At 56.2% G+C, this 117418-nt stretch overlaps 2 protein-coding genes across 2 annotated transcripts; one reads left to right on the forward strand and one right to left on the reverse strand.

Moving 5' to 3' along the window:
* Window positions 1–1654: 1654 nt before the first annotated feature.
* On the reverse strand, window positions 1655–58786 carry ABLIM3 (actin binding LIM protein family member 3). Its single transcript, XM_082490143.1, has 22 exons — window positions 58424–58786; window positions 25603–25740; window positions 22922–23105; window positions 22398–22510; window positions 19722–19848; window positions 19489–19582; window positions 14415–14502; window positions 12956–13014; window positions 12366–12437; window positions 11807–11962; window positions 10631–10660; window positions 9947–10076; window positions 8946–9044; window positions 7468–7518; window positions 5953–6087; window positions 5634–5698; window positions 5145–5292; window positions 4441–4470; window positions 3933–3991; window positions 3345–3410; window positions 2471–2551; window positions 1655–2050 (listed from the first exon to the last, which is right to left on the reverse strand). Exons 1-22 carry the CDS (start codon window positions 58434–58436, stop codon window positions 1937–1939), a joined length of 2052 nt encoding a protein of 683 aa, XP_082346269.1. The 5' UTR covers window positions 58437–58786; the 3' UTR covers window positions 1655–1936.
* A 15002-nt stretch (window positions 58787–73788) lies between these two features.
* SH3TC2 (SH3 domain and tetratricopeptide repeats 2) lies at window positions 73789–92110 on the forward strand (the record flags this gene model as incomplete). Its single annotated transcript, XM_082489680.1, has 18 exons — window positions 73789–73822; window positions 76651–76770; window positions 77938–78042; window positions 78319–78446; window positions 79429–79534; window positions 79863–80006; window positions 80133–80334; window positions 80962–81035; window positions 81819–82014; window positions 83014–83150; window positions 84140–84181; window positions 84285–85988; window positions 86103–86283; window positions 87795–87945; window positions 89467–89589; window positions 90150–90300; window positions 90957–91153; window positions 91515–92110. 18 exons carry the CDS (start codon window positions 73789–73791, stop codon window positions 91704–91706), a joined length of 3987 nt encoding a protein of 1328 aa, XP_082345806.1. The 3' UTR covers window positions 91707–92110.
* Window positions 92111–117418: the final 25308 nt, after the last annotated feature.

Genomic DNA, 117418 nt, shown 5'->3' on the forward strand with positions numbered 1-117418 from the left:
TGCAGGTAGTTGCGGGGAACAGTTAGTTACTGTCCATAAAATGCTTTGAAAATGAAAAGACTCCCGCTGTTGTGTTATTATTATTATTAATAATATCCTCCAGGCTTTATTACTGAAACTGCTGCTGGAGATGGAAGTTTCTTATAGCCACAAATGGTTGAGCTTGATTTAGGGAGCTGTAGTTTATATGGGTGAAATTATTATAAACACAATTGCTTTATTTACTGCTGCACTAAAGCAGATGGGAGCAATTACCAGCACAATATTGCCATCTCCACCTCAGGCTCCAGCCCCTTCCATGCCAGCGCAAACCTCCTGGAGCTGGGGCTGCTGCTGATGGGATATCTCCTGCCCCGAGCACCCTGCACCCTGGCAAACCCCTCCAAGGGGTCCCAACAAGTCTCTCCTGCCTCACATAGGAACACGGTGATGGCCTTTTGGGCAACATGCTGGGCAGGCTCGGCACCCAGCGGTGGTGGTGCTGATGGCAGGGAAGGCATTCGACCCACCTGGTGGGAGACACCAGGACAGGAGGGTTTCAAAGACCCCCAGAACAGGCAGAAGCAGAGCTGGCCTGTGGCACAGTGAAGGTGAGACCTTTGCTGTCCCCTCAGAGGAACCCTGCTGACCCAGCTCCCGCAGAGGTGCCCCATGGCTTGCTGGCCTGTTTGGGACTGCTCAGCCCTGCAGTATGCCTGAAAATTGTGCCAAACAAGCAAATAGGAAACTAGAGCACCACAGACGAGACCAGGAAAGACGTTTGTGTGGAAATAACCCTGTTAGTTTAAAAATATGCAAAAGAAAAAAAAAAAAAAATCCCAATAGTTTGCTGTGGCGTAAATGCTGAATATCCCCACTAATGGCCTTAATTCCTGGAGGCTGCAGAGGGATTCAACACAGAATCACAGACATCAGTGATGGGGTAATTCAGGAAAACCCCCACAAAAAGGCCGAGCAGTTAGTAGGACTGACAGCCCCTGCCCTGGCTGTGCCCCCAGCTGGGACTGCTCCCACCACGGCTCCGTGGGGGCCGAGACCCCGGAGCAGCAGAGCTGAGTGCTCACACCACCTCTGCGCGGGCTCAGGACCGGGCAGCATCGCAGCTTGTCAGCTCTCAGGGGTTTGGTGGCCCTGACAAACCTGAAGAGCAGCAAGAAATTGCACAAGGGAGGAGGTGTCTTCGGCTGTTTTCATTTAAGAAGGGCTTGGTTTTGGGACAGCCCGGAAAGCCACCATTCCGGCACTTTGGGAGGAGAAACTGGCTGTGTAGCAATACCGGGTGTGCAGGGCAAGCCAACAGCTCGGCACGGCTCAGGGCTCAGGCTGGCACCCTGAGCCGTGCGGCTGCGCCCCCCTGCCCGCGGGGTGCCCACCACTGCTCTTCCTTGTCCCCCTGCCCCAAGCTCTGCATTTCTGACCCTGAGAGGGAGGCTGAAGGTGCCCCCAGTGCATGGCCATGTTAAAAGTTGGGAGGGCAATAAAGAGCCCATGGTGGGATCTCTTTCTCCTGCAAACGTGCCCAGGATGTTTTCCAACCTGTAAGTAAATACACAGAGCGGTTGGGCAGAGGGGAATAGGACACTCCCATCCCACCCCCTCCATCCCAGAGCCCTGCTCTCCCCCAGCCCTGGGTCCCGCGGCTGCAGCGGGAAAATCCTCCCCCATGTGCCCCCGTGGGGCAGCAGTGACAGACGCCAAGTGCTTCGGGGCCCGCGTGGCTTTAGCCCCCAGGAGAACCCAAGGGTCCATACAGAAACGGGGTTGGAAAAGAAAATGAAACAAAGAGCATAAAATGATCTGCGAGACTCCAATTCACTCTCAGGGGTGCAGAGGGCGCCTCTGCCACATACAGCACTGAGAATCATACAGAGCTGCAATATAGAGATCTTTCTATGTATATATTTATAGGTATGTATATATTTATAGTGCACTGCATTTAAAACAGCCGGGCCTGCTTCTTCAGCTCGTTCCTCTTCCACAGGGCCAGGCGGTCGAACTCGGCGATGGTCATACCGAAGATCTGATAGAACTCCTCCTGGGAGAGATGGCGCTGGGGAGAGAAGGGATGCTGGGACAGGGCTGGGGACTGTGGCCACCACCCGGGGTCAATGGCCACCACACAGGCCATATGGCCATAGCAGTGGGCGAGGACACACAAGCAGGTCTGGTGGCAACCCCTGTCTAGCTGGATGCGATGGGGTGCTGCAACTCCCAGCAATGGGGTATCCCTCTTGTTCCTGCCAAATGCACTCATGCCCTGGGCATGGGGAACCCAGCCAGCAGAGCAGCAGGACCACTGTGACAGTGTGGTGGCACGTGTGTGCTCCTGGGGAGCCGTGGAGATGCTCCTCACACATCCATGAGCCCCTCGCAGCCCCATGCTGCCTGCCAGCGCTAAGGGGACAATGCATGGGACTGCGTCCCTCTGAGCCCCGAGGAGATTGTCCCTGATGGAAAAGGCTCTCCTCACCTCTAACCGAGTCCTGTCCACATCTTTGGGCAGCTGGTTCCTCCCCCTCGTCTTCACCAGGAGCAGCTCGTAGGGGTATATCTACACGGGGACAGAAGACCACGGGGTAACTCCAGAGCCAGAAAAAGACACACGTGGGAATGAGGCTGTGGGGGCAACCAGGGTAAAGCCTTTCTCTGCCATGTTTAGCAGGTTTTGGGTGGCACAAGTGCCTCCAGGGCTTGGACAGGACAAGACAGAGGGGGTACTTGCTCTCAGGGTGACCCCAATCCACCTTAAGTCACCTTGGTGGCTGTGGAATAGCCTGCTCACTCTGCGAACCCAGGAGTGACCCAGGGACAAGCGTGAGTAGGGGACTACCAGCACAACCACCCTTCTCTTTTCCTCACCCAGAAGACACTTCTGTTTGACCAAGTGCTTGGGACCCTGGCAGGAGGGGAAAGACTCTGGTCCGAGCCCCACAGTCCCAGGATGGGGCTGTCAGGCAGGGGATGGAGGGGCATGAAGGTAGGGTATTGCGGGCAGAGGGCAAAGCTTCCTCCTGAAGTGCCTGGGGACACACACACACGTCTCTGGGACTCCCTCTGGGTGATACTCGCACCTCTGGCTGGCAGCAGCTCCTTGGATCAGGGGCATCTTACCTTGTACTCTGTGGGGAGAGAGAAAAGACAGGAGAGACATGAGCCACGCTGACCCCTCCACTGCCAGGATCCTCCCCCCGGGGCTGCAGGGACCCCCGCCTGTCTCCCTCCTTCTCTCTCCAGCCTGAACCTCATTTTCCAGAGGTGCCTGTGGCGGGGTAAGCACCCCCGCGGCATCTGGCTCCGTGCCTACAGGGTCCCCTGCCCATGCTGCTCCCCAGCCCCGCCAGCACCTTACCTCGCATTCCCCAGTTGACGGCGTTCGTGCTGTCGTAGTGGAAAAGCTCGGCACTGGGAGGCTGCAGGTGGGATACAGGGAGGGAGGAGTAAGAGGGGGTCCCCTCCAGATGCTCAACGCAGCACCTCCCATGTCCCCAGCGGGGAAGGGACCCACCCACCCCAAAGCAGGACCCACTCCCCACACCTAGCAGTGTGGCACTGAGGCACAAGGAGGTGAAGTGACAAGCCCAGGTCACACAGAGGCAGGATGAGGTCTCCCAACCCTCATCAATCACTGCCCCAGGGTATAAAGCAAAGCTCTCCCGCTGGGAAGCAACACCAGCGTCCCTCTGAAATGTGCCCTGCAGCATGTTCAGGGCACGCACCTCTGTCCTGCAGCCCCTGGACAAGGCACTTTGGTCCCCAACAAGAGTCATTTTGGATTGGCACGGACCAGCAGTGACAGCAGGGGTGCAGAGAAGGGGGGAGCAGGACACCCTAGTCCTGAACGGGGAGCACCGGGGGCTTTGAGGAGTCTGGGGAGAATGACGAAGGGTGCAGATGTGCCTGGGAATGGCAGAGTGGGGGTAGGAGGCACTTACCCTGTGCAGCCCGTTCCTCCTGTAGGCAGGGAGGGAGGCCGACTTCGAAATGAGGGGATCTGCAAAGGAGCCACCAAAGTGCATAAGGGAAAACGCAGGGGTGAGCCCCCCACTCTGGGAGAGCACCCCTGGGCCAGCCTACCCCAGTGCTCCCACATCCCTACCCAGCTCCAAATTCACCCAGCTCTGTCTCCTTCCATCTTCAACTCATTTCCAGCCTGGCTTCCTCCCGTGCTGAAATCCCTCTCCCCAAACTCCCTTTCCCACGGCAGCCCTCCTGCCTCACCCTTCAGCTCAACACAATCTCCTCTCAGTTTCTCTGACCCATCTTCTCCTGGCACTGCCACCAGCTCTGCCCTGGTTCAGCTCCACCCTAGCCCAGCCTTCCAAGGGCTCCTTCTTCCCTCCCCTTCTTCCCCCCCTCGTCTCAGCATCTCCTCCAGCTCAGGCTCTGGACCTCACAGCCACGGGGGACCGGTGGCAGAGGGCCGTGGGCTCACACACTCACCGCTGTCGGCCAGGTAGTGCGTCCGGGGAGCTGCAAGGAGAGCAGAGTGGGGTGTCAAGGAGGACTGAGTGCCCCATGCTCCACAGAGCTGCCCGGCTCCCAGTCCCACAGGTCCTCCTCGGGGCTCCCTGAGCATCCCCAAACAGCCCCAGCTCCATGAGGGCAGGTGTGCCGTGAGGGAGGAGAGCACGGAGCGGGCAGGGGCATCTGTGCTGCCAGGCTCCCCAGCACCCCTGGGACCCCCTGCAGCTCCGAGGGGAGAGGGGCTGGGTGCCCTGGGTGCTGCGTAGCGACAGCACTGCGAGCAAGGACAGCAATGCTGGGGGCAACCAGCAGGTCTGGGGTGCCAAGAGGACCCAGATGTGCTGTTAATGAGAAGGTACACAGGCAGTGAGCCTAAAACAGGTCAGGGGAAAACCACTGTGGCTGTGCTGCGAGATTTCCAAGGCACCCTTTGATTGCCCGGGGAGATACTTCACAAAGCTGCCCCGAGACTGCAAACACCGTCCGGGCAATGCCCCATCCCAGCCGGGGCACAGGGAAGGGATGGAGTCCTCCAGAGAGGAAAAGAACCTCCCAAGCCCGACTGTGGTGCCCAGCACCTCTCCCATCACCCCTTCCCAGTCCCCTGTTCTTCCCTCTCCACCCCAGCAAACTTCCCACAGGGGCTGTGGCCACAGACAGATGGACAGGGTTGTCCTTACAGCCATTGAGGGAGCCCTCGTAGCCAGCCGTGTGCAGGGCCTCTCTGCTGCTGGCTGAGCTGCGCGGGGGCGTCCAGGGGTCTGCATAGGAGTTGGACCGAGCCTTCATCTCCTCCCTCAAGATCAGCCTGCCGATGCCGCTCTGGATCTGGGCAGGGAGGGAAAGCTACGTCACACCCCTCCTTTCCCTGCCCAGCCCTCCCTGACCGCCGGCACATCACGGCGGGGCACAGCACCTCCTGGCACCGGCTCAGCATCTCCCATCTGCTCCCTTGTTCCAGAGAACAAGGTGCTGGGGTGCCTCAGCAAGGGGGTGCGCTCCCCTTCCTTCAGGCCCCATGCTGAGGGTGGCCAAGGGGGAGCAGGGACGGTGGTGGCCCCTTCTTGGGTGGCGGAGATGGGCTGAGCCCCTTCCCCAAAGCCAACTGCCACTGGGGCAGCTTGGTGGTGGCTGTCCCCTGCCAAGCTGTGGGCAGGAAGATCGCTCACCTTGTGCATGCCCCGGTCGTACCCATCCTCTTCGCCTCCTGATGAGAACCTCCGGGCCCGGGGGGCTGCAAGGAGACACGTGGGGGGGTCAGATGGGGATGGAGGTGGAGACAGGTAGGGAGGAGACGGTCCCCAGCTGCACGGGGACAGCTAAGTCCCAAAGCTTGCTAGGATTTTGGGGTCACTTCGGCAGGTATCTCAGTCCAGCCCCACCTTTGGGTCTAGACGCAGCTCAGGGTGGGGTTCCCTCCCAGAGAATGACGGGGTTTGGGGGCAGGAATGGGTTTCCCTTTCCCCCAGCCCAAGGTGGGGCTGTTACCTTTGGGGGAACCTTGGAAGGACCAGTACTCTGACTCGGAGTGGTAGTACGGGTCTGGGGAGTAGGCAGGGCTGTACTTGGATGACTGTGCGATGTCTTCGCTGGTTTTGCTTTTCGTGGCTGCAGGGAGGTCGTCTGCAAAAGGAGCAGTCAGAGCTGTAACAAGGACCCCGATTCCTGCCGGCAGGACTTGCAAAGATCCACCCCAGGACAAAGGCAAATCCTTTTCCCTCCCCTCTCCCCAGTGGCCTCCAGAAATTTAACGTGTGGGACAGCACGGAGCAGAGCTGGGAATAATTCATTTTCCAACTGCTGACACCTCCTGGAGAGAAAGGTGCAGAGGCAGATGGTGGGGATGGTGACAAGCAGAGGGGCCACCGCTGATGTGGCTGGGAAGGGACCCAAACGGCTCATAGCCCACCCCACCATGACAAGCTCTGGCTCCTGCAAAGTGCTCACCCCAGACCCCGTGCCCCCAACCTCCCCGTGCCCCCGTGCCCCAGGCTGTCCCGTCACCGGAGGGCTATGACCGCACAGGTGGGAGGGGATGGGGGAAGGCTCAGTTCTGGCAGGGAAAGGGCTGTGGAGGGGCCACCGCCAGGGGAAGGCGGCAGTGGGGGAAGCAGAGGGGTGACCCCAGCAGCTCCAGCATCCCCCGCCGGCAGGGCCACACGCGGCTCTGTGCAGGCTGGGGATGGAGCCTCGGCGGCACACGTGAGAAGCCCAAGGGTGAGCCCTGCTCCTTTCCCCCAGAGGCCAGGAGACTCGCAGGGCAAGGAGCACCAAGGACAGGCTGTGTGGCAGAGCCATCCCACCACCCCGAGTGGGCGCAGGGGACCCTGCCGACGGCAGCTACTTACAGCAGCGGGTGCAGCCAGCAGCGGGGCGGTGGGAAAGGGGAGCCCAGGGAGAGAGAGGAGACATAGTTACTGCTCGGGGGGAGCTGCTGTCCCTCTACATGCAGAAGCAAGCGGGGAGAGTGCAAGCCAGCCCCGCTGAGACACCAACCACCCCTGTGCCCCCTCCCCACCCCTCAACGCCCCCGTGGCCTGTTTCACCCTGGGGCATCCATCCAGGATGAGCTGTGATTTTTCCCCAGGGCTCCACGTGAAACTGCAAATTACCTTCTTCATCCCTTTCCCGAGGCTGCTCTGGCTCCTGGCATCAGCAAGTAATGGCCACCCTTGTCCCCTCTGCCACCCCTCCATGGCTTTGCTCCCCCTCCCACAGCTATCCCTGTCCCCGGCGCCGCTGACAGCCTTCGCCTTCATCCCTCACAACAGGGATGCGGTCCAAACCTGTGTTTTTCTTGCACTGAACCCCACACTCTGCTGCCTGGAGGGGAAGCAGGAGCATCGGCCCACCAAAGCCCAGCACCCCAACATCTCGCCTTGACGCCCGCTCCCATCTCCCACCCTACCCCTAAACACTTCTTAGCCAGACCAAGCCCTGCACTGGTACCCTGCCCCACTTCCCCCGCGGCAGGGAGCCCGGTGCGCAGTGGGCAGACAGTACCGTGTCGCTTATAGATGGGGGGTTTCCGGTAGATGTTACTCTCGCCGGCAGCTGGTGGCAGAAAAAAAGAAAGAAAGGGAAGAAAGAAGGAAAGAAGAGAGGAAGGGGAGGTCAGCGTGGGCGTGCTGAGAGCGGTCAGGACAGAGGTCCTGCAGGAGATGCTATCCCCACACCACATCACACAACTGCCTCTGGGTCCACGTGTCCCACGGGAGCGCAGCACTGGGTCAGGACCCGGTGGGCTCCGGGACGGGCAGCAGAACGCGGTCCCAGGGCTGCCCTCGGGCAGCGGTGCGCACAGAGGACATGCAGTGAGCGCCCCAGCGTCAGCATGCACCGCGGGACGGCGGGCGCTCCCGGCCCCGGGAGGGAGCAGCACAGCCAGGAACCACCGGCCACCCCTGCCAGCCGGCAGCAACGCACCACGGCTCGCGCTGGTGCAGTTTCTTGGGATGCCAGCGCCTGGAAGAACCACCTGCAATCTACCTGGGGTGAAATAACATCAGCCAAAGCCTCTTTCCGCAGCAGAGAGAGAAAAGAGCGAGCTGGGAGGGAAAGCGAGCTGGAGCCTGGTGCTGAGAGCTACAGCCCCCGCACAGGGGCCAGGCAGCAGAGCTGGCGGAGCAGGGAGGGGGCCATCCATAAACCACCAACCGTCAGCGGGAGGGCAGGGCAGGCAGCGGGGCCGAACCCTGGCAGGGATGGGATGGGAGCAGGGGACCATGGTGGGGAACCTCTGGGAGTCCTCATGGTGCTGTCCCGGGGCATCAGCTGTACATTAGGGAGGGTACCACGCTTTGAAGGAGGACAAGGGCAGTGGGAGATGCCTATAGCTGAGCAGGATGGTCTGGGGCTCTGGCGCCCCTGCCTGTGCCGCAGGATGGATGGGCAGCTCTGCCTGCTTCCCTCCCCACTCTTCCCTTCTGCCCACTCCGTCCCCATCCCCATGGGCTCTGCGTGGCCGGGAGAGGGTGGTGGCCCTTACCTGGTGGCCCCCTGCAATCCCTGCAGAAGGGGAGCAGGCATCTGGCAAGCCCAGAAGACTCTGGGGGGAGGGAGCAGCGGGCCCTAGGGGGAGTATAAAATAGTCATCTGTAGCAGATGGGTGCGGAAAGGCCTCCGGCAGACACGCTTCGGCTCGTGATCCTGGAGGGGGAGGCAGGGGAGGGGGGCAGGCTGTCTGCAGGGGGCTCGTCTTCGTGTGGAGGGTGGAGGAAGGTCAGGGAAGAGGAAGAAGAGGGATGTTGCAAGGATCAAGCAGACTCCGGGCGGCTCTGGGACGTCTGGGTGGTGATGGGGAGGGAGAAGGGTTCAAGCTGCAGGTCCTGTTTATGGATGGCCTTTACCAGGGGTAGATCCTGCTGCCAGCTGGCTCTAGGCAGGCGGCGGAGCTACGCATGCGACACAGGGAGGACGGCACATGCGGGCATGCCACAAACACGGCGCTTCCCCGGGGACCGGGGCGCTCCAGAGCCTACCTGGGATGTGGAAATGCTTGGGTGCTTGGTATGAGGTTGGAGTAGAGGACCTCACATCTAACTGGCTATAGTAGGGGGAGCTGCGCCCGCTCTCGGTGCCTACGCGGTGCCGAGCAGAAGCAGCCATAAGTGACCGAGAGAGAGAACAAGAGGCAGAAGAAAACGGGTGTTAAAATGCAGCGGTGTTAGAAGAGCGGAGGGCGACCCAGTGGTGGAGGTGACGGGGACGTGCACCAGCCCGTGGTCTAGCGTGGGGCGTGATGGAGCAGGGGGAGATTTCCTGCATCTCCAGAGGAAGGAGAGATGCAGAGGAAACCCCGTGTGCGGGTGCTGTTACAGGGCAGCACGCTGCCCCGCTGCCGGTGAGAGAAAAGCCGAGCGTGCTGCAGAGGCAGACGGTGACGGGCCTTTGGCGGTGCAGCGCAGGGGTAGCTCAGGGAATGGGGGACCTCTGGACTTACTGACCTCGGATTCTCCCAGTTGTTCCTCCCCGGCTCCGAAGGACAGGAGACACGGCACAGACACACTCTGCTCCCCCCTGACACGCTTCAGGGCGTGCACACACATACACGTGTGTGTGTGTGTGTGTGTGTGTGTGTGTGTGTGAGGACCCCCCTTGCACCACCTCGCTGGGCACAGGCACTCTCGTGCATGCCCCTCCCAGAGTTACCAAGCCAGATGAGGGGTCTTCACTGGACCTGGGGGTCACCTCCCTCCCCACCCCATCCTTCATTCAGGTCAGGTCTGAGCCAGGACAAAGCCCGGCTCGGCTTCTCCTCGCAAGACGAGCATCAGGGGCACTGGAGGATGCACATAGCAGAGTTGGTCACTGCCCCACAGCTCCTGTTGCTGTCATGCCCCCACGGACCCCCAGCCCCCTGCCTGCTTGCCACAGGAGGGGCCACTGAGGTCCCCTAGGAGAAGCAGGGGACAGTTTGATGATCTGCTCCACCTGGGGATCTGATCTTAGCCCAGCCTGGGGTTGCAGCTGAAATCCTCACCTGAGCGGTAGAAATGATGGGGGGACCTCGGGATGGTGGGGGACATGCCCTGGCGGCTGTAGGTGGGGGAGTCGATGTAGCCAGGGCTGGAGGCTCGCCTCTGCCGGGTGTCAAAGCTCTCATAGATGTCCTGGGGACCGGGAAAGGTGCAGAGAGAAGCGGGTTTAGAGCTGGCAGGATGAAGGATGAGGCAGGTAGGTGCCTTGCCAGCCCTGTGGGGCAGTGCCCTGTGGCCGAGCGTCCGCGTGCTTGTGGCAGCCTGGGAGGGTGCACGCTCTGCACCTCCGTGGCTGGAGGGGGTCCCCAGGCTGCTCTACCTCCCCACCACCAAAGCGCAGGCAGTGAAGTCCAGGGTTTGGGACCAGGTAATGGCATCTGGCCAGAGGATTTCACTCCCTTGCTTGGAGATTGTCCCTTTCCCCTGAGCTTGTTCCCAATTGCCAGTGTCCCCCTCCACAGGGGGGAAGCCGCACCCCAGGTCTGCTCTGCCAGGGAGGGCTGCACGCCGCTCTCCCCGGGGCCTGAAGGACAGAACCCTCTCCAGGATGGTCACTCCATCTCCCCCCACCTCGGGACAGCACCCAGGCAGGGGGACATTCAGCAGAGCCCCATCGTCCCTGGGCAGAGGGACACCCTGCGGTGGCAGCAGGTGACAGACCCCTCGCTGCCCGCCGGGGGCATTACCTGTGAGTACGGGGAGAGAGTCCCCAGGGACTGGAGGCAGCAGGAGGCAAAGTGGGGAAGAGAGAGAGAGATAGCACACAGTTAAGGGGAGCAGTGACAGACCGAGGTCCCGCAGTGGCTCATTTTCCCCATGTTATGGCCTCATCGCAGCTGCCAGGCAGTGAGGGAGGCTGGTGGCACAGCCGGAGCGAAAGCATGGTGGGACACCGGGCAGGGTCCCCCTGGCTGGCAGGGGAGCTGGCGCGAGGATGGCACCTCCCAAATTGGAGACATTGGTGGAGACCCTCAGCACAAGTGGCTACAAGGGAGAAGGCGCTGCTGGCCCCGTGGTGCTCCACAGCGTGCCCCGGCCATGCCGCCTCACTGTCACTGGGTGTGCTGGTGAGAAACCTTGGGACTGGAAACGTAAGAGATGCTGCTGCTGGCCATTACAAAGTCCTCTTCCAGGACCACCTCAAGTTCCCCCATCTCTGTTTGAACTGCTCAGACCCTCTTCTTCCCCAGACTTACTGCAATCACCCAGCAGCCCCAGCCTGCCCGGGGGAGCAGGGCAGGCCTGTCCCACGCCACGTGCTGCTTGGGCATCGCCTTATCACACTGACCGAGCTCCCACTTGCTGTGGGACCAGCACCCAACAGGGGCAGCTCTGCCGGGGCTGGGTGGCCTGGGCCAGCCTTAGTCCCCGCTCCAGCTAAGGGGGAGCAGGCACCTTGCATGTAGGACGATTGCCTGCCAGGGGCCGGGCTTTGGGCTGAGCCGCTGGGCTGCCCTGCCAGCTGTCTGTCCCTCTGCCCCGAAGGGATGCACGTGTGCGGCGTGCCCTCCTCCTCTCCTGCTGCGATGGGTGAGCTCCCTGCCGTGTCCCTCCCGAGGGTGACATCTCCTCCCACGCAGCGCCGCCTGCCCCTGCACCTCGGGCGGGCTGCACAGGGTGGGCAGGGTGCAATGATCAGCTAAGGTCACTGGTTTCCTTCTTACTCTGCAGCAGCAGCATGGGTTTCCTTCCAGCCGTCTTCCAAGTGACAGGGAGCCTCCGGGAGAGGTCTTACCCCAGCTCCTGCCTCCCTGCAGTATTCCCACCGGAGTAAACAAACCCATATACAGTTTCCCCCATTGCCCCATAGAGGGGCCCGACTCCCTGCACAGCCCAGCACTGGGCGTATCGAGACTCAGTACCTCCCCATAGCTATATCTCTCCAGCGTCTCATCCGATGTATATCTGTGATAGGGCTCGTAGGAAATGAGGTCAGGACGCTGCACTTCATAGATGGCTTTAATCTTGGGAAGAGCTGCCAGGTCTTTGTAATTAAGGATCTCATTATCCACTTTAGCCTAGGGAGAGGGAGAGACAGAGAGACAGAAAGGAAGAGGAGGAGAGAAGGAAGGGGAAGCTGGAGTGCACAGTGCGGAGCTGGCACGGAGCAGACAGAACCCACCATCACGCCAGCAGCGGAAGAGGTAAGAAGAGGTGATGCCCTAGAGGCAGCATCAGGAAGGGACAGAGGAGCTGGGAGGGGGGGACTGTGCCCCTCCGAGCGCTCCCGGCCAACGGCACTGCCAGCACAGCATGCTGCTGGGGCGATGGGACACAGCTTGTCTGTGCCGTCCCCAAATGCTGGGCTCGTTCCTGGGGGACACCTCACCCTCCAGAGCAGTGCTGGGAACTGTTGCTCCCTTCCCTGGGGCCGGCGCCTTTGTCCTGCCCTGTGCTGACGAAGGGCAGAGCTGTACTTACGCAGATGACGCGGTTTGGGGAGCCGATGCTGGAACCAGGGGGTGAGATGGAAGTTTCTGATGTCCTTCTGTGCTGTGGAGGCAGAAAAGCAGAGGACAGGTGAGAGCACAGCGGGGAGGGACCCCTGAGCAGGCACAACGCAAGCAAATTGTTGGTTGTAGGGCTGAACTTCCCTCAAGGTCCAGCTCCTCTGCCCTTTCCTCTGCTTGCTGCTGGTGCCTGTTGCAGGCTGCTCTGCCCTTCAGCTTCACGTCCTGGCCTCTCCTGGGGCCAGATCTGGAGTCAGGCGAGTGGCCCAGCAAGACCCAGTGGGCAGCAGGGCCAGTGGCCAGATGGGCGCAGAGAGAGAGCAGCAGCTCAAGGGGTTGGTGAGGGGACTGCTGTGCCCCCTCCCTGAGCACGGCGTGGGCTGGTGCCTCTGCCACGGCCACCCGCCATCCTCTGGGCAGCAGGGACAGAGCCCGTGCCAGCCTCAGGAAGCCACCCTGGGCTTGGACACTGCCACAACAGTGCACCTCCAGCAGGGACTCGTGGACAACATCACCTGGGATGCGTCACCACTCAGAGATGCCCCTCACCCTGCTGCCTACCTTTAGCTTCTTCTCTGCTCTGGCCGCTTGCTTGCAGATGGGGTGCCACACTTCGGAGCCTGCAACACAGCAAAGGGAAAGCGTTTCAGCTCCACGCACAGCCCACCCCTGCTGCTAGGGATCGTCCGGCTCCTCCTGCCAAGGGGGTGTCCCGTCCTGTCCCTGCCACCTCCTGCACTGACCTGCAGCCCGCGGTCCCCAGGGAGGACGTGTCAGTGCCCTCTCCAGCAGCAGCTGCGCTGAGCAACCAGTGTTACAGGAGTGCAACCCCTGCGGGCTGCGGGAGCAGCTCCTGGGGGGAACCAGGTAGGAACCGGAGTCTCTCCATGGGGAGCAGAGCAGGAGGGAGGCGGTGAGCCCCGAGGGTGCAGAGGGGGGGTCATTTCCTGGGTCTCACTGGCTCTTCTGGGCGCCTTCTCCACTACAGCGCGGCCACAGGCACGTGTGCACTGGGAAGGCAGTGCAGCAGGGACAGCGTGTCCATGCTAAGAAACGAAAAAGCTCCCAAGCACTGAGATGTAGTAGCCAACGCTACTAAACTGAGACAGCAAACCCGGCTGTGATTTTGGCCCAGCCCAACCAGTGCTCAGCCAGGCAGCTCCTGCTGCTTAAATGCGGGGTAACACTGAGCCCGGGGCACCCACAGCCCCTTGCACAGTCTCCGGGCTGGAACCAGCAAAGCCACTGAGCTTTGCCCAGGCATGTCGTGGGATGGGCGCTGAGCTGCCCAAGACAGGACCCTGCTGGGACCCTGGCTCTCTTAGAGCACAATTCCGCCTTTGCCACTCATGGGATCATTAATGACTCAAGGTGACAGGCAAGCACGGGCTCCTGAGAGAAAACAAACCCTCCCTCTGCGCTGGAAACAGTCCCTAAGGCAGCTCCAGGCAGGGATGTGGTCCTTGCCAGAACCAAACCCAAACCATCCAGCTGTGCCAAGCAAAAGCCTTACCCCTCCAGTGCTGCTCACAGCATAAACTGGATGGGGGGGAGTTGGTGGCGGTGGGAAAGGGGTCCTGGACCACCTCCCCTGGGGTTGGGGAGAGCGAGGAGCCAGTCACCCTGCACCCATCCCAGCCCCTATTCGCTGGGTGCAGGCCAGGGACACATCCAGGCATGCCTGGCAGCACCCCCCAGCGGTGCTGGGAGACTCACAGGGAGCAAAAACACTACCGACGAGGAACAAAGTGTCCTCCAGTTCAGTGGTAGGTTTCATGGAGAGAAATGATCATTGCACAGCCCAGGAAGAGCGCAGGGACTGGGGAGCAGCGGAGAGGGGTCTCTGGCATTGCTGGTGGGCACTGGGTCTCTGCTGCACAGAGACACCCTTTTGGCACTGATTGCCATGAGGACCCGAACCCCGAAAGGCCCCACAGCCAGCACACCTCTGCACAGCCATGCTGGTCCATGCCCCCATGCGGGGCAGGGCTGTCCCTCCTCACTGCAGCGGGATCCTTACCTGTGAGGTACATTTCCTCTCCTTCTGTGAACATCTGGTGGCAGCGGACACATCTGGCACAGGTGGGGTGGTAGTGCTTCCCTCCTGCCTGCAAGGGACAGCAAAGAAAAGGGGTGACCTGCTCGCATCCCTGGGGGCGAGTGCCCTCGGCATCACTTGCTGCTGCAGACCATGACAAGGTGAAGGGGGAAACACTGCCCAGGGTGGCCTCAGAGACTGCCATGACACATGGAGAAAATCGGAGACCACTTCATCACTAATGCTTCTTGACTTGCTGGACTACGAGTCAGACCGGGAACCTTCTGCTCTCCTTGAACTGTCCAACACACAGGAAAGCAGAGCCAGGAGGCCCCAAACCCCCAAGGAACGTACCCCTACAAACCTTATCCCTAATTGTCCTTGGATTCTGGAAATAACCGAGACCCTCTGCAGTAACACTGAGCCAAGCAGCCCTGCTTTGCACCACCTCCATCCCTCCACAGCTTTGAAGAGACACACCAAATTTGGCCCAGGATGTCGCAGCAGGGAAGCGGTAAAGGGAGAAGAAAGGTCCTAAAGACAAACCTCACATAGCACAGGCTTCCTCCTGCCATCAGACCCATTTGCCAGCTCCTCTCCCTGAAGAAACTTTTCTCCTTCTGTGAAGCTGTGCCCAAACTTCAGCGCTAGCGAAACGCTATTCCCCAGCAGGGCGGGAGCGGGGCTGCTCCCTTTGCTCTTTGACAGGGATAACAGCTTTAATTGGTAGCTTGTTTCCACTCAAAGCGTCTGCTAGCATTTCAATTATAGGCTCATTTTTTGGGCTGGGAACTGGGAGGCAGGAGCTGGCTCAGGGCAGGAGGAATCCAGGCTGCTCTGTTGGAGCTCAACCCCAAAGGACATAATAATCCAAGAGAAGAGGAAGGATAATTTAAGGCGGCAGAAAGAAGACAAGGCTCTGGCTGACAAAGGGGAGGGTTATGATAGAGGGGGCTGGAACCGGTTTGAAACAGGGAAGATCAACAGGAAAAAGTGCTGTGAGGATAACTGAGAACCTGACAGGTGATTGCCCATAAAAATCAACCTGCAACTCAATGCCCTTGGGGTGCAGACGGCAGCCAGTGGCTTTTCCCTTCCAGTTTATACCAAAAACAAGTGGAAGGTTTTAGGGCAGGCAGGGGAGATGGGTGGGAGAGTTCGGACCCCTCTTCCTTTCATTGCAGTGCACCTCAATCCAGGGAGGGGACAGCCCTGCACCCCAGACACCTCCCTGTGCCAGCTGCCAGCAGCACAACGTACTCCTGGGCTGGCCCGAGTGAGCCCACAGCCCAGATATCCCCAATTCACACCCAAAAGCTTGATAACAGGGCAAGGAAAGTCACTGGTGGAGGGCTGCACAGGCAGACCCACCATGAACACAGAAGAGGAGCAAGGAAGGCCCCAGCCCCAGTCCCCCAGGCTCTCCGGTGGGACAGGAGAGGTCCCTGCGGTGGCCCCAGCACGCAGCCGCCCTGAGCGGTGCCCCACGGCACGGGCTCCCACCGAACGCTTCGCCAGCCTGAGCAAACACACCAGCTGGTTCCAGCCTATACAGATCCTAACCCCATTTTACCCCTAAAAGCCTGGTCTGGAACCCGCGGTGTCACTGTCGTTGTGCCAACGGGTTCATCGTGTCTCAATGCCCATTGCTCCAGGGAGGTGACCCACCGCCTCGCCAAGGCAAAGGCTCCCTAAGGACGGCCGGTTCCTCCTGCCCAGAGCCCTGCGTAGGCAGCTGCCCGCCGCAGCACCGTGCCAGCACCCCTCTGCCCCTGCACCCAGGGCAGGCACGCTGAGCTGCGGCAGTCGGCGGAGACGGCTGTAAACACTGGGAAAAGAGATGAAAAATAACCCAGCGAAAGCCCAGCTCCTAACCGCTTCAGGCCAGCGTGTCTGCAGCTCCCGTTGCCTGTATTTCCAGCTGGTTAGAGACAGCTAACACAGGGGACATGGGGCCCTGATGACTGATGTGCCGCCTTCCCCAGTCTCTCTCTGAATCTGGGATGGGTTTGATGCCCTTGGACCCTCTTAGTACTCCCAAAGGCTTGCTCTACTGACAGTAAGGAGAAAAAAAAAAAAACAAACCCACCCAAAAACGTATACATCTTTTCCTTTCCTATCTATGGTATATGGGTTGTGTGACAGGTCAGACTGTGCCAAAAGGGGATGCTTTGCAGATTGGGGTGTGGATGGGGAGGGAGGCTGGTTGCTCCCCCAGCGGCATGTAAGCCCAGTCCTACCTTTGATTTCAACGCAGACCTTTTCCAAAAACCACCCAACTTCTCAACACCCACCACTCCTCGAGGAGCAACTCCCCGAAACATGCACAAACCTTGTTCCTTTTACATTGGTTAATACTACAGCTCGTAAAAGCCTGGTAGAGGCTGCGAGGGAAGAGACCTGCTCGTTATCACATGCAGTCCCTTAAAGACTCATTAATCATCCGAGCCCGCGCAGCTCAGAGCGGTTGGGAAAGCCCAGAGGCTGCCGGGATAGCATGAGAAGACTCCTTAAGGCCTAAAATTATTTAAAGGCGCCCTTTCCATTTTGTGCTCTGCTGGGGAAGACAATTAAATCCTCTGGTTTTACAGGAGAGAAGTTTCAATACCACGAGTGGGCAGGTAGCCGGGGAGGGTTGGGAGTGCGGGCTCAGCCCTGGCTGTGGGGAGGCAAGGGGTGCCCAGCACAGCCCCCAAACCCGATGCTCCGCTTGGCTCCGTGACAGTGCCTGCAAGGAGGTGGCACCTTGGCGCTGAGGAGCATTACTTCCAGCCTGCTGGAGCCCCTTGCTTGGGCGCAGGTGCAGCAGGCAAGGTGCTAATGCAGGATGATGGCCGTTTGGAGCATCTCGTGGGATTCAGCCAGCCTCTTCCCACAGCCCGGCAAGGCTGGTCAGCCGCTCCAGCCAGGGAGAGCCGGTGCTGGGAGCACCACCTGGGATGGAACGCACATGGAGGGAAGAGGCGGAGGGCAAAGCGTGAGGGAACGTAGAGCGAATGCTGTGAGAACAGCCAAGGGAGATAGCGGCAAGGGAGAGCGGGGGAGGCTGCCTCCTTGCCACCACCCCAGGGCTGTCTCCAGCTTGCGTGTGGGCTGCCACCACCCGCACCCTGTCATACTCTCTGTCCCCTCAGACACGCCGCAGCAGGAACATCCTATGCTCATCCTGACTCCACTGTGGTTGCACCAAGTGAGGAAAACCCAGAGAGTGGTGCAGCAATGAGGCAGCGGTGCCTGAGGGTGCCGGCCAGGCTGGCAGCATGGCCTCTGAGCTCAGGACAGGGCTCCCAGGTCCCTTCTGGCTCTTCTCACCTGCTCTTATTCGCTGAGCATCCCGTACCATGCAGTGCCCAGCCTGCTCGCCCTGCTGGGTGCCTGAGGATGCTCTGTCCTGGCATGGGGTTATCGGAGACTGGACTGCCCATGGGAGCAGCCGCAGGGATTCAACCTCAGGGGACCCTCTGGCTTTACCCTGCTCTGCTCGGATGTTTGCTGATCAAGTTGCCCCCCGATGGGCAGCTGGCCCGTGGCAGCCGCTGCAGCGCTGAGCTCACGCTCACAGAGGCCAGTGCCGGGACTGCTGCCGAAGCCTGGAGTCAGCAGAAAGCCTTCCCAGGCAGAGACGGCTCCCTGAAGAGGGGAAAGATGCTGGAGGGCTCCTGGCACCTGGCTCCAGCTTCGGGAGAGGTTCCCTGGCCAGGCTGGGTGCTTTCAGGTGAGCCCAGCTGGCAGGACCAGAGGGGGTGACCACTGCTTGGCAGTCTGTGAGAGAAATAGGCTGGAGATGTCTTGGAACAGCCCTCAGCAGGCTGGAGGCCTACAGAGCCATTGCAGCCCACAGAACCTGCGGTCTGGCTCACTGCAGAACCACGGTACCTCTGATTTTGGGATACAGCTTCCTATCGCTGCTGTCTGGGGATGGCAGAGCAGTGGGTGCCAATGCTGCCCCAGGAACACCTCCCTCCCACTCAGCCATGCGGAAGGGAAGGTCTCGGGAGTGACCGAGCACGCTTTCCACATTGCTGTCTATGCCACCACAGCCTGGCTCCATAGTATCACCAGGAGGTCTGAAACTCACAACAGGCTTCATTCCGATATCTTTCTCTGTGCCTCCTGAGTCTTTATGTTTACCCTCAGACTGGATTTTTTGGCTTTCACCCCCCCCCCCCGCCCCCCCCCCCCAGCCCCTGCAAACATTGGGGTAGAAACAGAAAGCATGACAGGACACCACATCTCCAGGAGCAGGGACATGACTGCCCAGCTGACGGAAGGACTGATGGACTTGGGACTTCTCTGTCCCTGCCAACAGCAAAGCCCACTCCCCCCACCGGCTGTGCAGCTCTGCCACTGCCCCAAAACATCCTCCACAGCCACCTGCATCCACGTCTTGCCGTGGAATCCCTACATCCTTTGGTGACTCTGCTGGAGCAGCTCCTGCTGGCCAGCAAGGTGACGAGCAAAGCCCCCTCTGGATTTGGCCCAGGGCAGGGGACCGCAGGGCAGCCACCAGAGCAGGGGAAGGGGTGTGCTGCGGTGATGGCTGCCCATGGTCAGGGTGCTACAGCCCCTCATGCGGGCTCCTCCGCAGTGGGCAGCCGTGCTGGATGTGTTTCCAAGGCAACAGGCAGGCTGCCGGCACAGGGATGCGCCCAGAAGTTGGGCTGGGGTGAGCACGGTGGGGACACTCCAGAGCCAGGCATGGCAGGAGCTGGGTGAGGCTAGTGTCCTCACATCTGGAACTTCAGACACGTCCCTGCACACCCAGGCCACTGCGTGTTCCAGCTGCTTCTGGAGCTCCAGTACCCAAGCCACCTCTCCAAAGGTCTGCAGCATGGTGGTGCCCCCTCCCCCACTCCCACCCTCCAGAAGAGGTGGTCAGACTGTGTCCACACACCCACCCCAGGAAGAGCCACGGCCCCAAGACACCGAGGGTAGCATGAGAAGGCTGCAGGATGATGAGACTCCCGTGCCTCCCCAAGGCGTGCACCTCTGGTCAGCATGCACACGGGGTCCCTATTACAGGGCAGGACCCGGTGGCCGCATCCCCGGGACTCACCTCCAGGACCCTGCCGCTGATGTACCGGTCACAGGTCTCGCACTTGATGCCGAACTGGGCATGGTAGTCGGACTCACAGTACGGGATGCCGTCCCTTTGGGAGAGGGAGGAGAAGGGGGTGAGCGGCAGGTGAGCCGGGCTGGGCACCCCCTCGCTGCAGCCCCAGCCCTGGGGGGGCACAGCCCGGCAATGGCAGACACGGCCAAGCCTGCTGCCAGCGCGGCGGCACTCACTTGCTGATGTACTCGCCGGTGAGGATGATCCCGCATGTTTGGCACTTGAAGCAGCTGACGTGCCACTGCTTCTCCAGGGCCAGGAGGGACTGGCCTTGCTTGATCTCCTCCTTGCAGCCGGCGCAGTCTGGGGGGACAGAAGGGGGCGGGGGGAAGGATTATGGGACCACTGCAGCTCCCTGGCGGGGGGCTCAGCAGCACAGCAAGAACACCCACATCTGCTGGCTCACGCCAAGGCACCCTGGTTGTTCAACGCGGTGCACCCCTCGCACCCAGAGGGAAGCCCATCCCCAGAGGACCCCCTTTTCTAGAGGATGCTGCTCTTATAAACACCCTGCTCCTGAGATCACTCCAGGGGCAGCCCCTCGGGGACCATTTCTTCACGGGGAATCATTTATTTACGGGGAATACACCACCTCTGCTTGTTCCCAGCAAAGGAGCCAGGAGGAAAGCCTCCTGCTGGAGCTGGGACCTCTGAGGCACTGCTGGCACCCAGCCACTCTGGCCGAGCACCCACCCCGGCACAGAGAGCCGGGTCTCCCTGCCGGGCAGCGATCCTGAGCCAGGGCGAGCGCGTGGGCCACGCTGCCCTGGCAGGTCCCCAGGGGCATCCCCCCCGGGGCGGGAGCGGTGGGAAGCGGCCGGCAGCCAGCGCAGCAGAGGAAGGGCTGTGCTCTCCGGCAGCCGTGTCCGGCCCCGCTGCAGTATTTACGAGACTCCCTTCCTTCCCCGCTTCCCCTGGCTCCCGTCAAGGCTGGGAGCAGGAAGCACATGGGCCTCAGACCCCTGACCTTGACTCCTCCTTGTCCTCTTCACCCCCTGGGCAGCGGGTTTGCCCAGATGGGGTTTCTCCTTAACCCCTTCCCTGCCACCGCACCAGGGAGGTGCAGCAGCACCGCACAGATGGGCTTTTCCACCCAGCGCATCTCCAGACAGCTCTGCATCAAGTCCCTGCCCGCTGGACAAAGCTTGGGGGGGGGGGGGGGGGGGAGGATTTTTGACTCCTGGCAAAAAGCAGGCTGGCCAGCCGGGCTGAGCCACAATCCATTCCCTCTCTCACACAGGTCCTGCTGGTTTTGGAGCTGCTCACAGGGCTGGGGCTGCAGGGAGAGGCTCAGCATCCTTCTCCTAGGGATGCCCTCCCGGCAGAGCGCACCAGCACGGGCTCCAGCAGGCACACCCCCCTTGCCACCCCTTCTGGGTGGCACTGCCAGGGCCACCTGGGCGGCAAGGGGGACATGTGGGCAGCAGGCCATAGCATATGCAGGCAGCTGCCTACGAATAAAGCACGGTGCCCTCAGGTAACCCTGCGCTGCAGGCCAGGGAGGAGAGCTGTCGGGAAGGGGCTGGGAAGGGAGAGGAAGGCAGGCGACAGGCAGCGTGTGGCTGCCCTTCCCCTGCCCGCTGTGCCGGCCCTGCTACAGGAGACAGGCGGTGCTGTCTGCTGGCCACAGCCTGCCTCTGGGCAGCTCGGGGTGCCCACAGAGGAAGATGGGGAAGCCCCATCCTCTGGCTGGGGCTCATTCAAACCCCGCCACGTCCCCTAACCCCATCGAGGCCATGGTGAGAGCTGGGGGGAGGCAGTTTGGGGGGGGGCTGCCAGGGACCCATCAGCACCCACTCGTAATTCAGTCCAAACAGCCACCATGGTGACCAGGTGAGAAGGACTATGGGTGACACCATAGTCCTGGGTCCAGTCCTGGCTGCAGGACTTGGCTCCAAGCACCGATGCTCCAGGGCTTGCTGAGCCGCAGCAGCAAGGCCCCTCCCCCCGGCTCAGCCCACTGGCGTGGGCAGGATTGGGCACCACGGCATGGCACAGCTCCTGGCTCTCCCTGCCTTCTGCCCATGCGCTGCGCTGAGACAGCTCCCCCGGGACTTGACAGCAGCAAACACAGGGTATACAGGAGAGAGTGGAGCACGGATGTTAATGTTGCAGTCCCCTTGCTCCAGACGTGGGCTGAAGCGAGCCCTGCCTGCGGCAGCTCCGTGCCGGAAGGATGCTCTGCCAACCCCCAAGCACAGCACCCACGGGATGCTCCGCAGTGACCCAGGGCAGAAAGCCACCAGCAAGGAAAGACTGGGAGGGGACAAAGCCCCATGAGAGGGGAACAGAGGGAATAGAGGGTATCACAAGGAACAACCTGGGGTCAAAACTAAAGCCAAACCCACCCAAAAAGAGCTTCTCCATTGCTCTCCCTGAGTTTTAGCTTAGGTTCATCAGCACAAGGGGGTGAGCATAAGAAGCCTTTCCAGCGCTTGCAGAGGCAGCTAGTAACACCAGCGTCGGGAAAGCCGGGCAACTAGTCCCCAGGCTGGCACTCAGACAGAGACCTTGGTGCAGCTGGACACAAAGCAACATTTGGGCACCCTCTCAGAGCAAACCCAGCTCCAAAACTTCCCTGTTGCTCAGACAGCGCCCGCCAGGGTGGCGGCACCCACCCAGGTCACAAACAGGCCAAGGGAGTTTCCGAAACCAGCGGTGACCCGCAATCCTGGGTGGAGCTGCAGGACTACCCTGTTCCTACTCCGAAACCTCCGCAAACGCCCATGGCTCCGTGCAGCACTGCTTGCTGGCCCCAAAACCCATCCCATCACCCCCTCTCTGAGCACCATTCAGGAGCATATGGTCCCCCGCTTCACAGCCATCACTTAACACAACAGCAGTCAACTTACGGCTGGGCCCGTGGATCTTGATGGGTTTGGTGCTGATGAGAGAGTGGGAACAGTTTTGGCAAACGCAGTCCTTCCCGCTGAATGTGACCTTGTCTCCGATGGGGAACGGCTTCCTGTGGCCAAGGAGAGGTGGAGAGGTGTGAGCTGCTTGCTCCCCTCCACGCAGTGCTTGGGGCTGCCCTTGAGCTCCTTCCCCAGGGGCCAGGAGGACCCATGGTGCTGGGGAGCAGAGGGGCTCCAGGCAAGGGCTACCAGGGGAGGCAGAGAATGCGCACGTGTGCTGGGGTAGGAGGACCGAGGCAGGCATTAAAGCAGGTCTCCAGGCTGCAAAGGGAAGGGTCGGAGCCATTTCATTGCCTCCCAAGGGTTTCCACTAAGGAAATGCAGAGGAGGTGCCTGCTGAGGTGTTGAGCGGGGAACGAGAGGCTGCGGGGTAACAGACAGCCCTCTCTGGTGCACGGCCAACGGCTGCACAGGACTTCTGCAGGGGGGATCATGCATGCTTGATGATGGTTTCAGCTCACCTGCAGGTGCTGCAGACAAAGCACTTGGGGTGGTAGGTCCTCCCCAGGGCAGAGATGACCTCTCCGGTGATGAAGTCCCCACAGCTGTCACAGCGGGTCCCGTAGAGCTGCTGGTAGTCGTGGGTGCAGATGTACTCCTGGTTCTTAAAGAAGAAGCCCGACTGGGCCAGGTCACAGCCGCACACTGCGGGGGGAGGACACGCACGCATCAAAGGGGCAGCGGGCAGGTCCAGCCCCGGGGCCGGCTGGGATCTCCCAGTCCACCTCTGCCACCTCTCCAGCAGCGGTCCCAGGGCATCCCTGAAGACACAACTTTCTGCAGGTATCTCAGAGGGTTTCCCATCCCACCAGATGCACTGGGGCCTTCCCCCAACACCACAAGATGTCAGTGTTGGGCTGTGGCGGGGTGCAGGATGGGGCTGCCCGAGCAGCCAGGGCTGGGCGCTCCCAGAGGAAACCCCAGTGCTGGGAAGAGAACCCCTGCAGCCCCCACTCACCACGCACAAACAGCCCAGGAGGTTCTGTGGCATCCCCTTCTGGACCCATGGCACCTGGATGGGGCTCAGCCCCTTCATTTGACACTCACGTGGTGTTGGGAAGCCAAGAACCAGACTGCAAAGAGCTGGGCATGCCCTAGGGACAACTGGGGAGAGTTTTTCTCCGTGCCCTGGGTCATGGCCTTCTCCACAATGAGCCATCTCCACTCCCCGGCCTGGACACGAAGCCATACAGTAATGGGAACAGGTCCTGGGACACCCTGTGTTTGGTGTTCTCACTGCTTGTTTTCCCATAGATGTCCAGCCCAACATCGCTTCCTTCCCTGCTGTGGGAACTGTGGGTGGTGCACAGCCCATCAGAGTAATCCAAGATGACATAGCAAGCCCTGGCCCTTAGCGTCATTTCCCTCCTACATCTTCTCCATCCACAGAGAGACCTCGACAGCATCAGACCCTGAAACGCACCTCGGGAGCGGCACAGGGACCAGATCCTGGGGCTACTGCACGATGCTCACCACCTGTATTGCAAGGTCACAGGGTAGAGGGGGAACTACAGAGCAACTGAGCACCCGCTCTTGATCTCTGCTTTACCCTCCACCCCCAAGCACCCCTCTGTCCTGTCCTCGCACACCTCACCCACACACAGCGGCCACCCTCCCCGGGCACAGCTGGGCCCACGGGGCAGAGATGCAGCTCCTCTCCCGCAGAGCATCCCCTGGCAAAGCTCTCCCCAGAGCTGTGAGCAGCCAGCGGTGGGTACAGGGCCACCACTCCCCGCTCTCCGAAACAGCCTAACAGCCTTTCCTCACCAGTGAGGAGGGACAAGGCCACCAGTTCTGGGACAGTATCAAGAAGCAGAAGCAAGAAAAAAACCAAGGCAGGTCTGGGCCCCCTTTGCTGTGGGACCCGGAGCACATCCCCCGTCGTGCCAGGCTCCTGGGGACACGTTGGGGACAAGCTGCAGGGCTGGCGTGGGAGCCGGTGGCAGCCAGCCTGAGGTAGCAGGGGGTAAGAGCTGAGAGGGAAGGTGAGACAGGAGGATTTCCTCTCATTATTTATTCCCTTTCACTTGGAAACCAGGCAGCGAGCACTGCCAAGCTCTCCCTGCCACTCCTGGTCCCTTTGAAGCCAGTGGCTGTCTGAGCTCTTTGTCTGGATGTGCAGCTCCAGCTGGATCCTGCACACTAAGCCATGAAGGAGCTTGGCATAGTGTCCCAAACCTGTAGGTCAGCCCCGAGGACAACCTGGGGCGCACACCCCCTCCCAGAGATCTGGGGCTGCCCACACCACAGGGTTGGGGCTGCAGCAGGGCTGGTGATTGTCCCCTCCACCAAACCCTCTGTCCCCGAGGGAGGAGCAGCAAAGCATGGCAAAAGAGACAGGGATTTATGTCCTGTTTAGCACAAGGTGCTGGGAGCTTAGAAGACCAGAAGCCTGTAAAAAGCCCTGGTAATGGGATGCTTTACAACCTACAGAACCAGCCACTGGCCTGGTTGAGAGCAGCTGCTTTAATGAACATGCTGAGGAGCCCTTCAGCATCAGCTCTGGGCCGTTAGCTTTTACAGCTCCACAGCTCTCCCCTTGTGCTCAGGGAGGATTTGAGCAACCTCTCTCTATTTCTGCCAGACCCCGGGGGCCACCGAGCCCCAGCTGCAGCACACAGCATCCCATGGCACCTCGGTCACATCCCATGCGTGGGTGACAGTGATACGTCACCCAGCCCCACCAGAAGCCACTCTGGGCATCTCCCCACCCCACTGTCCCTCAGCCAGGCTGGTGACACCTCTTCCTCCTCCTGACTTGGGGGCAGGCAGGCGGATGAAGGATGCAGTGCCCCCCCCAGATCACAGATGGGCCATGGGTATGTTTGGCACTGGTGCAGTGCAGGTTGGTGGTATTCAAGCAGCTCGAGGGTAGTGACAGTGCCCAGGTCTTGGCCACCCCTGTCCACAGCCCGATGGCTCTGCCATCACACAGGGGCATTGCCTGCACCGTGCCAGCGCCGTACTGTCACCTCCCCACCTGCACCGCACCACATCCACCCCTGCAGCAAGCTGCCACCCCTGGGTGTGTGACCACATCTCGGTGGGCCAGGCAGGTCTGTCCCCAGCCTTTTGTTGTCTGGACTGCACCTGGGACCGTGGGGCAACCTGGCCACCAGCTCTCTGGTTGGCACCGTCCTACCTTGGCAGGTGAAGCAGCGGATGTGGAAGTGATTGCTCTGGACGCGCACCACCTCTCCCTTGCAGGTGTCCCCGCAGCGGTAGCACTGGATGACGGTGGAGCTGCTCCCAGGGGTGTAGGGGTTTTGCTGATACGGAACTGCTGGCAGAAAGGAGGGAGGGAAAAGCAAGAGAAGGGAAGGGTCTGTTAGCATTCAGGACACAGCTGGGCATCACTGACCCCAGCTGGGCAGCTGCAGAAGAGCCCTCCAGTGATTGCGACACAGCAGCCGGACATCAGACCATTGTTACGGGCAAAGACAACCAAGATCACGCTGGTGGCCAGTGACTCCGAGCTGGGTGCACATCCCCGTCTGGATTTGGGACTTCCCTGTCCCCACAAAAGAACCGCTACCCGTGTTTGGCTCACAGGTCTGCAGTCCTAAGTGCAGTGCAAGTGCCCGGGCACCGCTCCCTGTGTCCGCACGGACAATCAGGTCACCTGCGCCATCGCCCCAAAGCCATGCGGAGTTCCCCAGCTGCTCTCCTATCTCCTAAGCAGGTGCAGAAAGACAAGGAAGGGACCAGCTACCCACTGGCTCTGCTCCGCTCAGCCCTTGGGCAGTCCTGCCTTGCTGCTGAGCGGCTCAGAAACACGCCAGCGAGGGCCGATTTGGCAGCAGCATGGGAAGGAACTGTTGTTTTTTGGAGCTTCCACTTGTTTGGTTAGGAACTGGATGAAGAAGTCATTTTTCAAGGAGCTTTCAAACATCACAGCAATTGAGCATTTGGCACTGGCGGGACTCTCACCTCCTCGGCGAGGAGCAGCATCCCAACCCCGCTGCTCCTTCCGGAGCGGCACCGCGGCGCGTGCAGGCTCTGCGCTGAGCCGGGGACCACAGGGGAGGGCAACACGGCTCCCCCGGAGCTATGGGCAAAAGCTGACCTTCTCCTGCTGCAGATGGTCCTGGGACTTATCTCCACTCCTCATGCCCCTCCAGCAGCTCTGCAGACCACCACGAAGGGCTGCAGCCTCCCCCCACGCTCCAGGGGGGGAGCCGTACGGAGCAAGGGGTCTTTCTGCTGTCTCAGCACAATCCCCAAACACACACAGAAAACACTTTTGAAGAGCAGCTCCTGCTTTCCCTGCCCCACCTGCCAGCGCACGGGCTGCTGACACCACGCTAACCGCTGCAGGAAGCGGCCAAGTGACAGGGGACTTGTTTGCTGTAAGATTTCAGAGAGGGAGTTGCAAATTTGGGCAAGTCGAGCAGCAAAAGGCAGGATTTCAATGGCACAGAGACTTCCCGACCCAGTGCTGAACTGCATTCCCAGGAACAAGAGAAGCACCTGATTGAAACCTGGCACGTGAACTCCCTCCGGAGCAGGGAGGAAGGGGCACAGGACAGAGGAGATCACTCATCAGAGAGGCTCCTCATTCACCGTGGGGCAGATCATGTGGCGGGGAACAGAAACAGCCCATTATTGGATTCAAAAAGCAAAGACAGAGAAGTCAAAATGACATCGAGACTGTCTCACAGTAAAATCCCACCCCATACGCCAAGTGCCCAGAGACACACGCTCTACGGACGTGCAGCACCGCTCACCACTGGGAAAACGGGCTGACCCTCCTGGACCGTTGCTCCATCCCCTGGGGCTCTGGTGCCGCTGGGGACTGGCGCTGCTGGGGACCAGCTGCCTTGCCAAGCCTGACCCGAGGGCTGCAAGGAAAGCCGAGGTGCTCTCCTGTGAGTGCTCCCCAGCAAAGCTCAGGCTCCAGCCTTGATGTGAACTTCCAAGAGTTGCTGGGACTTCCCTCCCGATCGTGCTCTTGCAGGCCAAGAGCTCTCAGAGGCCAACAGAGGTCCTTGAGGTACTAAAGGGTACTGCAGTGCCAACAGTGGAGCTATAAGAGTCAAGCCTGCAGCTCAGACCAGCAGAGACACTAACTAGTCTAGATCTAAGTCACTTTGAGGTCCCAAATATGATGGAGGCCTGCAAAGGGAGCAGGGTACCCCCAGCCGTGCTTTTGCAGGGTAGCACAGGCCCTGGGAAGAGGTGTCCAGGACCTTCTGCTGCTGGTGGGCGCCCATGAATTCTGCAGCAGCCTGGGAGGAGCCAGGCCTGACCCCAACAGGATCTCCCAAGGCGGGATTAAATAGGGGATCTCTTCTGCAGGGGTCTCCAGCAGAGCAAGAGTTACAACGCTGAAACTTCCTCCCACGCACCCCTTGCTCGCACCCTCGCCGAGAACGAAGCAGAAGCCAAGCCCTGGGACACAGCCACAGCAATCCACGAAGCTTGGAGAGAAAAAAAAAAAAAACCAACCCCACAACAAACAACCAGGAGGGAGGTGGGGTGAAAGGCTGGAAATTAATCAACACTTAAACAAACACTAATAATAAAAAAGCAAAGGAAAAAAAATAATCAATGTCAGAAAATGCAGGCATCACTTATTCCGGGCTTCTGGTCTCTAGGGGAAACTTCTTGGTGTCCATAGCAACAGATCGCCAAACTCCTGCGCTGGCAGGTCTGATGGGAGGGAAGGCAGAGGAAAAGGAATCGGGGATGGAAGAAACGCTTACAGCTGCGTTACACCACTGGCAGAGATGAAACTGATGCAGTCGCTCCTATTTGTACCCATGGAGATGGGTCAGGACCCGGCTTAGGGCACCACCGCCTTCCCGCCCGCCGGCTTTGTTCAGCCCTAAGCCGAAAGCTCCCCGATTTGTGATTAACCTCCGGCCCATGCTGGAATTTTGCTCTGGGAACATTAACGCATTGTTTTGCTGGGGCTCTGCTTGTTTTTGAGCAGGCAGCTGCCCGCCTCGTGGCCTCGCGCAGGAAGTATTACACATCGCAACACCCCTGAGCAGAGGGACAGCTGAGCGGGGCAAAGCTCATTACACCCAAATAATCCAGTAATAATGTAAGTAGCATTAGTGGCCTCACAGGCCAAGATGCAGCAGTCGGGGTGAGGGGGTGGGAGCTGCCCAAGGAATGCCTTAATCTCACCCCAGTTTGCTCCTGCTTTTGCTTGGAGAGCGGGAAATTAAGCTGGCTTCGCTCAGCAATTAACGCATTTGCGCTCCACAATGCGGCACAAAAGGCTGCCCGGGGCCGGATTCCTCCAGAGCTGTCCCCATGTCCCAGCTGGTGCTTGATCCGCGGAGCCAGAGGAGCCGCTGTGGCCACAGCCAGGCAGCGAGCTGCCGCGTGGGCATCCAACGGATTTCCCACTGATCTGGATTAAGGTGGCACCTCCGGTCAGGGATCGGTGCCCTGCGCAGCCCTAGGGATGGACAGCAGCAGCCATACACAAGGAAGGGAGCTCACAGCCTGCTGGGGCAAGAGATGGTGCCCCCAAACAACACCCAACGCTGTGTAGAGGAGCTTTGTCCCCTGGGAGGGCAGAGGGATCCTCCAAGCCATGCTACAGCGAGCAATCTGCGGGTTCCTGCTGTGCATCCATGGGCAATCCCCCTCCTTCCTTCCCAGAGCACCCACCTTCCGCTTCAGGAGGGTCAACAACCTTGTTTGCCTTCCTGTCCTCTTCCTGCACAGTGTCCCAGCCCTCCGCCGAGGAGCAGCAGGACAGGGGAGCGCCGAACCCTTACACTGCCTCTGAAATGCTTTGAGCCCTCCAGGAGGGGACAGGGCTGACAGGAGACGATCCCCACCTACCTTGGAAGGACGGCAGCTCAACACCAGCGCAGATAACAGGGCACAGCTCCCCAGGGCGGGCTCAGGGCTGAAAGGTGGCACAAAGCAAGCTCCACCAGGTGCTTGGGACCCTCACCCAGACAGCCCCACATACCCCAGCAGCAACTCAGGACAAAGTTTCCAGCAGCACAAGCTGCAAGGAATAGAACACCCGGGGGCATTTATAAAGATCCATCCATCACCCCTTACCGGGACCAGACCAGGTTCTGTTGGTTTCCCACCTATCTCCCTCTCCCAGCCCGTCAGCCCTCCAGGGAGGTCAATTAGACAGAAACTGCTGCAGGTGGGTTTTGCATCATTAGCAACAGGTAATTGGAAGCTCCCACCCAGCTCGGAGCAGTCGCCCTGATGCCGGGTTTCCTATCAGTATGTTTATGAGACAGCATCTCCACAGGGGGATGGGGAGGCCTGATTTAATTACCAGTAATTAATATTTGCACAATGCTCAGAGAGCCACAGGTGAAGGGGACTGTGGAAAAGCAAAGCGTTCACCCTTTAATTAATAATGAGAGGCCGTGCCACCGTGGGACGCTTGGGTGGGTGGGTGTGCTGCTGGGGCTGGGGGCTGGCACGTGCAGTGAAGGATGAGTAAGTGGCTACTGGCCACATGTCGGGGAGATGTCCCTGCTGGGTGCTGTGGGTGTCACCGTGGGGTGGCTCCAGGGGATGCTAGGTGTGCCTGGGTGAGACCTGAGCACACTGTGGGACCTGCAGTGGTGTGTTGAGGGGTCCTCACACCTCCACGAGGGTGAGCCCCCCCTCCAGCAGCTGCTGGCTCCCACTCCTCTCCGCTGCCTCACGGAGCGCGATTCACCGCAGTCATCCTCTGCGTGCTCCCTGCGCTGACTGGGGCTGTAAATCATCCTCTCGCAAAAACCCACTGGGGGCGGTGGGACCAGCATGACACCGGGGGCGCGTGGGATACAGCTCCCCCAGGGAGGGCAAGGGGAGTTGGGCACCCGAACCCCGAGGGGAGCTTGGCCGGCAGACCCCGTGCCCTCCTCTCCCCGGGGAAGAGCCGATGCCATGGCACGGGGGCGACGGCGAGGAAGGGGCCGGGAGCCCGGCAGGGGCCAGGGTGTCTCAGGAAGAGGAAGCCCAGCCCCGCCAGCCTGCCGGCCCAGAGGTGTCGAGGCCGAGGGGTGGCAATGACTGGCCAGAAAGGAATTTTGCTGGAAGCGCTGGAGGCTGAGGGAGAGGCTGGGTTGATGGGACATGATGTACCGGGGCTGGGGGCGGAGAGAAAGAGGATGCAAAAGAAATCCTGGCTGGGATGCAGGCAGGGAGAGGTGGCACTCCAGGATCCTGCACCCCGAATCCTTTTGCCTTGGCAGGGATGCGGGGCAACCCGGCCAGCTCCGAGCCCTGTGGGAGGTGAGGGGGAGGACTTCCCCTCCAGGCGGGAGCCGCGCTGTGTCCCAAGGGCAGCCGGGGAGGAAGGGTGGGAGCTCCAGCGGCCATGGGATATGGGTTTCTCATCAGCGGCATGGCTGAGGGCTCCTGCCTGCCATCCCACAGTGGCCAAAGAGCTCAGCTGTGGCTGTAAAAATGCTTTGGGGAGGAAGGGAAAGATGGGCTCGGAGCCAAATGATGCCGGTGCCGCGGGTATGGGCACTCCCACAGCCGGCCATCCTGCGGGGCTGCCTCTGACCCCAGCGCGCGGGAAGGAGCTTGCTCCAGCAGCCGTCCCGCTCCAGCTCCCTGCGAGAAGGTGTCGGTGGGGAAAAGCACTGGGCCTGTCGGCTGCAGATGGCCGGGTAAGGGGTACCCTGCTATGCCAGCACTGGTGGCCCAGCTGAAAGATCAGCCGAATTACCCCTGAAATAGAGGAAAGGGCCAGCAGTTGGGGTGCCCAGCTCCGGTGAGAAATCTGACGCCTGCTGTGACACCTGCACGGCCATCTCGGCGCTCAGGCAGCTGGCCACCGCTTTCCATCGAGCTTCCGCAGATAAAAGTCATTTTGATCAAGGAGAAAATTATATATTTCCCTTTGGCTAAAATATATTATCTTCTGATCTTTCCCCCAAGTAAAATCCAGAAGAGTCACATAATTCCTTACTTAATATCTAGGTTTGTAGGCTGGGGCAGGCCAGGCGCTCCAGAGACAGGAATGGGCTGTGGGCAGGCACGGCACAACTGCTGTGGGATGGTTTGAGCCTGGAGTGGCTCTGGCGACTTCTCCCAATGTTTGCATTGCGCTCACTGCTGTCCCCATGTGTGTGGCGCAGGAGTGGGCTGGGACGGGGACCAGCAGGGAGCGACAGGGACCTCCCGCCTTACACGGAACAGGCACCGAGGTATCTCCAAGCCATGAGAAAACAGCCCTGTTAGTCAGCACGGAGCGTCGTGCAGGCAGGATTACGAGTCCACGCCAGCCTCCCCTCTCCCAGCTCGCAGGCAGAGCCATCTGTGGCTTACAGCTAAACACCCTCCACTGTCCCACGGCTCCTAATCTAGCCCTAGGCTTCCCTAATTAGATCACGACCAATTATTGCTTCCACCTGCCTCACGCTGTCCCCTTGCCCCCCACCACCATCACTCCTGCACTGCGTCACCTCCCTCAGTGTGACACAGGACATGAACAAGCCGTGGGTGCCATGAGGATGGCAGCCAGCAGAGCCCGAGTGGCCGATGCCAGCATGGGCGAGGGCACGTGGGCTGCTGGCAGCAGGATGGGGCTGTGATGGCGATGCTGGACCAGCACCAGCATGGCATGGTGGGGGGGGCGTCCTCTCTAGCCGGGTAGTGTGGAGAGGACCTGAATGAGTGTGGCTGGATATCACAGAGGATAACGGCAGCTCCATCATTCCTGGTTAAGCTCTGCATGAGTCCTTTGCAGGGGTAGGTCAAGGATGCGGGCAGAGGTGCCAACCCTGTGCCCCGACCTCGCAGCACTGCTCCCTGTCCACTGTGTGCCACCGCCCGCTGCCTCCCTGGGGAGGGCTGGCAGCCGGGACAAACCACGGCAAGTGGCTCCTCATGAGCTCAAATGCACGTCCTGGCCCCGCTCCAGCCCCCGACCCCGGGGCTCGCTGCGGATTTGAACCTCGGGATGCTCGCCGGCTCGCGCTCCGCCTTGGCGGGCGGCAAGGATGGGGGCACAGCCCAGAGCACCGGCAGCGCCGTGCTTCGCCGAGCTCCCAGCACCACACTGTGCCCATGCTCGGGGGGTTCCCTAGTGCTGGGGGGGGGGGGTGTCTCCAGGGCTCACATCAAGCTGGAGCTGGGAGGAGGCAGCAAACTGTCTCTGTGACACAGACTCGGGTGGTGGCAGCCACTGTGGCTGGTCAGTGGCACGGGAAGGTGCCCAAATGGGTGCCAAAGCCTCGTGCTGACAGTAAGAGCGTGGCAGGACCATGTGCTGGGGTGGGAGTGGGTCTGTGGGGGGACACACGCTGCTACCGCTCCAAAAAGAGAGAGGAGGGAGGTCAAAAACACAGTTGGAGGAAACAAAGGAGACGGGCAAAGAGGGAAGGAGAGAAAGAAAGAAGATAGAACGAAAAAGGGAAAAAAGACAGAGCAGTGAATAGCGAGGGCCCTGCCCGCGCAGCAGAGTTCGTTTCTGGCTGCATTCATGGAAATTATTCTCCAAACGCGAGTGCTGAGGAAGCCGGCGATTGTCTCCCTGCGCTGACCCGGCTGCCGGCAGCTGCCTGTGCCTGCCTGCAGGATGTTTACTTCCCCAGAGCCGGCAGCCCAGGCAGGGCTGTAACATGCCAGGGAAACCCAAAGACCCCGCCGCCGGCTGAGGCTGCAGCAGGTTTCACCTCCTCCCCTGCAGAAACCCACGACCCCCTGGAGAAGCCCCCCTGCCACCAACCAGCCCCACTGCCAGCACGGCCATGGGGTGCGCTGGGTGAGGGGCCGCATGACGTCCCCTGTTTGCTAAAAGCACTGACTGCTGCAACTGTGATTTATGTTTTTTCCCAGATTCTCAAGAAAAAGAGGAAAAAGTTGCTCTTCTAGTTCTTGCAGCTGCGGGGAAATTTGAAGACCTCGGTGCAGGGCAGCATGACAACAGAAAGCCTTGTGTAGTGCTCCCGAGCTTCCCCAGACCGACTGCTGCTCCCTGGGCTGCCGGGAGCTGGTGAGCCAGGGAGCACGCTGTGCCAACAACCTCCAACCACCCAGCCCGGCAGCAGCCAGGGAGCACCACCAGGAACAACCCTGTGGGTGGCATCCTCACTCGCAGGGCTGCAGCAAGGGTCACACCCAGAGCACCACTGCTGCAAGTCATTGTCCAGGGAAACAGGTCCTTTCACCACTCGCCAAGCAAAGGAGGAGGACGAGGATGCTGCAGGCTAAGCAGCATCCCCAGCCCCAATAGCATCCCCATCTCCAACAGCATCCCCAGCCCCAACAGCATCCCCAGCCCCAAAAGCATCCCCATCTCCAACAGCATCCCCAGCCCCAACAGCATCCCCATCCCCAACAGCATCCCCAGCCCCAACAGCATCCCCAGCCCCAAAAGCATCCCCATCTCCAACAGCATCCCCAGCCCCAACAGCATCCCCAGCCCCAACAGCATCCCCAGCCCCAAAAGCATCCCCATCCCCAACAGCATCCCCAGCCCCAACAGCATCCCCAGCCCCAAAAGCATCCCCATCTCCAACAGCATCCCCATCTCCAACAGCATCCCCAGCCCCAACAGCATCCCCATCTCCAACAGCATCCCCAGCCCCAACAGCATCCCCATCCCCAACAGCATCCCCAGCCCCAACAGCATCCCCAGCCCCAAGAGCATCCCCATCCCCAACAGCATCCCCAGCCCCAACAGCATCCCCAGCCCCAACAGCATCCCCAGCCCCAAAAGCATCCCCATCCCCAAAAGCATCCCCAGCCCCAACAGCATCCCCATCCCCAACAGCATCCCCAGCCCCAACAGCATCCCCAGCCCCAAAAGCATCCCCATCTCCAACAGCATCCCCATCTCCAACAGCATCCCCAGCCCCAAGAGCATCCCCATCTCCAACAGCATCCCCAGCCCCAACAGCATCCCCAGCCCCAAGAGCATCCCCATCCCCAAAAGCATCCCCATCCCCAAAAGCATCCGCAGCCCCAACAGCATCCCCAGCCCCAACAGCATCCGCAGCCCCACGCTGATCTGTGCCATGGGGTGGGTACCTGGAGCGGGGCTGCACCCCCCGCTACCAATACTCTCGCCCTGGTAGCAGCGCCCGCTCAGAGGCACCGGGGATTTTAACAGCATTCACTTCCCAACGCAGAACAACCCTTTAAAGTTTAATCGGCACTCACCAGCCCCTGCTACTAAATAAATGAAGCAGCAGAGGGCTTGGTGGGCATGAGCCTCCCCTGCCTGGCAAGTGCTGCGGCATGGGGCCGGCATCTCTCGAGAGTTTCACTAACTCCTTCCCTTTCCCGCAGGGGCTCTGCCGGGACGGCTGTGCGGGGACTGGAGCAGGGTGAGGGGCTGGGAGGGCACGAGGGAGCTCAGGGGGGCACGGAGCTTGCGGAGGGGGCTGGAGCAAGGCAGGAGGTCTTGGGTGTGCAACACTGGAGGATAACGCGTGTTAAAAGGAGTTTAACGTGTGGTTGAACACACGTGCTTGCAGCCACGTTAGTGCATGGCCTGAATGGTATGTATGTGCCCTCCGCACCGGCTGCTTTTCTCCCATTTCCAACAAGCGCTGCCGTGGTCTTTTTTTTTTTTTTTTTCCCAGATAATACTTGTACAGCTTGTCATGGCAACAAGATCTCCTTGAACTGCAAATGCAGCCAGGATGCCTGGTGCTAGCACGTTTGCCTGTCTGCAGACATCACGGTAGCCCCTTCCAGCAGAGCCCTGCGCTCCACAGACCCCCAAACTGGGTGCAAGCGGGACCCCCAAGGGAGGGTGGCAGCCCACCTCCCTGTGCCAGGCCCAAGCTGCCCCCCTAACTGGGATGGCAACTGGGTTTGCGGGATTTTTTGCAATGACTAACAGAGAGCACCAGGCAGTTCCTCCCATTTCATCCCCTCCAAGAAGGGTCTGCAGGGTGTTCGGCCCCCCTGCGCTGGGGCAGATGCTCCCCACCTCGCACACAGCTGCGATCTGCAGGAGGAACCGAGGAACCGGGTGATGTGGGAGAAGGATGGCCGTGCATCCAGCAGCCCCCTCCCACGGGCAGGGGCTGGGGCTGCTCCCCCCGTGGTCACCCTCCTGGGCACAGCGCTCAGAGCTGGGGGCAAAATCCTCCTTGCTGCTGCCCGCCCCTGCTCCCAGCACCACGCTTGCTCCAGGAGCCACTCTCCACCAGCGGTATCGATCTTCTCATCCTAACACGCGGTATGACCCCATCAGGGCCCCGGGCTGCGTCCCAGAGCCGACGCCGAGCGCTGCAGAGAACCACGCAGGTCAGAGATGAGGAGTTCAGCCCCTCGGACGGCTCGCAGAAAAGAGATCCCCCATCACCTGGTGTACCATATCTGCATGCAGGCTGAACCTGCCGCAGCTGCCTGTAGACCTTAGGCGGCATGCCCAGTCTCCCAGGCAGGCACGGTATTGCCACCGAGCGCGGGGCTGGAGATGCCGTACTCAACAGGGAATCGCAGGCTCTAGGAGCAGCGATAAATCTCCAAAAGGCACAGCTCGAATTTCACAGTAACTATTTAATTCCCCTCCCTATTATTCCTGAGAATATTTTAGCAGTTCTTGGCGTCTTGGGGAGAGGAAAAGAAAGGATAGATTGCTTTTTAATTAATAATGGCTGAAATGCATGGCTGCCCAGGGTAGGAGCTGTGGTGAGCCCGGAGCAGGGAGGTATGCTGAACAGGAGGGGATGGCACGGCAGTCCCTGGGCACCGGAGCGCTGGTGCCGGGTCCTGCCCCGGGATGGCTCTGGCTGGGAACCGGGGAGCAGCCCCCTCTGCCCCATTCCCAGGCAGGAGAAAGGATGCCCTGCACCTCTGCAAGCCAGGCGGCTACCTTCCATGCTCCCTTCTTAAAATCTTTGTGGAGGACATTAGCTAGTCACAGCCCTGAAACTCACAACCCCGCTCAGATTCATGAAGGAGTCCCCAAAACAGCCTGGTGAAGGGTGAGCCACCCCAGTGGTGATGCTGGGGAGCAGCAGCATGGCCAGCCCTGGCTGCAGCGCCTGGAGCCACGGTTCTTGGCTGCCGGAGCCCAGGCTCAGCGGGGCACCAGCGAGGACCGCCGCGGTACCCCGCGTGCTTTTGTGGCGAGCAGGACTGCTCCTTGCCGGTGTGGCTTCCCCGTATTTGGCTACCCAACTGCTATCCACATCCACTGCGGTGGTATGAAGCCCCCACCAGCAGCCTGCAACGAGCAGTGCTGGGAAGCGAGATGCTTCCCCCAGCACGTGGGATGAGTGTCTCCATCCCCTGATGGCTACGAGGCGACTCATGCTGCCAGCTCTGCCAGGTCTCCCACTGCCTGCAAAAGCAGCCTGGCCAGGAAAGCGCCCTGGTTCGCACGGGTATCAGGTGCAGCAGGGGTGGAGGGAAGAAGATCAGAGCTGCTCTGGCCCCATGAGCAAGTCTTCAGGGCCCCGGGGCATCACTGCAACGCAGCTGGACCAGATCCCAGTTCCACTGGGCTCCCCACAGCCACGCTGAGGTCCCCGCACAAGGTGCTTTCACCCCAATCTTGGGTGCTTGGTGGCTTTGGGTACCACAAACCATTCCTCGCACGATGTGCAGGGCTGAGAAGGGCCCGATTCAGACACCCCGAAGCGCCCTGCGGCTCCCACGGCCGGGGTCGGGAGCCCCAGTGCTATCTGCGCTCCGGGAGCCGGCCAAGCTGTGCAGGGACCGCCGCCGAGGCGGTGCAGCACTGACAGCACACCGTGCTGCATGGCATGAGCTGCTGCGGGGCCAGGGAGCTGCCCGGGATCGCGGGCGACTATCGATTCGCTTTGCTTTCAAGAAAAAAGCCAGAGCGGTGAAGCCATGGGGGAGAGGGGGTGAGCGGCACGTGCGCGTGAGCTGAAGGAGAGATGGAGGATGCAGACGGCAAACAGGCATCCCCAGGGGCCGAGTCCTGAGCACATGCGCTACCCAGAGCTCTTCTCTCTCCCCCTCACCCCAGCAGATGACAGAGGTGCCGCACCACCGCGGGGGGGACACGCACTCGGACGCCCCGAGCAGATGTCTGCACGCACGCACAAGAGCCCTTCACTCGGGAGGCCGCTAAGATGCTGGATCCAGGCCCAGAAAGCCAGAACAGGTCCCTCCTGAGGGATTGCCTCTTGATTCAGAGGGTCAGCTGCAATTTAGGAGGTCTGATGAAGCAATAAGCAGAAGGAGCAAAGCCCAGGGTGATGCTGGGATGCAGTAGCCAGCGGGGAGCTGCCGAGAGCCCCCAGCCCCGTGCTGTGCATCCCAGCCCTGCTCCGGGAGGGGGGGGTCACAGCCCTCTGGGTCCAGAGCCCTTGTGGCACCTGCTGGGAGAGGCGAGACCCGGCTCCTACGGCGCTACACAAAACCCACCCTTTTACACACAAAACCAACAATGATCTGGCCAGGGACACGGCGAGAGCGGACAAACGCGCTCCTGCCCTCTCGCACATCTCTGCACATCCCAGCTCCCACCCGCAGCCGGAGGCATCCCCTGCCTGCCGCATGCAGCCGGGGCACCGCACTCCCGCTGCCGGCATTTGCCGCCTCTCCCACCGGCCACCGCCTTCCCCGGCAGATGTGCAAGCACTCTCTGAGATCAGCATTTTGGGCTGCGGCAAGGTTTATTTGAGGCGGGTGAGGAGGGATCCCTGCTGAGAGGCTGAAGATGGGATTTCATCCTTACATCTGGTTCAGCTTAAAAAAAATCTTGCCCGAGCTGCTATAGATACAAATAAATTGTGTATGAGCGAGGGGGTGTGAGGCGGATGAGCGCATCCTGCACGCAGACACATCGCACATCCATGGCTTGAGCTCTGCCCAGGTCCCAAAGCGGGGCTGGGGTGGGGGCTACCCTGGGACAAGGATCTGTGGGAGCACAAACCCAGCCCAACGGTCACAGAGACACGTGGCTGCTCTTGGTGGCCCTCCGTGGATCCCAGGTGCAGGAGGACGACCTGAGACCACGTTCTCTGGAAGACACCATGATACAGCGTACAGTCAAATCCTTGGTAGCAGCCGCTCTCTGCCCTCCTGCTGTCCCCAGGGCATGGGTGGCCCATGGGGTGACACAGAGTCCCAGCCCCAAATCTCCAGTATAGGGGATGCTGCAGAGCAAGAGCAAATATGAAACCCTTCCCCACACCTCCTCCTCCCCACACCACCATGGCCATCCTGTGACAATCCCCTCCCCCAGTACATGTGGCCGCAGCATCCCACCCACGCTCCGGGTGCGGGGCCAAACCGGAGCTGCCACCCCCAGGAGGGAGGTGGCAGGAGCTTCGGGCCAGCTGATGGCCACATGGCTCCCACCAGCCTCCTCCTCCTCCTCCTCCCCGCCGCCCTTGGCCACCCCAGCCTCTCTCCTGCCCACCCGGGGTGATGCCGGCCAGGGAGGGGACCTGGCAGGGTGGTCTCGAGGGAGGCAGCCCCCTTGGCAGCCAGGCGCTGGCCAGAGCCCGTCTCCTCCCCCAGATTTTATTCATGAGGCGTGACAAGTGGGTGAGCTACAGCCAGCCAAACAGCTCACCCAGAAGACAGCGAGAAGACAGGAGGAGCGCGCCTCGGCGGGGGGCTGCACCCAGCCCACACCACACTATTCGCTGCTCTAACAGGGCTGGACAGGTTTGGGGGGTCCATGCGAGAGGATGCCCTTGGGTCCTGGAGTCGAGGGGTGCCAGATGTGCGTGGGTAGACGTGACTATACGCCAGGTCCTGGCCAAAAGATGAAAATCGTTAGCTCGTCATTTTGCTGAGACCAAATTTCCTGCTAAATAGAGGCTGTGTTCCGTGCTGGAAGGCAGTCCGTGCTGCGTGGGAGTGCAGTGAGCCCGGGGGGACTCTCCCCTCCGCCGCCAAAGCCCACTCACCGCTGCCAGCCAGGGATGCAGCAGCCTGGACGAGCTTCAGCAGGAGGGATCTGTCCCAGCTGAACAAGGAGAAAAAAACAAAAAAAAAATCCCCAAAACACCCAAAAACCCCAGAAAGCAGTAAAGGGGCTTTCTGAGGAAGGGAAAGGGCAAAGGAGCTGTCAGATGGTCTCCGACATGGTGGCATCTCCCGCTGGGCCTTGGAGGGGGCCGTGGAGTCAGTGCCAGGGTGTCGGGACAGGAGCTGACACAATGGAAACATTCAGGCTGGTCCCTCGCACGCACGCGAACGCGCCGGAGACAGCCAGGACAGAAAGGAGCTTATTTCTGGCTGATGCATGGAGGGATTTTCTGTTTGCTGCTGTGTTTTGTGTTTGTGGCTTCCCGTATGGAAATGCTTTTTCCCTTTAACCTCCACCCACAAGCCCAATGGATTTTGTTGCCGTTTTCAAAACATATGGTGCATACATCAAAAACATAAAAGATGCTATATTTAAAATATTACAAAGCAAGCCAGGAGCCAGCATTTTTTAAACTAGGGCAGCGTCTGAGAGTGAAAAATGTGGGGATTTAGGATTTTCTATACCAGATCAGAGAAACAGCCCCGTTAGAGGAGATAGAGCCAGGTTGGCAACCCGCCACCCTGCAGCAGACTGTTGCTTACATAGTCTGGTACCCGCTTCTGGGAGAGGAGCCACCCGGTTAGCCCGCGCATCTGCACTCTGCTATTTCAGAGGGACCACAGCGCTGCCGAGTCCAGCACCTCTCTGCCCTGGTCACCGCTTTGCATCCAGCCGCTACTTGGCAAGGTGGTCCGCACGTGATGCTCTAGACAGACAGCCCCCCGCCATCGTGCACTGAGCTAATTTCTTCCCGGCTTCTTCTGCGATCAGTCGATTCCCTGGTGGGCTGCATACCTCCTGTATTACTCCACTAATCTCTCTGCGCGTAGCATCATTTATCTAGCCAATATAAGAACTGCAAGGAAGAGAAATTCTTGCCTTCTGCAGGCAGAGGTTAGACCGGAGACTCCACGTCATTTCTCCAGGCTGGAGCTTGGTCTATTCTGCAGAGTGCACTACACTCACTTGTTTTATTTTAAACCGTATTCACACTGGCATTGTAACTCCAACCTGGGAGACTGCGTCATAGCCAGGGAATGAGGGGTGTTGGATTTGCTATTTTTAACTCCTTCTACCCCAGGGAGGGAACTGAAATCAAATCTCTATCCAGAGACACTGTATAGGTATTAATGCAATGAAATGGCAATTTGGACTGGAGGTGACAGCTGGCAAAGTGAGCCCTGGCGTCACAGAGGGGACAATCTCCCCATAAATAGGATGCATGGAAGGGGTATACGTTTCAGAGCGATCTCAATGCCATCGGTGCGTGCTCAGAGAGACAGGAGGTTCAAGACCAGCCGCCCCCCAAGCCAGTCCCATTCCAGGGGATGAATTACAGCTCAGGGCTGGCTGCAAAACGCCATCAGGAGCTTCCCTGGCAGGCTCCAAATTCCTCTCTCCACTCTTAGATCCTGGGAAGGTGCTCTCTAAAACAACTGGGACCTCATCAGCCGTGCCCCTGGAAGGGGGGGAGGAAACACAGCCCAGGCTGCGGCACGAAGGGCGCTGCCACATCCCTTGGAGCCCTGCTAAACCATCAAACCGCCTGCAAACCGCGGGGGCAGAAGCGACAAAACATACACCTGCAGTCGGTTCACGCAGACCGTCTCGCAAAAACCGCGCAAACCCTCTTTCAGAGAAGGGCTTAGCAGAGCCCCGGCCCTCCTGGTGCCAGTGGGGTCCCTGCAGCCAGGAGCCACGCAGCACAGAGGGTGTTTACTGCTTTTCCTAATCTACTGTGATCCCTGCTCTAATTCTGTTAAAGGTAGCAAATGGAGCCTTTAAGTGGTCCTAAAAAGATTGTACCCGCCCCCCATGGAGCTTATTTGAGACACCTGGCCATGCATATGGGTGGTGGAGAGGGGAGCGCAGAAGGCATCCGGGCTCTGCAGGCGGTGGGGTGCAGTACCATGCTGGGGACACCCCCATGGCCACCAACAGGTTTCAGGCACCACAAGCACTGCAGGATGGCACAGGGCAACAGACAGGCACGCTTGACCTGCAGGTTCCTCGGGACAGTGCTAGAAAACACCATGCCACCAGCCCCTTGCTGCCCAACGTCCATCTCGCCCACCCCATCCTTAGTGCCCGTGGTTAGGGTAAAAACCCCACAGGACAGAGCATCTTTTACAATTTATGAAGAGCACAGCTCCTTGGCACTGCAAGGGTTAACAGAGGAGCCCTGGAGGGGATGCTCCCCTGCCAGCAGCACCCCTGAGCAGTGATGAGTGGCTGGCCAACAGTGGTGACAAGTGCCCAATGGCAGCACCTGAGGCCTCTCTGTGATTCACCCCCCAGCTCACCTAGCAGAGGCAAAATGTGGGTTCAGAGGGAGGAAACTCCCTCCCTGCAAAGCAGGGATGTGCTAAGGAGTCCCCAGGACAGAGCAGGCTGGAGCGGTCACAGGCCACCCCTGGTCCAGAGCCAGCGTGGGGCTCCTGGCAGCCCACAGCTGCAAGCCCTGCCCCTGGCCATCTCCTAGCACACGTCGGTGTGCACTCAGGCAGATGTGCATGGCCAACCACCACCGCAGCCTGGCCTCCCCGCTCCTCTGCCGACAACTGCTGCAGGCTTGGGTCCATCCCCCTGCCCCGGGAGAGGCAGATCCTCCTCTGGGCTCCACGAGGGCTCCATGAGCTCCTGCGCAGGATGGTGAGGTACCCCGGTCTCACCCAAAGCTGTTAGCGTTTAGCTTCTGCCATGTGTCGGTTTCAGTTGGCCAGAAACGGAGCTTTCGATATTAAAAGACAGCAGTTTTTGTTCTTCTTGCCATCTGTATGTTTGTGTATTTCCCCTACCACCATAATTAGCAGGCTGGGCTCCAGCCAGGCTCAGGAGGAGATCTTAGTAGACGTCTTCCCAGCAATTTGAACAGCTTCATCGTTTCTTTCATGGATCCCCTAGTGCAGTCCCCATCACTGAGATCATCACAGCCCAAGTTGACACTGTTGGCACCCCGGCGGAGGCAGTGGGGATGGGGAGGCTGCACTCCAAAGAGCATCATCAAGGGCCAGCACACAAGCAAGGCAGGTGAGGGCCAAAAACCCAGACCATGAAAGGCGGCGGGAGGTTTGCCGCACTCCTGCCACGTTCCCCAGCAGGGACCCACGTCACCAGCCCCTCCGGAGCTCTGCCAGGACGAGCCCAGCTCTCTTTGCCCTCCCTGGGGTGTGCACCACTGCAGACAGCTGTATAGTACTTGCAAAACCAAGAGAATTAAATAAATCAATAGGATCCCAACAAAAAAGGGAGCCCAGTTGATGCCTGGAATCTCCCTCCAACTCTGAAGGAAGCTGGCAGCACCATGTCCTGCTAGTCCAGGGCCAGCTGCCTCCTTCCTGTGGCATACCCTGGTTTCCCCCTCCTCTCACCCATCTCCTGGCACTAAGGCTTAAAAAGTCATTGCGGCTGACCCAAGGGTGGTCAGGACTCCACCAAGCCCAACAAGAGCTCGGTTTCCACCCCAGGCTAGCGCTCTTGGAACCTTCTGCATGGGTTTCGGCAACTGCATCTCTCCTCCCTGCCCCTCCCCAAGCACACCCACGCACGTCCAACTTGGGCAAGCCTGGGATGCTCCAGGTACAGCGTCTCCTATGGTTGGTCCTGCTGCCCTCCCTGCAAACCCCGGCACAAGGAGAACGGCCAGGGAAGGGCCATGCAGAGCGATGTTTGCCAAGCACTTGTGTTTGAGCAGCTCTGGCAGCAAGAAGCCGGGTTGTGCTGGGTCCTCCATGCAGACCACAGGAGAGGAGCGTTGCTGCTCCGCCTTGGCAAACCATATTCTGGTTTTGGGCTGTCTGATAAACAGACTTGAGCTTGCACATACACAGACATCTGCCTGAGGCAAACAGCAGGACAGAAACGTACAAGCAAATCTGGCAACTTTATGTGAATTAAATGTGCATTTAATTGAAATTTATGTGGAGGGGTTGCGATAGCAATTGATTATCAAAATCAGATTATTTATGGGGGTTTAGCAACTATACAGGAGATTAATGTTGTTTCCAGAATAAATCCTCAGTAAATATATGTTTCCCCAGTAATCAGCTAATAACACGTCATCCTAATTATTTCATGAAAGGGGCACAGAAGCTCTGACAAATACTGAAAAGATATATTGTTGTCTGCAAAGCAGCACCAGAAAGCCACAAGCTGCACTCTGCCTCCAAACCACAGTTCCACTTGTGTCCTCCGACACCAAGCCACGACCAGGGGTTGCATCCAAGTCCCTGCTGCCAGCCTTAGTCCTCCACGTCATGGGCAAAGCCTAGGTCTAGGATCCAGACAGCATTTTGCCCAGAGACACAGGGAGGTTTGCACCGTGGCGCCCTGAGCCTGGCCAAGGCAAGGTAAAGTCACCACAGTCACTTGCATGGTGACAGGTGACGATATCAAGAGAAAAACCAGCAAGGCTTCAAGGGTGGGAAAAGGAAGCTCATTCCCAAGAGCAAGAAGAAAGGTGCACATGTCCTGCAATGAGGCACAGCTCTGTATTTATACAGCTTTATATTCCTCTCTGCTGGCAGGTGATGGTGCCCCATTAAACCTAAAGGGACTGCCTGGGCTGCAGCAGCTCCTCTATTTTCCTTAAGTAGCACTTGCTCATTAAAAACATATTTATTGAAGATTAACAGTTCTGGCAGCAAGAGACGAATAAAGCTGTGCCACACAGCCAGCTCTGCCAGTGCCTCCCCCAGACCCCGCACAAGGTGCTGCACGGCCCCATCCTGAGCTGGCAACCCCATGCCCTGACCTGCCCTCTCCCCAGACACTAGGACGTGTCGCAGGGATGTCCCTGGGGACCTCCATCCCTGGGAGGAGGGGGCAGCTGGTCCCCCCAAGGGTCAGGAGGGTGCCCTGCCACTCCCCATGGCCAGGGCAGGCGCAGGACCACTGCTCTGGGATGAAGAGATGCTCTGGCAGTCACCATGACAACCCTGGTACACAGCCAGGGCGAACAAAGCTGACAGGAGAGAAACAGAGAAAAAGGAAAGAGAGAAGAAAGGAGGGGGGGAAAGGCAAAAAGGAAGGAGAGGGAAATAGCCAAAAGTCACGGAGCAAAGGCTGGGGCAGGAGGGAGCCATGAGGTGGGAAAGAACAGGTGTTGTGGAAACAAAAGAGCAGGAGAGCTGCCTTTGGGCACCTCACCTTGGGACGACCTTCAAACAAGGCAACCCAGGGTGTACGCTGAGTGCGCCATCGAGATGTCTGTTGGCCACATTGCGACTGTCCCAGCGAAGGGTCCCCTCCAGGACATGGCATATCCCCACTGCCGGTTCCCAGGCTGTCCGCCTGAGGCTGCGGTGCGGGACACCCTGCCGCGGTGCGGGACACCCTGCCGCGGTGCGGGACACCCTGCCAGAGACCCAGGAGGCTGCAAGGAGCCCCAAGGCAGCTCTCAAACCCCGAACTGAAGAAACCCTTAAGGTAATGGACATATGGGTGCCTGGGGCCAGGTTATTCAGCACCTTCCTTCTTTCACTAGCACCGATGGATGGGCTCAGCCTTTGAGCCACAGCACATCACACACATCACGCTATCTCAGGGCTGCCCATGCTCCCACTCCCCACTGCACCCCAGTTCTGGGGTCCAGACCCATTTCGCAGCCCAGCTGTGCCAGCTGTTTGTCCTGCTACTTCCCAAGCACCGCAGGGCTGCCTGTGTCCCCTGAGCCCCCAAGAAGGCATTTCAGAGGCCAGACTGCCAAGACCCCCAAGTGGAGCACGGGGCCCTTTGGAGCAATAGCCATTCCCAAGCCCACAGTGGTGGGCCATCTCCACAGCTGGTTGTGAAAGGAGCCCCGAGGCAGTGGGGGACAAGGTACACTTTGTCACATGGCTTGGGGCTCACCTGAAGCCCTAATCCAAAAGTCAGAATAGGAGGCAGAGATGGAACCACAAACACTGACATAAGCCCTTGTACTGCAAGAACACGAGCAGTGTCCAATGCCAAAGCATGCTCCGCTCTCGCCTCTCCATCCCACTTCATTAAAGGCAGACAATTAAAAAACAGACATGAGGGTTTGGGTCAAAAAGCAGCAACGACAACCCCTCTCAGCTGGAATGGAAAATAACGTCCCACTTGGCTGTTTATTCTAATGAAATAACAAATCCCAAAGGGAAGCCCCCCCCTCTGCTGAGCCACCCTCGCGGTAGCTGAGCGGTAAACACAGAAACAGCCTCTTGCAGGCAGCCAGCAAGTGCCAGGGTGGTGCCTCAGCCCACCCGACCGTGGGTATGAGAGCAGGTACCCAGGGAGCGGGAGGTGGTCATCGAGGCTAGCTGTCCATGGAAGCCTGGCAGGAACACAAGAAAAACCTGAGAAAACTCCTGGGAAAAGCACCGGGTGAAACAGCTCGGCCATTTTAGCAAAGAGAAGATGAGAAAAAGCACTAAAGTAATTAGTGCAGATGCTTCAGGAGCATCTGGAGCAGGGCAGCAGGTGATGGGTACCCGGAGAGCTGCTGCTGTGGGAGAGGAGCACCCGTCCCCGCTGCAGCCCCAGGGTGTCTCGGCAGGTAAAAGCGCACCTCTGCGCCAGTGCTCACACAGCACGGCACTCCCAAAGGGGGCTTAATATCCCCCCCGCCACATCCTGAGCATCTGCTCATAGGACGTGGGGTGGCCCAGCCATGGGGCCAAGAGGCACCAAGCAGGGCTCAGTGCTGGGCAAGGACAAAGCAGGCTGGGGACGGTGGGGGACACGGCAGGACAAGGCACACCTAGAACAATAAACCCCCCCACGAGCATACGAGGGGTTTCAGCACAGACGTAATCCTCTCCCCTCCTCCTTCCCACACTCCTGCTCTCCTCAGCTCCTGCATATGCCCAGAAACCCGACTTCAAACAGAGCGGGGGGGCTGCCAGTGCGGGAAGCGGCAGGCAGACGCGGCTGTCTCCTGCTAAAAGCCTTTGGTGTCTTTCATCAGGGCTGGGGGAAAAACAGCCTTCAAGCATCAGGCTGAAGGCGAACAGCCAAGCCCTGGCATCAGGTCCTGCTGCCTGGCAGCCCTGTGCTCCCAGCATGGTCCAGCCACAGAGATTTAACCCATCCTCCCGGACAGGGTGGGTTTAGCCCTCCCCATCCCACCTCCCTGCTATATATACACGTAAATAAATCCATCTGTGTACGGTAAGCACCAGAGATCCTCTTAACCCTCCACGCTCTCTGCTCCGGAGTCAGGGCTAAACGCTGCCATCCCGTGCGGCGGGCGCAGGAATTGGGGCATGCTCTGGGAACAAACCCATTCATGCAGCTCAACTTGCCCGCCCCGAGGTCACGGCTCCCTTCCCCGCTGAGATGTCCAGCCCAAGCCGAAGCGACAGTCCGTCCCCAACAGCCTCTGGAAGCCACATCTCCCAGCTCCTCATTAGTGACAATTAACAGGCAATCAGCAGGCCCAGCAGTACTGGCACTTTCCAGGGAACAAGTCCCCTTTCAGCGGGGGAAAAATGAACATGTGCTTTGTTGTGCACGCTTCTGGCTTAAATGAGCCAAAAAAACTGCCTGCCAAGGAATGGAATTATTTCCCAAATCGGACCCTTTATGCCACCTGACCAGCCAGGCGGGGACCGAGGGCTGAGGCCGCCGCAGATGACCCCTCTTGGCAAACCCTGGCCCTGCCACGCGCCCGTGGGACGCTCTCGCAGCAGCCCGGCAAAGGGCAGGCGAGGTGGGAGCAGGGACCGGGGGTACCCCCTGCCTTGGGGAGGGTAACGGGCACTCACCAGCACGGACCGTGCTGCTGGCTCAGAACCACCCGCTGCTCCTCCAGAAGTTCTTCCAGACCAGGTGAGAAGCTCCACAGAGCCAGGAGAAGCCATCCAGGGCAGGAGACACCTCTTCCCCCTCCTCAGGCTAGGGGCTGCCCTGGGGTTTGGTGGAGGAGGTAGAGACCTTAGCGTCCACAGAGGGTGGCTGGGCTTGGGCTGCAGCTCCTGTGCTACAGCATTAAAAAAAAGCTGGGGGCTGGGAAATACAGCGAGATGGGCGCACGGATGAGCGGCGACCCTTCACAAGAGGCCAGCACAAGGAGTGGGCAGCACACACTCTCCAAATTCACCATTCCCCAACCCAGAGCCAGGCAGGGCTGACCCATCACCAGCCTCTGCTTCCCTGGGTATTTGCCCAGCTGATGAGGAAGAGGGGGGGGGGAAAAAAAAAAAAAAAAAAAAAAGACAAGAAAGCAAGCAAGAGGGAGACGGCCTGGATGTGACAGGCTGGCAAGCTTGACAGAGGAGTCTTGTTAGCAGCGTTTTCTCCCTGCAGTTGGAGCGGGGGCAAAGCCAAGGACTGCTTCCCAGCAGCCTGCACCAAACGAGCCCGTCTGCACAGAGCTTTAATTGCCAGTGGCAGAGCAGGGGCGGGCAGCAGCAGCTGAGGGGTCCGGGAGGACAGACAGCAGAGCAGCACAGAGGGCTTCTGCTGCAGCATGAGCTCCATCCTCATCCCCCAGGACACAGAACTCCCGCTGTCTCTCCATCCCCCCTTCCTCCAGCAGGAGGGCTGCATCCGACTGCCCCGTGCCTGCCCGGGGGCTGAGCTTGGGGCATCACACCCCAAGGCTGCAACACCCCGATGAGAGCACACCATGCCTTGTGCCACTGGGTATTTGGGACCGCAGGTCTGGGCCAGCCTTGGTGCCAGCCTGCAGCTCAGCCGGGGCTCAGGGATGTGGGGGATCAGCAACTGCCACAGCAGACCTCCGCCGGCTCTCCAGGCGCAGGAGAGGGAGGATCTGGCAGATCTCTAAGCTGACTAAGAGCTCTGAATGCCCAGTGGCTCCGCTGTACCAAGCGCAAGCCAAAGCAATTAGCATTTCTTGGAGACGCTCCGTGTAATCTTCTCTGAGTGATGGGGAGAGCTGCCACAAGCACAGGGAAGGGGCTGGAGCCTCTTCCCAGGGCTGGGGAGACGCTGCGCTGGCAGTGACACAAGGCAGGGCAGGGCTGTCCCGCTGAAGGGACCTCCTGCCAGCGGCTCCGGGACCGCTGCTCCAGCCAGGCAGGGGGGCACTGTGTGGCACCGAGCCACCGCAGTTCTGCCACAGCCCCAGACCCACCAGACCTTGCCTCCGGGTGCCGCAAGCCACCAGGCAGCAGAAAGCCAGAAGGCAGAGCAGGGAGGCAGCTCTCAGCATCTTTCTTGGAGCACAGCCCAGGTGGGAAAGGCCACCTTGGGGAAAGCCAGGGCCAGGACCAGCCTCATCCATCAGCTCCCAGGCAAGGCCATCAGCCTGGAGGCAGGGAAAGGAGCACAGGTGAGCCTGGAGCAGTTTGGGGAACCACACAAGAGCAGCAGCAGCCAGCCCAGGCCCAGCCATCCAAGAGTCATGGATTATTTTTAACAGCTACTTGTAGAATGCAGCGAGTGTCCGCAGGAGAGACAGCCAAAGCTGATGCTCACCCCATCCCTCTCCCCGGCACGTGCAAGGAGCATATCTCACAGCCAGGCTTTTTATAGGGTTTCCCATTCCCACTGGGCATGCAGCTCAGCAGCTCGGTATGACCACACCACCACCCCCTCCCTCCCTCAGTAATCACTCACATGCCGTTCACTAAAGTCTTTCCATTGCCTCTCTAGCTGTTTCCTCTTCTCTCCTTATTAGGGATCCACCTACCTATCCATCTTCTCATTCTCTCCCCCTCCGTGCCTATTTTTAAAATGCCATAAAAGCTTTCAACTGGTAGCATCCTCAGGGATGCGAGGGATTTTATATGTAACCCATCACGAGCCGTCATCACCACATAATTCACTGTGCGGGCAGTGACTTTTTTCAAGAGCAGAGGAGGGGAGAACATTCACGCTCGGTCCCCTGGGCTCTCCCTGGCCAGCTCAGCACTGCCAGGCACCTCCTGTCCCGGAGAGGAAGGACCAGGTCCATCCCACATCTCTCTCAAGGGGGTAGCTGGGCCAGGTGGTGGGGCAGCAGTGCAAGTCCTCTCAAGTAGCATCTGTGGGTATATGAAGGGATGGTTTTGCTCACTGAATAAAAGGCTCTGAGCTGGGGATCATCCAGCTTCGTTCCTTAGCATCTGCCGCCAGATGAAGGAGGGCTTCCGCGCTGAGAAGATGGCTGTGTTTCTCCTTGTATGCCCATGCAAGCTGCTGTACTGCTTGGTTCCCATGCTGGTCAAAAGGTGATCTGAGAGAATCAAGAGGTGGGGGATGTTTTGGTGCTGCCAGCAAAACTCCCTCCCAAAGGCACAGCCTGCCCCAAGAACAGCCTGGGTAAATAGGGAGGACCAAGGTTTCCCGATCAACTCCAGCCCAGCCTGGATGGAGGGAGCAAAGGAGCATTCAGGCACTCAGACACTTCACCAGCACCACGAAAACCACATTCGTCTCCCCAGTCTATTATTCCCCACAGAAGAGCTGCCTTCCCTTTCCCTCCCGAAGGTCTGGCCAGAGCCCAGACACATGTACTACCGAAGACACCCCCTCACCCTGGCCCATCCGTGCCACCTGCGCCCCAGCACAGCTTGGCAAGAGCTGAAGGCAGGTTGCTAAATCTTCCCCGCAGGGGGAAGGCTGCCCGCTGCAAGCTGTCCGGCTGCCGCTGCCAGCGAGGTGCGTGCCGGCTGACCCGGCCGCAGGACGCCAGCCGTGGCGCCTGCCAGACAGGATTAGGCTGTGCATAACCTGAGAGGTGTCCCGCTGCGCGCTAATGTGATGACACGCTCCGTGTCACCGGCGGGAGCCCTCTTCCATGGGCTCCGATGACCAAGTGCTGGGGGTGTCCACAACAGAGGCGGCAGGTCCCCGAACTCAGTCACATCACTCTCAGACGATGCTCGGGTGACGCAGCTATTTATAGCGTGTAGGAGGTTAGTGGGAGCTCATCTTACCTTGCTCCACCTTCTTCATCCTCTGTGGACCGGGAGGTGATGCAGGAGGTGCCGAGGCGGAGGGGGAAGCGGCGCAATGGGGAAGGACACCCCACGGCCCCCGCGCAGCGCAGGGCGGTGGATGGAGGGAGGTGTTTGCAGGGACCAGCGCTGCGCTGTGATCTGAGCGCAGAGGAGAGGCTGTGCGAGCGCAGACGAGAGCTGGGGGAAGCCTGTACTCTAACGCACTCGGAGGACTGCTGCGATACGAGCAGAGAGAGGGAAAATCCGGAGCAGAGCTGCCTGCTGGGACGGCAGGAGAAGCTGGTGTGGAGCTGCACAGCACGCTGCCCGGACCTGGCTCCCGCAGCCGCCCTCCGTGGGCTGCACTCGAGTTGGGTGCTGAGCGCGAATGGGGTCTGCAGCAGCTCCGGAGGGGCTCTGGGACTTCTACCTGCCCCAGCCCCCATTTCTTTGGGCCAGCCAAGGACAGCCTTTTCGTGCCTTTGCTGTACTCAGCACCTGATCGTCGATCCCCAGTTCGCAGGGCAAACACAACCCCACGGGGAGCTGCCATAGGTCCCTCCCGGTGGGGCAGAGACCTGTCTGCTCATGCACTCACACAGGCATCCCAGCTGATGCAGACCCTGCAGCCACACCGGGCTGCTGAGAAAGCCCCTCACCGCCCCAGCCGGGCACCGCTGCACCCAGGGGTTATTTTACCCGCGATGAGCACTCGGCGATTCGGCGCAGCAGGAGACAGGCAGGGGGGCAGCAGGGGACAGACAAGACCCGATCCAGCCCTGCCTTGTGGCCAAGGCGAGGAATCCCCTACATTTGGAGAGGGACTGCTGGGGGGAGGCAGCTGCCCCCCCCCCCTCCCACAGCTCCAGGGCTTGGGTGGGCTGCAGCTCCCGACACGCAACAGAAACAGGTTTCACACACAGGTTCCTTCCCTCCTCCTCTTCTAAAGCTTTTGTCAGAGAAAAGTCCTTGACTAGGGGTGGGGGTGAAACACAGCTGCCCTGGGCCGGCCGCCCTGCTGGGACCCTCCCTGCTTCTACTGAGAATCCGGGCTGGGGAGCAGCTGCGACTGGGAGATCCCCGCCACGGCGCCCGACATGTCCCAGCAAGTGCTGCTGAGCCAGGGAACAACCCGCCCGGTCCTCCAGCTGCTTCAAAAATAGCTCCCTCCGCAAGCAAGCGCCCCTGGGCTGGGCAGTCCTCCCCGGGACACCTCTGGGCAAAGGGGTCCTCGGGGCTGGCAGGGGGACGGATGGCTAGGAGAAAAGCAGCAAGACCTTCGGGGTCAGCCAGTACAACACGCAGGTGCTGGGAAGAACAAGCAGGGCGCTGCAATGTGCTTTCAGGGGCAAAACGCTACCGGCACGTTTGTGAGGGGTGCTGTACCGCGGAACCTGGCACGTGCGCTTTGGGAGCTCCCAATTCCAGCCCTGGTCTAGGTTATGCTTGCCTCGTCCAGCTGCAGCCTGGCTGCATGTGTCTGCAGAACAGCCCTACAATTCGGTACTGTGAGAACAGGTCGAACCCCCAAACTTAAATTCGGATTGCAATGGACTCAAGCGGAGCGGAGGAAGGGCTCTGGGGCTGGCACTGCACCAACAAAGCCTTTGTTGCCCCACAGCAGTGCGATGCTCTCCAAAACACACCGCTTGTTGGCAAGCAAGAACGCAGAAGCCAACAGGATGGCTTCAAACCCTCAAGCACATGCTCCCCTCTTACACTGTCCTGTTCCTTAGAGAAACCTTTCCCCTCCACGGACTCTCCCAGTTGTCCAGGTCTCACAGACAAGATGATTCAAAATAGAAGTGGAGCAAAATGTCCATGAACAGAAAAACAAGCGATGCTTGGGGCTCAGGGGCGGACTTTGCCAGGGCATAAAGGGTAAGAAGAAAGGAAGGTCAGACAGGTTGCATTAGGAAACCATAGCACCAGCTCCTTTTTCTTTCAGATCTCCACCCCAGGCAGTGGAGAAGGCACATCAATTCCCAGCCCAGGGCTTATGGCTGATACTGATAAAGCATTCAGCAAACTATACTCGAGCTGAAAAATGCATGTATAAACTATGTCTACCAAAAACCTGAGCCATCATCAAATAGGAGATGTGTGTGCCCCCGTTTGCTGCCACGCTAGATCAGGTTGGTACCATTAAGCTTCAGACAGCCCTTTTCTAGAAAGCAAGGCATGTCCACCAGTGCACCCAAGCTCTTCTACCTCCCCCATGACTTACTGAACCTATGGACTCAAAGGGCAGAAAGGCTGGGCACAGGAGGACTTGGGACAGCCTAGGTGTCCTCCAAGCAAGAACCACCTTCTCTGCTGCAGGTTGCCAGTCACTGTGACGTGCTTGTCCCGAGCAGCTCACAAGCAAACTTCCCAGGCCTGAAACATCTGGACTTGGGCTCTGCCTTCCCTACAGCCACTGCAGTCACTTCTCATCCCCTTTCATCCTGCAAAGCCCACTCCTTCCCCCGTCACTCTCCACCTGAGCCCTTGCCATCACCAGTCTACCCCCAAGAAGCTTTCTGGAGGTGCTGCAGTGCTCACAACTGAGAGGCGCTGATGCATTTAGTCTAAAAATATCTAATTAGACATTCCAACCACTTCATCATGGCACCATCATGATAGGACTGCAGGGTCTGGCAGGAACTTGGTGGGTTTGCCTTCACTTCTTCACAGCTTTGCAGAGAGCAAAGGCAGCACCGCACTGACTCCTTGCTGATAACAGGACAGTCTGTCGTTAGCCCAGCTTGCTGGCATCACAAATACAATTATCTGGCTAAACTGATCGTCACCTTGCTATTAGAAAACTTGCTATTTATTTTATAAGAGCATGGCAGGCCCTTGAAATAATTCAATTGCTTCAATTGACTTTACAGCCTGCACTTCATTGGCCTGCAGGGCCACTTTCCATGGCTTCTGCTCTTCAAAGGGCAAGCTGCCAAGAAAGATGGTTTGCAGGAGAGCCTGCATGAAGCCTGGGGAGAGGACAGAGTCCATCCACCAGCCTGAGCACAGAGAAGCTGCCTGGGTTATGAATTTTCTGGCACCAAAGTGAATGCAATGGATGACTGTCCCTTTGCTAGGCTGCCCAGGAGAACCAAGGGGACAATTTGTATCAGGTTGTTTGTGGCAGCAGAGTCAGGCTTGGGTGTTAATTGAGAGGACCAAGATGCAGTTGGAGAACCTGGAGCTCCCCTTGGTGCCCCAGTTCTGCAAACTCAGTGCTAGATCCCTCCTTGGAGAGGCATGGACATTAGGTAGTGTTCATGACTGGTTTTGGAAAGAACATAGTAGGAAAGTAGCTCTTCATCTCTTGCAAGACTGTCCTGCATTTCTTTCTTCTCTGTCCCACCTGCATGTGTGCCTTGAATTCTGAGTCTGCTTCAGCTTTCCTCAAAGCTCTCCACCTTCTATAAGCCTCCTCCATGATAACCTGACCAAGAAAGAAGAGCTCTGCTTGGAGACCTGCCTCTTTCCCCACTGCATGTGAAGAGTCTGTCCAGCAGCTCTTGAGAGCGAGCAGGGATGAGGAGCTCAAGGGCTTATCCAGAGCCAGAACCCATCTCACCGAGTACCCAGCGACTAGGCAGCAACACCGCCGATTTGGGCAGCACCCCACTCTGCTGGATCATCCTTCACTGGACCTGTGCTTTGTCCCCCATTCACTGCATGCCTGTGGCAGCCTCCAGCATTGCAAAGATGAAATGGGAACCAGCATTGACCAGGAGCCACAACTCAAAAGGTTCATCTGTACCATAACACCCCCGGCCTGGTGCCACTCCTGCAAAAACAAGAGTCTCTTCACAGGGAAGACACCAACACCGCTCATCATACCGATGGGCCGATCCCTCTGGGTTCACTGCACTTCTGAACACAGCAGCAACACCACGTCCTCCTCCGCAGGTCCTACCCCGCTGGGTGGGGAGACCCAGTGAATCACCCTGCACCATGAGCTGCATGGGGCAGAGCTGCAGCTCCCGGAGATGTGCAGCACCACGTGATTCCTCTTTAATTACACAGGGACTTAATAGAGTTTGCTGGTAAACACCTTGTAACCACATGTGCCTAGAGATTACTGGGTAATTATGCTTAGTGGATCACCGTGTAACAGGGAGCATGATTTAGGAAAGACAAAAATAACCGAGCAAACACGCTGCATTCGTCAGTATCTGTTAAGCCTTCCTGCCCAACTGCTTAGCTGGCCAGTCTTCCCCCATGTCTCCTCTCACAGATTTCTGAGCCTAGCGGAGCCTCTGAGCAGGAATTTGAGAGGTGCCAGGGGTTGGGATAGTCTGGGGAAACTTTCCACCTCGCATACCAAACCCTCCGCGAGAGCTCGCCGTGCTCCAACAGGCTGTCAGCTGCTCAGAGGGAAGAGGATGGGTGGTTCCCCCCACTCCAAATTGACTTGGCATGGGGACAGATTCTGGTTTCCACCTTCAGGATGGATGTTGGAGGCAGAAGGGTGCCTGGAGGAGCTCTAGTTTGTGAGCCAGTTTCAATTGCCCATTGCAACCCAGATCCAGTCAAACCAGATTCACCCCAGGAGTTCACCAGAGTTTAACCTCCTCCAGGAGTTGCATCTTTGCCCAGACCAGGGTGGCCCATAACAAGGGGCACCTTGCTCCTGACAAGACCAGCACAAAGAATTCCAGCAGGCCCCCTCCCACCCCGACAGAGCTGGGCCAGAAGAGACAATGTCTAAATGCCATCTCCCATGGGTCCCACAAGGGTCACCCCTACTCACCAAGCCATACTCACCGCATGGAGCTGCGGCACCCAGAGCTGGTGGCTACCTCCAAAGCAGCAGAAGGGACTATTCACACATTTCAGAGAGTCTTCAATCCCTGGGGCAGTTGACAGGGTCAGCCCTTTGCCTTCCAAGGAGTGCAAACCCAGCCACGTTGGCCACGTTAGCCTCCCCGCACCACGCCAGTTTCTCAGGGAGAGGTGGAACCCAAAACCTAGGGGACTCAAGGGAGTGATTTTAAGGGATGTTCTCTTGGGCAAGGGTTTGTACTACAGGATCCAGCTTCAATGGAAATGCAGCACAGCACTTATGGACCTGTTTATGAATGTATGAATCTATTTGCAACCAATTAGCAGTGCTAACCAGAGTGGGAGGTATAAATAGCATAGCTAATGTAAATATCAACACTGTGCCCTCCAAACGCTCACTGTACACCTGGTGAGCCCGGGAGGAGAAGCTGCCTGCCCGGCCAGCACAACCCTTGCACCCCCAGGGCCGCCTGATCTGCTCTGCAGCCTCAGGATATGAGTTTACACCCAAGATCAAGGGCCTTTTCCTCTTCCCCTTAAGAAGCAAGATTTCCATATGGCTTTTCCTTCCCTGCATCATGGGAGAGGAGGTGACATGGGGCCTCCAAGGCCAGGACCTATCCTGGGGTGAAAAGCAAACCGCTGTCCCCTCAGCAAGGGCAGGCGAGACTCCCGCGTGCTGCGCGGGAAGCGTGTTCAAAGATGCACCTGCACAGCCCGGGAAACCCTGCACAGAGCTCCCCCGAGGCCTCGACAAGAGTTTTTGCACAACAGCATGGCTTGTGCCACAGGTACACCTGTAGGTCACCACCCCATGCACAATCGGGCTTCACCATCCATCCTCCTCCACCTGCATCTCCTTCTGTCCTCACACCCGCACAGGCAGGGTCCCACGCACCAGGAGAGAGACCACACTTGGGAGGTTGGAGTACAGCTGAGCCTGCTGGCTGGACCCCATAATCACTACAGGGGCTAGGGGAAAAAAAAAAACAAAACAAAACAAAACAAAAAAACCCAAATCAATGCAGAGAGCAGCAGAGCTGGACGTGCCTGGGAGGCAGAACTGCAAGCAGGGCTGGGAAACCACCGACCAACAAGTGGCACCAAGCTCTCCTGAGCCACTGGCCGCTAGCAAAGGGCTGCAAAAGCCATTGTAGGGCACTGCCAGGTAGCATCAGTAGGGTGAAGTAGAGATGGCACACAGGGCACTGACACAAGGCTCCTGGGTTCCTTTTTTTGCCTCCCAGACACATGGACCTGGGAGATACAGACTGGGTAGGGATGCGCAGAGCTGGGCGAGGCAGCAGCGAGAGGGGAGATGCCACTTTTGGCAACATTCACACCAGCCACGGAACATGCTGATGGAGGAGGTGGCCCTCCCCCCTGTGCCTTGCTCACAGAGCCAGCTAGGAGGGAATCGTGCCATTGCTAAGAACAGACATGAGCCAGCATTTGGGTATGGCAAGCCCTGCTTTGAGCCCCCTGGTTACTGGGAAAAAGCCTGGAAGCCTGACAGGGCAGAGCCCACTGCCTTGCAGGGTTTGTACAGCCCTTGTACCAGGTGTGGTCCCAAAGGGACCATAAGTAATCCATAAGCGATTAACCCACAGCACAGAAAAGTGATCAGCAGTTGCCACAAAAAACACATGCTAAAACACATGGCTACTTACAAAGAGGTATCAGCGATATTTAAGCAAAGATTGCCAAGACAGCCTCAGAGCTGGGCAAGAGCCATGGTGGCAGCCTGCTGCTGGCAAACCCAGCAGCTGTGCCATGGCCAAGCGATGTGCCCAAGGTCACAGAGCAAGGCAGTGGCAGAAGGAGGAGCACCTCCCAGGAGACTCCCAGCTCTGCTCTCGCTGCCTGCCCGGTGGCCTTCTCCCGTGAGTCATGTCAGAGCAACGGGCAGGCAGCACATTTGGGTTCGCTGGCACCTCTCTGTGTGGGGGAGGACCCAGTAAAGGAGTTCTGCAGCACAACCAGGTAGTTACAACACCCCAACAGCATAAACAGCCCTTATCACTACCAGCAGCCGAGCTGGCTATTAAGAGCTGGAAAGGAATCCCAAAAGGAACCAACAGGCGTTTGTCAAAATTGGCTGAGAGGAAGCTTTGTAGCCCCACCTGCCCACTGTGGTCACTGACCCCAGCGAGCACCGTGTGCCATCCCAGCCCTCTGCACCAGAGCCGAGCTCATCGCCTGGAGAAGCGGAAGGAGGACCCTTTGTTATCAGGCATCCAACAGGCTCACAAAGAATCGGTCCCTATTGTTTCCCACCCGGGCACTGCCAGCCCCACTCCCCCAGCAAGGGGACAAACTCCTGTCCCAGGTGTGGCTCCTGCAGAGGGCACGTACAAAGTTTTCTCGCCTCTGACGCAGCCCAACAGAGCTGGAATCACCTGTTCCATTGCCTTGCAGCGTGCCAAGGCATTTTTCACGGTGTTTTGCTTGGGAACCACCCCAAGCCCTCGGATTGAGAAACCTCAACACGCCAATGCAATGGAGAAGTCACTGCTCTGCCGCTTTCTGCCTGGGGCAGTCCTCACTTCACTTAGCCTTGACCCACAGCCAGGAAGGCACCTTCCTTGGGCAGGTTATCCCAGGAGGAAGACCCTCAGGTGGCCGTCAGCATCGACTCCTTTGGCTGGGGGCTCGCTGCTTTTAGAGGCATGGATCAAAGCTGTGCTAGCGAGGGGGGTACAGCTGCCACACATTGTATCAGAGGGGGAAAAGGAAATTAATTGTGACTTGATCAAGCCTGATCAATCTTTCCAGACTTTGCAACAAGGACACAAAACCAGAACTAACCAGACTAGTACCAGGTGCCAGTTCTCATCTTATGCAGCACATTTCCAAGCTCTGCTTCTTTTAGAAATTCATACATAGTGCATGAGTGCCTCTGTCCCTGTCTCTCTCACACACAATAGAAACACCCGCATCCCCAGCTACAGAAGGTACATGTTTTTCTGTACTGCACCTGTGCTTTGCTCAGGTCCCCAGTTTCTGGGTCTCCCCTTACCCCGCTCCTCCTCCCCATCAGCTGTTCCCCCTCTGTCCATTTACACATAGGCAGCAGCATCAGAGAGTGAGCCTGCTGCCTGTCAGAGTGCTCCTGGCTCCCTCTCACCATGTTGCATATCGACATTTTAGTCTATGATCTGTCCTCCAAAGCCAGGAAACACAAGCCAAGAAGTACTCAGTGGAGATGAACACCATGGCTTAGCCCACATGAAAGAAGGTCCAGCAAAGCCAGACCCTGTCAGAAAGCAAAAGGCAGACAAGAAAATAAATTATATATAAAAAAATCCATCCCATTAGGCTTGTCAACCCTGTTGTGTCATTTTCTTTCCAACTCCCCCCAGCCAGATCCGTGCCATATCTGCCCCACTCCCACAGCACAGGCAAGGAAAAGCCGTACTTACTGCTAGTGCTCATCTTGCTGGTCCTCCTCTGCCCTTCTCATCCAACAAAGGGGGCAAAGATGCTCTTTAAATCCTCTTTTTTCTTCCGGCCACCCCCCTCCCCCGGCAGCGGGAGGCGGTTGCCTCTCTCCTATCCTAGGAGAAATATTTCTGTGCGATCCACCGGCTTAACGCATCCCGAGGCGGCTCCGCCACCCCGCACGGCTGTCCCCCGGGCCGTGCCGCTCTCCCCCCCCCCCGGACGGCAAGGTCAAGGGTGTCGACGACCGGGGGGAAAGGGGGGGAGGCGGCAAGGGACGGGGGTGAGACACCAGGCACCGGCCCGCGGGAAGGTTCCAGTGGGACAACGGCAGCAGCGAAGATGCCCCACCGGAGGCGCTGCCATCCACTGCGCAGCGCGGCCGCGGCCGCGGCTCTTATAGCGGGGTGTGGAGGCGCGGCGGGGGCCGCGCAGCGCCGCGCAGTGCCTCGCCCCGCCCCGGCGGCTCTGCCCGCGGAGGGCCGCGGCGGGCGGGGCAGCGCGGAGCGGAGCGGCGCGGGGCGGTGCGGGGCGGGGGGCAGCGCGGGGGGCGGCGGACCGGCCCCGGGGGGGCGGCTGCGGGACGCGCCGCCTCGGCACCGCCGCCATCTGCTGGGCACCGCCTGCCCGCCGCCCTGCCTGCAGTCCTGCCTCTGGTCCGGCCCTGCCCGCTGCCCGCCGTCCTGCCTGCAGTCCTGTCTCTGGACTGGCCCTGCCCACCGCCCTGCCCGCTCCCCTGCCTGCAGTCCTGCCCATGGTCCGGCCCTGCCCGCTCCCCTGCCTGCAGTCCTGCCTCTGGTCCGGCCCTGCCTGCAGTCGTGCCCGCTGCCCTGCCTGCAGTCCTGCCCATGGTCCGGCCCTGCCTGCAGTTGTGCCCGCTGCCCTGCCTGCAGTCCTGCCCATGGTCCGGCCCTGCCCGCTGCCCTGCCCGCTCCCCTGCCTGCAGTCCTGCCTCTGGTCCGGCCCTGCCTGCAGTCGTGCCCGCTGCCCTGCCTGCAGTCCTGCCCATGGTCCGGCCCTGCCCGCTGCCCTGCCCGCTCCCCTGCCTGCAGTCCTGCCTCTGGTCCGGCCCTGCCTGCAGTCGTGCCCGCTGCCCTGACCGCTCCCCTGCCTGCAGTCCTGCCTCTGGTCTGGCCCTGCCCAGCCCCCTGCCTGCAGTCCTGACTGCGGTCTGGGCCATGCCTGCTTGCCGCCCTGCCTGCAGTCCTGCCCATGGTCTGGCCCTGCCCGCTCACCTGCCTGAAGTCCTGCTTGCAGTCCGGCTCTGCCCGCTGCTCTACCCTGCCCTTCCTGCTGCCCTGTCTTCAACCCTGCCTGGTGCTTTCTCGCTGCCCTGCCATCAGCCCTGCCTGCGGCTCTGCCTGCAGCTCCGGGGGCCCCCGGGCTGGTCCCTCCTTGCCACAGGGGTCCTCACATGCACGCATCATGGGGCTGCCACCCTGCCCAGTCCTGCAGCGCTCGCTCTCCAGCTTGGCCCTGCGGTGGCTGAGCGTGCAAAGAAATGCTCTCCCGGGACAGAGGCATGGCGGAGAGGGAGAGAATTTATGCTGAAAAACTGGATTTCCTCTAGTGCCAAGGTTCCCCCTCCAGCAGCTGGCCACCCCCAGCTGTCCTGGCGGTCCCATGCAAGGCAGCCCGGGTGTCTGTCCCACGCCGGGAGCAGGGACAGGGCTGTGGGTGTCTGCACGGCACCTGGCTGCAGGATGGAGAGGGGGCTCTTCCCCCGCGAACAGCAAGCAGCCTTCTCTGCCGGCAGCACATCAGGATTCCTGGAAGAGCTTCAAAGCCATTAGCTCCTTGTTTTGTTTGTGAGACGCTATCTATCAGAATAAAGCCGTACCCAGCGGAGCTGCTCCCAGGGTGCGAGCGGAGACGTAGACGGGGCTGCGCCCGCCCTGCCTGCAGAGCCCCCGAGAAGCTGCGCTGCGATTCAAAGAGGCGAGCTACGATCTCGCCGCTAATGAAAGGGGTTTTTCATGCAGCGTGACAGGCGCCGCATCTCTCCCGCTCCTGGGGCTGGAATGCCGCCCGGAGAGGGCCTTTTGCTTTCCCTTTCTCTCGCTGTTTTATTTGCGGCAGCAGATGTTTGCGGTGACACGACAAGACAGGTAGCAGGTCGTGTGAGCTATGCCTGTGCTGCCGGTGACGCAGCCCGCTCGCTGCAAGCGCTGCTGCCTGTCCCCTTCGCCTCTGCCCCCTCCCAAGAGGCGCCGGGTGGGTGAGAAGAGCAGGACCAGCAGTGGGGCTCCAGGGGTCCCTGCGGGGCTGGGGGGAGCAGGCGAGGGGAAAGCAGTGCTGCTGCTACAGCGTGACGGGATAGCTTGGGCTGTCCCATGGCGATGATTTGGGGCCCTTTGTGAAGTTTCCCTGTGCCCAACAAGTGCCCGAGGTGTCCCCTCCTCAAGGGGAGAGTGCAGGTCCCTGTCGCGGTGAGGCTCACGCCTATCGTATCAATAACGTCCGTTCGGGGAGTCAATAAAGCAGACACAATGTGAGCTGGTCCCCACGGTTCAGCGAGCTAATTAAGCTTCTTCCGCTGACCTGGTTTCCAAATCTTGTTAACTTGCTGCCTTCAGAACAACTTGAAATTTCCAGCAGAGGCAGGCTGGGATTGCAGAGGGCTGCGAAGGGGGACGGGGTGCTTTGGTGGAGCTCAGGGGGCACCAGCGCAGAACCTCTTCCCCTTCATCCCCTCCCAGATGGATGGTCCCAGCACCGCACAGCTGCACCGTGGGGAAGGGGCAGCGGGCACTGCCAGCGGGCAGGCGGGCAGGGTATCAGGTGCCCCCCGCAGTGGGATTTTGGGGTTCTGGCACTGGTGAGCTGACAGCAGGGAGCTCAAATCCCTACCAACCCCCCCACCTCGGCCAGTGGCTCCCACGCAGGAACCTGGCCCCCAGCTGGGCTGCGGCAGGGGTCCATGGTGCTGGGCCCTGGTTGGAGCCCCTCACCATTCCCATGGCGCTGGGCACTGGTTGGAGCCCCTCACCATCAGCACTGTCCCAGGGTGTTTTGGGAATTTCATTTCCTTTTCTTTGACTGAGGAAACCGGCTGCAAAAGCTGCCATAAAAGGGTGTTAGGGATGCCTGAGACAAGAAGACAGAAATGAGGAGATGTCAGGATGTTAACGCAGCCTCCTTTCATCCCTTTGTGTCTGTGCATCGCAATACAGTCTTTCACGGCAATTATTAGATGCGTGTTTTTCCCATAAGGCGCCTGCCTCATTCAGTACCCAGCATGTACCACGTAGCTCAGGCTGTGCTGAGGAGGCTGCTGCCTGCCGGACCCTGCATCGTTCAGTGAAAAGGGACACAGGCGTGATGGAGGTAAGAGGATGGAAGAAAAAAAGGTGCTAATTTCATTGAATTTTACTGACTACTTCCCTGGACTCTGGGAACTACTGGACTACTATCCCTGTATCCGTGCCCTTGTGAGATGCCGAGAGAGTCACCTGAACCAAACTTTCCCTACCCAGTCGATAATTGTGTTTCTTCTTTCCCTGATGCCTGGCTTGAACGCCAGCTGGCTCATCACTGGGAGAGCTGGAAGCTGCTGGCTGCACATGGAATCACTGGGAGCTGGGCTCGAAATGTATCTTGTGCTATACCAACACCAGGAACTCGGAGAAATCAGGCTCACCGCCTCTCCCGCTGGTGGCTTGGGAAGCCACCACGTGCGTGTTTCCACGTGAGGGAATGTTGGTCCCCAGAGCCTGAGGGGCAGCCCCCCTCCCGCTGTCGCAGAGCGGGGTGCCAAAGGAAAACTGCGGGGAATGGGATCCCTCCTCACTCCTGCGTGACTTGGGAACCAGGATGGAGAGGGGGAATGCAAGGGAAATAACGGAGAGCAGGTCCCAAGGCTGGGAGACACAGGGTTAGGAGAGGTCAGAGAGTTAAAGGATCACATAAGCATCTCTGTCCTTAAAGCGCATAGGGGGATGGTTCGTCAGCAGCCTTAACTCTGCCATTTCTGGTTTATTTGAAGCCATAGCATCCCTTTCAGCACACCTAGGTACAGCCACACGCATACATGCGTGTTTGCAAACACACACACGTGCAGTCACATGGAACAGCTTTCAGAGGTCTCTCTGCAGGAGCCCCAGGCTTTCCAACCACTTGCTTTCCCCTTCAAACTGGTAGTTATCTTGGTGACCATCCTTCACTGCCGTGCCCCGTGAATCACAGTTGCAGGAGGAGTGGCAATGCCTTGCCCAGAGATGCCAGCTGCAGCCCTTGCTCCAGGGTGTCATAGCACGAATGTGTCCGTCTGTCTCAGGGGCACCAGCTGGACAAACGCCTCCCTGCCAGCCCGAGCTCCCGGCAAACCCACCTGCACCTGCGCTAGCAGCGAAAGGCTCTCCTTTCTCAGCAAGAAGATTTAAGTCCAAACAATGGCAGCGAGGTGCCCGTGGGGATCCCGAAACGGCACAGCCCGATGCCTCGTGCGAAGCACTGGGCAGGCTGCAGAAAAGCAGGACTCTGACTCATCAGGAGCTGGTGACATTTTCCAAAAAAAGCCTGCAAGTCCAGGGCTGTAATGTTCCCAAAAAGCAGCAGAGAAGCCTAAGGGGTCTGGAGACCCCATTATACCACAGCACACGGTCTGTGTCACGGGCTGGAGGAAATTCTGCCTGGCCGGGCAGTTCCCCACCCATTTTTCTCCTGTCTCCTGCCTCCCCTGTGATGTGGGATCTGGCAGAGGTAGAGTCAGGAGCGGTCAGATGCCACTGCCTGCTGCTGCAGTGCAAAGCCAGACTCGCTCTTCAAGTGATGACAGAATTACCTTCCAGATGATGGAGATCAGCATTTTACTTTGGGAGTCCCTGGAAAACATAGCAACTGGGACCAGAGGCAGTGAACTGGGCAGTGGGTGTTTTAAGAGCAGGGATGGTCTGGTGAAACTATGGTGGGACCTGGCAGCGCAGCTGGTGCCTCACTCATCCAGCACCAGACCCCACTCCTCTTCCTCAGTCACAGCAACCACCAAGTCATTTGCCAGTGATTTGGTTTTCTTCCAGTTTACACAGCAGCACAAGAGCCCTTCCCAGCAATTCCCCGTGTCGGCAGGAGGAGGCACAGACAGGCAGAGGCAGATGTTCCCCAGGCTGCCTGCATTAAAGGGATAATCAAATGATAGATTATTTTCAAGCAAACTCACACTTTCAGTCATTAATTTTAGTGCTGTGCAAATAGTCTCAGAAAAAAACCAAACAAACCCGGACAGTGGAGAACGGTTGTGAGCTGGATCTGCTCCAGGCGACGCTGGTGTGCACCACAGCCCATCTGTAACCTGTAGCCATCCTGCAAAGCCAGAAAGGGATGCCTACGCTGTGCAATGGAGGAGCTACAGGTCCTCTGGCACTATCCATTTTATCATCGCAGGAGCTGAGTCCCTAGGTCAAGTGCAACAAACGTTCCCAAATCAAAAGCAGATGAGTGAAAACAAGTGCTGCAGAAGCTGTAGGGTGACTTGTCCTGCATACGGGGACTGCTGGGCCTTCACCTCCCCTCCTGAAAGGTCGGGACACCGGGAGAGGAGAGGTGCTGCATGGTCTGCCTAGGGGAGGGGTGATGGCAAAGGCTTTGGGGCATTAGAAACCAGTGTTTGTCTTAAAACCTGCAAGAGTCTCTCACTCTCTCGCCCTTCAGGAGAGCTGATGTCCCTGCGCACACCTCCGCCGCAGCGGCATGCCAGGGAAGCCAAGGAGCACGCTGTTGTGCTCCCAGGCAGTATCAGGGCTTATTGCCCGAGGTCGGGCATATCGGGGCTGCTCCGTGTCCCCCTCTGCGCGCGTAGCTGAGCTGGTGTACACCACGCTGGGGCAGCCCCTGCTCCCGGCCCCGCTGCAGGGCGAGCGGGGACCCACTGGGGACAGCTGCCCCACAGAGCCCGGCCAGCGGCTCCTGCCGAGCAGCATCAGCAAAGCCACGCAAAGGGAGATTTATGCCAGCTGCAGCTCTCGCCTCCGAGGTACCTGACCCGCTTTCCCATTGCCAACTGTGTTTCAACCCATTAAAGGTCATCGGAAGTTGGGTTTATTTTTAGTTTTCCCTTTTAAGTTGCCCTGAAGCAGTGAGGACTGATGGAAGCAAGAAACATCCTCCCTCCCATCAGCCGTTAGGTCAGGAGCCCCAGATGTTGTTAATGCAGAGCCTTGGCCAGCACGAGCCGCCTGTGAGAAGCCCAGCCCTTGGACCTCTGCGCTTGTGGAAGCTGCCTGGCACACCTCCCCTCTTCCCAGAGCTCCTCGGGGACCACCACCTTCTCCCAAAGAGCAATTTAGCCTTGGCAAATGATGCTTCTTTCTTATTGCTGGAGTGGTGTTATCACGATAACTTGGTTTTCCTTTTGTTTCTCATATTGTTCCAAGGGAAACGGAGAATCAGGGTGATTCCGGGAGAATTTGGGAGATCTTCAGGCTAGAGCATGGCACTCCTTGCTCCAGGGGCTGGAGGCAAATCTCAGACCATGTCTCCGGACCATGCTGCCAGTGCAGGTCAGAAAGAGACTGAACAACGTAATTAGGAAAAGATAATTTCTTTTTACACTTCTAAGCACACAAAAAACTGCAGAATGGCTAGCCCCGGGTACACAGCGGGTTATCTCTTTTCTAGGAAATCTCACTTTTTTTTTCCCTGGTCTAAAAATGGAATGCAGACACTTAAAATAAATTCCCAGAGAACAAAACTGAGAAAACACAACGGGATTTGAATCAAAGTGTTTGGATTAATTAGCTTAAACTGAAAGCTTTCATTCTGATTTCAGCCTCAGCTTTATGTACAAAAAATGAAAGCAGCAAAGCTTTGTAAGTTGAAAAATCAAAATGTTCCACCCTGAAAATATCAAAACGAGATGCTTAGCCTCACTGAGCTGCTTTGTTGCTTTCTAAAAAGAAATGGCATCAAGACCAACACCTTTACAAGCAGCTTGGATCATTAAGAGCTTCAAAAAAGCCCTTAGATCAGCATAAGCAATTAATATCTTAATCAGTTCTTCTCTTTTTCTTCCAGAGTAAAGTCTAGAAATATTGATTTTTTCCATATTATCAAAAGATTTCTTTAAATATGTCCCCTTTACTGTGTGGTAAGCTTGAGCTGGAGCTGTGTGATTTACATGGGGGGGTTCAGGCTCCATGGTGGGCACTGCTCGTACCAACGCTTGCTGAGCTGCCAGTGGGGAAAGCAGCACGGGATTTGTTTTTTGGTGCTGTATGAGCGGGAGACAGCTATTCCACCCCTTGCAACTCCTATCGTGCACATTGGAAGGAAAAGCAATATGGAGGTTATGATTTTATACATGTTTGTAGTCTAAAGTTCAACAAAATGCATTTTCGTGACCATTTTCCTACTGTGGGTGAAATTGAAAAATGAAAAATTGGAGATCTGAGGGGTTGTGCTCACTTCGTCATTTTTCATTCTCTTTCCTCGTCCTGTTCATTTCTACTTCAATGGCAAAATAGGAACAGGGTAAAAGCAGACGCAGGGGAGAATAATAAAGGAAAAGAAAGAAATACAGGGAAACTGAGAAGCTTAAATGAAATATTTTGAAAGTTTGATTTTCTAGACATATTTACAAATGAAACACATTTCCTTTGGAAGCCTCTCCAACTCTGACATTTTAGCCAGTTTTTCCTTCTGATTTTCCATCAGCTCTATCCAACGCAGCACCTGAGTGAACCTCGGCTGCACGTCCCAGGCAGGGTTTGCCTAGTGTGTTACCTGACCCGTAGTGTCTTTAACACAGGGACAATAAAATCACCGCTGGAAATGAGTGTGGCTTCGCCGGCTGCTCATTAGTGCAGCGCATGGAGCCTTGTTTTTGCAAGTCAGCAGCTAGCGGTTCCCAGCCGGGTGCTCACAGGGGTCCCTTGCAGAAGGACTCCATCAGCGAGTCATCTTCCCCTGAGATATCCTCTGGACCTGTCTGATCACACTGTTGTCCCAGCTGAGCCCGCCGTTATTGCTTGGGATGCCGGTCCCCTATTTTGGAGCCTTCCCTCGTTTCTCCTTGCAAGCCCAGTTCCGCAGTCCCACAGCGCTTGCCCCATCCCGAGATTATTTCCCCACCTCGGGGACCAGGTGCAGGCTGCTGGTGGCTGGGGACTGTGGGCAGCAGGGCTGGGGCCTGCCTCCAACATCGTTTTTGCAAGGCTTGGGCTGCGCGGGGAGCGGGATGCCGCTGGCATGGTAGTTGCTGCCATCTAATGGCTCTGACAATTAATATGCAAGAAGAGGAGAGCCCGGCTCTACTGTGCACCTCCACCAGCTTGGAGGCTATCACCTAATAAGTTTTCCTGTGGGGCTGCAGGGGGGACCGAGCACAACATCCCGTAAGGTGACATTGGGCACGGAGGGGACATCAGAGGTCGGGCATTCCTATTTCAAAGTCCAGGAGAAGATACTTGTCAAAGCAGGACACAAGGTGATGCTTGCTGGTCCGAACAGCTCTGCCCTTCCCGCAGCATCACACCCCACTGCCTGTAAACTCCTGGAAGCAGCAGGATTTGCGTGCTGAGGGTCTGCACCCCAAAATCGCCTCAGGGGATGCGATGGGAGACTCCCAGCAGCCAAGAGCACCCTTCAGCCTTTTGCCCCTTTTGCGGTGGGGAGCTGGGCGACGCAGCGAGTCCCAGACAGGGCTGTGCTCCCAACACCAGCTGTGCCCGGTGCTGCGTGTCCCTGGATGGCAGACCCTCAGCCTCCCAGAAGGGGACCGCGCCGTCCCCAGGTGGCAGAACCCCAATGCACTCACGCGTCTCCATTCTGCCGACAAGACCCTGACGCAGGTCCCGCGCACCCCCCCGGGTGGCAGAGCAGCCACCCGGCTTGTGTCTCACAGCCGGCAGCTGCACGCCAGCGGCTCCCACACCAGTCTGCAACTCGCAGGAAACCACCTCAGATTCGCCTCTCTTGGGCACATAAGCACTGATGCAATGGCTTTCTGAGCGTCTTTGCAAAGAAAGGCACAGTGCCACTTTTTTCCAGTTTATTGGACAGCAATAGCCTTTGGGCTTAGCAACAGTTCCCCAACACACAGGGGACACGTCAGAGAGACCTTCCTCTGCTGTCCACAGCACAGCCTGATAGCCGCGGGCTACCTGGGGCCGCAGGAAAACCTGAGCACATGCAAGGCCACAGTGCAAAGGCTGAGATGGCCACTTGCACACAGCCATGTCCATCCAGTGCTTTCCCTGTGTCCCTCTGTCCCGTGAGCAGCCACCTCACATGGCCCAGCAGAGAGGGTCCCCTTCAGGTTGCTCTGGGTCCGGAGAGGTGGGCAAGGCAGGAGGGCTCTCAGCCAGCTCCTGCCTGAGCTCACCACCCCTAAGGGGGCTACAGGCGCTTATCCATACCCCAGGTCCTTCCTGGACATGCTCAGGGAGGACTCGGTGTCCATCAGAGGCTGGTAGCTGTCTACAAGCTACCTGCCATTGATTCCCCTGCATTATTGATAAGGTTAAGGCCATTTAATGTTCTGGCCGGTGCTGGGCAGAGATACTTCCAGCCCGGGAGAAGAACAGGGATGAGGGACCAAGGAGAGAAGCCGTGACCGGACGGGAGAGCAGGAAGGGTGGAGCTGGAGGACCTCTTTGCAGCACCTCTTCCATTGGCCAAGAGAGATCAGATGGCCAAGAGACACTTTTCATCACCTGGGGACCCTCTGCTGCTGTGAAGTCTGGGTGGACTTGGCTGCCAGCTGTGAGTCCGTTCTTCTGGGGCTGATTCCTGGGGTGGGTGGACATTCTGGCCGGGTGCACAGCAGGGCCAGGTTTCCTGGTGGTGGGAGAGCTGAGAAAACAGTGTGGGGGGAGAGAGGGACCACAACATTCCCAGGGGAGGCACTGGTTAGAGGGGCAGTGGGAAGGGCTCCTCTTCTGCAGGTGCCATGGAGAGCAGCCCCTGCTCTACCCCAGGAGAGTCAGAGGTCTGGGACTGAGCTGCCTGGGGACATGGGGCAAGCTGGCGATGTCAGAAGCTCGTGACACATCTCCTTGTGTCCCCTCTGCCCTTGGCCGGGGCGCAGGCATCCTTGTGCAGGATGGAGTTGCTGTGGGGCAGAGTGCCCGGCACCCCTCATCCCCGCAACCTTGTGGTAGAGCAGGCAGGAGAGACCTGACAGGAGTCGGAGGGAGCTGGGAGGAGTATCCCGAGGGCGCGCAGAGGTTTCACGAGCTGTTAGCTCAGATCTCACAGAGGACGCGAGGTGCGGGCTACTCCTGCGACCTTGGAAGAAGCTGTTCTAGAGGCAGAAAGAGGTTTTCCCTGATAGTCCTTGGGCCTAAAATCTGCTGCGATGTGTGCTGCTGCGGCTGTCCCCCCTGCAACCCTTGCCACGGCTGTGGTGGTGCTGGAAGGTGCTGCAGCTCTGCCTGCGCCTGGGCGAGGGCGCCCGAGCAAGGCAGCGCGCTGGAGCAGCGACTGCCGAGGAAGGGATGCAATGACCAAAAGAGCTTGAAAAGGCTCTGAGAGGCTGTATGCTTGTGACTGCTGTTCCTTGCTGCTCTCCACGACACTTATCGTTAAGCTTTCTACTGCAAAACCGGTGGCTGGTGAGACACCGGCACACGGAGCAGCATCGCGGGGCTTTCCCTGACACCTCCAAACCTTCCTGCAAGCTGAGCTGGAAAAAACCCAAGCACAGGGGTGAACGTAAAGGCTGCTTTCAGTAACGCAGTCCCAGGCAGGAGCAGCAGCGATCTTCAAACCCTGGAGCTCAGCTGGCTGGCTCTGGTCCTTCCTTCTTCCTTCCCATGCCTTATCTGTGGCCCCCACTTCCCTGGCTCTGTCTCCGCGCAGTCTGGAGGCTCCCGTGGGCGGTGACGCTGCGCCGCAGCCTTTGAAGCAGCGGTCCTGTTCACAGAGCCGCAGGCGGGAGCAGGGAGGATGCTCGGGGTTCTCACCGCAACACCAGGGAGGGGATCTCAGAGCAGCAGCCCGGGCTGCTCCCCGCATGGCCGCCGCGTGTGCCCAAAGGTGGCCCCAGCCTCCTGACCCACCCGGCCACGGCCGACACACGCGGTCTGTTTTCCAAGAGCGCTTACTTCCTCCGCCTCTGGCTGAAAACAATGCGAGAGGAGCAGGCCTCAGCATTTCTGAAAATTAAGCGCTGAGTTCAGCTCAGTTCAGCCCCGGAGCCCGCTTAACCCTGTCGCTGCAGGACGGAGCAGGTTTCCCGACGCAGGCAGCAGCGCTGGATGGCCGTGTGCTGCGCAGGACGGGGAAAAGTGAGAAGGGTCTTGGAGGTGGAAGAAAAATCTCGAGTGAGGGCCATCAGCGAAAAGAAATATCTTAAAGCCAGGCCCCTCTGGCTGCATTTCAGCGACTTGCCACGCCGGTTTTGCTGAAAAATGTTGTTTCCCTTGTGCCCTGCAGCCGTGCGTGAACCCCCTCCTTCCCGAGCTCCCCTCAGCCGCCGGCACACCAGGAATGATGCTGTCCCAATGCCACCCCATCTTGGGCACAGAAAGGCATGCACGGAGGTAGGTGGGGGCAGGTCCCTCTCCCCCACGCTCTGTCCCCCCACCCGAGCAGACAGGCACTGCCGTGCAGCCTGAAAGGCCCAGGATTGCGGGACACACACACACACACACACACACACACGGCACTGGCAGGTGTTTATCACTGCTCTGCGCCCGTTTATAGAGGGTGAAAGCAAAAGCAGAGAGTGCAAGAATGAGGAAATGTCCCCGCTGGCCCTGCTCGCTGCTGCCAGTGTCCCCGCGGCTCCCCCGGCCACGGTCCGTGCTCGGGCTGGGTGGGCTTTCGGAGGAGGAGGGAAGGAAAGCACTGCTCCACCTAACGCCAAAACAGTTCCCCCCCACCCCTGTCAGAGAATCAAAAACACAAAACAGGAGTTTGTTTGACCTGAAACAAAATGTTTCATCTTATTTGTTTGGTTTTTTTCCCCAACTGAAGTCAGATTTAGGCTGACTTCCTTTTCTTTCAGGTTCATTTTTAAATAACAAAGTGAAAAGCAACGAGGCTTTGTTTTGAACCTGCCAAGGAATGGTCAACTTCTCGGCTCTCCCAGAAGCAAACAGGACTATTAGAAAAGCTTGATATTAACTCTTTCATTGTTTTCAAAAGAAAAAGCAAAATCCCTGTGTTTTTCCCTGCTAGCCCTGTTTGCAGAGTTTAGCCGGGGTGCGCAAATACTGCTGGGTCCACAGATCTCTTGTTCTGTGTGTCTGCATTTGCGTTTTGCCAGAGAAGAAGGGGTTTTCAGAGCCGAGCGCCTCCGCCACCTCCCCGGGTCGCCTGAACCGCGGGGCAGGTAGAGCCTCTCCCCGGGGCTGCGCTGGAGCGGAGGCGGCTGCTGCGCGGGGAGGACGGAAGGTCCAAGGACGCAGCGCCGGGGCTGGGAGCAGGGCACAGGTCAGTCTGGGAGAGGCAGCCGCTTGCGATGGGAGGGAGCCACGGCCGGTGCGGCCACGCTGGGGCTGAGCAGGGCCCCGAGCTGCTCCCTGACACCGTGCCCGTGGGCAGCCTCGCCGGCCCCTGTTTACCGCAGAGCCGGGGCGAAGGTGGATGCCTGGGCGGTCGTGCTTCCCCTCGGGAGCCGGCGGTCTGCCGGCGTGCTGGGCTGTTTATAGCATAACTGCGGGTAACTCATTGACCTCCGCGCCAGCGGCTCTGCTGGGAAGCGGAGGTTCCCAAGATGATAAGCCGCTCTTGGAAGAAATTCCTTTCCTCGCGCGAGGGAGTGGCGGTGCTGGGCACGCTCGCCCGCCTCGCAAACACGTACACAGCCCTGCGCACACACGCACGGGCGCGCACCGTGTCCCGGCGCCGGCAGCGTTCCCCTGGGGGGACCCGGCTTGGAGAGGTCAGAGCTTCGTGGCCAAGAGTTGTCCGGGAGGGAAGCGGTGCCAGGGAGCAGAGCGAGGGGCCCCATGCAGGCAGTGCGGAGGAGAAGGTCAGTACAGCCGCCGACACCGCTCTGCCCTTCCAGCCGCTCCCACCATGCCGGGTCTCTCGCTGGGTGCCGGTCGCATGCCTGCGCCCTTCGTCCCCAGCTGAGCAAACAGAGCCGGGACACGGCGGTTGCGGGTGGCTGGAGCAGTCCAGCGCAGGGACACGGCTGCATAAATCCAGGTTGGGGCAGAGAGTTTGTATTTTTGGTCCCGGTTGAATCTGAGGCTCAGCTGCGGTGGCGATGGGCGCACTGGGGAAGGATAGGTTTGCTCTGCGTTCTTTGTGCCCATGAACTGACAGGAGAAGGACAGGAGAAATCCCAGCAGACTGGCTGGGTTTAGGAAAATGGATTTGGTCCCAGGGAAGGGTGCCGCTGCGTGGCAGCCCTGGAGGCCGGCAGTGTCTGCAGCGGCTGCATCCCCTGGACAAGGGGTGCCCGGACAGTGGCACTGCCTCCCGTTTCGTGCCCTGGGGAGGGAAGCGTGGCGGGCTAGCACTCTGCCTGCAGAGGCTGCCCAGCTGGCATGGCTACACCCGGTCTGCAAAGGGAGCAGAGACCCGGGCGAGCTGGCGCAGGCAGAGACCCCCAGCCAGCGCAAGCCGAGATCCCCGGGAAATTGCTTCTGTCCTTCTCAGGACTGGGCTTTCCCAGGGAGGCCAGGCTGAGGGCTTCCACAGCAGCAGTGGGGGCTCTCCAGGGGTGGTAAGCAGCAGGGTAGGCAGTCGGGTTGCTGGCCGAAAGGTAAATTCCATTTCAGGTCAAGCAAGGGGTTGGTACCTTTGCTTGCAGAGGGGTGGGTTTGGTCACTAAGTTATCTAGGTAAACTTAAAAGCAAAAAGAAACTTCAAAACCACAAAGGAAGACATTTTTGTTCAGAATATGAATCATAACATTCTCCTTATTTAAAAAAGAATAGTATTGTTTTCTCCTGGGTAGAAGAATTTTACGCTAATTGGCGAGCAGGTATTGCTAAAACCAGCAGCATTCTGAGTGTAGCAAAAAGCTTTGTTTGAAAACACCTGCCCTGTTTGAGCACGGACCGCTCTGACGACATGGGCCCAAACCGGCAGCATCTTTCGTGTAAAGATGTGCCTGACTCCATCACAGAAACTCAGGCTGTGTGCTCTGAGCAGCAGCAGGCCAAAACCTGCGTCTGGATCTGCATTCCCCCTCCGGTTCCCTCACCTCCGGAGCATCCCAAGGTCAACTGGGGGAGTTTTCTAAATGTGGAGCTTTCCAAGACCGGTGTGCAACAGGAACAGACAGCGTCCTTGCCACAGGGAGAGCAGCGCTGGCCCGTCCCAGCAGCTCACCTTCGTTCAGATCCCTGCAGCTGCGCAGCTTTGCACGGGAAACATCAACTTGACTTTAGCACGCCAGGAGAGAGCTGCAGCGCTTTGCACCCTAACGTCTGGGGCTTAGGAGGGTGGGTGAGCTGCAGCGAGGAGGATGAGGAGCACGGTCCCTTCTCCAGGCAACTCCAACAGTTCAACATCTGGTTTCTCCTGATGAGGACTAGAAATCCGCACTCTTTCAGCCTTCTCCGGGGCAGGTAGGCTGGTGCCTGGCCAGGACTGCACAGGAGCATCGCTCCCTTCAAAGCCTTTTGGTTTGACTTCACTTTTGTTAGAAGTTTCCCGGCCACCTCCATGAACATGGACTCTCTCCTGCCACAGCCTGTCCCACAGCTAGCTACTCCTCATGCTTTGCTTTAAGGGAACTGCAGTGGTGCCAGGCAGCCCCCCTCCCAGCATGGGAATCTGTCTGGTGAGAAATTACTCACTGGAGTAATTACTCACTGAGAAGCTCAAGGCCTTGTCACGCATTGGGATGCAGCCTGGGTGTCTGGGAGAGCCAGCAATGCTCCTGGAGCACACCACAACAAACAAGTCACGGCTGTGGTGGCACTGGCATTGGCTGGTTGCTGAAGTAAAGGTCCATCCCTAAAATACCCCCCTACCTGTGACTTCTCTCCCTAGAACTTTTGGTTTTTATTTTGCAGGGGCTGTGTTGCTCTTCCCCAGAGATGCTCTGCAGACAGCTGCCACCCATAGCGCAGTGAGACCACACAGCCGGTCCTGAGTCCTGGTCCTGGAGGCTCAGGAAGGTCAGAGAGTGTGAGTGAAGAAAGAGTGAGACTCCATCAATCCCAAGGGATTCTGCACAGCAGCCAAACCGGTCCCTCCTGGTGTTTGCATCTGGGACTCAGACAGTTCTGCCCTCAGAGATGAGATGAGCCCTGCTAGCCCCACAGGAGCCCACAGCATCTGTGCTTGCAGAGAACTCATCTGTGGCTTGCCTGGACATAGCTCTGCTCTGCTGAGATTGGCGTGGAGCAGGCGGTGCTGCCAGTTGCCCTCGCTGTGAAACGGGCAGAGCAGCAGCTCAGCTGGGCAGGAAGGTGGCTGCACAGCCAGCCCTGGATGGAGGATGCTGGACAAGCCCCAGCGGGGTGTCCCTGAAGGTGAGGCAGGTGCCTTGCAGTGGCACCCAGAGCTGGGTTGCCTTTGGAGGTTGGGGGAGATGAGTGTTGAAGCTCTCCGGAGGGGCCAGCTGGAAGCTCGGGTAGTCTCAGCAGACTGCAGGGCTCCCCATGCTGTGGCCGCGGGAGGAATGAGAGGAATGTGCCACGTGGGCTGGGTGACACGCTCCCAAAGGCAAGGGCGAGAGCGGAGCCCAGGCCAACGGCAGCAGCAACGCCAGCCGGTGGGATGAGAGACCTCCAGAACACTGCATCCAGCTCTGCAGCCCCTAGCACGAGAAAGACATGGACCTGTTAGAGAGGATCCAGAGGAGGGCCATGAAAATGATGGGAGGGCTGGAACCCCTCTCCTAAGAAGAAAGGCTGAGATGAGAAGGCTCCAGGGAGACCTTACTGCAGCCTTTCAATGCCTGAAGGGGGCTTACAAGAAGGCTGGAGAGAAGCTTTTTACTAGGGCCTGTAGTGACAGGACAAAGGGACAATGGTTTTAAACTGAAAGACCATAGATTTAGATTAGATATAAGGGAGAAATTCTTTACTATGAGGGTGGTGAGACACCAGCACAGGTTGGGTGTCCCATCCCTGGAAGTGTTCAAGGTCAGGTCGGACAGGGCTTTGAGCGATGTGGTCTAGTGGAAGATGTTCTGGCCCATGGCAGGGGGGTTGGAACAAGGTCTTTAAAGGTCCCTTAGGAGACTTCAACTTCCCAGATGTCTGCTGGGAATGCAATATAGTGGAGAGGAAACAGTCTGGGAGGTTCTTGGAGTGTGTGGAAGACAAATTCCTGACACAGCTGGTGAGGGCTGAGGCCAATGGTATGAGCTTCAACAAGGCCAAGTGCTGGGTCCTGCACTTGGGTCACAACAACCCCATGCAGAGCTACAGGCCTGGGGAAGAGTGGCTGGAAAGCTGTTCGGCAGAAAAGGACCTGGAGGTGTTGGTTGACAGCTGGCTGAATATGAGCCTGCAGTTTGCCCAAGTAGCCAAGAAGGCCAATAGCATCCTGGCCTGTATCAGGAACAGTGTGGTGAGCAGGACTAGGGAAATGACCGTCCACCTGTACTTGGCACTGGTGAGGCCTCACTTCAAATACTGCGTTCAGTTTTGGGCCCCTCACTACAAGAGGGACATTGAGGTGCTGGAGTGTGTCCAGAGAAGGCCAATGAAGCTGCTGAAGGAGCAGAAGTCTTATGAGGAGCAGCTGAGGGACCTGGGGTTGTTTAGCCTGGAGAAAAGGAGGCTGAGGGAAGACCTTATCACTCTCTACAACTACCTGAAAGGAGGTGGGGATAGGTCTTTTTTCCCAAGTAACAAGCAATAGGACAAGAGGAAACAGCCTCGAGTTGCACTGGGGGAAGTTTAGATGAGATATTAGAAAAAAAATTCTTCATCAAAAGGGTTGTCAAGCATTGGAACAGGCTGCCCAGGGAAGTGGTTGAGTCACCATCCCTGGAGGTATTTAAAAGACATGTAGATGTGGCACTTAGGGACATGGTTTAGTGCTGGACTTGGCAGTCTTAGGTTAACGGTTGGACTTGTTGATTTTAAAGGACTTTTCCAACCTAAATGATGCTATGATTCTATGATTCTAAAACAAACCATTCTCTGACTCTGTGCCCGTCGCCCCCGCCTCGCTGGCAGACGGTGCCTGGTCAAAAGGCGCATTGTGCATTGTGGCCGGTGCTGGGGCTGAGCCGCGGTGCCGGCCGGGCAGCGAGCAGCGTGCTCGCCCCTGCCAGCGCAGCCGCAGCCCACTGGCTCGGGGCTGGCCACGTTGCCGGACACATGGGCTGCTGCTTGGGGACCCCCTGGCACCAGGATCTGTCCCTGGGGTGCACAGGTAAGCTGTCCATGGGGATGCCATGGCCCTGCTCTGTCCCGGCGGGGCTGTGAGACCTGTGGCTGCAGAGCTCACCCCGCTGACGGGGCCGCTGGGGAGACACTGGTGCTGAGCACTGCTCCCTTTGGCTGCTTGCCTGCCTTTCCCGAGGTGGCCACTGGTGTCCCCTTCTCTTGCTGGGCACTTGCTATGGCACTACATTTGGGTGCGTGGGGAACGAGGCATTTTGGCCAGGGAGGGGAGAGGATGGCTCAGGGGGTTGGTTTATTCCCATGCTGTTGGCTTCTCAGGAGCTCCCTTGCCACCCGTGTCCTGCCGCCACTGCTGCCCAGGAGCACCCCAACGCTTGCAGACCCTGTGGGGTGCTGCCAGCCCCTGAGGCATGATTCCTGTACCAGCGTGCCCAAATGAGCTAACGGGGCTGTGCTAACGGGCGGGAGGAGGGAGGTGGCTCAGGGCCAGCGGCTGTGGCCACGTGTCCCCAGGGAGAGCTGGTGCCAGTGGGTGCCACCGGCGCCTCAGCCCTGGCTGCCAGGAGCACTACCCCGAGTGCTGGGAGCTGCACTCAGCTCCAGGCTGGGGCTGTTTCCTGCCCACTGTTACCAAATATTTCAGCACCGGGGAGGTAAATGAGTCACTGGCACGACTGGGAACGACTCCCCGCCAGCAGTTTCAATTGGTCTCTTGAAAGAGCTCCCAGTTCCCTTTCTGAGCCTGGCCCAAACAAAAATAAACACTGAATCGGCGAGTGCCGCGGGGAGCAAACCCATTTCTCCTTTCGCCTGAGCGAGCCCTGTCCCCTGCCTGGCTCTGCGGAGAGCCACCAGCATGCTTTGTCATGCTGCTGGCAGGGGTGGCATGAGTGGTGTCCGACCTGCCATCTCCTTTGGCACATCATATGGAGACCCCTTGGGCAGGGAGCATTCTGCTGGGAGTCCAAACGCCTCTCTCCACCACCCATCTTCCCCAGGTGAAGAGTGTGAGTCCTGCTGCCGCCGCTCGTCTGTGCTCCTGCCCCGCTGGGATCACCTGCAGCGCGCCGCAGCTGACCACGGGGGAAAATGGTGGTGGGAGAAGACCATGGCATCAGGTACCCATCCCCGGGAAAGGGGGACCCAGCCCCAGCTCACCGGGTCCTGCTGAACCCAGCGGAGCTCACCAGCGTCTGCTGGGATGCAGGGAGGAGAGGAAGGGAGGGAGGAGTGAAGCAACTGGCAGGCAAGCCCAGCCCAGGCAGGAGCCAGCTCTGCCTCTGGCTCCTTTCGCTTCCCCATCTCCATTTCCCCCATGTGCGGAAGGGGACGGAGTTGCTGGATGAAGTCCTTTGTTAAGTGTGTTCACATCAGCTGTTGAGAAATGTAGAGCCTTTTCTTTCAAAGAAAAGCTCATTCATTACATGTCCAGCCTTGGGCCATTCTTTTCTACTGCTAACTATAAATAAGGATTATAATTCTGTGTGCAAATAGCAGTTTATTTGACTGACTAGCAAAGCTGTCTCAATAAAAAGAACTGTAGAGTACAGTTATGGTCACAGAAGTGACTTACGAAAGCCGCTGCATGTTCCAGCTCCAGATCTCCGGGTATATGTTTGTCTTACAAGTCCAATCTGATTACTGACAAAAATTGGGTTTTAATCTTGTTATCGCTCCACAGCCAATACAGCTGTGGAAGAACAAGCTGGATTTTTACGTGCCTCAGCCTTCATTAACATAATCACCGGCTAAAGTTTCAGTTCCTGCATCCTTTATGGCAATAGTTGATGATGTGTGAAGCAGAGAGAATGCAGCTTGGATTTCAGACACCGACCAGAGTAGGCAGGGGAGAAAATCTCATTTTCACTGTCAAATCGATGAGCAAGGAGTTTTGCCACCCCTTGGCTCTCCTGCGCTGGGGACATTCTCTCGCTCTGAGGTCTCGAAAAAAATCTCTGTGTCATGGGGTGCTCCTTCTACTGGATCTGCTTAGTGAGGGTCTGTCCCAAGAGCAAGGAGGGAAAGTCCCCTCACTTCAAAACCACTCCAGCACCAGAAAGAAGCCAGTCATCAAGGGTATCATGTAATTAGGACACATCAATCCCATGGATCTTGCCTCCACTCTTGAGCATGATTGTAGGGTGACACCGGATTCACACAATCCCCAGCCAGATCTGCAGTGCAACCCACGGGTTTTGCTTTCAGGTGGCACGGTTAGGCAGAATGTCATAGACCTCTGCCACAAAATTTTACTGCCGCTCTTCTGTGTCCCCCCTCCTTGCTAGGTAAGGCTGGGGCATCGGAGCCAAGCGACCCCACGACCGAGGCAGCAGAGGGCTCACCGGACACCTCCTCGGTGGTGCTGGCTGTTGGGGAGGGCTTTCTACCAGGTAAGAAGATGCTGCCTTTGGCATCACCCAGATTTCCAGTGGTTGAGTGTAGCAAGGCCTGGCACTGCATCTAATCGGCTCCCTGTCATCCCTTGAGTTTCTCATCTTTATTGGTGGAGGCGTATGATGGGCTGGGTTTGCGGTGTTTGAGTGTTGCAACCAGGCAAGGGCTGGAGGCACTGGTGGGGCTGGCTGCAGGGAGGCAATGCGGCATGGGCAGCTCTGCGTCGCGCGGAGCTCCTTCTCCCTCTTAACCCTGCACCTTTCCTTTTCAAGAGATTTCACTTTTCTTCTCCATTGAGAGCCGCTCCTCACGGTGCCTCAATTCCCAGCTCCAGGAGGCAGCCAGAAAGAAGCTGTGGGCCCTGGAGAGTGATGACAGAGACATCTGTGCCCTGTTCAAGGTAGGAGCCCCAGCCTGGCAGGGTGGACCATTCACTGTGAGGCTTCTGGCATGATGGGGTGTGTGATGGGACACCAACCCAGCTGAGAAAGAGAAGTTCCTCCAAGGCTGCTGCTGGGTGTGTTCCTGCACACGGGGACTCTGTAGGGGACTGGAATAATGGGGGAAATGAACTGGTAACAGGTGAGAGGCAGATGCAAAGCTGAACCTCGTGTCATGAGCCTCATATTGGGGTCTCTGATCTGCCTGAGGGATCATGCAGATAGCCCTGGGGTGAGGCTAAATAGCTGGCATTTCACAGGGCTGGGATCACCAAAGCTGCGTGCCAAACTCAGGTCCCCAGTGGAGGTGACATCTTTGGACATGCACAGGGGTTCTCAGAGTATTGGGCTTCATATAGAAAAATCACAGCAGGTATAGAGATGTTTCCTGGACTGAACTCTCCTTCCCTGCTGGTTTTTAAGGCCATGGCCACTCAGGGCTCCCTTGCAGAGCTTCCCAGAAGACCTGGAACAGTGCAGACATACTGCTGCCAGCAATAGTGAAAGGAGAGCGTCTCCCTCGAGGCACCGTTACTGCTTTCAGCCTCAGAGCTGCAGTTTGGAAGCTGTGCCTGTCCTGACTGAACATTAACCCATAAGCAGTGTGGCTCAGGTGTCTGGGTTTCAAAAGCACAGTTGTTCTGCTGTGCACCACAGGGGAAAAGATTTGGAGGAGGAGATGGAGCTTCTCCACCTTTCCACTGCTGCACCATGGGGAGTTGTTGCTGTGGGTGCTCCATTGCTCCTGGCTGAAGGACTCAGCTGGCTGGAACAACCTCCCCTTAACCCCAGGCAACCAACTCGCACAGCTTCAGTCTCAACTATGCTGATAAATGAGTGCCTAGTCTCATTCCAGAGTCTAACACTCCCACACTGATGAAGAAGACCCCCTGTCAGAGTCCCAGGACTGTCCCTTAATCTTGCTTTGTCTTCTGTGTGTAGGAGCTGTCAGCCAGGCTGGTCTGTATGCAAGCACAGGAGAGTCGGTTCCTCCTCACCTTCAAAACCCTAGAAGAAGTCTGGAAGTTTTCCACATATCTAACTTTAGGTAATGCTTTCAAGGTGGGGGAGATAAAACAGTGAGAGTAGAATTTTTGGAGAAGGTATTCTTTGACACCAAAAAACCAGTAGTGTAACAGAGTGGACAGAAGAAGAATATGAATTAGAAGACCTTGGTGTCCATCTACAGATTTATGAAACCACTGTCTGGGTCAGTGAAAGAGACCCAGGAGGATGCCTTTTGGGTAATCCCTCCAATGCATTTTAGGGATGGAGGCAGCGTGGTTGCAGATGGCAGACTGGGAGACATCCAAAGAGCACTTCATCCTGCCCAGTGAAGGAGGGTGCTAACACTGCTTTCCCTCTTGGTTTCTTAGGGTATGTGGGCAGATGCCTGGAGCAGCTTCTCTTTGACCAGGAGTACTGGCTAAACTGCGCTCTGATGGAAGACACAGAGATCAGAGTTACTGTAGATGAAGATCACTTGGCCACCATATATATGGGTCTGCTACTCCAGGAAGGTGAGAGGGGACTGTATATGCCAGGAGTTCCTCAAAAGCGTCTCAGCGGGGCTGTGTTGTAGCCTTGTGCTGGGCTATGTCTTGCACTGATGCCATTGACCTGGGCATGACTCTTTCTGTCTGCAGGTAACTTTTTTTCCAGAGCGGTGCCTGGTGTCTGGCAGGCAGAGCAGGAGGGAGAGGAAGGCCTGCAGCTCTGCAAGAATGAGCTGATCCATGTGAAGAACATTGGAGAGGAGTCCAAGTGGGAAGGGATGTCCTTACTGACAGGCCAACGAGGCCTGGTGCCTGTGACAGCTCTAGAGCCAATACCTCACCCGTTTTACCAGTAAGTAGACTGGCCAATTAATAGGGCTCAAGCCAAGATTCTTTCCTGATCCTGATGCATGAGCTGGCACCAAGCCTGGGGTGAGAAACTGCTCTTGCCTCTGGAAAAGGACAAGAGCTACACAATTTTGTGAGGATATACATTATGCATAAATACAACCACTGGAACCAATCCAGGTCTTGTTAATGGGACAGAGCAAGGACATACTTCAGATATCATTCATGTATGATATTGATTTAGGTCATACGGCAGATTATTTGTGATTTACAGGTGAATAACTGGGAGAAAAAGCATAGCCCAAGACCCAGGTAATGCCAGTCGAAGTGGGCCCTCATGTTGGACACCTGGCTGAGCCTCAAAGACACCCGCAGCTCCTCTTATACTTACACAGTGAAGTCCTCTTTACAGCCTGGGACATTTATCCTGCTCTTGCCATGTGGTGTGAGGATGCAGTCGTGAGGTGCAAACTACCTTCCATGCCCAACAACACCATTACACTGAATTATTGGACTGGCTGTGCTGGCCGTGCTCCATAGCAGCTCTAGGGGACAGAACATCTGTCTTGCTTGTGTGAGACCATGCTGGCCTGCTCAGAGAAGACCAGTATGGTTCCCTTTTGCCTTGCAGGTGGTTCCTGAAGAATTATGCTGTGAGTTTTGGCATCTCCCAGGAGATCAGTGGGACGACCTCTGAGCCAATTGGTGAGTGATACCTGCGTAACGCAGCTGCCCTTCCCAGGGAAGGGCACAGCTCTTGCAAGCCTGGGTTTGGCCACAAATGCAAAAGGCCCATCTCTTGTTCTGACAATGACACTCCATTGCAAGGTGCTCTAAGGGAATACTGCATCCTTGGGCTCTCTTGAATGGAGAACAGAACTTGCAAATTGCATGTGCTTAGAAGAGCGATCTGAGGAACACAGAGTGCAGAGGGCTGCTGATGGCATCCTTCTGCTACTGGGTTTTTCTATACTACTGCAATTTTATCCCTCTTCTAATTCTTTCAGGACTGAAGTTTTGAGTAATTGAACATGAAACCTGTGCCCACCAATTAGCCCCAGGCCATTCCTGCCTGGACATGGGCACTGTTCAGAGCATGCTGGACATGGGAGGTCACTGCAGGTGTGAATTTGGCATGTAGTGTGATGGGCATTTGCACAGGTAAAGATTTCACTCCTGGCAGAGAGTTGAGACGGTGCAACTTCTGTGCAGCTCCGTATTTCCAGCTGCCTTCCATACTGCAGCTCTCAGAGGTTTCAGTCTTTGGCTGCATGGTGTTTATCCATGTCTCTTGTATATTTTATTATAATCCTTTTCTCAAGAAGAAACTGCAGAGATCTGAGTCTGAGAGCACAACAAATCTTAGGGGACAGAGAGGCAGCCTTCTCAGGCTGAAATCATGGTCTCTTCTGGCCCAAGTATTTTCCAGTGAGGAAGTTTTAACAGTGGCCTCACACTGAAATGCCCTTGTTTGCCTTGGTCTCCCAGTCAAAGGCAGGTGCACAGCCACAGAGGACCACAGAGGAGCAGCATGGGACGAACTGAGTTTCTCCAAAGGAGACAGCATAGAAGTCATTGGCTTCCTCATTCCAGGACTCCCATGGTTTGTGGGCAAATCCCTCGGCAGTGGGAGCATCGGCTTTGTCCCAACCCGATACATAAATCCCGAGACTTGCGAACCTCTGTAAGTTTACTGTTGCCATCTAGATTAAATTAAACTCAGGAGAAAATGAAGGGAAGGCTCAAGATGAAGGGAAGGCTCAAGTCAAGGCTATGTGAGAGTCCAGGGCAGGTAATTTGCTTTCCAAGACCTTCACAGAGGAACCATTTGAGGTCTGTCCAGAAGCCTTGGCCAGGCTCTGCTGCCAACAAGCTGCAGGAGTCTCTGCCCAGAGAAAGCAATTGTATGTCACTTGCCTCAGGTGATTCTTGGAGAGGAACAGATCTGGCCCTGGGCTAAACCTGGCTTTATGCTAAGGCAGCCCAGGACATCTGTGTAACAGACAAACTGGCTTCACAGTTCCAACTAGAAATGTTCTTGATTTTGTAGCTTTGTCTGAGGGGCTGTGAGTCTGGCAAGGGTGGGGAGAGCGATCATTGCTGAGGAAACCAAGTCCTGCTTTGCTTCCTCCTGCCCCTTTGTTTTTTGTGGGATGTCGAGGCAGAACACCCTACCAGGGACACAGACAACAGTTGTCCAGGGAGGGAGGGAGGGTGATACAAGCCCACTCTGGCGACCTGGGCAGTTGTCTTTGTTGGTGGCTTAAAGACATAGTTCTGGTTCAATACCTATCCAAAAAGGCTTCTGCTCCAAGAGTGTGTATGGGAGGATGAAGTCTTAACCTGTTGCTAGGTCTGTTGGGCTTTCCCGGATCAGGCTCATTCAAGGTGAGTCTTAAGCACTTTTATCTGGCACTACAGAGAACAGAGAGGTGCTTCAGAAAGGGCTTCTGGAGACAAAAAAGACCAACAGGTCCCTCCTAGTATCCATCAATTCCTCCCTGGAGAACCTGGATCTGAGAGCCCTTATGGGGAAGGTGTCCAGACTCTTGTATTCACCTGCAGCAGAGCTTTTCTGGTGGGAGGAAGAGGAGGGATGGGAAAGCCCATTCCACAGGACAGCTGTAATGTCAGGGGACAGAGAGACACTGACTGTTTTCCCCTGATATCTGCCTCAACCTAGGGGCAAGGGCTTGGTGTTTCTGAGTGAAGAAGAAAAATCCCCCTTCCTGCGCATCCCCTGCAATGGTGGTGAGCAGCACTTCACCACCCTCCTTGGTGACCTGACACGCACTGACATCACCTCTGTGTACCGGCTGGGTGAGTTTCCCCTCTCCTTATGTACCCTGCCCCATGGCTCTCCATGGAGAGCAATGCTGGGCAGTGTCTAGAGACCTCCTTGCTTGGGGCTTTGCAGGGGAGGCAACTGCTGTGGTTAAGACAGCCTGCAAGCCCTCTGCTCAGCCTGGTCATGGAGGTTGTAGATACCCTCAAGAGCTGGGCCCTGCCACACTGCAGTTTGTAGTGGTCTTCTCTGCTTCCAGGGCAGCTCCTCAGCTATGGTTCAGCCTGGTAGATGCTGCTCTTACTGATCCTGGCTGTTGGTCCCTACCTACAGCAGGTTCCTCGCTGCTGTCTGACCTTTAGGTGTATATTGAGGGGGATGCACAGCTAAAGTGGCAGGTGATATCATTTCCATGCCCATAGCAGGAGCCAGGAGATCAGGGTTCCTCGGTGCTCTTCTCTGTTTCTCTGTGCTTGCTGTGTGGCTTTTGGACCACAGCTAATTTCTCTGCCTCTATTTCTTGCCTTCTCACTACCTAGAAGCCTAGAAGCACAGTGTGGCCATGCAGGGCTAGCCTTGGGATCCCCTGGGGTTCAGGGGATCTCCCACACCAGCCAGCTCAGGTGCAACGAGCCTGGGGTAGAGCCTGTCAGAGATACACACACATCTGAAACCTCCAAATAGACACAACGAGGGTCTTAAGAGATACAGAGCTGATAAAACCCTATCCGTGAAAAATAAGACCTGCTTGTTCCTAGGTAACTATAATGTTGCCTGTGTTCACCTTACCACCAGTTAAAAACTGTTCTCCATGGTCTTACATGGAGCCGAAGCCCAGCAGACAAGGGGGTTGAAAGCACAGCTGTGTGTGGCGTCTGCGGCCAGAAGTAAGCCTGCTCTCCCACATAGGGGTCTGGGGTTTAGCAGAGCAGCAGGAGATCTCTATAAGGTTTGAACACTGTGTCTGCACATTACCACTGACCAAGGCTTTGGGCTTTTGTTTTCTGTTTGTCTCCTTGTGTAGATGGTTTTGAACCTAAAGCCATGTTCCTGAAAGTGCCATCAGGTGAGTGTGCAGAGAGGACAGAATGAGATGCTTTTATGATGACTTCTGAGGGTGAATTTTGGCATGGGGAAATGTCCCACTCTGGTTTGCCTGTCCCTTCCAGAGGCTGTTCTCCGTGGCTGTAAAGATACCCAGCTGCTCCAGTCTTGGGAGGAAATAAATGGCTTGGCTACAACTAGCAATTCTGAGCTGTCGAGCCCAGGGAGTGAATCAGCCCCTGCTACCTTGGAAGATGTTCTCCTGGAGAAGCTGGATGATTTTGATGATCCCAAGTTCTTCATTGACCTGAATGCTGGACACATGGAAGATGCTGATGTCTTTGACCCCATATTAACCTTCCTTAACCAAGACAGTTATGTGCCCAGTTTTCAAAGCCTCTATGATCTCAATTTTTCATTTCTCAACTCCACTTTTTACGGTTTCTCTGATGAGGATGAACTGGTCTTGTACCTTGAGACATCTAGGAACTGGGCCAAGAGGACACATTCAGTTTGGGCTCATGTCAGGCTCTGTTTCCTCTTGGGTAAGCTCTGCATCAAAAAGGTCAAGTTCTCCCAAGCTCGAGTCTACTTTGAGGAAGCCATGAGCACCCTGGACAGGGGTTTTGGGGACCTGCCCCTGTTGGCTGCATTGCATGTGAACCTTGCCTCTATCTACTTGAAACAGAACATGAAGCACAAGTTCTCCTCCCTGCTGGGGAAAATGGTGGCCTTGCTTGTCTGCTTGCCTGGCCGCTCTTTCAGCTCTGAGAATGAGCTGGAAGTCATGATGTATGTCCTGAAGGAAGCCATTGCTGTGGGTAATGCTCCCTTGGAGGCACGGGTCTGCTTCCTTATTGTCAAGATCTTCCTACAACTGGGAAAAAACGATGAAGTGCTGCCCTTTATGGAGCATCTTCAATGTCTCACCTCCACTTTACTCTGCCGAGGCACTAGTTCTGTGCCACTGGATGCCACCCCCATCTTGAGCTACCTGTACGACAAGAAGTACTTGCCAAATATCGCACTGGCATCTGCCAGGTCGTTTGCACCCAGTGGCCTCAAGGGGGCACCGACACCCATTTGGAGAGCTGGCTTCATCCTCCAAAACGCTTCCAAACTCCTGGGAAGCCAACTGGAGAGGAGCAGCATCCCAGCACTGGCTTGTTTCTATCTCAAGCAAGCACTGCATTTCTCCTGTGAGAACAAAGCTGTGCCCACCCAGAGGACACTGTGTGCCATCTTGTCTAGGATGTACCTCCAGCACGGCGTGTTGGATGGGGCGGTTTGTTATGCAGCCACAGCTGTAAGCCTCAGCAGACTGATCAGCGAGGAGGAGGCTTTTGAGTCTTCCCTCTCTTTGGGGTGGATGTATCTCCTGAATGGCCAGCCGGGCCGAGCTGCAGACATCATGTGGCAGCTCTTGTGCTCTCTGCACGGGACGGACAGCGTGACTCAGCGTGGCGCTGTGCACAATCTCTTGGCAATTGCCCTCAAAGGAGAGGGGCAGGTGCAAAAGGCTGCAGAGAACTACCTCCGGGCCCTGCACAAAGCCAAGGAGACCGGGAACAAGAGGAACCAGGCTATTGCCCTGGCTAACCTGGGGCAGCTGAGCTTCTCGCGTGGGGCGAGCCAGCTGTCTGAGCTCTACCTGCTCCAGTCGACTCAGCTCTATGCTGACCTCCAGGACAGCGAAGAACTGGAGATGGAGTTGGTGCAGGTGCTGCTGTGGCTAGCGCAGGCCATGGTGAACAGGCAGAGGATGGAAGATGGCAAACTCTGTTATGAACTGGCGTTGGGTTTTGCCCTGAAGTGGCATAACGTGAGGAGTGAGTACAGCTTTGCTGGTGGGAACCAGGGCAGCGTTCACCTCTGTGCAGCACCCTGTCAGGTCCCCAACGCAGCCCTCTGACCTGTCCTTTTCCCTTCCTTGTAACATGCAGGTCAGCTTCACATCACTGAGTCTCTCTGCCATTTCTACAGCAAAGTGTCCCCCAGTCTCCAGGCCTGCATTACCTACCATGAGCACTGGGTATCATTGGCACAGCAGCTCCAGGACAGAGAGATGGAAGGCAATGCCCGGCAGACCCTCAGCCAGCTCTACCAGGCTTTGGGCACATCCGAGTAAGTCCTGTCTGTGGCTGTTAGATGCTGCTAGAGTGGGGTCCTTGGTCAGCCAAAGCAAGAGCAGTGGCTTTCCTGAGTGTCCCGAGAGAGGTGGGGAAGGTGTGTGGTAGCTCTAGCTGCCCCGCAGGCAGGCTGCTGGTTAATGTGCTGCTGAGATTTGCGACCTGTCGCTGTGTGGTGAAGAGGGGAACAGTTCAATGTCAACCAGAGTGCCGTGACAGCTGGGCAAAGGCCAGGCTGTTAGCTGGGACAGAACTGGGGGCTGGCCAAACACAGTTTTCCAGAGAGACTTCCAGCCTTGGTGAGAGGGGACCCAGAGACAGGGAATTCATCACTTGCTTTGGAGGCTTATTCCAGTGATTAATCACAATTCAACAGTAAAAATAGGTTCCTTATCTGTTATTTGAATGTCTGGCTTCAGCCTCCAGCCGCTGAGTCTGCCCTTCCTATCTCTGCTGGGGTATTTTCCCCAGGGAGGTACTTAAGACCCCGTATCAGCTCGCCTTTCAATCTCCTGCTTGACACATGCAGGTGACTGATTAGATTAGGCGGGAGGGGAGAGAAAGAGACCTGGACAGACCACAGACTTTCTTCAGTCTTTCAAGGCAAACGTGTCAAATAGTGGAGAGCTAACTCCACTCCACCGTGTCCCAGAAGGACAAATGGGCAGGGGCTGTCATTAACTTGGATGTTAACCTTCCTATGCTAGGTCACAGTGAGTTCAGAGGGAAGGAATTTAGGAAGCAGACGCCTGTCATGTGGACGGTGCTATTTAAGATCACAAAGCACCCATTCCCTGGACTCCAAGGACAGCTGGAGCCCAGTTGCTAGCAGGCGAGACACCAAGCAAGCAAACATGCCCTGGGCACTGCCCGGCGCTCCCTTCGCCACAGCTGCCTTTTGCAGGCTCTGTGTCCAACCCGCTGGCTCATCCTGCTGCTTGTCCCTTTGTCCTCTAGTGACCAGGGGTGTAAAAAAGGGGCCATAAGGTCTTGCACATGTAGCCACAGACCTGCCTCTTTGGCTGCGCCGAGGAACAAACAACGGGCAGAGATCTGGTTTTGGGTGACAGATGCTGTCTTGAAACCGAAGTTGTGAGCGCTCCCTGCCTACGCTCCCATGCGTAGCTGGGAGTGACTTTGGGGCTTAGCGCAGGGGTGCAAATGGAGTTTGCAGATGACCTGGACAAAGTCCTCTTTATCAGCTGAAAGAAGCAGGGGTGGGGAGCCCCCCCTGGGGGAGCGGGCTGCCTTGGGGCTGTGCTGAGCCCTGGGGTCCCAGGCTGGTCTAAGTTTGCCAGATGACACACACGCGTGCATGGAGACTTCCACAGTTTTACCAGAACACATCGCTCAGAGCTGTGGCTGCCTGTTTGTCTCTAACCTTTGGCAACTGTAGGAGGAGAAGACAGGATGGCCAGTGGGGAGGTGCTGCGGTAGCTTTGCAGCTGATTGCTGGGTGTGTCCTGTGATTTCTCTGTAATGGCTTTTTGCCCGTTACCATCACAGGGCTTTGAGACAGTCCCTGGACTGCACCAAACAGAGTCTAAGGATCTTCATTGACCTTGAGGAGACTGTGAAAGCAGCAGAGGCCTGGCTGCAGGCAGGAAGGCTCTACTATCTTATGCAGGAAGATGAGCTGGTGGAAATGTACTTTCAGGTACGGGGGAGATGGCTGGAGTAGTCCCGTTCTCACCCTGGCTAGCTGTATTCCCATCACAGCTGGGTGGCTTGGTAAGAGCCTTTTGGGGCTGGAAGACCTGAAGGGAAGGTTCTTATGAGCAGTGCAAACCTGCTGCTGGAAGGAGGAGCTGTTGCCTTACGCTCATGCACTGTCTGACACTAAATTTCCTGTGTTTCCTTACATACATTGGGTTTAGAGGATTCTTGGGTGAAAGTAAGTGAATTTATTGAGTAAGAAAGTGATGTAGAAGTGCCAAAGGAAGCTGGAGGTTCCAGGTGACCAGTTCCCATTGAAATACACATAGATAAGGGGTAAAGCGCCAGGGAAGTGCTCGGAGTCTTTTTGGAGAAGACTACTGGCTTCTTTCCATCTCTAGCATTGTTTTATCAGCTGAGCTGCAAAGAGGAAGAGCAGTTCATAAAATCTTAGGACTCCCTCATTCAGGGAGCAATTTCTATTAAAAGATGGGAAATTCTTTCACGTGCCCAGAGTAAGCAGAGCAGAAGGCTGTTTGGGTCTGCTGGAGTTGAACTGAGCTGGGGTATCCAGCAAAGCACCAGCCTGGACACGTGTAGAGGATGTTTTGGGTCCTCACTCTGTTACCCCAGAAGCACTTCTGAACTGGTGGGGCTGGCTGACTGAGGCACATGGCGGTGGGAACAAGGAGAGAAGCCTTTCCCATCAGCCACACCAGCCTGCCCTTAAATCAGGGCGGTAAAGGCAGGGAGTTACTTGTACGGGGGGGGCTGCTCAGTGATGTGGGTGAAATGAGCAGATGGCTTTGGTGTCAGCCTGTTTCCTGGTGCTCACAAGGGAGCTCTGAGGCCCATAACAAAGAGGCATCATTGCCTCCCTGGCTCATGGTTTCAGCAGAGGGGCAGGAGCTAAAGGAGGGGTGACTTTCCATTAAGACGGCACAATCAACACCAGATCTCAGCAGGGCATGTCTGAGTCCCTGAGGGGGCCCTTCCCAAGCAAGGTCACTGCCAATGATAAATTGTCATGGTGTAAGGAACAACATGTTCTGGCTGGAGGGTGGCACCAGGGCCAAGTGCATAATTGGCAGAAATAACTGTTCTTCCCAGAAGTTAGCATACCTGCCCTCCCTCCTGCTGGCTCTGCCCTTTCTCTGTATAAGCTGTCCGTTCCCTTCGTCAATCTTCATGTTGTCTCCACCACACCAATGATGGACCAGGGCCAGGACAGCTGCTGGCTGCACTCTCCCGACTAAATCCTGATGCCGTTGGATATCCCAGCTGACCAGTCTGTCGCACTGACCCTGCCCAGGGGTGGGTTATCTGGCTCCTGGCTCCATCCTTACACACATCACTTGCAAATGCAGCACAACAGTCCCATACACCTGCTGGCCAACCTGTCTCCATGCTGTTTGGAGGACTGGAGCTCACATGTACGATTACCTGGTTTTATTTAATCACACCAATATCTATGTGCAAATGTCTCTATTCCAAGTTTCACTCCAGTTCCTTTTCCTTCTAGGCAGCCATTCAGACTGCTCTGAAATGGGAGAACTTCTCCTTGGCCATGGATCTTTATGAAAAAGCAGGTGATACCTTTTTTAACGGCAGCCGAAACAGAGATCGAGCGGTGGAGTTTTATCGGGTACTGAGCCCTCCGAGCATTTCTGTCCTTGTGTCCCCGCAAGGTGATGGCCGTGGGGAGCTTTGTCCCAGGGCTGGCTGCAGCACTGCATGGCCAGGCAGGAGGGATGGAGGGTGGAGAGGGATGGGGTAGATCTGAGCGTGCCAGAGTGCAAACAGTGCTGCAGGGGGGAAGCCTGGAGCACAGACATATTTTGCAATGGCTGCAGCTCACTCCAGAGATCATCTGGGAGGTGGGAACAGGGTCCTTACATTACAAGTCCTGGCAGTATTAGGTGCGAGCCAGTCGCTCCTGGGGACATGCTTAGAGTCAGAATTTCAGGCATCTAAGGAAGGGCAGAGATGTGAGGCTTGGGTTTTAAGAACCACACTCTGGGATATGAAACTCATTTTCCAGGGAAAGAAGGGGTTAGAACCTGAACCTGCAGCACTCAATCACCCCATCCACTGCCTTCCATGCCCAGTGCTTGGTCCATCTCCTGCTGCGCTGTCACCCCTCTGTAGGCAGTGCTGCACCGATACCTCCAGGAAGAGCCTGGACACACTCTTCTCTCTCCTCAGGGAGGTGCTGTGCCCTTGGCCAGGAAACTAAAGTCCAGTAAGACAGAGCTACGGCTGTTCAATAAGCTGGCAGAGCTGCAGATTGGGCTGCAGGGCTACGAGAAGGCGTTGGAGTTTGCCACGCTGGCAGCCAGGCTGAGCATCAGGGTCGGTGAGTGACGCACACCCGCAGGGTACGGGGAGTTACTGGCTCCTGCGGATGGGGTTGCCCTTCTGGATGAGAGCAGTGTGCACGTGAAAGGGGGATCTCCTGCTTTCATAAGACTGCTGGACCTAGTCCACTTAGGATAACTAAGTGGTAACGTCTTTTTAAGGCCACTTCCCTTTTTAAGCTGCGTGATAGCCGCATGGGAGTGCTCTGCCGAGGCAGTGGTGGGACCGGCTGAGCACTGAGGGTTATTGCTACACCAGAGCACAGGAAGTCAGATGAAGGCACAGAACTGAACGGTTCCTCTCTACTCTGGCTCTTCTGATAAACTCATCCCTTCCCATTACAGAAATAGTTTGAATGGGCAAAATGCCAGCATAAATGTCTGAGATGGAACCAGCCTTGTAGTAGCTCTTTCCAGCACCCAAGAAATCCCCTGGGTGAATGATATACTCCCTAGACAATCTGTCCAGCCTTGATATCAGCAACCCTGCCTATTGCTCTGTTTTCTCTGCACCATCTTCAAACCCAGTGCCTCCTTATGACGATATCTGTGCCCCCAGGCTGTTGAGCAAATGTGTCCCCCAGTGGCCTGGCATGCCAGGCTGGGGATGTATTGCGAGCGTGCTGCAGGCTGACTATCAGCAACTTTTTTCCAGGAGATCAGTTGCAAGAGCTGGTTGCATTCCACCGCCTGGCTACAGTCTACTATTTTCTGCATATGTATGAGATGGCAGAAGATTGCTACCTGAAGACGCTTGCCTTGCGTCCCCCCTTGCTGCAGTGCTCTGGAGAGGCCCTGTACTACTGCAAGGTGTATTGCCACCTTGGCAACCTGACCCTGCACAAACTGAAGGTAGGAAACATTTCCATGATGCTGTGTTGGGCACTTTGGTCTTGACAGAGAGCTGGTAGTGGAGTATCACATCTGCTGGCAGAGCAACCACACATGTAGACGGCTGCATCCTGTGACTCTCCATCCTACCTGCGGCTTTAGAATAAGTGCACACAATGCTGGAACAACCAGGTTTTGAAGGGGGGAAAGGCAATTTGGAAAGAAGTGCTGGCACTTAGCTGTGACTATATAGAGCCCACTTCTGTGAAGTCAGGTGTCACCAGGTTCTGACTGGAACCACCAGGCTCTGCTCCAGTTCCCTTATACCCTGTGACCTTCAATTAAACCACTTCCTAATGCCTGTCCTGTCCTTTACCGTTAGGATGAACAGGATGCAGCAGCCTACTTCCTCCTGGCCCTCGCCGCAGCGACTGAGCTGGGAGACCAGGAGCTGCAGGGCCTCATTCGCGCCAAGCTGGGTGACATCCCTGGGGACCCCCAGGGACCTGAGGGCACGCTGGGCTGTGCCACGTACCGGCCCAGGTGGCTGAGCGAAGGAGGCCACGTTGTCTGACCGACCCGCCACCCCAGGGACTCCAGTGCAAGCCATCAAGCCACGTCGTGCCATGCCGTGCCGCTGGCACAGGGTCCTGCGCTCTCCAGAACAACTCATCCAGGAGAGATCCTGCGCCACATCCTAAGGAGCTGGCAGCATTTGGTCTTCTTGTCCCGGACAGGCGAGTGACCAAGCACTTGGGACTCTGCCTTCATGTTTCAGGAGCAGGGCTGTGCACCACAGCCCAGGTGGCACATCGAGGACGGGGACCCGGGCAGGACGAGGCCCCGGCCGCGATGCTGGAGCGTGTGGTGCAGAGTGACAGATGGCATTTCAGGACTGCGGCTGCCCTGCCTGGTATGGGGACAGGAGAGTGCCACCATGTGCCTGCCTGTCCCCCCCAGCTGCCTCACGCACCTCAGGTCCCATGGGGCAGCTCAGCCTGACCCAAATGTGTTTTAACTTAAATGGCAACTCCTTTATTTATTCCTATCTGGTTTCTGTCCTGTCTGCTGTGTGGAGGTCTCTGACCCATACCTCTGGAGAGCCCACGGCCTCTTTGGTACAACGCACCACCAAAGTTTTTGACAGTGAGGGGCAGAATTAGGGAAAGGAGGAGAAACTGAAAGGGTCTGGCCAAGCCTCGCTGGGGTGGCCTGGTCTGCCCCACAGCCCATGTGCGCTTTCAGCACCTAAAGTATGGGTCCTGCACGGGAGAAGAGCCGTCAGTCCCGACCCGGCGCAGGCTTTGCAGCCCGGCACCCTCCCCGGCCTCTCCTCTGCAGGCCGCGGTGCCCGGCGGGACGCAGGAGGGCCGGGGAGCGGGTGGTGAGGCCGGGCGCGCTGGCCTGCGCTGTGGCACACATCCAGCCCCCTGGGCAGGGGTGCTGATGGTGGGCAGGGGGACTTTTGGTGGGGAGAGGCAGCTGCACTGCCTGTGCATGGCCCGTTGGCAGCCCAAGGAGAAGCCGGCCGCCCGGCAGCAGCAAGATGCCTTCAAGTGCCCTGAGCTACGGGGCTGGAGGAGAAGCAAAAGCTCCTCTGCAGAGCAAGCGGGGGGAACGGGAGGCATGGAGGAAGCTTATCCTGAGAGCTGCCACCCAGCACCGGGAGCAGGACACATCTGTCCTCCACAGCCTGTCTCACCACCAGAGAGCAATAAATGCCCACGTTTGCAGCCTCATGCAGGCAAGAGCCGCTTCCTGGCTAATACCGACCTCGGTTTTCAGTCTGGACTGGCGCAGAGTGAGGAACGAGCAGTTTTTCCAGCTCATCTCTTTGCTCTGACAACCAGAGGCCAGACACCCAGCCGGGGCTCCGCAGGGAGACCCTGTTCCAAGTCCTTCCACCTCCCTGAGGCTTGGAAGTGCTAAATGCAGGACATTTATTTCCTCGATGCTCAGTGCAAACGCTGAGTTCATTTTCCCCTTCTAATCCCTGCGAGGCATCCATCATCGGGGCAATGAATAGTTTACTGCGTGTTTACCGAGCATTCCTGCAATGCCACGAGGGGAGCCTCAGCCCTGAGCTCAGAGGAGGTAAATCTTCCTCCCATTTAAAATACAACAAGCTGGGTGGAGAACTGGTCCCCCAAACCTTCTTGCCTCCCTCCACGGGGCTGCCTGTTCTCCGTTCAGGTGGCTGGCGCTCACCGTGCTGGGGCAGGATCTTCTCAACAGTTTTTCAGGTCAGCTCCCATTTTTCTTTTCATACATGGGGAAAAGTGAAGTCTCACATCTTCGTACCAGAAGGCAGGTTGACAACTGGAAATCAGGCTGTTGGGGGTGAAGGAGAAAGGGAAACTTTGATGGCTCTGGTAGACCTGAGGGTGTGTGTGGTGCAAAGGGCCTTGCCCTGACACCAAAATCTCCACCCATCTCTCCTGCCACCCCTGACACCTTGCTTAGGGACGATGCCCAGCCCCACGGTAGCTTGCCTGGAGCCGCTGCTGCACCCAGACTGTCTGGTCCTCCACAGTGCCCTTTGGGTCCCTGAAATGAGGCCCAAGGCCACCACAAGGCTGCTGCCCTGCCGTCCCAGCGGGGCTTTTGTTACGGGTGGTTGTAGCGGCGGGTGCTGTGCTGCTGGCCAGGCTCTGCACCTGGGGGGCCGGCGTGTGGGTGGCTGTGCCTCTATCTGTGGCAGAGCCCCCAGACCCACACCGGTGGCCAGTGACTGTTGTGGTTATTGTCAAAGTTAAGCCCAGTGGAGGATGAATCATGCAGAGAGCATCGCTGCTGAAATATCCCTTCCAGAGCCAAAACCTGAGGCTGTTCTGCCTAGCACCAGTGGGAAAAAATGGGCTTTGTTTAAACACAGAGGGTCAGCGTCTCAGCTGGTCTAAATCAGCTAAGCTCCATGAAGTCAAACAGAGATGTTCTGATTTGCAGGGACTGTAGATCTGGCCCATTGTTTTTACCAAATGTGTCCTCTTTAAATCACAGCAAACACATTTGTGGTGCCTGGGGGAAAAAAAAAAAATACTTGCTCCTTGGGAATGTCCTATAAAACATCATTTCCCCTCTCCCTCATCTGCCCACCCGCTCCCACCCACTGTGACAAAGCTGGGCTGTTTTCCTAGTGGGATGAGAGGTCAGAGTGGCCAGGGCTAATTAAACTCCATAGTAATACTTGAAAATAGAGTGAAACTTGGAGCGGTCAGTCATGTGTACCAGCTCCTGCGCCAGCACCCGAGTGAGGATGAGGATACCACGTCCCTCCAGCTGCCAGCACAGTTTCGTGGGCAGAGAAACATGCTTTGGGGACTTTGTGCCAGAGGAGGTCACCAGGTGATGGCTTAGGACCTGGGGCAGCTAGGCTGGAGGTTATCAACCTCCACCCCTTCCTGGACAGCGGGGATGCTCTCCATCATTCCCGGGGCGCGGTGACTGGGAGCTGTCTGTCTTTTAGACACAACAAGGAGCATCCATGTGTGTATGTAGGGAGGGAGCACAGGGACCATGCAGGGTGTACACACCCTGAGGTGCTGCAGCGTGCAGAGCCTGGCCACAACTGTGATGTTACTCCAGGAAAAGGCTGGAAGAGCAGGACTGTCAAAGCAGGGAAGGTATTTATCCTACAGTAGGCACTAGCCACCAGTGTCCAGCCCACCTTCACCAGCACTAATAGCAGCCCAGACAAACAGAGGAAGAAATAGGGGAAAGGGAAAGGATGGATCAAGTCTCCTTTTACGCTGGGTGTCATTATCTCGCTGTGGCTTGTGACTTATTTCTGAGCCGCATGTGACTGACTGCTCCATGCCTGGTCCCAGAAGTTTTTCTTCCTTCGGTCCTCAGCCAGCTGAGCTGGAAATAGCACCACCAGGGACCATGTGCAGCAGCACGTGCCTTCACACGGCTGCTAAAAGCAGCACCTTCCTTTCCAGCCCTTCCAAAGGGTGAAGGGTGCTGTAGGAATCTCCTTCCTTTGGCATCAGTGCTTCTGCATGCCCATGTCTGGACCTGGTGCCGACCCGTCTTGCTCCGATCTTTCACCAGTCCAACTCTCCGGGCACCAGTGCTACCAGTCCTGACGTAAGTCTGCCTAAGAGCCAATGCTGACACTCTGACTCCATTTTTGTTTAATGCCTCGGTGGTCCATTTAAGGCCTGGAATAAAAAGGGACTGGATTTCTTTAACATACGATCATTCTTGGACAGTGGAAACACCATGACAAGAATAATTCTTGGATCATCTTAGCTCCAGTGTGAGCCTCCCAAGGCACTAGGAAAAAGGAAGCGCTGATAACTGTAAATACAGATACGGGCAGAAGTGTAGAGATAGCTAGATTTATTTGGGTTTACACGGAAACTACTCTTTCCTGCAAAAATACAAGAGCCAACAATAATTATTATTATCAGCAGGCATCTTTCATCGTTCCTTCACTGTACAGTGCTGCAAATCTTCACTGGACCTGTGCTGGATGGAGGCTGGACTGGATGGAGAGACCTTCCTATTCCCATCTATACCATAAGCTCCAAGCCAGCCTTTCACCACCCCATGCCTCAGATCCCATGGGTTAAACGAGGGATGGAAACCCTCTCTGAGTACCGTCAAAGCCTGGCAGTTGGGCAGGGAAAGCGCACACTGCTTGGGACGGCAGTCTGAACTTTGGTGGTGTGCTGCGCAGATCGAGGGTGTCGGTGAGCAATGCCTCTCCCATCCCAACGACCCACACACGGGTCTCCCCCTAACCAGAGTAGTCAACCACAGCTGATGCTGCTACATCACCCCTACTAAAAGCACACTGTGGCTGTATAGAGCTGTTCTGGAGCTCAGTGCCTCGGTTTTGTAGCTGGCATCCTGGGGTGTCACATCATTTATCCATCTCCGTCAACCTTGGACTTCGGCAGAGGCTGGCCTCCAGCACAGCCTGTCTCTGCTGGAGGCTCATTAGTGATGTGGAGGAGCAAAGAGTCTGAGGCCGGGTTAACCCTGAGCTCATCTTATCTCAGAGGTGGCTGGTCCTCTCCAGCCAGCATCTTCCTCCGTTGCTTGGAACAGTAATGAGAAGTTAGTAAACACCAGCTGCTCTGCTAAGCAGAGGTGGGTGAAGTATGTAAACTGGGCAATTTAGATTAACAATAATTTATTTTCACAGCAACCTGGGTTTTTTGTTCAGTGATAATTGGGATCATAAATATGTATGCCAGGAGGTGTATCGGAAGTTGATGCCGGGAGGCTGAGCAACAGCCAAGAGCCACTAACCGTAACTGTGTGTGCCCGAATAACCCTTCCCTTCCCTGCAGCGTGGTTGAGGCAGGCGGCAGCACGGCGCAGCCTGTCTGTGCCTGCTGAGATGGGGGGCTGTGGCCGCACTGCTGCTGTCCTTGCCCTGGGAGCTTGCCACGTCCCCGGAGGAGCAGAGAAGCAAAACCAGAAAGCGAGGAAGGACAGGGTGCTGGGAAGTGGCCAGTGACTGCGGACAGGGAATAGTGAGGCCAGATGTTAAAAGAAATAATTCTCAGCTGAGATTAAATACTTCTTGTGCTGAGATGGCACCAGGCATGGGTCAGCCCTGGAGTGACATTCCTGCTGTCACTGGCCACAGGGCACACGGATATCACCAGGACTTACCAGCACTGATCTCCAGAGTTGCTTTCTGCTCTCATGGGCACTTTGCATTCAGCAGGACTGATGGGAGACCAGCGTTGGATGCGGTGCTGGGCTTTGCCAGGGAAAACATCTTTCTGGGACTGGAGAGGGCAGAGGGAGTGAACTGGTAAACACAGTGCAGAAAACATTATCCCTTCCAAGGGTACAGCTGGTAGAGACCATGTGTGCGAGTGACAGGCACACATGGAAGGGCAACGGTCTCTCCTGGGTACCAGTTGATGGGCAAAGAGCTCCATGTTCCCGTCTTGTCCCAGCTCTGCAGACAAAGGCGATGGCACCAGGGTGCACTAAGGGTCCCAGCTATGTTGCTTATGGCTCCCCAGCTCCTGCAGGCCATCGCACCAGCTACGGCTCCTCCGAGAGGGAAACACGGGCAGGAAACCTGGCGGCAAGAGCCTGCCCTCACTGCAGCACTGGAGACAAGTGTAGGAAACAGCACAAGCGCCAACAATTCCTGTCACACTACAGAAGGTTGGGGGGAAAGACTCTGTATTTGGCTGCCATGAAGGCTGTTGGGATACAGTCCAGGAATTGGGATGAATACAAAGAAATGAGTCCCTGAGCACCAGACGGTTTTTGAGAAAGGAAGAATAAATTCTTACATAACAAAATTCCCTGTGTGCACTGGTTATGGGGTGGTTGTTTTATTTTTCTGTTTTATTTGGGTTTTTTTTTCTTTCTTTTGCACCTGCTCTGACAGTGGCGTTGGGGCCACACAAGAATGCATAAACACACATCGGTGTGTAGGGAGCAATGGCTGCAGCACTTATGTCCTGACTCTAAGGCTTAATTCTGCCTGGGACACCTTCAGTTCTTTGCAGCTGGTTTTTGAATTGCAGCATGACGTTTGCCTACAGCTGTCCAAGATTTAAGCCATGCTTGATCCCAAAGTATTAGTACAATATTAATCAGGTCAAAAAAACCCACCCTTGCTCCAGTGTTTTGGGAAGGATTCGCAGAATTTCCTATATGACTCCGCTGTGTCAGGCTTGTGTTATTCTGAAGTCTCTCCTGGACTTCCCTAACCCATCAGCTGGGCTTTCCCATCTTGTCCATCTCGTGACCCGACAGGAGAATAAACTCTGTGCTCTGGTGGCGGCTACCCCTGGGGCAGACCATGCTGGAGCACCGCTGAGGTGCAAGGCACCTGCAGGGATGCTGCGTAGCCCTGGGCCACCAACCTCAGCAGGAGTGGCATTGCCTTCTGACTCATCCCTCTGTCCTCTGAGTCTGCATCATCTTATATCTGTTCTGGAAGCTATTTGATACTCCAGAAGCTCCAGCCTTTGGGGATGACAGGACCTGCTTTGTGCCTGGCTTCTTCTGCAAAGTAGAGTTTGTGAGTCTGTCCTGGCTTCTGTCAGTCCTTTATCAGCTCTGGTTTCCTTCTGTGTCCTGCTGAAGCCCTCTTTAAAGTGACTTTGTCTGGGATTAGCATCTTTTTCTCTTAAATTTCCTTGATACTGTCTTGATAAACTAGTAGACATGAGCACTTGCGGGTCTTAGTTTAGTATGGTTTGTTCTAGATTCTTTCCAAACCTGCCTTGAAAACTGGCAGATAACTACTCTTTTGATGCCCTCTGTGCTCCCAGTACTCATCTCAGATTGGAAATGTCTTGATCTTGTTTTTTTTATCTGTTGTATTTTCATGTGGAAGTATATGATGGACAAAGAGACACTTAGGCAAGAGTGTCTATTAGATACTGTACAACTCAGAATAGTGTCTGAAAGGACATCTGGTGATTTGCATTTGCTTTTTGGCAGGAAGGCTGTTGCTTTTGGAAGTCAGCAGGTGTCCTTTCAGTGGTGCCGCAGTTGCTGAAAATTTCATCTTGCTTTTGTCCAAGCTGAAACCTGCTCCTGCCCCTCCTCAAAGACCTCAGCCAGGGCTGTGAAGGGTGGTGTTTCAGTGCCTTATCCCAGAATGTCATCTGCTGTGACATTGTCTCACCAGCCTAGCATGCTGCTGGCAGTCTGTTCTTCCACTTGAATTTTAACTCAGGTTTGTGACTGTCTACATCTGGCTGATGGAGAAGGAAAATGCCACATGAAGGACTGAGAATGGGTGATGGGCTCTTCCTTGTTGGTGAAGGGGCTTCTCTTCCAATTTACTTCATTCCCTCCCTTATTTTTACTTCCAGTGCAGTACATCTTCCCCAGGCAGATTCTGTACTGCATGAACCATTCCTTTCTTTTTAGGGGTACCATTTCTACAAGAGTCTTCCTCCTGGAAATCCATCCTGGGTACTTTGTGTTAGGAGAGGCACATCACTTGCATTTGGGACTTCCTGGTGGTTTTCTTCTGCTGTAATACACGCAGACTTTCTCTGAGGTTTGGTGGCACCGGGTTTGTGAGCCGGTGGTATTGTCTGCACTAACCACAGTCTCCGACTGCATTGCTTCCCATGGCGATGTGGGAACTTCCACCCTGCAGCTCGTGCTGTGGCTGTGCCAGCACAGCCTCTTCGGAGTGGCTGTGCCTGCTTGGGCTGTGCCGTCTCCACTTCCAGAGTGCTGAAGAGGTCTGTATTCACTCACAAATCCCATGATGTCCCGGTGCCACATTGGCACCGTGTTTGAGGTTGATCTGCACACAGCTGCTTTACTTCGACTGAACTAGTCCGGGCATTCATTTCTCTGCAAATTTGTACTACCTGCAGTGTCACCCATGGGCATAATCTGAAACTCTTAATCATGGCTTTGACAGGGTGGCTCTTCTCCTTGCTTTTCTGCTCTGCAAGCTTTAGGATAACAATTTCTCTTGCCATGGTGACTGCACAGGAACCATATGCACATCACTTTCCATTGTCATGTTTTTCTCAGCACCACCCACAGACATTTCTTTGCAGTTATCTTTCCCTTCTGCTTTTTATCTCTGCGTATTCTCTTGGATGTGTTTTGCTTTGTTCTCTGATATTTCCTCTGCTGGGCTATGGAATATTGCTGAGCCTGTTTCACTCACCCAGCAAGCCTGCCCCTGGGTGCCCTTTCTCAGACAAATTCCCTCTTCCCATTCTGCAGCGACCAAACAAACACTGAAGGCTGAATTATCTTATGGGTCAGGCGCTTTGTGAACTTCAGCCACAAACAAATCTGTTGTTTTCCAGGCTCACAACTGGATGCTGCTTTCCTGAATCGCAGCTGTTGATAGTATGCTGCTCACCGATGCTGATTTCCAGCAGTCACAAAGCCTTTCCTGTGCCTAACTGTCACTTCTGCAGGTGGGATGCTGCAGAGGTTTTCTGGAGCTGCCAGCAGGATATGCATGTGCAGCCTTTGCCCGTTCCTGCATGTAACACTGCTGCTTTGGCTTCATGACCCTCTCCCAGCCAGCCTTGCCGCAGTTTGGCTCTCTCCCCATTGTACTCTGAAGAATGCCCAATTGCTAAACATTTCCCTTCTTGTGGCAAAAGGCTCGGGGCCTGGAAGCCAGTGTGCTGTTGTGCACATTATTTTCTGGCTGCCGTTTGTTTGCTTTCTGTTTGCCTCTTGGCTCTGATTGCCCGTGCCCACGAGAGCCAGCTTGTCTCTGTGCCCCTGTTGGTGCTGCAGCCTAAGATGCAGGGAAGCGGCACGGCACGGCTGTGGGCTCTCCTTTCTGTGCTTTTAGCCAGCTCTGCTCTTGTGATGATGTGGCTGCACAGATGTGGCTCTGGACCCACTTGCTGAGCCCTGCTGAGAGGCAGAAGCTGACTGCTTGTCTATGGGCGCAGGGCAAGACAGTCTCCCTGCCTGTGCCTGGTGCTTGCCACAGCAAGCTTGTGCTAGCCCAGCAGATGGCACAAACCCATGCTTCTCTCCTTGCCTCCTGCTCCAGGTTCTCGCAATGCTGCCTGGAAGTACTGGTCCCTGCCAGTCTCTGCAGCTCCAGGTATGGCCTTTATTGCTTGAGCATCCTAATGGGCCACGGGGTAGCTGCCAGCGCACCGATGGCAAGCTGCAGTGCCTGGTCCAAGACAAGGCACCAAGGAAGCTGCAGGTGCTGTTTCCTTTTTGCCAGCCACGTGTATGCTACCGTGGGGGCCTGGATTTGCTTGATTTGGCAATCTGAAATGGCCAGTATTTGGGTTTTCCCAGGGCTGCGGGAGGTTCGGCAGTTCCGGCACTGGGTACCAGCAGCCAAGCGCAGGGTGAAGCAGTGCCTGGCCTGGGCAGCCCTGCTCTGACCCCTCACCAGCATCCTGGCATTTTGGAACAAGTGTCCATAGCAAAGGACACTGTGCAAATACCCATTCCCTGGACATTCCGTTTCTCCAAGGGGATTGCACTGCCTGAACTGCAGGGAAGTTCATTCATAACTTGTCTGCAGAGGACAAGGAGGTGGAGATGCTCAGATGGCAGGTGAACATGTGGAAAATTATGGGAGGTGGGTCTGGGAGGTTTGTTCCAGAGGGGAGAGAGAAGATAGCAGAGAGAAATGCACATTTCTGGATGGCTGAGATATTGCCAGCACCCCCTTGCCCATCCCCATGTAAGTGCATGTGTGCAGGGAGTGTACATGAGAGAGAAGCTCAGGAATAATTAACAACTCATTAATGTTTCCTGCTCTCCAGGCTAAAGGCCATTACCTTGGGCAGCCCCACAGACACAGCTCCTCTCTCACAGGCGTCCTGAACCCACCCCTGCCAAACCCGTGTGACTGAGGGAAACGAGCCCTTTCCTTTCCCTTGCCTTCAAACAAGGGCGAGAGGCCTTGGCTGATGCAAAAAATAAACGTGAACCATGATCAGGACAAAGGCGAGTCGCTGGGCCAGCTGCTATTGTAAACAGTGCCTTTCCTCCCCCCCCCAGGCACCAGGCTTTCCTGGAGATCCCCTCCAGTCCCCACCAGCCCGTCTGTTCTCTCTGTATCTGGCTTCCCTGCCTTGTTTTGGTGTCACTTTCCAAAAAGCTCACGGCTGGGCTGATGTGCAGAGTGGTGCTGTCCAGTGTGGGTGTGAGAGGAAGAGGACGAAGGCAGCAGAGAAGGGGAACCGGAGTCACTCCACTCCTGGGAGCTGTGGGGATTTGAAGTATTGCTCTGGTGTTCACCCATCTGCTACCGCAGCCCTTTCCAGCCACCCCGCGCTCCAGACCTGGGAGCAAAGCCGGTCTGTACCTGTCAGTGCGGTGAACTGCCCGGGAGATGTATGCTGAGCTGCTCGGCTCACTGGTAGCCTGTTCACACTGGGCTTTGGAGCAGATAACGTTCCTGCTCTGTCCCGTCTTGCTCACAGGCAGCAGGAGGGGAGGAAGGGACGGTACGTGGAGAGAGATGCTGGCCAAGTGCAAGCACGATGGAACATCTTTAGTGGGGAGATGCTTTGCAGCCCTCTTTTGAGATGGAGGAACCCTTGGTCAGCTCTCCAGCAGGGCTTCCATGGAGAAAAAGTGCAGCACAAGACACTTCCAGAAGGCTGCAGGTAGCTGCCCTCAGTGTCACCCTGTGTCTGGGTGTTGTTGTCTGCCTAGGAGAGGGAATGAGACGTCAAGCACGCTGCCAGCATGGTGCACGACAGGGGACAGAGCTGTAGGTGACCACCTCATCACCCGGGGCTTCTCGTAGTGAGGCAAATCGGCTGATCTCAGCCCGCAGTGGCCTGTAGATGTGGAGATGAGCTAACAGTCAACTCACTTGGGAATGTGGCATGCAGCCAGCCTTGTCCTTTTCTGTTTGAAGAAGCCTTAATTAAGCTGGATTTACTCGGCTAAGGGACACCTTGAGTCGAGACATGTCTGGGCTAACTTTACGCGTTGCTTCTTGTGCAGCAGTAAATGATAGTCATTATCAGGTTCTGACACTGAGATTGTGTAAACACTTAAATTACCCTTCTGGGCCTCAAAAGGCTTGTCCAGCCAGGCTCAGGGAGCTCCTCTGCTCCCACTGAGCCCAGGCACTTGTGTCCTCACCCCTGGTGAGCGGCTGTCAGTTCCTGGGGGCAGGAGGCTGGTTGGAGGGGCTCTGCGTCCCTGCCTGGCCTTCCACCGGGGGGACCTCCAAGGTTTTAAGCAGCTCAAAGCCTCACCCTCTGAGCAAGCAAGGGCCAGCCTTGATGGACTGTAACGCGTGCCGGGATGCACGCTGTGATTTATGCATATTTGTGTGCTAATATCGGTGGAGATGGGCTTTGTATTGGATCTGAGAGGGGACCAAACTGCAGCCCGAAACAAGGTACAGCTGCTTCAGGAGATGTTCTTCAGGCTGGCAGGCTCCGATCCGCTGTGGGCACGGCACACACAGACTGTGCATCGCGCTGTGACTGATCCACAATGTTTCCCTGCTGCGAGGTGGAGTTTTCAAAGGTCTTGAAAACAGGTGGTGCTCCAACAACCATTGGATTACAGCCTAAGCTATTTCCCTCATAGCACCTTTTAAAATCCCAAATCTTTTCTCATTATTCAAGTTTTTATCAACATTAATTCTGAAAGTTATTCTGGGCTCCCCAGGACAGTAACACGTGTTCCCCTATTGGCCCTAAGTCTCCTGGTTTAACCTTTTAGAAAGACATCCTGTCCTGATTTTCAAAGCCTGCAAGTAACAGTGAATCACTGCATCCCTGTGCACGCCGTTCTGCTATTTAATTACTTACTCTGCTTCCTATTCTGAATTTGTCTAATTTTGATTTCCAGGCTCTAGATCTGCCTGTGTCTTCTGCTACTCAGTTGAAGACCTTCTTATCATTACAAAGCTTCTTCCAAGCTGGCATTTATAGGCTGCAATCAAGTCACCCATCTGTCTTCTCGTTTTCAAAGAAAATAGATTGAGATTCTTTTATCTGCTACTGCGAGTCCGGGTTGCCAGACACTCTTTATTTTCTTATACATAGGGTGCATCTCAGCAAGAGTTGTAGGTGTCATATATGCGCTGAGGGAGCTTTTTAAGGAGTGGAGAGAGAACTCTCCAAAAGTGGCTGAATTTTGCAGTTCAGATTGGCATCACGCTCGCCGGTTTTGATACTGTTCCCATATATTAAGAAATGTGTTTAATGTTCAGTTCCACAGATTAATAAACATGACCCTTTTCTGGCTGCCTTTAGTTAAGCAAAATGATGTGTTTATACTGCAAGACTCAAGCCCTGTCCTGAAGCTTTTACAGTGTCATGTAAGACAAGGTACAACAAGGGAAGCCGTTTACACAGGCAGATGAAAAAGCACCAGGGGAAGCAGTGAGAGGGGCGCCTGGGTGCAAATGCCGGCTTTGCGCTTAGAAAGATGGCTAAAGCCAATTCACATTTTTAGGAGAACAGAAATAAGGGCGAAGCATCAGCCACAGGCACGTTCAGACAGCCAAAGAGCAACGCGAGTCTGGGTGCAGTAGGTGAATCTGAGCATCCAACTGTGGCTGCGTTGGAGCGTGGTGATGGGATCCAGCCCGGGTCTCTCTCAGGGTGGGCAGCCAGCGTCCCCTTCAGCTGCTCTCTGTGGGTAGGAACGCTGCTTGGTGTGCTGGGAAGAGCTGGCCGAGGGCGTCGGGCGGGGGGCACAGGGGTGGAATGGGATACAGAGGGAGAATTGCTGGTGGGGCTGTGCATGGGGAATGGTTTCGGAGGGCAAAGGACAGTCTGTAAACCAGTTTCTTGGCTCTTGTTCTGTGACAGATCGGTCGCGCCAGGCTCGTAGGGCTGCAATCACAGCTCCCGGGGACATGCCACGAGTAGCCACAAACTCCTTGTCGTTGCTCAGTGACCTGTGAACAAGCCTGGCCATGACTGTACTTCCCGCCCCCGCAGATTCATCAGTTCTCAGCAGTTCGAGACCGCCGGAGAAATAATGAAATAGATTTTAAATGCAATCTGGGAAGATCGAGTCTGCGGGAGGAGATTTCCCACAGCCCTTTAGTCGGTCGCTCTGCTGCCAGAGCTGTGTAGGGGTGTCTGTGCCGGAGCCACCTCCGCCTGCAGTTGCCTCTCTCCCCACCGTGATGGACAAGAGCTCCCGGAGCAGCACGAGCGATATCTAGGGCATTGGCTTACTTGGGTCATTGTGAAACTGTCATGGTTTAATCCCAGCCAGCAGCGAGGACCACACAGCTGCTCAGTCATCCCCCTTTCCTCCCCTGCAAGAAGGGTAGAGAGAAGAAGGATAAAAGGAGGGGAAAGGAAAAAAACCCTCATGGGTTGAAATAAAGACAGTTCAATAGAACAATATCAGAAAAGGAAAATAACAATAATAATAATAATGACTCAAGTCACTCTCACCGCCTAGTGAATTGGCACTGTCCCGAGCAATGATCACTGATTTACACCCCTTGCCAACCCCCATTTATATACCGAGCATGACTTCTACATTATGGAATATTCCTACTGGCCATTCCATCATTCTGTCTAGGCTGCTTCCCAGCTTCTGTGGAAAGCTGAAAAAAGTCCTTGAAAACTATAAACATCACCTAGCAACAACTAAAACAATATGTATTATCGACATTCCTTTCATACGTAATCTGAAACACAACCACCACTAGAAAGAAAATTAACTCTGTCCCAGCTGAAACCAGGCCAGAAATGAAATATTTCAGACAGGTAACTCCCAGGATAGCCCTCTGCTTAATTTGTTCTCGTCAGTGGGATCAATACAGGCTTTGCTCTAAAGAGGCAATTCTGCATTTTCTGGGTTTTTTAGGGTGATGGAAGGCTGGGGTGGGCACCCAGAGGGTTGGCCTGGAGGATGGCTTTGTGAGGGACAGCATCTGAAGCTCAGAGGCTGCCTGAGAAAAGCAGAAGCTGGGGCCAGCAGGTGGAAAAGCTGCACGTGGCCAGGCGGAAAGGGGTTACCATGGCAAGGAGCACTGGCTGCTCGGAAGCAGGGCTGTGCTGGGTCATCCTGGACCTCCTCCAGAGAGATGCCCAAGCTGGACCCTGTAGAAATCACTGCCACCTGCCAGAGCTGCTTTCCATACAGGCATATATCAGCTAAACTTTGCTAATTCAGTTTTAGTAAGACAATAATTGCATGTTTATAAAAAACAACCGATTTTTAAAAATGACTGATATTTAGTGACTGCCCAGGAGACATGGATTGATTTCCTGCTCGTCAGCCAAGCTTTAATTATTATTATGCATCGCTGTATTTAGTTTCATAAACAAAAAGCAATGAAAACCAAAGAGATTAGCATTAGATACCTATAATTTAATTTACATAAAATAGCTTTATTAGCTCAAAACCTGGAACATTCCAGGAGAGTTTTAGCCCATGTCCTCAAGATACGAGCGCTCACGATAACTATGGTGGCTTTAAAAAAGTATGTGTCACACTGCTTGGAACAGGGGCAGGCGCTCGGGGAGGCAGGAGCACCTCGGAGTTAAAGAACCTTGAGTCTCTAACGAGGCACCTGTTATTCTCACTTTTTTAAGTGCTCATATTGCAATGTATATTAGCACATCATCTTGCCCCATGCCTGCTGCTTCACAGTGCGCCTGGAGGGGAATGCCACACTGCAGCACTCGGTGGCCCTGTCATTTCTTGTGCATGTCATGGCTTCATCATATGTCTCGTTAGTTAATTAGAGGACAGGAGAACAAGCGGCAGAAGTCGGAGAAGCCCTACAAAACTCGTGTGAAAATGTCAAATGAGCTCAGAGAGCAAAGCCCAAGGTGCTGCCCTTTGTGAAAGCCACACTTTTGGCATCTTGTTCCTGTCGTTCAGGATGAACACGGAGCGCAGGCGGCTGCTCGTCCGCGCCAGGACAGCTCTATTAGTGGAAAAATACACTTAGCCCAGCACCTCGCTGCTGCACCATGCCCAGAGGGCACCTCCTGTCCAAGGGTGACTGTCAGCAGCATGTCACGGCCCTGGCTTTCAGCAGGGACTCTCCTCGCTGCAGAGCAGGGTGAAGGGAACAACTCCAGAGTGTCCTATGCTGGCACACCCTGGCTGCCCAGGGGCTACCCTCCAGCTTTCGAGGGTGATTTCCAGCATTGTATCATTTTTACGGCGCTGGAGCTGGGTTACACCGCCTTGGGGAAGACGAGATGCCTGTTAGTCATGCGGTGGGTGATGACTGCTCTGCTCCTGTTTTGCTGTGAGCCCTCTCTGCCAGCCTGATCTCTTCTATTAATTTACTTACCGAACAAACGGCATTTCCCGAGCTCTGTAGCGATGCACACTCTCAGCCCGGTACCACAACCAGCCGGGGAAGCACCAACTCTTGGCCCAGTGCTGGAGGAGGACATGAGGAGGTGCTCAGCCTCTGCCCAAGAGGCAGAGCAGGCAGCGCTGAATTTGCCTCTGCACAAAACAATTTGAAAAGTGAAAGACCTTCCTGTGGAAGTTATCATAGAATCATAGAACGGTATGGGTTGGAAGGGGCTTTAAAGATCACCTAGTTCCAACCCCCCTGCCCTGGGCAGAGACACCTCCCACCAGACCAGGTTACACAAAGCCCCATCCAACCTGGCCTTGCATACCTCCCAGATGGGGCAGCCACAGCTTCTCTGGCCAACCTATGCCAGTGTCTCACCACACTCACAGTAAAGAATTTCTTCCTAATGTCTAATCTAAATTTACCCTCTTTCAGTTTAAAATGGTTACCCCTTGTCCTATCACTACACTCCCTGATAAAGAGTGCCTCCTCAGCTTTCCTGATACTGGAAAGTCATTATAAGGTCTCCCTGGAGCCATATCTTCTCCAGGCTGAACAACCCCAACTCTCCTAGCCTGTCTTCATAGGAGAGGTGCTCCAGCCCTCTGATCAGCTTCGTGACCTCCTCTGGACTCGCTCCAACAGGTCCATGTCTACCATAGTCCATGTCTAACATGTCCAATGGTTCTACCAGTGCTCTCCTTTTGCAGCCCCTGCCATGGGCAGCGCATATGTCAGCACTGTCCCAGGCTTGCAGGGAACATGGGAAGGCAGGAGTAAGTCTTCCATTGCAGAATGCATCGTGATTTCTGGAATTTGCTTTGCCATGTGGCCTGCAATATTGATTTTTAAAAACCCCTCTGCTGGTTATTTAGTTTTGAAATAGAGCAGTGTGCCTGTAAGCTCTAAATTTTAGGGAGTATATTGTACCTGACTAATTTTATGGTCTGCATTGCCTTTTATCTTGGCTTGCTATTAATTTAACAGCAAATCTCTGTGTTTGTCAGTTTTGATTCCTGGGGTACCATATAATTTCGTTTGTAAATTGATTTGTGCTTTCTGATACTTCAATAAACCCATTTGGTATAAACACAGCTCTTCATTTCCCTGCGAGTACGTGGTCAACAAGCAGAAGCAGAGCACAAAAATAGACATTTATTTAACCAACAAGTATAACAAGGGAGGGCAGCAGGAACGGGGCGGTCGGACCAGCAGTCTGCTGGCAGCCTCTAAACAAGGTGCAGATTACAGTGCAACCAACCAGCACTTTGTCTTCAGGCAGGACCTACAGAAAGCAATATCCTGCTTATTTGTTGTCTGCAGGTAAGAAGTTTTGGGCACCCCCAGGTCCCTGGGTGCACATTGCCCAGGATGGGGTGGTGTTTCCCAGCCCTGGAACCTCTCTGGGCGTGCAACACGCTGGACAAGGCAAGAATCACAGAATCATAGAATTGCTGAGGTTGGAATGGACCTTTAAGATCATCAACTCCAAACATTAACCTACCCTGACAAAACCACTTCTAAACCATGTCCTCAAGTACCACATCTAACCTTTCTTTAAATACCTCCAGGGATGGCGAATCCACCACCTCCCTGGGCAGCCTGTTCCAATGTTTAATAACCCTTTCAGTGAAAAAATGTTTCCTAATGTCCAATCTAAACCTGCCCTGACATAACTTGAACCCACTTCCTCTCATTCTGTCACCCATTTCCTCTCGTTCTGTCGTTCAGCCCCCACCTCTCTACAGCCTCCTTTCAGGTACTTGTAGAGAGCAATAAGATCTCCCCTCAGCCTCCTCTTCTCCAGGCTAAACAACCCCAGTTCCCTCAGTCGTTCCTCATAAGATTTGTCCTCCAGACCCCTCAGCAGCTTTGTAGCCCTTCTCTGGACGTGCTCCAACACCTCAATGTCCTTCTTGTAGTCAGGGGCCCAAAACTGAACGCAGTACTCGAGGTGGGGCCTCACCAGCGGGTGGTTGATCAGGGACCAAGGGAAACCAAGCCAAAACTGGGAGTGGGCTTGGTCCCTTATCTCTGAGAGGTCACCAGGGCTCCCTGCTCCTTCTCCCCACCGCATGCGTCCCTATTCTCCATGCTCATTCTCTCCATCCCCTTCTCGTGCCTGGTTTCTTACCAGCTCTGCACTGAGACCCCAGGTGCCACTGTCAATGCGACAGGAGAGGACAGACATGGTTAATTTTAATTTCTTTTTTTGCAAGCAACTTTTCCTCTGTGTTATCCTGCACGATGCCAAGGCCTCAGCACGGAGCGTTTGTCATTCTCACCCTACCCAGATTTCTCACGGGGAGACGGGCTGCAGGTTGAGGCTCAGCCAGATGGCTGTGCAGCCACTGCGGCATGTTCAGTGCACAAATGGCTCTTGAAAGCCTGCAGTAACTACTAATTAAATTAATTCGATAGCTGACGTCCCAGCTCTAGGTGGTGGGTGATTCACAACAGGGCTCTCGTTAGCAGTATTGGCTCAGAAACCTTTTTCAGGCTGGGCACCATGTGAAACGGTGATGAACGCGGAGGAGAGACACGGCATTCTCAGCCAGGAGAGGGGCTCTGCCCAGGGCCATGCCTACAGCTGGGGTACCTGCCCAGCGCCCCGGCAGGAGAAGATGATGGAGAGGAGCACGGTGTGATGGACAGATGTCTGGCTGAATCCCTGGGCCAGAACTGCTGCCCACTGGCAGGCGGCTGGTGCCCGCCACGGAGCCCCGGACAACACGGATGGGCTGCTGCACAGCCACGGGCACCCAGGCAGCGGGGCTGACCACCCTGCTGTGCCAACACACCACCACCTTCCTGGGAAAGACCAGGAGGAGGCGAACGAGCATTCTGGAGGCTTTCAGAACCAAAGATGTTGTCATTCATTCCCATGTCTATGGGATGCAACACATACCCCGCATGAGCAGCACCTGCAAGAAAAGCGGGGCAGCATCCTAACCAGGGCACGGCGGGCTAGGAGTAAACGTGCTGAAAGCTATGAAGGTAGGGGGGATGTGGGGAAATGCCCCGGTACGTGGGGCTACGCTGCATCCAGGCAGTAAGGTAGGGAGAGAAAAGGAAAAGCTGCAGAGTACCAAACCACAGGCAATGGAAACCTCTATAAGCTGCTTTTTAGCATGCTAAATCGATAGACCTCCTTTTGTTTTTGTAAAGTGAGTCTTTAACATCTCCCTCGACAATCAGCAAAATGCAGTTTTTGTAAACATTCTCCTTTTGTCACTTCTTTTATTTTATAACCCATAAGCCAGTATAGATGCACACACTTTGATTACTCTATTCACTTTCTCTTTGAAGCTGTATGTTTTATTTCTCCCCCCCTCCCCGTTAATGAAGCTTATTTGTAAGATTGCAGATTGTGAGATTAGAGAGCCAGAAAAGTTTTATTTCAAATAGCTGCCAATTGTCATTTAGACTTTTGTTATTTTTTTTGTCCTCCCAGGTCAATACTGTTCTTAACTATTTCAGATTGGAGAAAAGCCATCAAAATATTCTATTTTCACAAAAGATATATGATTAGACCACTAGTTCCGAGTCACTGATCATTTTTGTGTTAATGATTTGTCCGAAGGCACCTTCTTTTTCATTTCTGATACCTTTTTTCAGAAACAGAAACACTGGGAAGCGCTAGCTAAATTCAAACCGGGCTTCTTCTATTGTAACATGCTGGTTAATTTTGAGGGTAAAGCATTTGGAAAAATATGGATAAAGAATTTGAAAACCAGCGTGAAAAGTGATACCATTTCAATCCTCAGAAATAAACCAACATGTTTTCTGAGGGTTTTTTTGCACAAACCCATCTTCACTCTCCACTCCAGGGACTGACGGTGGCTGGCTGGGAGGTGTCTGTGTGGGAGAATGAAATTGCCCAAGCTGCGCCAAGTTAATGATGTTGAGTAAGATTTTTTTCTTAATTTTCTTTTTTTTACTTTTTTCATTAGGCAACATGGGTTTGGGGCTTTTTTCCCCCCGCAAGACTGAAATGCTGAGGTGATGGAACTGTGCAGAGAAAAGGAAATCAAAGAAATCCCAGAAGCTGGGACAGAAAACAGTTGGCTCTGGCCCCTGTGTACTGCGGGGTAGCAAGGTAACACCTTAGCTGCGCACTGTATTAAAGAGGGAAGGGATCTGGGGACTGTGGTGGAAAACTCTTGGAAGTCAGCAGCAGCTCTGATCTGCTCATGTCATGGTACCTCGAGCAGCCGCGGCTGCTGATACCCACATCCATGGGGGATGGCAGGGAGCGCTGCCGGTTGGGCAGAGAACAGCCTCCTATCTGTTTTCAGTGCATTTTATCTTGGCTTTTGTTATCCCATAGCTGAGACTTCCCCCACCAGTGCAACCACCTCCCCGTGGATGGTGGGCGATGCTTCTACAGCCCAGGGAGAGACGGCGATGATACCTGTTGTGGTCTGCCAGTGGGGTCACGGCTCGGGTGGTGGCTGCCACTGGAGAGGGCTGAGCCACGCTTTCCTTCCGGCAGCACTGAGGGGAGGTCTTGATCTCGGCGGTCACCCACATCTGCCCTCTGTTGAGGCATCTCTTTGTCTGCTTGCACGCATTTCCAAAACTCGTTCACGAAAGCTGCCCCGTGGGAAGGAGGAGCTGGCAGGCTGCGGCACGGCGGTAACGACAGCCGTTCCCCCCCCCGCAAAACCCGCGTGGGAATTGGAGGGCTCTTCTGCTCTCCCCATTAACACCCTTCGAATTAGACACCGGAGCTGTAAGGCACGGTGAAGCCAAAGAGGAGGTGAACAGAGAAGGAAGCTCAAGTGGCTGCTCTAACAAAATGGCTCATTTTTCTTTGAAATTAATTGGCTGAATCCTGATAAAACCTGTTATTAAAAGAGCACCCTTGCCTTTTTAATCATCTGAGTTGTTTGTAAAGCGCTCCCAGAAACTGGAAATCATACCCTCTCCTCCAGCTCTTTTGTTCATTTCCATCTGGGGGAAATTCATGAGAATTCATTAAAAAATTATTGGCACCCCAGAGCCAAAGGCAACAGGCCTCTTAAAATGTCCAAATAAAAACCAGTCTAATGAATAACCACTGTCAAAGAGCCATGCAAAAAGGAAAAAATAGGACAGCAAACAAAACTAAACAAAACCTTAAGCAGTTGCCTGTTAAGTGGGGGCTGCAATTACGAGTTCTGTGAGTCACACACCAACACCCACCCACCACCGCTCTCTACCAAATGATTCAAGGCAGATAGCATCGCTCTAATACCCTGGGACTTTCCTTTTGTCAGAGAAAAGATAGGGCTCAAGGCAGTTGGGATACTTTAATGCAACTTAAATTGTGAGAGTAAACTCGTCATCTTGCTCATTACACAGTCCCATCGGGACAAGTCAGCAGGTCGAAGTCTGCCTTGGGTTATCTCCTTGCCACCATGGGGTGGGCAGCAGGACCAGACGTGGTTAACTGCCTGATCCTGGGCACTGAGCCTGAGAGGGATAGGGAGAGCATCATTTGGTCCTGGATTGTCATCTGGGTGCGATATCTGTTGTCAGCAGGCGTAGCAGCAGGAAAAGGGATGGAAAACCACCTGTGAGTTGGGCTGTCCTATACAACGGTGCAGCCTGGGTCTACATTTGGCAGAGAACAGCCTCCTACATATTTTCAGTGCACTTTTTCTCCCTGCATTCAGCTGGCAAATTGTGGGGACTCTGCCCCAGTGGCCCGTGTCCTGTCACCACCGCCATGTACGGGCCATGACAGGAGCGGGCTTTGCAGCTTTTGGGCTGCATTTGCAATGGCTGCATCAATATGCATCTCTTTGTAAACATAAACTGCTCCTGCTGCTCGGAGCAGCTTCAGATTATTCATATCGATTCAGCACCGTTAATGATTAAATACAATGTTCTTCAAAGCCTGCATTTAACAGGAAAGCTTGATTGGATTTACCGTTTTGAGGTTGGGTGGGTTGTTTTCAGTTACATTGTTGGTCTTTTTTTTCTTTTTTTTTTTTTGCCTGGTGGAACATTGTGTCATTTTGCAAATGAAGAATTACCCTCTTGCCTTTTAATAAAAACTTCCACCTCTGAAGGATTCGCAGCCTCCTGCTTGACCAGACAACTGATACGTTGCACGCCCCACCGTCATCTCCGGGGCCCCCTCCCCTGCAGCCGTCACGAGCAGAGCAGCTCCCACAGGCCCAGCAGTCTGCGCCCACCGTGCCCAAAATCCATAGGCTGGAGGAGAGGGGACAGAACAGGTCTCAGCAAAGGCAGACGACAGCAAAGTACCTATCTGTGGATGGCATCCCTAGGGCTCCCTCGGATAGGGAGAATAACAGCTACAAAACCTGGTGCTTGTCCTGGATAGAACGTCACGCCTTTACAAAAGAACTCATGACAGCATGCAGAACGAGGTGATTTAGTTGATGTTGCCAACAGCCTCTTGGCAGTGCTGAGAAAAAGTCCCCAAAACCCCAGCGCAATGCACTGGGCAGTTTTGCCTTCTGATAGTTCGTCAGGAGTCCATCCATCCCAGAGTCCCAGGCTCCATAGAAAACGTCCAGACTTAAATCTGAAGGAGAATATCGAGGTGCTGGAGCGAATGCAGAGGAGGGCAACGAAACTGGTGAAGGGCTTAGCAGACAAATCATATGAAGAGCAGTTGAAGGAGCTGGGACTGTTTAGTTTGAGGAGAAGGAGGCTGAGGGGACACCTCATCACTCTCTACAACTATTTGAAAGGACGCTGTAGAGAGGTTGGTGCTGGTCTCTTCTCACAGGTGACTAATGACAGAACAAGAGGGAATGGCTTCAATCTCCAGCAGGGTAGATTTAGACTGAACATTAGGAAAGAATTTTTCACAGAAAGAGTGGTTGGGCATTGGAATAGACTGCCCAGGGAGGTGGTTGAGTCACCATCCCTGGATGCGTTTAAGAGACGTTTAGATGTGGTGTTGGGGGATATGGTGTAGGGGAGAACTTTGTAGCGTAGGGTAGATGGTTGGACTCGATGATCCCAAGGGTCTCTTCCAACCTAGACAATTCTATGATTCTATGAGAAACATGTTTCCACGCAGGACCAGCAGGATACAACTGCTGCACATATTTGGGGCCATAGCTGTAGGTGAAGTGGGGCATAGTTTTACTGAGAGCTGTCATTGTATTTATTTCTTATCTTGTCTTTAATTGAGGCAGCATGTGAGGGCTCGACCGCAGAAGTTAAGAAAGGAAAAACAAGGAGAGAACACAACAGTGAAATTGCTGAGCTGCCACGAGCTAGCGACAGTTTAAAAAGAGGATGTGAAATCAAAGATTCAGTAAAAAAAGTCCCTGACCTGACAAAGAACAGAAGCGCGAGGAGAAGCAGCAGAGGAGAGGCAGATTGCAACTCAGCAAGACGGGTCCATAGCAGGGAGCAGCAGAGACCAGTGCTTCCTGGGGCCGCCAGCTCAGGAGGGACTGGCGGTGCGCCCGCGGTGGGACGGGGACACACCGCTCGCTTGCCCCAGCCCAACACTACGTGCATCAGCAGGAGGATGGCTGCTGCGTACGCGTGGGCATGGGCATGTTTCTGCTCTCGAGTCTCTGCGCCTGGGAGAAGATGGACAAATAAAAGTGACCCAGGGGTCCGGGGTTACATCTGGTTAGACTCAACGAGATGAAATCCATTTCGGGATCTCTAATGGCCCTCGCTCAGCAGTGTCACACTGGAGCCAGGATATTAAGGGCACCTGTCAGGGCTATTTTAAGAAACAGAGGCCTCCTGCCTGCTGCCCCCCTCCCCTCTGCACTGAGCTCACATGGTGTCAAATGAGGTCTCCTGGAGCAGGGCACACAGAAAGTGGTGGTTTTAGTGGAAAGCCTGGATGAGAAAGTGGCTTTCAGAGCCCCCTTGTCACACACAGCTCCAGCCTGGACTCTGTGTGTTTATTTTTGGCATCCTCTGTGCAACTTCCACCTGCAGGTTTTGGAGCCAGCTGCACACCTCGAGCTTTGCCCATCCCCAGGGCCAGGAGGAGGGTTAGGGCTTCTCCCAGGGAGCTGCCTTGCAAAGCTGAGCTGTTATCTTCTCCCATGGGGAGAGCCAGCCAGGGCGAGCAGGGGGACGAGTCTACACATGGAGGCTTCTCTCAGAGCAGTGAAATAGCTTGTGTGATGGTTACACACAAACAGGCCAAAGCAGCTGGGTTCTGGCCTGCCAAAGGGCGATGCTTTGGGTTTCAGATGTGGGTCTTGTCAAGCCCACCGAGGGGCTGAAACACCTAAGCCTTCATGGCCTGGGGGCAGGGGGGGTCTAGCCTGGCTCTGACCAATCACACCAGCATAAAGGCAGCAATGACTGGGTTTGCTCCTCCATGAGAGCTAGTTCTGGAACCACCTCAGCTTTCCTCTCCTTCATTACTGCCACATGTTACAGTTCCCTGGTTTCACGTGGCATGAGCTGAGCTGACATCAGGCACCTCTACGTGGGCAGTTGGGCTTTGGATCCTGCAAAGCCTGTCCCTACAGAGCCAGTGATGGTTTGGAGCACTGCAGATGCAGTGTGCTTTGCTTCATCCAGGATAACATGGGGAAAAAAACATAATAGAGTGACAACACATGTTTTAAAATGGAGACTACAAGGCAAACATGTTAAGTGCTCTGTATGCAAAAGCAGGAGGAATCCTTCCAGCTCAAGGATTCTGCTGTGATTTTGCGTGTGAAATGAACTTTTGGTGAAGGAAAGTAGGTGTACAACTTCTCATCAAATGAGTGGATCAGGCAGCCAAGAACACACTTTTCAAGATTATGTTGCAATTAATTCGATTTAACGTCAAAGCCTCTTTTTTGTTCTTGTCCCATTATCTCCTTCAAGACTTCATTAGACTCAAACTTTCTCTTTAGAAATTCTGTTTCCCAGCACAGTGGAAGTCACCACTTCATTTAGGAGATGCCTGAGCAGCTCAGTTAACCCTGAATACTGTCCCAGCCACGCCATGAGCTGGGTTTGGATATACTACCTGCCTTTTGCTTTCAGCTTCCAACATTGCAATTGCAAATTCAGGCTTTTTCACCTTCTCTCAGACTAGATACAGGGAAGACGCTCCAGAGAAGTTTGTATGCCAAGGAGTGGGATTTTTCAAAACCACTAGTGGTTTTGGACAGGGAAGCTCAAGACCATAGCCAGTCACATACTGATGATTCAGTAACAAAGCTACTCCCAGAGATGGCTTGATTGATGAGGACTCCAGAAGAGTCCTGCCTACCAGCAAGTCCACCTCCAGCCACCGAGCATAGTGCTGCTGAGCCTGGTTTTCAGCTCTCTTTAAAGAGACCTAGAGACAAGCAGACCTTAAAAGCACCCAGAAATCCCAGGGGGAAAAAAAAAAAAAATAAATTTTATTTTCTTCCAAGCAATTAACTCTCCTATTGGCAGCAGTGAAACCCTCCCAGTTTCTCCCACTTTCTTTCCCCTCTCCAAGCTCACCTTCTCTGAAGGATGGAGGAATGCCAGAACAACCACCACAACTTGCATGAGCTCCACAAACGCCAGCGGTACGTACATTCCTATAACTTCCCCTACTCCAGACACACAAGAAGCAAAGACAAATCCTTGCTTCCAGGACCACCTTCTCTCTGCCCCTACAACATTTCTCCCCCACCTTTGCCTCTGAGCTGGATTTAAAAGCTCCCCCATTAGCACTTCTCTTTTACCCACCTGCAGAGCTACTTTAGAAACCAGAGCCCCAGCTCCTATTTCCTCCACAGCACACCCACAACCCACAGCACACAGAGCTGTAGATTAAGGCCAGCTGCGGACAGTTTAAAGACTCATCTGTGCATGAGTGGCCGCTGGCAGGAATGGAGGGAAGGTATAAAGCCTTGTTTTGTTTCTAGCCCAGCTTGGCTGGGGAGCTGCTGCGTGACCTGAGCTGTAGGGTTATAGCTTGAGGAAGCTTGTTCTTCTCTCTCTTTTGTCAGAGCTGCTCACGTCTGTCTCTCTGGTAGGCGTTCCTGATGACCCATGTGTTCCCCCTGCGCTGCTAGTGACCCTGTGCTCTCGGGAAGCTGCTCTCCAACCAGCTGCCTGCAGGCAGGAGCAGGGCTGAGCCCCGGGGCCAGGCTGCCTTCTCCATCCCGCAGGCTGCACCGCACAGCCAGGCAGGGGGTGCCGACTCTCCTTGGACCCTTCTTCTGGGTTTCATATGCCAACCTAATCATTAGGGTATCTTTGTGGCCGGTGTTGCTTCAGGAATGAGTCCCTCCTGAGATTTCTGCGTGAAGATGTCTGTCCCCATCCCAGCGGCTGTGGAGGAGTCCTCAGGGAGCCCCTGTCACGGGGGGAATGACCACTCGCAGCCATTTAATTTAGTTATGGGGAGGGTTGAAAGACCTGTGGTTCAGTTCTTAATGTAGTAAATGATCCTCTTGCTTATAAATGCTGTTGTAGCAGCAGCAGCAATTTATGCTGCTGAAAGTTGCACTAATCACTGAAAGACAGAAACATATCTTCCGCCGAAATTTATCCCTGCGCTTGAGCAGGGAATACAGACACATCTCGGCTCTCTGCATTTAGGGCTAGAAGGAAATTTCCCGCTCGGAACTCCTGTTGGT

The sequence above is a fragment of the Vanellus vanellus genome (genome assembly GCF_965231255.1).
Source record: "Vanellus vanellus genome assembly, chromosome: 13".
In the NCBI taxonomy this organism is placed as follows: Eukaryota; Metazoa; Chordata; class Aves; order Charadriiformes; family Charadriidae; genus Vanellus; species Vanellus vanellus.

What these genes read in the sequence shown, in the direction of transcription:
- ABLIM3 (XM_082490143.1), bottom strand. An exon ending in TTTGTCTGCAGCACCTGCAG is followed by an intron (nt 22,511 to 22,921) that starts GTGAGCTGAAAC and finishes CCTTGGCCACAG; the next exon opens with GAAGCCGTTCCCCATCGGAG. An exon ending in AGAGGAAATGTACCTCACAG is followed by an intron (nt 13,015 to 14,414) that starts GTAAGGATCCCG and finishes GCTGTGTTGCAG; the next exon opens with GCTCCGAAGTGTGGCACCCC.